The following is a 144,179-nucleotide window of genomic DNA, read 5'->3' on the forward strand; positions in this document are numbered from 1 at the left end:
ATGTCAGTAATGTAAAATAAATGTTCATGTTATTTAAGCATAAATCCATTATTTTAAACAGCGAACGATACGCAAAACACTCATGAAGTAATACGGAGTTGGAAGCAGTTCATCTAATGCATTGGGAATCAGATTCTTATACAGATCTTTAAGGAGATGAATGGCCGCAATTCATAAAACATGATATTTTTAAAAGGTGACAAATGGTCGGTCCGAGGGATGGACTTGAAGGAGTGTGCAATGTTTGTTGAGGTGGGTAGCAGCTTCGTTTGCTCCTCGGATTGTAACACTCACTGTGCCATGCTTCAGGCAGTATGCATTCATATTGTGCAATAAACAATTCTAAGTACATCACTGCAGTGCACCTGTTAACATCACTTCACTGCGACGTTAGGACGCAATCTGCATGCGTAATGTGCAATAAACAATTCTACAGTAAGAACATATCTGCACTTTAACTTCAGGTAGTATTTTTATGTATGTTGTATGAAAATGTTCTACGTACAAGAAGCAAACGTTTTCATGCTGGAACACATTATGAAATGAAATGGCGTATGCCTTTTAGTGCCGGGAGTGTCCGAGGAAAAGTTCGGCTCGCCAGGTCCAGGTCTTTTGATTTGACACCCTTAGGTGATCTGCGCGTCATGATGAGGATGAAAGGATGATGAAGACAATACATACACCCAGCCCTCGTGCCAGCGAAATTGACCAATTAAGGTTAAAATTCCCGACCCTGCCGGGAATCGAACCCGGGACCCCTGCGACCAAAGGCCAGCGCGCTAACCATTTAGCCTGACGGAACACATTATAATGTATGTCAACAAAACCCTTAGCCATTCATTATTAAATACTATCTGACCTAATAACATCAAATTTTCAAGTTAAGATTTTTATTTTTTGAAGTAGGTCATACGTATTCAGGAACCTATCAGTAACCAGCAGAAAAATATGTGTACTTATCTCCCAAAATTCTTGTATATTTTATACTGTGAAAGCTCAGTAAAACTTAAGTTGTGTGTGCGTATACCATCACTTCAATAGAATCTAGACACCTAATCGAAACTGTCCTCTAAATGTATCTCGAGTACCGTCGTTGCGCCTCGAAATAGCGTTATGTGACAATGTTAAGGGGATAAATACCGACCCGCAGCACATACATCACTTCCAGCGAAAATTCTTGACCTTAGATGACAGAACCTTCTTGGTCAGAGTTATAAGCTGAAATATTATCACATCGCTGATTTTCTAGACGCAACGGAGATACGTAGCCTAGCAGCGGAGATTAATACATGGTAGACTTACCCTTAATTACACGTCAAACTTCGTGAAGGAGATAGTCCGGAGTTGGAACGTCTCCGAGGGTATGATGGCCCATTCTACATGCAGCCAGGTGCGTATTCTCCTTGCATACAAGGCATTCATTGCATGCGTTATGATAGGGCGAAGAACTGTCTGAAGTGCGATTTGAGGTGGTTTCAAGTCAAATATTGACTATTTCATCTCACAGCAGTTCAAAATTTCCGCGCAACGGCACTATTCCGTTGCTTGACTACGTGTGGTGCTGGTGTAGTCTCGCCATCTAATCCACTGTCGATAGAAAGAGAAAGCAAATGGAGAAGTTAATCTTTAAATTGCATTCAGTGGCAGACATAGTTCCGAAACCCTCCGAATGATGTCGCTGCAACTGAAATTTGGTCACCATTCATGAGCTATCCTCTGCCATCTGTTAACAACTTGGAGAAAGTCGGTATGTCCAAAGTTACAGCGAGCGGGAACCACTGTTTACCCCTTAGCGAGAACCCAACGTAACGAAAGTAACCACTGTCACTGGGGTGATTTTCTTCCAGTGCTTGAGTATTGGCTAACTAGGGAGTTCATTCATTGTGTTTTGTTGATTAGTGAATTCATTATTTGTGTGTTATTTCTGTGATTTTCCTCGTGTTCGATGTTTTACGTCTTAACGATGGATGAGTCTAAAACGGCCTGCCTCTGTGGTGTAGTGGTGTAGTGGTTAGTGTGATTAGCTGCCACCCCCGGAGGACCGGGTGGTTCGATTCCCGGCTCTGCCACGAAGTTTGAAAAGTGATACGAGGACTAGAACAGGGTCCACTCAGCCTCGGGAGGTCAACTGAGTTTGATTCCCATCTCAGCCACCATTGAAGTAGTTTTCCGTGTTTCTAAATGTCTCATATTCCAGGGCACTGCCCTTGAGGCGGTAGAGGTGGGATCCTTCGCTGAGTCCGAGGGAAAAGCCAACCCTGGGGCGTAAACGGATTGATTAAGAAATAAATAAAGTGTCTCTGAAAAGCCTTTTACAATCCATTCGTTTGATGGAAATGTAACATTTAAATAAAAATTAAAAACCAGAAAACGAGAATTATGTTCGCACTTTCAATCCAAAAACTTACTGTAAAACTGCTTGGCTCTCAGATACGTTCATGTTGTGTAAAGATTGCTTGATTCCTATAATGTGAGTTCTGATAGGACAGCGAATGCATTGGTGAGACTTGCGATTGAGTATCTGGATAACTTTGTCTGCCATGAAAAATTAGTTGCTTTCGATGGAGCGGCGGTGCTTGCAGGTCAGCTGAATGCCGGACAAGCTAAATTAAAAGAAGTGGTTCCTGAGGCTGTATTCACCCACTGCTACGCGCACAAACTTAATTTAATTCTTTCTCAAGCTTTGTCATGCGCGAAAGAACGTCGTACGTTCTTCGCAACGATGAGTGGTTTTGTGACATGTTTTGCAGTTCTTCTAAGAGAACTAACCTGCTGGACAGTGTCCTCAAGAAAAGGTTTCCTAAGCTAGCTCCAACAAGGTGAAACTATTCCAGCCGATTAGTACAGGCCATCGCAGAATATCGTGCTCCTCTCCAAAAGCTTTACGAAAGTATTTTGGAGGAACCTAGGAACTGGAATAACATTACAATCAATGAGGCAAGCGGGTTTCTTGCGAAGTTAACGGAATTGCAGTTCAATTTTCTTCTGAATCTTTTTAACAAAATGTTTTCATTGACTGTTGTCACATATAGGCCTAACATCCTTCAGTTTAAGACCCTAGACATCGCATTTTGCACCAGCGAAGTGAATTCGTTAGAAACTAAAGTGTCAATAATGCGACACAGTGGATTTGCTAATGTCTAGGACAGAACAAAAGAGACATTTGATCCACCAATGAAAAGAAAGGAAGAAACTTCATTTTCGGTTAAAGGTGAGTATAGGAGGGTTTACCTGGAAATACATGATATTATTCTAGCACAGTTAAAATATCGCTTTCTGTTCATTAGGAGATTTGTCCTTCACTGAAATGCTTGAGTGTAAGATTTTTTTTCTTGGCGATTTTCCTAAAGAGCAATTCAGTAAAGTGATTGAAGTCTATGGGAAATATTTTCATATAGTACGACTTAAATCCGAATTGAGGGCAACGTTCACTTCTGAACACTTCTAAGATAAGACAGTGGCTCAAATCCAGAAATTCCTATTGACCAGTGGTCTCCACAGCGGTCTTATCGAGTTTTATAAGTCTCTCTGCATCATTAGGAATGGTGTCTATAAAAAAGGACCTTCTTGTTGAAATGAAATCACGTGAGGACTTCTGTAATTACGTCACCAAGGAATTTTACAAAGAGAATCGCAGGGGGGAGTTCACCTACATGTAATTAGGGTGAGTGGATTGGAATTTACTTACGGGTACTACATTGTGCTACTGCATCGTTACTAGTTGCATGCCTCGGTGGCGGCTCCAGGATACGCCACTGACTGCAGCGCTGTAGAAGTGTAGTAGGTAACGTGAGTCGTTGGCGTACGGAATTAAGTCACCGTTATAGCATTCATCCAAGAAGTGTTTGACAGAATTGAATTCGTGGTTCTGGGCCGGTCAGTCCAATTCCGAAACCATTACGAAGCCTATGGACCTTTTTCTTTTTGCTATAGGCTTTATGTCGCACTGACACAGATATGTTTTATGGCGACGATGAGACAGGAAAGGGCTAGGACTGGGAAGGAAGCAGCCGTTGCCTTAATTAAGGTACAGCCCCAGCGTTTGCCTGGTGTGATAATGGGAAACCACGGAAAACCATCTTCAGGGCTGTCGACAGTGGGGTTCGAACCTACTATCTCCCGAATACTGGATACTGGCCGCACTTAAGCGACTGCGGCTATCGAGCTCGGTAACCTATGGATCAAGCCCGGTTTCACAGTCGGATGCGTTTCCAGACGCCAACCCTATGTGAAGGATGTATTTACTATTTTGTGTTTACACTTTATGGTAAGGAGTATCATCGTACAACTATCCTCTGCTGTTCTACAGCAGACAAAACGGAATTTGTTAACATATTCTTCGTCTTTAACACGCTCTGTAGTATTACGAGAAGACCAAGTCCCTTCCATCAAGAACAACCCCTTCGAACCCGACTGTCGACAGTCCTGGACATGGTATTCCGTCGTTTCCAATTTTCACACCAGACAAAAGCTTGTAGCGCTGTACCTTAAGGAAGGCCACGGTCACTTCATTCTCACTACCAGCCCTTTCCTAACCCACCGTCGCCATTTGGCCTGTCTGTGTCGGAATGACATAAGGGGTGTTTGAAAGGCAAAGATGTGAACTTCACATTTTACATAATATGTCTTACAATATTACTCTGAGTGTTTCCTGAGCAAAACGGTATCTAATTTGTTGCAGTGCGATCCTTAGAAGTATTTATTTTTTTATTTCTTACATTACTTGCATTACTAATAAATTTTGGACATGCATTCACTGTAAATGGATATCTCTGAAACTACTCCGCGTAGAAGGTTGTGATTTTCGCCTACTGATAGAGTGGAGTATTTTATAATATAATAATTATATTTCTGAACCCATAAATTCAGTCTTCAATGACCTAGCTCATTCAGATCCCATAACATGTCTACATGGGCACAATTATAATCATAATGAGTCCTTCAACAATATTATCGGGACTCAAGTTTCCGAGAATGTATTTATGGGGTTAAACGCTTTGAAAATGGGAGTCAATGTTTCTGTGTAAACATTTAGTGATAGAAACATGGGAAGGATAATAGTTTACGTAAATCACCATCAACCCTGGCTGTCATACTATAAAGGGACTGTAACTTGTAGATAAATTAATAATTGCCAGCCGAGTTAAACACCAAAGAAGCAAGGTCAGCCCTAACGAATATGCTATAGAGAAAGAGGAGGAAAGGGAGAGTATCATGACTATAGTGCTGGGTGCGTTTCAGCCTTAGTTTAAATATATGAATTAATTTATATCATTTTAAATAGTAAACCTGATTTTCTCAAAATAACTTTCTTTGCACTTGATGTTCCTATATATGAAAAAGACGTGCGATAGCTACATCAAACATTGTAAGCCGCTTTATTAAATCTTACTACGAATATCAAAGCATTATTATAGCATTGATGTGCATATACATGAAGTTAGGGTTTTGCAAGCACAGATAGTTTTTGTAAAAAATTGCATTGTTATGAAAGTTAAAATATCTTTGGTTCTTTTGTATCTTATTTCTTAATTCTTGTTCAGTCCACGTATAATCTGCAAGAGTCATCTGTAAAATTTTGAGAATGTTATATTCATTAGTTCGAATGATACAGGAACATAAACTTGGCTTATTTAACATTAGTCGGATCGGCCTTTCAAACTCCCCGTAAAGCTAGTTGTAAAAAAAAAAAATAAAGAAACTCGTACCTCCGGCAATTTTCACTGTTAGCTCTGTACAGACTAGCATATATCGTTCGTTTCAAATAAAGCCCCCCCATATGGCTGATACATGCTTGAAAGTCATTCATCACGCGCCTCCAGTATCCCAAGCACCAGTAATGCCCCTCTTCACAGTACAGAAATGGGCGATTACTGTTCATCGGCGAAACATAGGCTGTGAGCCTTGAACCTCGTACCTCTCAGTTTACAGGCATAGTGTTAGCAACAAAATGAGTGCTTCTACAGAATTTGCGGGTGATATTACCACATAACATTGTACGATTCTCCCATACAATCTTCTTCAACGCTTGACGGTCCCATTATTATTATTAACAAACACATCGCAAATGGGAAATATCCCGGTGGAAATGGTCACTTTCAGTAGTGTAATAGTAAAGTTAACATAATTACCCAACAACAACAAAAACAAGCAAACAAACAAAAACAACAAGAGTACAACAAGCAATTCCATGGAAATAAAATATTACAAGAAATGCTACTGGTTGAACTTTCTAAATCCAGCATCATCATATACAAATTCACACACAACTTAAGTATTTCCAGTACTTTACACTATGGCTTATAAAACTATAGGTTGAACTTACTACTAGATTAACACTACAATTGATAATAAAGTAAAGTTAAAAACATACCTACCCAACAACTACAACAACACGAATACAAAAAGCATGAGCATGAAAAAAGTATTACAAGAAATACTACCTTCTAGTTTAACATTCTAAATCCAGCATCATCATATACAGATTCATGCATAACGTAATTATTTCCAGTACTTAACTAGCTTAACAATACAAGTTATAATAAAGTAAGGTTAAAACATAATTACCCGGCAACAACAATAACTAAAACAACAATAGTACAGCAAGCTATTCCGTACAAAGAAAATATGACAAGAAATACCACTAGTTTCACTTTCTAAATCCAGCGTTATCCAGAACATAATTATTTCCAGTATTTAACACTACGGCTTACAATACTATAGACGTATTTAGCCGTGATTTTGTTGTGGTTGTGTTTCATATTCACAATAACTTCCCCGAAAATCGACTTTGGTAATTTAGGAAGAGTCAAAGTTTTTCTGATTGATTCACTGATTCCCTTGCTCCATTCTTCACGCTGGTATCGCGTACCACTGAAAGAAAAGTGACAACTATTGCCACTAAAACGTTTTTTTTCCATCCGTGAAAGGGACACGATGGGCCTCCTAGAAGGTAATGTTGTCTCTCAGGTCAGGGAGATGCGATACGGTGAAGGAGATGTTCGGAAAAGGTGAGGAGGTTGACGGCCGTGGTCTATATACCATGAACTGTTGCGGCATTCGCCTTTGTGCAGGAGAATAGAAAACTACAGAAAACCGTTCTCAGGATAGGAACAGCCCCCTCCCCGTCTCCCAAATGCAGAGGCGTAGAGCCACGGCAGAGACGCGATCGCCCTTCCTCTGCTCGGTGCAGAGCCCACGAATCACGGCCAGCCATGGCCACTTGTAGGCCGAAGCCCACTTTGCAACGACCGACCAGAAAACTGAACCCCCCCAGCCTCCCTCTGTATCAGCAGCAGCGGCGGTGGCGGCGGTCGAATTAACATCTAGACTTTAATTTAGGTGTACAGAAGAGTATACGGATACATTTTATCAGATGGTGGATATTTACATATTTTCTCCTCGACTTTTTTACTGAACACTTTGTGATTTACCGAACGACTTCGCAATTGCAGTTATTCAAGTAGCCTTAAGCCTACATTCGGAAGATGATGTGCTTTAACCCCACTTCCGGCAGTCCTGGTTTCCCATTTTCACACCAGGCAAATGGTGTGGTTGAACCTTAATTTCATTTAGTATTCGGAGCAGGGTTGATGACATTCTTATCATTATTTTATTAGCTCAAAAACGCTAACTCATTGTGTGTTACAAGACATGAATTAAAATGAAAATCTGCAGCCTGGAATGAATGAAACCCCTATCTAGCGGCGAGGATAGGAATTGTGCCGGCTGCCTTAGCCTGTCGCACTCCTCTGGATGATTAATGAAATGATGATGGAATGAAATGATATTGGAGAGTGTTGCTGAAATGAAATATGACAGGGAAAATCGGAGTACCCGGAGAAAAACCTGTCCCGCCTCCTCTTTGTCCAGCACAAATCTCACATGCAGTGACCGGGATTTGAACCGACGGAACCCAGCAGTGAAAGGCTCCCTACAGGACATAAATCTGTGACAGAATTTTTGATTCGGTCCAGAGTTAAACCTAGACATCTAAAGAAGATCGCACGCTGGATAGTTTTGAGTCACTATGCCCATCACAAAATTGTTCTCTTTAAACAACTGAAATAGGGTGAATATAGCCCTCTTATTTTGAAATGGATATGTTCATGGGCTGGGGGTCTACCTGGGATTAGCGGTATCAATTTCCCAATACCACTGTAACCGTGGCAACCAGCGTTCTTCTATGTATACCAGGTCAGTAGCGTCATCTTATAACTGCGTGCTTTCTTCCTGTAACCAAGAGCTTGAGAACATCTCGTATCTAATACTGAGTTCAGAATTAAAATCTTGAACTGGCCAGAAAACGAATCCAGGGCCTTGGAATAAGAGACGCGCACCCTACCTCTGAACTACAATATAGGACTGAATAATAATAATAATAATAATAATAATAATAATAATAATAATAATAATAATAATAATAATAATAATAATAATAATAATAACACTAGTATTGTACTTACTAAATGTTTAGCGTACTGGCCTTTGGCCACAGGGATCCCGGGTTCGATTCCGGCAGGGTCGGGGATTTTAGCCATAATTGGTTAATTCAGCTGGCACGGGAGCTGGATGTAGGTATCGTCTTCACCATCATTTCATCCCCATCACGACGTGCAGGTAGTCTACGGGTGTCAAATCAAAAGATCTGCACCTGGCGAGCCGAACATGTCCTCGGACACTCCCGGCACTAAAAGTCATACGCCATTTCATTTACGAGGTCTACAGTACTATATAATGTCTTTCATTTCCTCATAATCCATTAACCTTAGCATACTTTTGTACATACACTAACTTTCCTTTCGCTTTATCAGAAATCTTTATCTCTCCGGCAGGCGGAGTCAAAGCATGTATTATCTGTAGGCCTACCCTTGCACGTCGTAAGAGGCTACTAAGAGGGGAGCAACTCACTCTCTCGCCCTCCAAGCCAAAACATATCGATGATTCCATGTTTATCCGTGTAGTGGAGAGAATGTATGAGGGCGAAATTTTTCTTGACTGGTTAATGAAAACACTTGAAGAGCTAATGGTTCATATTTTAAACCGCAAGAGTGAAATCTCCTTCGGTTTAGAATAAAACAACATCGTTACGACACAAGAAATGCTAGCGTGATTTTCGAGCAATATGTAAAGGGCACTCTTAAAAATATATTAAATAAGTATATTTGGCCTTCCAAATAAGGATATCACTCGAGCAATATTAAATGCTTTCAAGGTACCCACGGTGCCTGTGAAAAATGTCATGGTAAACGATCAATCATTACCGGCTTTTATTGTTATTATTTCGTTATTTACACGCCAGATAGTAGCGTTTTGCACGGAATAAGAAAAGCACAGTTTAAACTCACGTTAAACTCCGCGAGAACTGCCGAGTACCCATATTTAACGATATTCTTAAAGTTACTGTTCATCGGTGAAATATACTGCTCTTTTGGAGTGATTCTGTGCCTTGAACCTCGTTTAGAACATGTCCTCACTGGAGTTCATTGTCTTCTTTACGTCGTGGTTGGCGGCAAACATGCGAGCATTTCTCTGTGCTTTTGTTGATGATACTGATTATATAATGAAATTTAGCAGTATCATAGGCATTATTTTTAATTTACTTGCTAGTTCATAATTTAAATAGTTTTCCAAAGTAATAGGTGCATATTGTTAATGAAGTGTTAGGTATAGACGGATATCGTTCATCTGGTAAGTCCTAGTTATTTATCGTGTGCGACATGGCGAATAGAGTTCATTTAGCTGACATCGAGTCCTCATCCCGACGTGGTGCAGCTCCTTTTAAGCACACCCCTAATGGAGGTGAGGTGCATGTACCATTTCAACCACATACCAGCAATCCTGCCATTCTTAAATTCCTCGCAGTACCCGGAATCGATCCCGGGCCTCCGAGAACGGCAGTTAATAATAACCGTTACGCTTCGACGGAGGCGGACAGCTGACAATTGTATCACGGAATACCCCTGAAAATTATTCAAGTGATGATGTTTCTTTGCCCGAATCAGAAAGTGTAGACGATGATAATAATCCAAGCCCTACAGTAAGAAATGTGTATTTTATCCAAAATGACTGACGTTTTCAGTGATACATCACTTTACACAATTTAATATATCCTTGGATCTAAAGCACATAGCGTCCCTTAAGAATTAATACCGCATATCTGACAACGCTCTTCCTATCCATTATGTTCCTTAGCAATGGTCACGCCTGCCAGCCACGTGTGGATACGCAGACCATCAGAGCAATATACGTTGTGTTCATTTTCCTATACTGTAGTATAAAGGAAAATGAGCCTTGAATACATTATACTGTAGGAGTGTGCATATACGCCATGCAAACATACGGTACGGTTCGGTACTGTAAGGTTAATTTTCCTTAACACGGCGATATAGGAAAATGAACACTACGTAAATTCTTCTGATGGACTGCATGTCTGCATGTGACTGGGAGGTGTGACCAGTCCTAAGAAACATAATGGATAGGAAGAATATTGCCAGATACGCGGTAGTAATTCTTAAGAGACGATAGAAACTTGATATTTTCCATGCTAGTAAACAATAATATAACATTTATACTAACATCAATCGCAAACTTGTACAGCGAACACCATTTCTCAGAATTATTTCAAAACATTCAAAATCAGAAACTTGTAACTTTGTATCCACATTTGTTATTTTGTTTAAATTAAATCCTTTTAGTTTAGAGAAATGACTCACTTCAAGTGATAATAAGTGATATGTACTCTATAAGTTGACAAACATTTATGTTGATATCTTTATTTCTGTGCCTTCCATGTAAAAGAAGTGTGTGCATATGGCTGACACTTTTCACACATCCATCAGCTGAGCGCTTGAAAGTGAAAACCAGACACCAAAATATAATAATGAAGCCAGAAAGTCTCTAGACAACAAAAAGGACGTCCTCCATGAATATAGGGTAAATGGAAGAAAAAGAGAAATATGCTGGGAAAACGTTTGAGCACCGCTGAATGCAGATAAGAACAAATTAAACATTTTGGGAGAATGCATACCATCACAAGAACAAGGAAATCGAAAAGGATGCCTGGAAGAAAAGTGTTAAGCTCTTTAGTCACACCTTGAGCATGGACAACAGCAGACTCACCAAACGATCTTTCAAGCAGGTTTACATCAATATGAATGGCAACCTGTAGATACAAGAGAAAAAACGATTTGGTAGGGATTGGGAATACAGAATCTTTCAATGTAAGACAGAACAAATTTCAGAAGTTTAATACAAAATTTCAAGTCAATATAGAAGGAATGTTCAGTGTTTAATGCCGTAGGCCAAGACCTTTGGGGAGATCCGACACTTGAAAATGCCGAGTGCAGTGAAACACTGGGAGCAAGAATTCAGTTCGACAATGGCTTACAAAGCAGGAAAAATTTCTTCTATATTCACCGCTACGGTGGCATTGAAAAGAAGGTAAAACACAACACAAATAACGTAGAGTGTTTCCAGATGAACGAAAAGAGGAAGAGAAATAGAATATTGACGGGGGGAAAGGACTGAACAACAAAGCAAAAGGAAAAAAGAACTGTTGGAGGAAGAAGAGGAGTAAGAAGGTGTCGAATGAACTGGGTTATTTTGCTTATCCTGGGTGTTCAAAAATCGAGAGGAGGAGATGAACAATCATACACATTTTTCTTTATTCAGCACAACTTCATACTTTTATGTGGGTTAGCGGAACACCCAGCCTTAAATTTATTCTCGACACTGTCATCACGGACTGACCCTAAACCCGAAGTCACTAGGAATCAAACCCGGGACCTTAGGCTTGGGAGTCTCATGACAAGATCAACTTAATTAAGGCCACGGCAGATACCATCCCACTCATATCACTTTCCCATTCTTGCATCACCATAAATTTTCGAACATTAAACTACTAGCAGAAATGAATAATAATAGTAATAATTTGTGAGGCATTTGATTGTTTTTATTTTCCTGGTGTGTCTGAGAATTTTCTTTATGTCGTACTGTGAATAAAACACTCTGTTTTACAGCAGAACACAGAGATTTATTTAGGTGTAAGCATGTTTTGTCTGATGCGCACCGAGGAATCTTAAGTGGCAATTACGCAAGAAAGAAACAGCAGGCAGCCAGGCTAGCTGGTAGTTACTTAAGAACAGCAGCTAAGCTATCACCCCAGTGACCTGCAGCTGTCCCTTGACCTACGTGTTGCAGATCAGCTGAGAGTCGAGACACGAAGTAAGGCCCAATGAATTGGAGCAATGCGTGCTGGCCAGTCTCATGCACGTAACAGAACCGTACGAGGGAAGAACGTTATAAGAGCTCCGTAAAACAATTCAGTGTTATGCTCTTCAGGGTTTCTCAATCGTGTAACTAATAGCCTTCGAATTCTGTGTAAAACTATAGGTTCTATGGGTATAATCACGTTACCGAAAGTCACATAATAATACAAGTGCTTCTGTTCCCCCATCTCATTAAAGAAAAGAGGTACGAATCGACAGCACGGGAATGAAATATATTTTCTCCGCATATTGATTTTAAGCCAGCTTCTGTGGAGTAGTGGTTAGTGTGATTATCTGCCACCCACGGAGGCCCAGCTTCGATTCCCGGCTCTGCCACGAAATTTGAAAAGTGGTACGAGGGCTGGAACGGGGTCCACTCAGTCTCGGGAGATCAACTTAGTAGAGGGGGTTCGATTTCCACCTCAGCCATCCTCGAAGTGGTTTTCCGTGGTTTGCCACTTCACCTCCCGGCAAATGTCGGGATGGTACCTGACTTAAAGACACGGCCTCTTCCTTCTTTCTTCCTTGTCTATCCCTCCCAATCTTCCCATCCCCCACAAGGCCTTTGTTCAGCTTAGCAGGTGAGGCCACCTGGGCGGGGTACTGTTCCCCTTCCTGAGTTTTATCCCCGACCCAAAGTCTCACTCTCCAGGACACTGTCCTTAATGCTGTAGAAGTGCGATCCCCTCACTGAGTCCGAGAGAAAAACCGACCGTAGGTGGTAAAGAGATTAAGAAAGAAAAAAAAGAAAGAAAGTATTGTTTTAAATCATACCCAGAATCTCTAATGAAATATTAGCAACTACATTGAGATTGATGGTGAAAAAATCAAACTATCTTCAGAATGTTCAATATTACAAGCAGAACTCTGTGCTACACAACAGGCAGTTGAATGGATTAAGAGTCACAATTGCAATGGACATATATTGGGTGATCCTTAGGCTGCTCTGAATGCAATTAAAGAGAAATATAATTTACATCCGATTGCTGTTAATATTAGATCACATGTATTCGACTACAACAAGCATATCTGCATGAAATGGGTACGAGGTCATCATGGCACAGAAGAGTACGAAAGAGCTGATGAACTTGCCAAAGAAGCTGCAATCACCCACGACTCTCTGTTCATACATGACAAGTGCCCTATGTCATTTGTCAAAGAGGAACTGAAAACGTATACGGAATAATCTATGGATAACTATCTCAAGAGGTTAACTTACAAGGAATTTGTCCTTACCGAACATTCATAATAGAATGAAAAGCAGATTAACACATGACTATATTTTAACACAGTTTATGTCAGGGCATGAAAAAATTGGATCTTATTTTGAGAGTTTAGAATCAATATCCAGGATCTCTACATTTGTACTTATGAAATGTCACATACTGTTTATCATCTTTTATTTGAATGCCCATTTTTAAAGAAGTATATATGGATTAATAATTCAATTAAATGTAATATACAATAACTATCGAAAACCTCTTAATGCCTTGTTCCAAAAATGTAGCTGTTATAATGTGTTTGCTAAATGTCTCCAATTTACTTACAAGTCGTCACAGTTTTGATTTTTAGTTGTCATTTTATGTATTCATCTAGTTTTGTTAACTATAGCTATAATATAGCACCTGTAAAATAGTGTTTATATTTGGACGTTAGGTGAAATAGAAAAATTCTTTTAAGGAAGTAGATGCTTTTTAAATACCTAGGAAGTAAGCTAACTGGGATAGGAAACATCAGGGAAGAAATTTTGGAGAGGATAGTAAATTCCTCAAACTATTATTACATGGCTAATTAGAAACTGGAAATTACCTACTAAAGCGAAAATCATGATATTGTACCGTACCCAGGGGTAAATACCCTCTAGGACGATGCCTCCATTCCTGTATGAACATCCGACTAACTCAGGGTTGGGCAGAGAGTGGGTTGGTTGTCGATTGGGTCAGGATAAAGTCGAAGTTCTACACTAAAATAGCAATCAATGACAGGAAATGGAGGTATAACACGAATGAGAAACAAACATAGGGGGTAAGATGGATTTATTAATAAATATCCCCGATCAAATCACACGAAAATAATAAAATCAAGAAAAATAATAATTTGTAAAAAAATGAACTCAAAGTATTTAAATAAGTCGAAATTAGAAATGTTAATTGAATGATAATACCAATTTGACATTAAAAAAAACAAGTTCAACAAAGAACATTTATATAAATCAAGACTGAATTTCTTCTTATAGTCCAATGTTTATGTTGTATGGCAACAAGTGTACGCAAACACTGACATGTGGTATTTCCGTATGGAGTTTCACACTATCGCATCCCAACGATACGGTTTCAAAGTTAAGTTAATCCCGAGAGTCGCCGAAATTACAATTAAATAAAAGTTACGTTATACAGAAAAGTTACGACGAAAAGAAAAATAATTAAGACGCAATGGACGCTATGTAATTTATGCAAAATACTAGGGGCAAATCCTACACTATATTTACAACAATTCAAATAATCAAACTAAACATATATTGTACCATTAAACTGAGCGGTGAGAATGGATATTTAACGCAGTAATAATTTTGCAGTAGGGCGCCGCTTGTGAGGGCGTGATGCTATACAGAGCGCGGGAATCGAGAAGGTGATTTCCCGAGGCAAGGCGTGGGCATGTGTGACGAAGAAAGAATATGTGAGGAAGAGAGAAAGAGAGATGGGATTTGTCTGGGGGAGAGACCTGCCATCTTAACAGAGATTTTCAGCGGGAACAGACAGGCTCACCATGCTATGGAAATTGAGTCGTAATTCCTATGTTTGAAGGTTTTACAGGAAAGTAATAGGATGGAAATCGGTACCAGAATTTTCCGAAGCCATAGATACCTTAAAGTCTATTAATATATAATCGAATAAATAACTACGTGGGAGGCCGACTGCCGTGAGAAAATGTTTCGAGGCCACATACCAATCACAAGTTGTTTCCCGGGACTTCCCAGCGAGTCGCGTGGGTTCCTGGATTCTATAAGAGCAGAGAAAGGTGGAAGGAGGTAGTTCAGTCCATGATAAGACCGCTGTCCGTGCATGTCGCGTTTCTGCTGATACTCGCGCCAGAGACCTTTATATAAGACAAAGATTGTGACTAATAAGTGTTGTGGCGATAATTTGATTCAGTAGCTCCGAGGTTTGTAAAGTTCCCGGTAGCAATTTATGTAAAGGACGATATGTAGACATGTGCGGTGAGACAGACGAGTGTTTTAGGATTTGACGCAAAGAGCGTTACCTGTGTAGACTTTCATTATGAGGCGATGAGAGAGGAGTAGCGACGGGTAAAAATATAAAAATAAAATACCCGTAACAATAAGCTAGGATAGTTGGTGTTATTCCGGTCAGAGGTAGAAGACTAGATTAGTGGAGCAGGAATAGTAAAGTCAGTTTCGAGATTCCAGATATCCAGTACTGATTCCCATGTCAAAGGGAATAAATGGATCGGGAGTTGCTGTGCTGTGAATAAACTAAGTATCTCATTTTAGTGAAGAGCGGTGAGGTGTGCAGGAGACTGGTGTTACGAACTGCCGTCCACGACCCCAAGAAGACGACCAAGGGGCTACCCAGGCAGAAGAAGGCTTCATGAACGTGGTACACGAGAAGACGGGACCTAAGGGATCGATCTGGGACAACGCTGCCGCCATGACTGCTTAAGCATCCGCAGTCAACCCGGACGGTGAGGAAGAGGTCTCCAAGATGATAGATAAGTGAACAATAATTAATATATATGTGTAGGGTTGGGCGGTTGTTATGCAGAAATACGGTGATTAATTTGTAAATATAGTAGAGAATAGGATTACGGCCCATTAGGCCATTTATTAAGGCAATTTCTTTATATAGTTTAGAGTAAGGCATATACAGTTTTATTTTATCTTTTTATAGAAAGCATGGATTAAGGTAGTTTATATGATAGTGTTGCAGTACACATGTCGTAGGGAAGCTTAAGTACGTGCTTAAATCAATGTTTCTTAGTGCCCGGCATCAGACGATATCTGCTTGTAATTATGGGTTATTAATGATAGTGTACCCTTATGTTGGGAAGGGAATCTGTCTGCATAAATGTAGAGCACGCATGCGGCCTGGATTTAATTGTTTACTTCGTGTTTGTATTTGAGTTTGATTTGATTGTGAGTGTAATGAACCTACACCGTAGGCTATGCCACGCATATTTGCGACCCCTGGTACTCTGCCAAGTAAGGGATCGAACCCTAGACTTGAGGGTTAATAGGAACATGTCGCATTGGGTTGACGGCGAGATGGATGTGTATGTGTAATACTCCAGATGGTATAATCGAGACCCAGGGCGATCTGTCACGGACTCTGGACAGTGCAGAAACGTATGTGATTTCCTCACTCATTTATTGTGGCGATCTTCGTCATGTGTTGAGACAAGGTCGAGGTTAGAGCAGAGCTCCGCATGCTTGAAACTAGGCTATGTTTTTATTTTTTTGTTGTTGCGGGGGTGTGTTTCACGGCCCCAAGACTTGGAGGTCGTTCCCCTGCCCGCACAGCAGGGAGCCTCGCGGCCATTTTTAAATAGACTAGAGGGGGGGAGGAATTCCTTCTCGCAGGCGAGACAAGCATGCGATGGTGGCTTCATTCATTCATCCTTTCTTTCTCTCCTACTTTCTTTATTTTGTTTGTAAATGGCGATGCGTTAGGTAGAAACTGGGCACTAAGAAACTAGCTTAATCAGTACATTTTGTAAATATAACGTTTGTTATAACGGACCTTGGTTCATATCCATAAAAACATATATTTCATGCGAGATTAGAAAGGATATGCCTGTAGTTGTAGGTTTAAACTTACTATTTTGTTGTGTGCACTTCCACAAATTGTGTGGGGATCTTTTAGTGGCTTTATTTCTGCAGGACAATTTCTCACCCTAGCATCATATACTTTATTTCTAGGTACAGCGATGCTGTTCCATGTTGTGGACACATCTGTTTATTTGGTTCACTTATCGATTCTCCGCACGACATTAATCAGCTAGTGTATATTTTTGATGTTTACCTTTGGATTTATGATATGAGCCTTTTGGGCATCCATTTTAGCACTATTAGTGCAATCAATTGTAATATAAAAGAAATGTTGGTTTAAGAATACACAACTTTAGCTCAAAATGTCAGTGAATGCGTTTGAGTTCCTCATTTCGTAGGCATATGTATAGTACAATTTTTTTTATCTCCCTACTCTCGTTCACAAGAACCCTGTAAACGACCTTTCCTGCCGACTGCAGTTGTGCTGGCGCATTCATCAAATCACAGGTAAGAAGGTAAGATCGACATTGCAGTGTTGTTTATGCCCTATAGGGTACATTAAAATGGCGCCCAACGTGGGGCGAGAGTATCGTGAGGGAGGATAATAATATTGAAGGTAACGTACTAAATTGCTTTTAATTGTGTGTGACGAGAGTATTAGATGCAGACGCTACGAGTATCCAAGTTAGGATACATAACGTGGCTGAATGAGAGTGGATCATTAATTACGAGTTTCTTTGATAAATGAGGAACCAGGACAGAGAAGCTAGAGTTTGGCATTGAATCTGTCCGAGTCTTAGCGTATATTTAGTAATGGCGAATATAGGTACAGGAGATTGTTGTCAAATATAATGATAGGTTTTATCGATCTTTGTGAGGATGATTTCTTTCAGATAAACCATTTTTAGCAGATTTTACCTTTATTTCGGTTAAACTAAACAACGTGTTATTTGCATTTGTTCAAAATTTGTCATTTTTGTGGTTTATATGTGTAGTGACAGAGCATAAGTTGATGGATAGAAATTTAATGAAACTTGGAGTTATGATGTCGTGCGGAGATAGACCTCAGATTTCTCTCCGGAAGGGTTGGCGTATTCTCATTGTAATAAAATGTCGTTGACATTGGAGGAGGTAAGCGAGCTATTAAGGGCAGGATTAGAGACACAGATGTCCGAAATCAGGGCGCAGATAGCTGCTGTAAAATCACAGGTTAATGATGTAAGTGAAAAACAGATGAGTAAAATTGAGGAGCAGAAAGTCGAGTTAGAGACTCAGATAGCTGCTGTAAAATCACAGGTTATTGACGTAAGTGAAAAACAGATAAATAAAACTGAGGAGCAGTTAATAGGACTAGAAGCCCGTACGAAAGAACAATTAACGGCTTTAGAAGAGCACACGAATGCTAAATTAGACCGGTTAATGGCGGACAATCAGCAGACGCAGACACGGCTCGGGGAATTAGATGAGAAAATAGAAAAGGTGCGCATTTGTTGCCTGGAGAACACAGAGGAATTGAGGAGGCAGGTGTCAAACATGGAGAAGGAAACAGGAGAACAAATTACCACGTTGAAAGAAGTAGTAGGGACGCTAGAGGAAAGGACGCTTAACAATGAAGTTCTGGTAGAGAAGAGGTTGGAAAAGAAGATGGATTCTAAGATAGGAGCAATAAATGAGAAGGCAGCTGACAGGATGGAACGAATTGAAGAAAAGACGAAGGCAAAAATGGTTAGTCTTGAAGCTCAAGTAGAACAAACCGAGACGAAAATGACTGCCCGAATGTCAGGTTTAGAACTTCAAGTAGGACAAATGAAGCAGCAACTAGAACAGAAAAATTCTTATGAGTATCAGGGAGGAAAAAGAGAAGAAGTGCTGATGTCATCAAGCGAAATAAAGGTGCCGGTGGAAATTAAGGTAGAGGGCAATCCCTTAAGTGAGCCAGCGGCGGTTAACGAGTTTTTAAACGTACGGAAGCCAATGATACGGAGCTCAATGCCGGAGAATGGTAATATCATTCCCGTGTATAATATAGTAAGGTCAAATGAGGACAAACCTAAGAAGTTCTTGGCTAATGGCGAATGCACTCCCCGTTCGTTTCTCAGGGAGATTGAAGAGTATATGGAAGATTGTCGGATACCTAAGGAGAAAAGACTTAGAACAGTAGAGAGGTTTTTAGGAGGGACTGTGTCTCAGTGGATGACTGCTTTCAAGAACACTTTCCAGTCTTATGAGGACTTTAAGGAAGCCTTTCTCAGGAGATATTGGAGCCTTTCGGTCCAACAGAATTTAAGACTGGAGCTATATGCTAGACGATACGCTAGCACGCTGCCCACGCGCTTTAATGATTTTTTCACTTCACAGCTAATTAAAATGCGGGAACTAGACCACCCACCTCCAGAGAAAGAAGTTATCACGACCATCATGAAACAGCTACCGGTCGAGGTGCAAAGAATTTTGATCGCCGCCAACGTCAATACGGCTAGTGAGGTTGAAACGATTTTAAGGCAATTGGACCAAACTTCGGTACAGAATCAGCCTCGTATTCGGCATACTGAAGCGATAAATACGCTGGAGGTGATGCCAGAAGATCACCCGCAAGGAAGAAATAACCGGCAAGAAATTCCGGACTCGGGTACCCAGACATCAAGATGGATGAGAGAGAAAGGACAAAACCGGCAACAAAGGGGATCGAATGGAGGACCCTGGTATAGGAATAATCAGCAAAGGTATAGAAATTACAAGGAAAGGAGAGAGGTTTCGCCGGCAGGTCATAACACTGGACCGCCAGGTAGACAATATCGCCCACGGTACGAGGGGAGGAACGTGGCAAGAAAACCTTACTCCAACTGGAACCAGAATCGAAGGCGGGACTACCAACAGCACGGAAATGATTACAGACCTTGTGAGTCGGAACATGAGAGAGAACATAGGCAGTATGTGAACAAGTTAGAGCAAGAACGTAACAATTCAGAGAATTGGAGGAATGCCATCCAGCAGGCGAATCCAATACAGTGTGGTGCACAGAGTCTGGAACTGCAGCAAAACATTAACGAAAACCGAGGGTGTAACTTGAACCCTCACGCGCCTGAATATAGCCGGGGGAGTGCGGGAGCTAAAAAAAACTACAAGGTCCACAAATGGAGATAGCCTAAACCCTGAAGGGGAGGGCAGTGAAGAGGGGTGGATGACGGTGACAGTAGACAGTTGGGTAATAAGGCCTGAGGACTTATTAGACGACCATATTAAAATTGATGTCAAGACGGCTAAAGAATTACCAATAATATATGCACGTATACATGGTTTAAAGACACGTATCCTGGTAGACACAGGCGCGTCAATTAGCGTTATTTCTCAAGCGTTGCTGTCGGAAATAAAGACTAGAGCACGAGTTCCTTCCATTTCTATCGCTAAACTGAAAGTCAGAGGGATCGTACCAGACAAGACGACTGTGTGCAAGGAACAAGTCTTAGTGGACATTGAAATAGGCAGGTCAGTCATATCTCACCCGTGCGTAGTGCTCACAAAAATGGAGTACAACCTGATCTTAGGAGCAGATTTTCTTCGTGAACATCAGGCCAATATTGACATGGGTAACAATGTTATTAGATTACACTTAAGTCCGACACCCGAAGAGGTTAAGCTGAATCAGAATGAGGATTACCACCAGGAGGAAAGAATCTGGCTAACTGCAGCAGAAGACGGGAACATGAGTGAACATGAGGACAGGCCAGCGTTTGAATTCGAGGATTATAAAGGGATTTTTCAGAGATGTGAGATTATGCTAGCCAACTTAGAGGATGAAGCAGAGAGAGAAAATTTCGAGGCGATAAAGCCACAGAAAATCGCGGAAGCTAAAATTGGGGAGGAAGACAAGAAGAGATTACAAGAGATCTTGGAGCGGCATGCGACAGTTTTTGGTTCGAAGCCAGGAAGAATTCCTAACTTTCAATACCGTTTGAACGTAACAATTTGGGAACCGTATAAGCAGAAACCATATCCCATACCGGAAAAATACTTTTCCCAAGTTGAAAGTATAATCGAGGACATGGAGAGAAACGGCATAATATCAAAGGCGGCCACGCCGTTCTTGAACCCCATCTGTACGGTTCCTAAGGCCAACGGTTCGATCCGTTTGTGTTTGGATGCGCGTGTATTAAATGGCCGATTAGTGCCAGAATATGAGTGTGCCCCGGCCATAAAGGACTTATTGACAAAATTCGGTGATATGGAATACTTTAGTACGTTCGATTTGACTTCTTCGTTCTTCCATATCGTCTTAGACCCTGCGACGAGCATGCTGACCAGCTTCATGTTCGATAACCAGACGTATCGCTTCAAACGGCTTCCATTTGGTGTGAAAACCTCAAATTCAGCTCTTATCCGTGCTCTGGAAGCGAACCTAAGCCCGGAAGTAAAGGCGTTTACTCTCAAATATGTGGACGATTTAATAATAGGTTCAAAGACCCTGGATGAACACTTAACGAAGGTAGACATGTTACTGGAAGACCTCAATAAGAGCAACTTTAAGATAAACTTCGAAAAGTCTCATTTCTGTCAGAGAAGCGTTTTATTCTTGGGCCATGTAGTGGATGGAACAGGTGTAAGGCCTAACCCTACGAAGATAGCCGCGATACAGAATTTTCCCACACCTAGTCGTGTGAAGCATATTAGACAGTTCCTGGGTTTATGTCTCTTTTTCGCGAATCATTGTCCAGGTTACACGGAAACGGTCGCTCCACTACAAGACCTATTGAAAGTAAGTAATCGTTGGAAATGGGATAAGATACATGATCAGGCATTTCAGAATACTAAACGACTGTTGGCAAATTCTGTGAAGTTAGGACATCCCGATTACACCCGCAAGTTCATAATACAGACAGATGCATCAGAAGTGGGAATAGGTGCCGTACTATATCAAGAGACCCCAGAGAAAAATAACCCAATAACGTATCTCTCCTTCATGAGCCGAAAATTACGGTCTCATGAAATGAAGTACACCACGACAGAGTTGGTGATGTTATCAATAGTCACTGCTCTGAATTATTGGAGGAAATATGTTTATGGTTTTCCCGTCACAATGCGAACAGACCATAAGGCTCTCACTTTTGTATTAAAGACAAATCTAGCGAGTGGGCGTGTTACTAGATGGGCGCTCTATGTCCAGCAATTTGACTTAACCTTTTAGCACTGCCCGGGGAAAATGAATGTACTGGCAGATGCGTTAAGCCGTAATCCGAATCCGGAAGAAGTTTCAATAAACTTGACAACACTGGGACAAGAAGATCAGGAAGTCTTAGACCAGCTGCGAAACATAGGGCATGAGCAGTTAGAAGACCCTGCCACTAGTCTCATGGTGAAGTATTTTAAAAAGGAATTACAACGAGGAACCCCAAAATACATTGAGGCAGAGAGGAAGGCGGCATCCTACCATTTCCTTAATGGCATGTTACACAAATTTGTGGACGAAGAACACACCCGGTTACGGATAGTGGTACCTTCTAATTTACAGACAGGATTGATTTGGCTTACACATCATGCCACAGGACATGCCGGTATTGATAAGGTTACTGCGACGCTACAAAAAACTTTCGTTTGGCCTAAGTTGAGAACTACAGTTCAGCAGTTACTTAAGACCTGCGATATATGCCAGCGGGTGAAACCAAACCCCTACCTATTAAAGCAAAAACCGAAACTGTTACTCCCTACAGAGCCAAGAAAACTTTTTGCAATAGATTGGTATGGGCCAATTCCCGCGGCGAGTAGAGGCTTGAAATACATATTAGTATGCATGGATGTTTTCAGTAAATATGTAACACTGTGTCCAGTACGGAAGGCGAATACCCGGACGGCGCTAAATCAATTGAAAAACAAGATAATTCCTTCCATGGGGAAACCTGAGAATTTATTATCGGACCACGGTGCGCAGTTTACGTCTGAGGCCTTTAAAAGGGAACTGGAACGCCTGGGAATCAAACACGTGCTATCCAGCACACGGCATCCTGAAGCAAACCCGAGTGAAAGAATAATGCGAGAGATCGCTAAGTACTGTCGTATCTACTGTCCGCGAGAATATTATAAGTGGTTAAGTGTGATACCTATTATTACCGAGTCCATCAATTCAACACGACACGAATCCACGTCACAAATTCCCTTAGTTTTACACCACAACACCTACCCCCGCCGGCCGTGGCAAGATGTTATTCCGTGTCCCACCGACACAAGAATGTCACAAGAAATGTGTGCGAGGAAGGCGGCTGAACAGCTGAGGGCGCAGGCAGAACGTAGAATGCGGAGAACTAGAAAGAGGCGTTTCCACCGCCCATTACGAGTGAATGAATTAGTGCTCATTCGTCGCCCTGCTCCCAGTCAACCGTCAGCTAGATTTTATCACAAGTTTGCCGAACTATATGTGGGACCTTATCGTATAGTTCAGTGTTACGATAACAATGCATACAGGGTACGAAGCTTGGACGGTAGGACTGAGAAGGTATTCAATGCAGCCAATCTTCAAATTTATGTTCCCAGAGGACAAATGCAAATCGAGGACAACATCGAGAATGAAGAGATGGAGGGAGAAGAGGACGATGAAGTAGAAGATGATGAAGAAGAAGAAGAAGACGTGGTAGGCGCAGACGAAGTACCGGAGACGCACGACGATGAAAATGAAACCCTTGACCACAATCCGAATGAAGTATCCCTAAATGTAGGAAATGTAGAAGAAGTTTCGCCGCAGAGCAGCGCAATAATAGGAAGGGCTGCTGTGGAGTGCAATGAATGTTCGGGGAATCATAGAAAATTCTTGGCTTTGTTGGATGCCTACTACGGAGGGAGGAAGGAGCGTGAGGAACTACTGGAGCAAGTTCCGGAAGAACTACAGGATGGCTCGGAATGAAAGAAAAGGCCACGCGAGCGTTAAATATCAGACGCAAAGAAAAATACAAAAAAATAAGATTTTTTCATATTTTTCTTTGGTGTGTAGAGAGGCAAATGTACCATTATACTGAGCGGTGAGAATGGATATTTAACGCAGTAATAATTTTGCGGTAGGGCGCCGCTTGTGAGGGCGTGATGCTATACAGAGCGCGGGAATCGAGAAGGTGATTTCCCGAGGCAAGGCGTGGTCATGTGTGACGAAGAAAGAATATGTGAGGAAGAGAGAAAGAGAGATGGGATTTGTCTGGGGGAGAGACCTGCCATCTTAACAGAGATTTTCAGCGGGAACAGACAGGCTCACCACGCTATGGAAATTGAGTCGTAATTCCTATGTTTGAAGGTTTTACAGGAAAGTAATAGGATGGAAATCGGTACCAGAATTTTCCGAAGCCATAGATACCTTAAAGTCTATTAATATATAATCGAATAAATAACTACGTGGGAGGCCGACTGCCGTGAGAAAATGTTTCGAGGCCACATACCAATCTCTAGTTGTTTCCCGGGACTTCCCAGCGAGTCGCGTGGGTTCCTGGATTCTATAAGAGCAGAGAAAGGTGGAAGGAGGTAGTTCAGTCCATGATAAGACCGCTGTCCGTGCATGTCGCGTTTCTGCTGATACTCGCGCCAGAGACCTTTATATAAGACAAAGATTGTGACTAATAAGTGTTGTGGCGATAATTTGATTCAGTAGCTCCGAGGTTTGTAAAGTTCCCGGTAGCAATTTATGTAAAGGACGATATGTAGACATGTGCGGTGAGACAGACGAGAGTTTTAGGATTTGACGCAAAGAGCGTTACCTGTGTAGACTTTCATTATGAGGCGATGAGAGAGGAGTAGCGACGGGTAAAAATATAAAAATAAAATACCCGTAACAATAAGCTAGGATAGTTGGTGTTATTCCGGTCAGAGGTAGAAGACTAGATTAGTGGAGCAGGAATAGTAAAGTCAGTTTCGAGATTCCAGATATCCAGTATTGATTCCCATGTCAAAAGGAATAAATGGATCGGGAGGTGCTGTGCTGTGAATAAACTAAGTATCTCATTTTAGTGAAGAGCGGTGAGGTGTGCAGGAGACTGATGTTACGAACTGCCGTCCACGACCCCAAGAAGACGACCAACGGGCTACCCAGGCAGAAGAAGACATCATGAACGTGGTACACGAGAAGACGGGACCTAAGGGATCGATCTGGGACAACGCTGCCGCCATGACTGCTTAAGCATCCGCAGTCAACCCGGACGGTGAGGAAGAGGTCTCCAAGATGATAGATAAGTGAGCAATAATTAATATATATGTGTAGGGTTGGGGGGTTGTTATGCAGAAATACGGTGATTAATTTGTAAATATAGTAGGGAAAAGGATTACGGCCCATTATGCCATTTATTAAGGCAATTTCTTTATATAGTTTAGGGTAAGGCATATACAGTTTTATTTTATCTTTTTATAGAAAGCATGGATTAAGGTAGTTTATATGATAGTGTTGCAGTACACATGTCGTAGGGAAGCTTAAGTACGTGCTTAAATCAATGTTTCTTAGTGCCCGGCATCAGACGATATCTGCTTGTAATTATGGGTTATTAATGATAGTGTAACCTTATGTTGGGAAGGGAATCTGTCTGCATAAATGTAGAGCACGCATGCGGTCTGGATTTAATTGTTTACTTCGTGTTTGTATTTGAGTTTGATTTGATTGTGAGTTTAATGAACCTACACCGTAGGCTATGCCACGCATATTTGCGACCCCTGGTACTCTGCCAAGTAAGGGATCGAACCCTAGACTTGAGGGTTAATAGGAACATGTCGCATTGGGTTGACGGCGAGATGGATGTGTATGACAATGTGTAATACTCCAGATGGTATAATCGAGACCCAGGGCGGTCTGTCACGGACTCTGGACAGTGCAGAAACGTATGAGATTTCCTCACTCATTTATTGTGGCGATCTTCGTCATGTGTTGAGACAAGGTCGAGGTTAGAGCAGAGCTCCGCATGCTTGAAACTAGGCTATGTTTTTATTTTGTTGTTGTTGCGGGGGTGTGTTTCACGGCCCCAAGACTTGGAGGTCGTTCCCCTGCCCGCACAGCAGGGAGCCTCGCGGCCATTTTTAAATAGACTAGAGGGGGGGAGGAATTCCTTCTCGCAGGCGAGACAAGCATGCGACGGTGGCTTCATTCATTCATCCTTTCTTTCTCTCCTACTTTCTTTATTTTGTTTGTAAATGGCGATGCGTTAGGTAGAAACTGGGCACTAAGAAACTAGCTTAATCAGTACATTTTGTAAATATAACGTTTGTTATAACGGACCTTGGTTCATATCCATAAAAAAATATATTTCATGCGAGATTAGAAAGGATATGCCTGTAGTTGTAGGATTAAACTTACTATTTTGTTGTGTGCACTTCCACAAATTGTGTGGGGATCTTTTAGTGGCTTTATTTCTGCAGGACTATTTCTCACCCTAGCATCATATACTTTATTTCTAGGTACAGCGATGCTGTTCCATGTTGTAGACACATCTGTTTATTTGGTTCACTTATCGATTCCCCGCACGAAATTAATCAGCTAGTGTATATTTTTGATGTTTACCTTTGGATTTATGATATGAGCCTTTTGGGCATCCATTTTAGCACTATTAGTGCAATCAATTGTAATATAAAAGAAATGTTGGTTTAAGAATACACAACCTTAGCTCAAAATGTCAGTGAATGCCTTTGAGTTCCTCATTTCGTAGGCATATGTATAGTACAATTTTTTTTATCTCCCTACTCTCGTTCACAAGAACCCTGTAAACGACCTTTCCTGCCGACTGCAGTTGGGCTGGCGCATTCATCAAATCACAGGTAAGAAGGTAAGATCGACATTGCAGTGTTGTTTATGCCCTATAGGGTACAATATATACATCGGATATCGAGTAAAGTCTTAAATGCTACACTGATTCTAATGTGAATCCCGGTTCACTGCAAAAGATCTAGACAGAACTAGATAAACCAACAATACTTCAGCACTCGGGCTGTTCCCTTTAAAAACAACGAGACAAGGTATACAATCACAAATAATAATGTAAAGCATCATCCTGTAAGGGAAAAACATATAAATAACCCTTGATATCATGAAGAAAGCAATGGGCAACATTGCCTCCTTCTGCTGCGTTTGTGCGCTCAACAGCGCGGTCATCCGTCATGTACTTCCGGGTAGATTACGGGCTGTAAAGAAATATTGAACTCCACTATGCTAAGGATTGGATTTTGTCTCCCGAGGCCGCCACAAGGAAATACTGTCTCCTTCGCACATACAGATAAACACAGGCCAGGAATCAGCTTGCCATGAGATAACGCCTTTCATCAACTACACGGAAACTCACGTATATTCATTCCTTCCTAGCATGCTTTGGCCATTTAACAACATCAGACTCAATAGCCTGGAATTAACACTGTCCATTCTGATCACAATATACACCCAGAAGACACTAGGCAGGCACACACATCTGCACAATACTCTTTATCTTGTCAGGCATACAATCAGCCTGCACCAATACATTATAATTCAGCATGCAATTATTATCTCATTATTCCTCATGAATCCCACTGGCCTTTCCACATAATGAGACGCAGTTCGAGTCCTTGGCAGACCATCAGGCAAACAGAATCCAACTTAAGTTCAAAGATCTTATTTTAACAACGACGTTCTGCAGCTCCTTCTGGCAGCTTCTGTAAAACCATGCATCATGCAAAATAGCTATACCTGTCTCTCTAAATAACCGAAATAAAATGAATTAATACGTGTTTGACGTAATATAAAAATGAACCTGTCGATCTAGCCCTTCTAGCATATATATAAGGAAAACTCGGAATATCCTACGCTAAGTAATATACACAAATAAACAACACCTGATCCTATCAATCCCTCATTCTCCCAAACATCTACTCATAAAGCAAAATGAAAATAAAATAAACATGCATTATTCTCGTATCCGAATCTATCATAGTAACAAAATTAAACAAACACATGCCGTCAGGCTTACATTACATGAAAATTAAAATTCTATCTACACTGCCCTAGTACCTTAACATAACTTACATATCATGCCATAAATATTACATGCGCTTTACTGTATTTTACGTGACTCTCGGGAAACCAGGATAGCAGCTTACATCCCCACTGATTTAGGGATCTACTCCATGTTAATCACAGCATTAACATGTGTGAATGCACTTCCTTCCTCTGCAGGCGTATCCATCATCTTGCTGGAAAATAATCCACTGGAACACAGAAGACTATAGTTGATAATATCTTCGCTGCTTAATGCTGCGAGCCGAAATACCCTTTCTTTTAATCAGATCAGCTAAACACACTGATTCACATATATATATTACACACTTCACTTAAAGGGTAAAAATACAGTTTAAAAAGCAGCCCACGGTTCGGTACGAAAGTTCCACGCGAAAACGCGCCCGTCGCGAAATAGTGAAACAATAGCACGTTTCCACTACACTTGTTACTCAGCGGTCACTAAACACCGTCTTTATCGATTGAAAGTAAACTCTGCCAAAATTATACTATTTCATTTACTCAAGTACAGTAAAATATTGCGACTGCACAATTTAAAGTATCAATGAGAACCAGTTACTATTACTGGAATAACACCACGTTAATCACGATCACCAGTCACAGAGTTAGTTACTATTACTGGAATAACACCACGTTAATCACGATCACCAGTCACAGAGTTAATGCATCCACACTGTTCAAATCTTTACCACAGAGTCACAGAGTTAGTGCATCCGCACTGTTCAAATCTTTACCACGGAAATACAGAGTTAGTGCATCCGCACTGTTCAAATCTTTGCCACGGAATACAGAGTTAGTGCATCCGCACTGTTCAAATTTTTACCACGGAAATACAGAGTTGGTGCATCGGCACTGTGCAAATTTTTACTACGGAATGACGCTCTCCAGAGCTAAGGTTACTGAGGAGGCTTCGGTGACGCCAATCATGCTGGGGTTCCCGGGTGTCTGAACCACCCACCAATCAGAGAGTTCGTCATATATAATGACACAATACTTATTGTGATATATTTACAAAACACAGCTCAAACACTAGCAAATCTCTTCCACCAATTTCTATAATACATTTCCAAATATAGCTGACTTCAGAAACTGTGGAAAACCGATTACCTACAGAAACTGACATTATCCACAGAGCACGTTGGTCATCCTGGAATTAAGATTTGGCGCGGTGTGGCCTCCAGGTTTGCCAAATCCTTAAGTTCCCATTGGCTGAAATATCTTGCTTGGTCAGCATCTAATACACGTGTCGCTCCTTACCAGCGCTTGGGTACGCTATCCTTTCTCACGGTCATACGGAAATATGAAGCAATATCCAGCGACTTACTGTCTTGCTCAACATCCGGTATCAACTATCTTGGGATATGATGCTTTAACATGTTAGACTGTAACCTTTATGAATAAATTTCACATATTTGGTGAAATAATATTCCAATTATTATTATGGGCCGGCAGGATACGGCTCAATATATAAATCATATTATTTGTCAATATTGACATATGGATCAAAATGTTGAACTTGGACAAAATAAAATGATCTGAGTAGATTACAGGCAACAGAGATGCGCTTTCTGAGAGGGATCTTGGTAAAACGAGGAGGGACAAGATAAGAAATGGAACAATATGAAACACGCTACAGATCAACCAACTAAAATAATCTATGGTGAGAAATAGGCTTAAATGGTTCGGCCAACTCAAAAGAATGGTACAAGAAAGATTACCAAGAAGAGCTCTGACATGGAGGATGACGTAAATCGCAGAGGACTACAGTCGGGGACAGGGTTAAACGATAGACAGGGAAAAACGAGAAGATAGGAAAAGGTTCTGTGAAAGATCTGCTTAAACAGAAACATATCAGGAAAAAGAAGAAGAAGACTTGCATAATAATAATGATAATTATTATAACGTTCAAAAGGTGAAACTGATACTATATGAAGTTGGAACTTTAATCAGAAGATGTCACCACTCAAATATAAAAAGGGGGGGGGGGGGATGTTCATGAAATGGGCCCAAAATATCAAATTTCAATTTATCTTTTATTTAATAGTAGAACTCATTGACAATATATTCCCAAAGTTTCAAGGATGAAATCGCATCCGAACTGCCTGAAAAATAATAATTAAATCTATGGCGCGACCTTACTGCCACGCCCACGTTTGAAGCATTACTTCAATACCAGCTCGGTGAAGAACGACTCCGTGGATTTCTTTCAAGCTAACTTGCACGGGATACATCTAGAAGGCTGTGATACTTACTCTTTGGTTTTATATATCATCTATGGCTTTGTTCCGCATCTTAGAAACAATACCAAACCAGCTGCTTGTTTATGAAGAAGCAATAAATTCTTGTTTTGCCTTCTGCTACTGACGGAGATTTACGCAAGTGTTCGATTCCTTCATCATTCAATAATGCTATGGTCACAAAGAGTGTATAGAAGACCTTATAAACTTATTTTGCAGAAGTTAGTGAAAGCAAGACATGAGAAACAAACCAGGAATGAGGTTAGGCCCGAAGTAAGAACTGTATGGGTTACATATTTTCACATGGTGTAAACAGATGAACAACCCATTCGTAAACTGTGCCACATTAACTGCTGTAAATATCTACAGGCTCAAAGGGATAATAACTCCTACATCCACAAGCAGAAGCTTCCAAAATGTATCCTACATGTTGTCAAGCCCACATACAGTTTTCTGTCCGATCCTGAACTTCTCAACAAGTGTGTCTTTGGCAAAACCCAATTCAAAATGAATCTCTAAATTGACTCGTAAGGAAACGATGCCCTAAAACCACATTTTCATCTGCTACAGTTGTCAGAATTGCAACCTATAATACAGTTCTTGTAGTTAATGGCGGGAACTTAGTGAGGATGTAGGTATTAGAAAGAATGGGCTTTAAGGTAGGAATTTTCACTCAAGACATCTTGAGAAAAATATATCTACAGCTCCTCTCTGCAGCTGAAAAGTAAGTTGAAGACCTGGTAAAGCAAGGAAGGCAGAAAACAAGAAACCAAAAGATAAGTCTTGAAGGAAATGAGGACACTCAGTACAGTTCTGGAGCCTTTTAATAAACAGAACTGCAAGGAAAAAAGGAAAAAGTAAGTTCAACTTTAAAGTGCATTTTCTCAGAATCACCATTTCCGTTATTAAAGTACACCTTTCTCAGAAACTGTAAAAGATAGAGCAATGATTTTTGGCATCCCCATTGCTGTGTCTAAAATAAACATATACACGGGGCCAAATTTTAATATCATTCCTGTATGCCGAGATATGCAAGAAATAATATAGATTTTTTATGGATGTTTTCCTGTTTACAAAATAATTAAACAAAAAATTAATTAAATATCATTGTATTTAAAAACGCTTCTGTGGAGTTGTTTCTATACATATTGAGGTTACACTGTACAATTTTCCTGACAATTTGTTGAAAAGTGTATGAGAAAATGGTACCTGTGTTGATCACGGGGTCATAAACTTTATGAATTGCAAAGCGCTTCAATTTAATATTGCTTAAGTTATGAAAAATAGTGAAGAGGTGCAATTTACTATTCTTAACCTCTGTACAAAATTTCAGTTCTGTACCTTACTAATTGTGGATTTGGTGAATGATTACATTTGCACATGTATTTCATGCACGTCCCCCTTTTAACAGAAACATATCAGGAAAAAGAAGAAGAAGATTAAGTAGAAGAAGACTTGCATAATAATAATGATAATTATTCTAACGATCAAAAGGTGAAACTGATACTATATGAAGTAGGAACTTTAATCAGAAGATGTCACCACTCAAATATGAAGTAATTGCGTTATTGTGAAGTTTCCTAAACTGATGGAATTTCTCCTTGTTTTGTTTTGCTATGCATCAAGAAGTTTGGACATTTTTCCACAGATGACACTACCAAAAATCTATGATTATGCACTCTGGTGCAAAGTAAAGGAAGTTGTTATTGAAAGAAATTTTGTGTTTATAGGTTTTCTCAACTTTAATTTATTTTTTTCGTAACTCTAGGTTTGCAACATTTCTGTCTCATTCCGCCAGTTTTGAATCTGGCAAAAAAAAAAAAAAATTCTGTAATTAATTTTCAACCTATCACAATCTTCTTGTTCGATTCTGAGTGTAACTTTTGAGTTTAAACAATAAACTTGAGAGGGTGTGTACGGATTAGCCCAGAATCCTCTCGAACCTTCCCTGAGGGTATTAAACTGAGGCTTTTCATGTTTCATTGTCAATTGATCGTCGTCTTTCTAAGTGTGTATTTTAAGGTAGGAAGTGGGGCGCCTCTTTCTTCGGCTGGCAGAACATCTACCAGGTAATGGCCACATAAATTCTCTTTTCTGTAGCTACTGTACCTCCGCAGCTTTATCCGAGGGGAAGGTCCGAATACTTAACTATGTAACAATACTTTTCAAAAATGTAAATTTTCTTTCGGCTAATGTACTGTAAAACTTCATAAATTCTTTAACTGTAAATCGAGGATAGAGAGTGAGTTACCCTCTCGAGCTCCCCTTCATCTTGGTTTGAGGTGAATACGTTTTCGCAACTTTTCGTTCCTGTAATGTATTAAAGTGATTTCCATTCGAGCCACCTCGGTAGTTTGGGAATAATCCCTGTTTCATAGGCCGAGAGCCCTGTAAGATTTTATATTTCATTATCTGGAGCGCAGTATTCGCCTCCATTCAGTTTGTGTTCAAGCCGTTTATTTAACCTGTTCTTTTTTCGCAAAGGCCCAGTAGGTTGGGTACTAAATACCCCTGTGTAAAACTATTTCAGTTTTTAAATAGAGCCTTGAGGGGCCCGGGATTGTCAGATTTTCATGTAATGTTGCCTTGAGCAGGCTGGAAGGAACTGAGAGCCTGTAAGCTCCTTGCAAAGTTTTTTAATAGTGAAGGGTGCCTCTGGAAGGCTAGACATTGTAATTTAGGGAGAAAATCCTCTTGAATTAGGAGATTTCTGCCCTTTACTAAATTAGTTCTCATTTTGAATTGTAAACTTGAGCTGGTAGCTCAGAAATTGTAAAACTAGGGGCTTGAAGCCCAAAATTGTTAAAGTTCTGAATCTTAGATTTTTCCAAGTCTTGCTTCAAGATTGCTAATTGTTACCTGTCATGTTGTTATTTGTTAATTTTTGAAATTCTAAAGAAATATAACCTTTCTTAAAGTTTTAATTCAATTCTTGATGTTGTAGTTAGACCCATTCAAGCCCGCACCTTCTTTCACCTCTCTTCGTTCCACAAATATCCAGGAGCAATAATAATAATAATAATAATAATAATAATAATAATAATAATAATAATAATGGGCACAAGAAGGACGGCAGGCCCATGCTGAAAGGATGAGGAAGTTTTGGGAAGATGGGAAGAATAAGATGATGAAGAGTACCCATGGCATTTAATGGTTCTACGTGCCCCTCAGGAGGCTAAACGAATGTGTATAATAATAATAATAATAATAATAATAATAATAATAATAATAATAATAATAATAATAATAATAATAATAATAATCATAATCATCATCATCATCATCATCATCATCGTCATAATTATCCACATCACCTAACTTCGTTTTCAGCAGGTTGGGATAATATACCGACTCCTTAACCTCGATCATCTGCAAACACCGCCCGAAGACAAACTACGCCCATGCTTTTGAAACCAAAAATGTTTCCTATTCCATTCTAATTTCAATAGTTTCCCTGGAGATAGAGTTGTACACTGTCACCATATTTTAGGCAACTACTTCCTGATCACGAACCAGACACAATAACAGCTGACTGCTACTGTTTTCCACACAGATCCAGCGGATACATGACTCAGCCTCGAGACGTTCTCTTACAGCACACGTCCTGTCTAACATACGGAACGTTAGATTATGTGTGTCGACCGGCTGCCTGAGTTAACAAGCCCAAGGATCAAGACCTGACAAAATTTATTATTATTATTATTATTATATTTTTTTATTTGCGTTTAGGCCATCTGTGGACCACGGTGCTTGTGTTCTAGCTGTGTTTTTGTCTTCGTCTGCCCCTTTTAGCATACTGGATTGTGTTCTTAGTGGCCTCTTGAGCCTTCCTGTTGGCCCAGTATTCCTTCATTTTCTCGCTGAATTCTTTCCTGCGCTCCTCTGACCAATTCCCGGCTCCTTTGTGGCTAGCTGATGTAAGGGATGTTAGGAAAGGTTTAGTTTTGACCATTAAACGGTATGCATTTCTGTCAGTAATGGCGGCTTGATTAATATTAAGCTCTGCAAGATCTTTGTCCACTTGTTTGGTCCAGGGGAATCCAGTAGCTTTGCCTTTGTTAGCAACCTTGAAGATCTTATGGGATAATCTATTAGGATCCATTCTGTATAGGTGTCCATAGAAAGTCAGACGTTTTCTCCTGATGGCATCTATGAGGTTTTCTTGATGCTGGTAGAGCTCATTATTGGGTTTGTACCATCGCCTTCCATCTGGTAGGATCCTTGGCCCTATTATTCTTCTCAGGAATTTCCGTTCTTGCACTTCCAGGGCTCTCAGTGGGGTTTTTTTAGTTAGGGATAGGCATTCTGCTGCATAGAAGACTGATGGTCTGACTACTGCATTATAGTGTCTCAGTTTTACATTCTTTGATAAATGCTTTGAGGCATACAGTTTTCTGCAGGCATGGTAGGCCTTGTCTAATTTGATTCTCCTTTGTTCAAGAGCCATCGTTTCACTTAGGTCCTCCGATACCCACTCTCCGAGGTACTTCACAATAACCACTTCATAGCAGCTGGGAAATATCCTGGTTGCAAAATGTCACTTGAAGCCGTGTAATAATAAAGTAAAGTTAAAACATAATTACCCAACAACAAATACAAACAATTCCATGGAAAGGAAATTTTACAAAAAATACTACTAGTTTAACGTTCTAAATCCAGCAATATCATACACAAATTCACACACAACTTAGGTATTTCCTGTGCTTAACACTACGGCTTATAATACTATAGGTTGAGCTTACTACTAGCTTAACATTGCAAGTGATAATAAAGTTAAAAGCTAACTACCAACAACACCAACAACAAGAGTATAACAAGTAATTCCATGGAAAGAAAATATCGCCCTTCAGCCTACAAATATCGCTACGTGGAATATATTAGCTTACAACCTTGGTCTGTAAGTTCCTGTCCAAAGTTCATTAATGTGGGAATACTTTTAAGGAATTCCCGCTCTTCATAGTATACAGTATGTGCTGCGGGTCAGATTTTCCAAACATATTATCACACAGCGGTTTTCACATGCGCAAGGACGACATGTGGGTAGATATTATGTTATTGGTACACGAGGTTTGTTTTAGCTAGAAGCTGTACGTTGCTCCAACACACGAGAGGTTTTCGGCGACGCAAGGATGGGAAAGTGATAGGATTGGGAAGATAGCGGTCGTGGCCATAATTAAGGTACAATCAGAGCATTTGCATGGTATTAAAATAAGAATCCACAGAAACCATCTTCAGGGCTCCAGAGAGTTGGATTTTTTTTTCTTTTTTGCTATTTGCTTTTCGTCGCACCGACTCAAATTGGTCTTATGGCGACGATGGGATAGGAGTGGGAAGGAAGCGGCCGTGGCCTTGATTAAGGTACAGCACCGGCATTTGCTTGGTGTGAAAATGGGAAACCACGGAAAACCATCTTCAGGGCTTCCGACAGTGGGATTTGAACCCACAATCTGCCGGATGCAAGCTCACAGCTGTGCGATTTTAACCGCACGGGCCAACTCGCCCGGTAGGGTGGGATTCGAACCAAATATCTCCCGAATGCAAACTCACAGCTGCATGACCCAATGCACACAAGGTCGTGAGGTCTCATTGACCTCTTACAAGGGGAAGCAAAATTTATGCGGGGGGAGGGGGGTCTTCAAATTTCGTCCAAATTTTGGCAGGTTGATCAACGACTAAAATAAACAGATATGTGCCCGTGGGTTGGTTCCATTGGATCTTTGGCACTTGAAGTTCAGCGGCCTCCATATCTGTTGATATTTTGTGTACCGGGCGGTACACCTCCACGCCGCTAATTCAAAATGTGCGCCAGTTGAAACTCCTCTGCTGGAGGAAGTCTGAACTTTATTGACGGTATTTTTCTACTTTCTCAGAAGATGTCACTACCTGGAAATTTTGGAGTTTTAGAACTGTGTCATTTTTGATGTGTTTTTGTTTTGCTTGAAGTAAGAAGTGTGAACTTTCTCTTCTAGAGGACACTACTGAAGATCGACAATAGTGCACCCTGGTGGGAAGTGAAAGAACTGTTTTTTTTTTTTTGGAGAAAATGTAATTTCAAAAGTTTGTTCTTTGCTAAATTTCTTTCAGTCATTAGTTAAGTTGGCAATATTAACCCTTTCTTTCCCCTTGTTTTAAATCTAGCCAATCCCGAATTTCTTAACTTAATTTTCCACCAATAATGTGTTTCTTCTTCATCTTGTGTAGGGGTTTCTCTTTTTTCTCCAATAAAGTGATTGTGGGCGGGTGTTCTCATTCCCCTAACGCCTAGAACCTTCCGCGAGAGTATATAAACTGCTGATTTTTGGGTCTCTGCGCCACTTCTGTTCCATCTTTCAGTGTGTAAAGTACATAGCAGGGGGCGGGAAGCGCCTCTTTCTTCGGCGACAGTCAACAACCAGGTAATGGCCGATTAATTACTTATTTTCTTGCTTGCTCAGCAGTTTAACTCTCGGGGCGGGTCCGAAGTTTTTCCATTATGTAACCTTCCTTAAAATGTAAAGAAACTTGTATCTATTCCATCTTTTAAACTGCATATCGGGATAGAGAGTGCTTAACCCTCTCGAGCTCCCAATCATATTGTTTTGAGGTGAACTTATTTTCCTTAACCTATTCTTCGTTAATGTAATGTAAATTGGTCTTCTCTAATTCACCTCTGTAGTATGGGATTAGCCCTTGCTTTAACGGCCTAGCGCCAAGTAGGTTTTAAATAAAGTGTATTAGGAGTGCGGAGAGCCTCCTTTCAAGTTGGTATTTTAGAGGCCATGTAATTTTCCCTTTTTTAATTAATAGGCCTCAGTAGATTGGGTATTTTACCCCTGTGTTTATGTCCGTTGAGGACAGCTTGAAGGTGGAGTTTGGTGTGGCCTGGGAGAGGCTTACAGTTGAGAGCAAGTGGCTCTTTTTTTTTTTTGAAAACTGAGTGTTGTATGCCTCGAGGAGGCTTTACTGTGTAATTTGGAGCAAGTGCTGCAGGGTTTGATTGGGGTCTTCTGCCCCGTTGTTGAAATTTGTATATCGTAAAGTTGGGCTAGTTGCTCAAGAATTGTGTTTTCAGGGCTCGAAGCCCAAATCCTGTAAATACTGTAATTGTACCTTGTGGTCTTGCTACTCCGTACCTGCCATTCTTGTTATTTCTGAATTTTGGAAAGAAAATATAACCTTGTTAAATTTTACATTAACTTTGATTCCGTAGTTTGAGACCCGTTCACGCCCGCACCTTCTTTCACCTCTACCTACCACTAAAACTCGGTAACAAGTGGTAGCAGAGCGTGGTTGAATGGGTCTAATTTTAGCCCCTTTTGACGGCTAAACATTGTTTTGTTCCGAACTCTAACAATTTTCTCAGTTGCTGGAATTTTTTTGATTTTTTCAAAATTGTTCTGTCATCATGCCCGGCCCTCGCGATGTTCTCCATCTTAACTATTTGCGCAAGGAGGAGTTAATCTATGAATTAACTATTAGAAATGTGCAATCTGGAGGCACGGTTGCAGTAGACACAAACAAGCTTAGAGAGTCCCTGGATTTACCCATTTCCATCCCCAATTTGGGAGAGAAAGAAATTGACGACTCTCTTTCCACGATCACGGAGAATACTACTGGGCTAGCTTCTGTAGTTAGTTGTTTTGATGAAAATGATCCTTCTCCTAATCAAATTAAGCGTGTGCAAGCTAGGCTGTTTCATTTTTCAAATAGAGTTAACGATCTGCTGTCTCTAAAGTTGAATGACGTTCAGAAGAAGGAAGCTAGTACGCTGCTTGAGAATATTTCTGAATTATCTAGCAAGGTCACTCAATTGTTAACTGGGGAAGTTCCTCCCAAAATTGATGAACCCACCACAGTGAATGTAGGTAGTGAGGAAGAGCCTCCTAAGGGAGAAGCAAATAGGAAAACCATTGCTGCTCAAACAACCTCTGCCCCATTGGACGAGTCTGAACGTCGTAACTCGTTAAATAATGTACGTTCTGAATTAACTTCCTTGCCATTGAAACCTTTATCTACTATGTCACCCGGGTTTAGCAGCTTGCCTCATCCATTGGCAATGTTGCTCAGAGGTATCTCTAAGTTTTCCGTTAATACCACCAGTGACGTAATTTCATTTTTAAGATTTCTAGTTGAATTTCAGGATCATGCCCTTGTGTTTTCTCTTTCTCCATGTCAAATTTTGCAAATTATCTATCCTTATGCAATTGGTATTCTCTCTGACAAAATAGTAAGAGCCATTGCCGAGCAATCATCAATTGAAGACTTCCACGCCCACTTACTAGCTAACTTCATCCCGGCTAGAGCAAGGTCCTCCCTTATTCAGAAGTACTATTATCGTGTACAGCGTTTGGATGAAAACTTGGCTGACTTCATCCAAGATGTTAAATTCTATACTAGGGTGTTTGCTCTTCACTTTCCGGAGGACCAGATTGTACAAGCCATTGTGGAAGGCATTTCACCATCCTATAGGTCATATTTGTGTTTCGCGGCGTGCCCGCAAACCTTCTCTGAACTTGAGGCATTGGCCGTCTCAGCGGAAGGAGTTAGATACGCCGATTCATTGCGTGTCGCGAAAGAACCCCCGCCTTCTTTTAGTAATACTCGGCCTCCACCTCGCCGATCAGTCACACCCCGTAAATGCTATGCTTGCGGGTCGCCCGACCACCTTCGGAACAAGTGCCCATTGCTCAAATCTAGTGTGTCAAGGAATGGAGCTGGTTCATCACAAGGCTGTTTTAAATGTGGGGCTTTCTCACATATTGCCAAGAATTGTCCCAATTCGAATAGCACCCCCTCCTGCTCAACTTCTGGTGCAACTTCCAACAACAATATAAAGTGACTAGTGCCTTCGGCTGAGTCGATTAATCCATCTTCCCGAGACTCAGCCCCTAGTAAACAGGTTGTAAATGCAGAGAACGATCAGCCTTCAAATTCATCTTTTGAATGCCCTAAAGAATGTCTTAGGATTGCGGCGGATACCCCCGCACCTGTTCCTTTTCTTAAGATTGAGTTAAATAACGAGCCTATAACAGCTCTCTTAGATTCAGGCAGTGTTTGTTCGATTATTTCGGCTGAATGGTATTCTAAATTGAAATCTGTTTGTAAACTACCTGACTATGGCTCATCTCCTGTCCAATATGTTTCGGCTAATTCTTCTCCATTAGAAATTCTCGGTTCTGTAAATGTCAAAATTCGTATCTTTAAATTTACATGGAAAATTAAATTGTTTGTGGCTAAGCACCTGTCTTGCCCCATCATATTGGGAGCTGACTTTATTTCTCACACTGGTCTTGTGCTCGATCTTCTGAGTAAGTCGTGCACATTCAAATTTGCGTCTAATTGTAAAATTCCCTTGTTAAAGTGTAATTCTGTATCATGTTCATCTATTTCGCCTACCCAGGATGAGATGTTGTTAGACCTTAGACATCTACCTGAGGAGCAGGCTGATAGTATTCGTAAATTATGTCAGTCATTTCCAGAGGTGTTCTCCGATACTCTTGGTGTTACTGACCTTATTGAATACAAAATCGAGGTCACGGATTCGATTCCTGTCCGTTTTCCACCTTATAGGCTATCTCCACCTAAAATGAAGGCATTGAAAGAAATCATCGATCAGATGTTGAAGGACGGTATTATTAGGCCCTCTAAGTCGGCGTATTCGTCACCTATCTTTCTAGTCCCGAACCCCCAAGGAGGCTTCAGGCCTGTCATTGATTATAGGGCTCTCAATCGGAAGGTGGTGTTGCAATCTGTGCCCCTTCCCGACCTTCATTCTTGTTTTTCATGGTTTCGTAAGGCCAAGTTCTTTACTATCTTGGACTTGAATCAGGCCTATAATCAAATTCCCCTTGCCGAAGAGTCTAAACATCTTACAGCGTTTGCCACGGACTGGAATTTGTATGAATACAACCGCGTGCCTTTCGGGCTCTCCACGGGAGCAGCTGTACTCACTAGGCTACTAGATAGGGTCTTCTCCGACATCAAATTTGAGTACTTATATCACTACTTGGATGATGTCGTCGTATTTTCAGAAACTTTTGAAGAACATCTAGATCATCTGCGAGAAGTTCTCGATCGCCTTCGTAAGGCTGGGTTAACTGTCAAGTTGTCCAAAGTTACCTTTGCTAAGCCCTCTATGTCATTCCTAAGGCATATTGTGTCACCTGATGGTGTAACAGTCGATCATTCTAGAACACAGGCCATCCGTGATTTTAAACCTCCCAAGGACATTAAAGGTATCGCCAGGTTCATTGGTATGGTGAATTTCTTCAGGAAATTTATTCCTAACTTCGCTAATAGAGCGGCGCCCTTAAACCTTCTTCGTAGGAAAGGCATCAAATTCGAGTGGGGACCTTCTCAACAAGCCGCTTTTGAAGATCTTAAATTAGCTCTCTGTGATGCCCCTGTACTTGCTATGCCTGATTTCTCGAAGAAATTCATCGTCCAAACCGACGCGTCGTCGTCAGGAGTAGCTGCAGTCCTTCTTCAAGAGACTGAACTAGGGAGGCGACTCATCGCCTATGCATCTAGGACCTTGTCGTCTCAAGAAGCCAAGTATTCCATCTATGAGCTCGAAGGTTTGGCAGTCTTATTCGCCTTAGAGAAGTTCCGTCTCTATTTGGAACATGTCAAATTCGACCTGGAGACAGATAATCAAGCCCTAAGCTGGGTCTTAGGTAGGCCGCGTCGTACTGGTCGTATAGCCCGTTGGGCCATCCGTATTTCTGCCTTCCAATTCGATGTCAGGCATATCCGAGGTACCGAAAATGTTGTTGCTGATGGACTCAGCCGTATGTTTTCCAACGACGTCGAGACCCACGAACCGGCCAACAGTTCATCACCTCCCGAGTCCATACTATCTGGTGTTAATGCCATATTAACAGATGCTCCCATGCTCTTTAGGGATATCGAGAAATACCAACGTGAAGATCCGACGCTGGCTCCGATAATGGAAACCCTTTTTCTGGGGAACATGTTGTCCCTTATGTTCTGAGGAATGGTGTTCTATGTTGCCCTTCGAGGCATGATAAGATGATGAAAGTTGTCGTTCCAGCTGTTCTTGTGCCTATGATCTTCAAATACTATCATGAGACCCCATTAGGGGGGGCATCTTGGAATCTTTAAAACTCGTGAGAAGATTCGTGAAATGTTCATTTGGAAAGGTATGGACGGTGAAATCCGTGAACTTGTAAAAGCTTGTAAATCTTGTTTGCTTAGTAAACCCACCATGTCCACCAAGGTAGGCCTTCTGTCTTCGCATCAAGCGTCGCGCCCCATGGAACGCCTGTATATCGATTATGTAGGACCCTTCCCCCAGTCGAATGGACATGCCAACAAATTCATCTTTGTATGTGTAGATGGTTTTACAAGATTTTCCTGGTTATTTCCGACTAGGCTGGCTACCGCTCAGTCCACCATTACTTGCTTAAAATTCTATTTTTGCTTCTTTTGGTCCGTGCCAATATATTGTATCTGACAATGCTAAGGCTTTTACATCTAATTTATTTCGTAAATTCTGCTTTGACTTGTCCATCTCTCATGTAACTACTTCTGCTTATTACCCTCAACCATCTCTGGCTGAACGGGTTAATCGTAATCGCAGGTCTGCGCTTATTGCCTATCATCATGAAGATCATTCCAGGTGGGACACGTCCCTGCATTGGTTAGCTTTTGCTTTGAATTCGGCGGTTCATGAATCACATACATTTACTCCAGCCTCTTTGATGTTCAAGTTTGTTCCCAACACGCCGCTCTCTAACCTCTGGTCTCTGAGTGACATTCTACCCGAGACAATAGATCCGGACAACATCAAAGATCTTTGGAAGAAGGCTAAAGCCAATCTTAAAGTCTCTCATGAAAAGGTTAGGGAAAGGTATGATCGTGGACGGAGACCCACCCCTTTGAAGGTAGGTGACCAAGTTATGGTCAAGAACTTTGTTCCCGCGGGCAAGCTTGCCCCCAGATTTCATGGGCCTTGTATCATTCTGGATTTTCTTACGCCGGTTACGTTGTTATTAAGTAATCCAGCTACCGAGAGGATATTTAGGGTTCACCTGTCACAGGTGAAACCAGTGTAAATTTTTGTGTTAACTTGCTTCATATTATTTTGAAAGGAATATGAAGGTTATATTTTTTGAGCTTCACTTTTAAGGCCTTCTGCCCCTTCTATAAAATTTGGTTTCATATTTAAGCATTTTTGTAAACCTCCCCCGATTTATTAATCTGCCATTCTGTCCTTACCACGGCCATTACCACGCTCCCGTCTCCTGCTATACACACTGTGGCTTGCTTCTATTAAATGCCATGGATATCTGCACGCCGCTGGCCCCTCAACCTCTCCACCAAGCCTGTGCCCTCAAAAAAGATGATGGTCCAACAATATTCTGCCGCCTAGCTTTAATGTTTCAGTGCCCCCGCCGCCGCGCGGCGCTGTGCCGCGACTGGGTTTGAGGACGGGCCCCCTCGACCCCAGCGAGGACGACATGTGCACGGCGAGCCGGAGCTCTCCTCCCGGCCAAGGCTGATGTGCGGCGCACGACCTGCTACTTGCCCGCAGCCTGTATATCTTCACCGCGGGCGGGGCGTGTTTCAACACCACTGCTCCCCTCATAGTGCGGGCGAGCGGTATCTCAGGGTACTTGAGGGGTCCGAGCGGCCTCCTTTGGACGCAAGCTGCAACGGCAGGTCTGGCCATCCAACTTAATCAACATCAACTACATGAACAGTTACGATAAGCAATGACTACACTTGGGAATTCAACAGCAATATTTGGTGGACATTGCAAAATTTTTCTTCACTTTCAAGTATTAAAAGTTTATCTTCTGAATTCCACTTCTACAACCATAAAGACGTTACTTCACCTGCAACAACAAAATTTTGGAAACTGAATCAAACCACATTAAGAGAATCTTTTAAATTTTTCGGCAATTAATCTCCACATCTACATCAAAACTTGGACCTAGCTTTCAAACAAATTTCATGTGTCACCCCTGGAGGAACCTTTGGGGGGGGGAGGTCTGTACCGGGCGGTACACCTCCACGCCGCTAATTCAAAATGTGCGCCAGTTGAAACTCCTCTGCTGGAGGAAGTCTGAACTTTATTGACGGTATTTTTCTACTTTCTCAGAAGATGTCACTACCTGGAAATTTTGGAGTTTTAGAACTGTGTCATTTTTGATGTGTTTTTGTTTTGCTTGAAGTAAGAAGTGTGAACTTTCTCTTCTAGAGGACACTACTGAAGATCGACAATAGTGCACCCTGGTGGGAAGTGAAAGAACTGTTTTTTTTTGGAGAAAATGTAATTTCAAAAGTTTGTTCTTTGCTAAATTTCTTTCAGTCATTAGTTAAGTTGGCAATATTAACCCTTTCTTTCCCCTTGTTTTAAATCTAGCCAATCCCGAATTTCTTAACTTAATTTTCCACCAATAATGTGTTTCTTCTTCACCTTGTGTAGGGGTTTCTCTTTTTTCTCCAATAAAGTGATTGTGGACGGGTGTTCTCATTCCCCTAACGCCTAGAACCTTCCGCGAGAGTATATAAACTGCTGATGTTTGGGTCTCTGCGCCACTTCTGTTCCATCTTTCAGTGTGTAAAGTACATAGCAGGGGGCGGGAAGCGCCTCTTTCTTCGGCGACAGTCAACAACCAGGTAATGGCCGATTAATTACTTATTTTCTTGCTTGCTCAGCAGTTTAACTCTCGGGGCGGGTCCGAAGTTTTTCCATTATGTAACCTTCCTTAAAATGTAAAGAAACTTGTATCTATTCCATCTTTTAAACTGCATATCGGGATAGAGAGTGCTTAACCCTCTCGAGCTCCCAATCATATTGTTTTGAGGTGAGCTTATTTTTCTTAACCTATTCTTCGTTAATGTAATGTAAATTGGTCTTCTCTAATTCACCTCTGTAGTATGGGATTAGCCCTTGCTTTAACGGCCTAGCGCCAAGTAGGTTTTAAATAAAGTGTATTAGGAGTGCGGAGAGCCTCCTTTCAAGTTGGTATTTTAGAGGCCATGTAATTTTCCCTTTTTTAATTAATAGGCCTCAGTAGATTGGGTATTTTACCCCTGTGTTTATGTCCGTTGAGGACAGCTTGAAGGTGGAGTTTGGTGTGGCCTGGGAGAGGCCTTACATTTGAGAGCGAGTGGCTCTTTTTTTTTTTTTTTTTTTTTTTTTTTTTGAAAACTGAGTGTTGTTTGCCTCGAGGAGGCTTTACTGTGTAATTTGGAGCAAGTGCTCCAGGGTTTGATTGGGGTCTTCTGCCCCGTTGTTGAAATTTGTATATCGTAAATTTGGGCTAGTTGCTCAAGAATTGTGTTTTCAGGGCTCGAAGCCCAAATCCTGTAAATACTGTAATTGTACCTTGTGGTCTTGCTACTCCGTACCTGCCATTCTTGTTATTTCTGAATTTAGGAAAGAAAATATAACCTTGTTAAATTTTACATTAACTTTGATTCCGTAGTTTGAGACCCGTTCACGCCCGCACCTTCTTTCACCTCTACCTACCACTAAAACTCGGTAACATTTTGACTCTGCGTAAGGCGCACTAGGGCCTTCTCTGTACTTGTTTTTTCATCCACCTTTTATTGTTGGAATTTTGTCTTTGCCCGTACGAGCCCCGAAATCACAGATGAGATATAAACTGTATCTTAAACTCGTTTACTGTTGTCCTGTCACTGAACAGATTAACTGAGTGAGTTACGGCATCGTCAATTATAGTTGCTAGTTCTATACTTCGGAGACAGTTGGGTTCGATTCCCTATCGGTCATCATCGACAAGGTTTTCGGTGGTTTCTGTTTTCATCTTCAGGCGAATGCCAGGGTCGTACCTATCTCAAGACCACGGTCGCATTCTTCTCATTCTTAGACTGTACAATTACACTTCCACAGTCAAAACCCTCACATAACGGCACATGTATCGGGATAATAAGCTAATGAACCAGGAGCGTAGCATGTCTTCGGACACTCCTGTCACTAAAAGCCATACGCTACTTGTGGCTTGACAAATCTCCGCCTTTTTATAATCACTCTTACCAAATATGGTAATCGATGGAGAGAGAGGGAGAGAGAGAGAGAGAGAGGGAGGGGCAGTTACACTATTTTCGTTTTACAACGATGGCGGTGTAACTGCAAGAGGAATTATAACTGGGCAACCATCCTGCATTAACACTAATCAGGGAGGAAAACGGACGAGGTCCAATTCTTCGAAAAATGAAGGTATCGGCAAAACAAATGGAAGGGCCGTGAAGGGCGTGCAAATGAAAGATTTCCCAGCCCTGGTAAACCTAATACGGTCAAGGTCGGAAGAGAACAAGAGTTAACCAACGGAGGTACGCAAGGAATAATGAAAGTGAGGAGCATGGCTCAAGTAAGTGGAATAAATGCCAGACTCAGTTAGGAGACCCGTAGTCGCCAAACGTTTTACAACAAAAATTCAACCTGGGACGGTAGGAAACGCGTTTATTATTTGTAGTTAATCTTCGAATTTCCTAAAAAAAATTCAAGTCTGACAAAGAGAAATGGTATATGAGGTAAAAGGAAATAAGGAATGGTGGGAAAATAAAAGCGAGGTGTTAGCGCACCTCGAACCCAAGACAACCACATGGAAGTCAAGGATGCTAACTACTAGACTAGTGGTGGTACAAGTACCTACACACAAATTGCCAACTCAAGCAGTTAAATTTAAATGACCAAGTGTCATGTTAAGTAAGGGCCACTGGTAGAAACTGTCAAATACTTAGGCCTATATATTTATTTCTTGACGTATATCATCCCCGCAAAGTCTGAATATAATTGATGACACCATAGCTGCGCTTTTCCCCACCCTGGTACCGTTGTTAGTGTTATCGTTATTCTGCAGGAAACACTTTTTTTTTAACTTTTCTTTAACCTGCAAAAATTAACACAAATTTATTCATTTGCCTATTAATGAAGATATCATACTTTTAAACTCCAATCACTGTGAATAGGCGTGCTCCAATATTGCAAGATTTCAAAGAAATAGTTAGCTCTACTCCCTCAGTGTAACTTGAATATTCAATTACCCAAAAAGGAAATAATAATCGTCCCGTCTTTCCAGTAGTGGCTTGACAAATGCTGGCAAAATCACAAAACTCTTGCAATAGTGTCTATAGAATAATATTACTGAAAGTTCTCGATCGACGTATAAGTTCGGTCACTCTCCACTGCGCTCTGATTGTAGCATGGACGTGCGGCCAATCTCCACTGTGCTCTGTTTCTAGCTACGAATCATGGCCGTACGGTCACTCTACACTGTGCTCTGAATCTAGCTTAAAATCATGGATATGCGGCCACTCTCCACTGTGTTCTGTTTTCAGCTACAAACCATGGACAAGCGGTCACTCTTCATTGAATTCTATTTCCAGCTACAAACCATGGATGTTCAGTCACTCTTCACTGAGTTCATTGTCCAGCTACAAATCATGGACGTGTGGTCACTGGGATCACTATATAACGCAACTGTTTATTTTTATGGTCACATTGATACTAACGGCAGTAAAAAACCATGTGTGAGTAACTTGATTAAGGCAGGGAGTCTTACATACTAGCAAACCCTGTGAGGATTAAATAGGAGAAAGTACAAGTACCCATTGTTAAGTTTTAACACAAAAATACTTTTAAATGGTATTTACCTATTAATTACTCTAGGGCATATTCAGACGACCAAGGCATATATATTAAATGGAGAGAAGAATACTAGACATCAGTCTCATAGACGAAGTGAAGAACAAGGAATTGAGGAGGAATTGCGGTATGGAGGATGCAGCCATCAACGTACTGTGACTCAGTGTGGCCAGGAGGTATCACGACAAGTGGGCCTACGTCAGAGAGTTATGGGAATCGAGAATAGGAAAAAACCGTTGAGGGTGCCAACTGCAAAAATGGTTCGAAGAATACTTTCCAGCCCTTACGTACAGCGTATTTATTAATGTCTTTAAATTCATATTTAATAACTTTTATTTCAGAGTATTTAACAACATATGAACCACAGATTAAGAGACTTGAAAAATCATTAAAGATTATGATATTTTTTCCTTGTGTCGGAAAGGAGAAAATTGATTGAGGCTGTGAATGAGAGAGGAATATGGTGAATTAGGACCAATCAAGAACTTACCGATCTCGTTCAAGATAAGGACATCGTAAATTATATTAAATCAACGCGTCTGAAATGAGTTAGGCAATCACTAGGAGACACACTAAGAGATGAAAATCTACAGAAGGAAGATAGAGTGAAACGGGAAACCTGTAAGACCTAGAATAGATGGATAGATGAAGTGAGAGCTAACTCTAAAGCTATGAATGTGTACAATTGGATGACGACAGCAAAATACCGTCACAAATGGAAGAACATTTAAACGAGGCTGAAGTTCTCCATGGCCTGTAGTGTTGGCGAATAAGTAATAGTACGTAACAGCATTTCACGTTTTAGCATCATATTTAGTTATGTACTTTACAACATTCAATAAGAGCCTCCGTGGCTTAGGCGGCAGTGGGCAGGTCTCTCACCACTGCCTTCCGAGGTTCAAATTCCGATCACTTCATATGAGATTTGTGCTGGACAAAGCGCAGGCAGGACAGGTTCTTCCGGGTACAACGCTTTTCCCTGTCAAAGTTCATCCCAGGAACACTCCAATATAATTTCATTTTATCTGTCAGTCATTAATCAACGCCCCAGAGGAGTGCGACAGGCTTCGGCAGCCGGCACTATTGCTATCCTCGCCGTTAGATGCGGGCGTTATTCATTCCGTTTCAGACCCGGTTGAATGACTGGAAACGGGCTGTAGATTTTCATTTTTATAATATTCAATATACATCTTTTATTTCAGAGTATTTAATAATGTAAGTCATAGCGTTTAATAAATTTTATTTTAGAGTATTTGATGACTAGTATACTTAACAACATTTCTTATTTCAGAGAACTTAATGTATGCATGTAGGCGTATGTCCAACTCTTGTCCGTTTCTCTACGGAGTCGGATATGAAGTGAGATGAACCTTCACAGCAAATTTGTATGACCGGATGCGTCAACCTCATCAGAGTAGTTAATGAGATGAAGTGAATGATATGATATATCATCGCACCTATGACAAAATGGCGAATGTGACACAATGCTCTTCCTATCCATTATTTCCCTGAATAATGATCACGCCTCCAGCCAAATAGTGATATACAGTGCGTCAGAACAATTTTCGTTGAGTTTATTTCCTATGTGCATATGTAAAGAAAAAATGAACCTTAAATACGAGGGTAATCCCAAAAATAAGGTCTCTTATTTTTTTATATATACAGAACTCTATTCGTGTGGCTGTTGGTCACAATACAGTGGAAACTCGGATTGCGAGTAACTTGGTCTACGAGTGTTTTGCAAGACGAGCAAATATTTTAAGTAAATTTTGACTTGATAAGCGAGTGAAGTTTCGCAATACGAGCGTCACGTGTACGTACGTTTCCACCTCCCCTATGTCTTTGTTTTCCCCTCCCCCTGCCACTCTCTTTCCTGGGAAAGTGTGTGTAATCATTTCCCGCGCTGGACTTCAGTTGGCGTGCCTCGCTCGCATAGTCAACACCGTACGAGTGTACATGTTTTGTTTCTGTCATCTGTAATATAACTGTTCTGCAATGATGGGCCCTGTGAACGAAAATAAGGCTGAAAAGGAATTCGGTCGGAAGAAGGAAATGATTACAGTGGATGAATGTGTTCAATGACAATGCAATGTCACATTTTCGTGAAATCCTCAAAAAGAGGCAAAAGCAACAGTCATTGGACAGATTCCTCGTTAAAGTTGCACGAAAAGAAAACACTTCCAATGAGCCAACCGATAGCAGTGATTCCGTTAGTGAAATTCGTGCTACACAGTAACTCTTCTCATGTCATCTTTCGTCTCCCTCACACCAACAATGATTCTATTGTAAGGTAAAGTGCAGTTTAATTGTTTTACGTTATCTTTTGTTTTAGAAATGTTATGCGAATAAATGTTTTTGTGTTGTGGACGAATCATCCGAGTTTCAATAGTTTCCTATCGGAAAATTTGCTTTGATATACGAAGGATTTGGATTACGAGCATGTTGCCGGAACGAATTAGGCTCACAATCCAAGGTTCCACTGTATTGTGAAGAGTGTTTCCCGCGCTCGCATATAAACATGCGCACGCCGCGCTGAGGCACTCAGTCTTGGCTTGGCAGCCGATGAGAATGGAGCTACCGTTGGATGTTACCGCCAAGTGCATGGGTGTCAAAAATGTTCGTAAGCGGTGTAGAGAGTTTGCAGCCGGCCGGACAAAAATTAACGACAAACAAAGGAGCGGGAGACCGTCGAGACAGTCGTGAATGTTGAGCAAATCATGCGTGAAGATTGGCGGTTCACCCTCTATCACTTTGGTTCCTGAGACTTCCAGATGCGCTGCTCACAGAATTTTAACGGAAAAGTTGAAATACCGGAAGGTGTGCGCAAGATGAGTGCCAGCACCGACGGCGAGGTGAAAGATGAGGTTCACAACTTCCTGAACAGCATGGCGGTGAGCTGGTATGAAGTGGGCATACAAAAACTGTCACAGCGTCTACAAAAATGCATCGAGCGCAATGGTGATTATGTAGAAAAATAGCAAATGTTCAAGCTGTAAAATGATGTAAAAGATTGTAGAAATAAAAAAATGGAAACATTTTTTTAAAAAATTAATAAATAAATAAAATAGGAGACATTATTTTTGGGTTTACCTTCGTACATCATACTCTAGGAGCGTGTAAATCTTCTTCTTCTCTCGGTGTCTATCCGTTTCGGATGTTGACGATCATGATGGCTATTTTCGTCTTGTTTGTGGCAGCGCGGAACAGTTCAACTGATGACATATTGCACCAGCCTCTAAGATTGTCAAGCCAAGATATTCGTCTTCTTCCAGGACCTCTTTTGCCGTTGATTTCCCCTGGAGTATTTTTTGGAGTAGGTTGTATCTATCTGTGTTGCGCATTATATGTCCCAGATACTACAGCTTTCGGCATTTCACTATCTTGATCAATTGAGGTGTTGTGTTCATCCTTCTCATTACTTCCACGTTTGTCATTCTCTGGGTCCAAGATATTCTCAGGATCCGCCTATAAAGTCATGTTTCAAAGGCCTCCAGCTTCTTCTCTGTGTTTTTATTTAAGGTACATGTCTCTACACCATATAAAAGAACAGAAAATACATAACAGTGCAGAAGTCGGATTTTAGTCCCTAAAGTTATATTGCGGCTTTTAAACACATTACTCATTTTCTGGAACACACGTTTTGCTTTTCCAATGCGTACCTTGACTTCTCGTGAGCAAACCCAGTCTTCATTTATTATGGTTCCAAGGTATGAATATTGTTTTACCCTGTCTATACTCTTTTGATTTATAACCAAGTTTAAATATGTAATGCAAACATTCGTTCCTACAGTACGGTACAGTAGGGTTAATTTTTCTTTACATATGAGCATAGGAAAATGAACTCAACGAAAATTTTCTGATGAACTGTATATCAATATGTGGCTGGGAGGCGTGACCAGTTTTAAGGGAAATAATGGATAGGAAGAGCAATGTCACATTCGTGGTTTTGGCATAGGAGCGACAATATGATAGGAGGAAGGGAGAGAGTGAAACCCGTTGCTTGGCACATAGCTTACTCCTGTCAAATATCACCAAGGGGTCTGCCCAAAGCTTTACGTCTTCATCCGAGCGACGAATCACCATCAACACCGTCAAATGCCCTCGCTGCATATGAGCACTGCAGAGAGATTTGGAATTGAATCCAGGCTTTTCATAAGCAATTGTATACCACCACATCTCCTAGCCTGCCGGCCAATATTCTGATGGTGAAAATGTTTCCGACCAACGGGACTCGAACCGACAAACCACGATATCGGACCATTTAGACTTGACATCTTAACGATCATAGTCACCAGGTGGGCATTTAGAGAACTTAATACTATCCTTTATCTCAGCACTTGAAGTGTATTTCACGTGGAATGTCTTTTACATTCTCACAATTTGCCTGTAACTCGTGTAAACACACACATTTATTTCCGGCACATCTTCAGAAGTTTAATTCGAAGGAAAGCAATAAGGCAACAGGTGGAGAGTACCTAATTGATCCATTAGTATAGGTGTAATTGGAAGCCAACTTCGGCCAATCTCTGCTGTAGACAATGGTGATGGACAGAAGGGTGGATATTGATAATGACGTTTGTACACTGTCTTATGTTAATAACTAAAATCGGAACCAAATGTTATTGCCACTTAGTACTTGTAATATTGACTAACGAAGTCGAGCGGTAATGTCGCACTCAAGATGAAACCGTGAAGCGTTACAATTCAGCGGTCTCAGTTTCGATTCTCGATACGGATAGTGACTCTCCTTTACCCGACAGTCTTTAACTCAGAGTCACTTCTAGATTCAAATTAGGAAGATGTACATTAATTCAAAAAAAAAATCTGCAGATGTTTAGATAACGGCTAAAACTCAAAAGTATAAGGGACTGATAGCAATACATATAGGCCTATCATGAACCGGTAAGAAGTATATTCGATATATATAAAAGCAAAATACCTCTCACCTCTTATTATTCTATCTCCGAAATTTTTTACTTTAGGACTTTCAAATATCACATGATATTTGCGCATGTATCTTAGGTATCATAGGTTCTCACTATGGAAAGAGTAGAAAAAATTCCGCACTTTCTTTCTTTCTTAATGTGTTTACCCTACAGGGTTGGGTTTTTCCTCGGACTCAGCGAGAGATCCTACCTCTACCGCCTCAAGGGCAGTGTTCTGGAGGTTCAGACTCTGGGTCGGGGTATACAACTGGGGAGGATGACCAGTACCTCGCCCAGCTGGCCTCACCTGCTATGCTGAAGAGGGGCCTTGTGGGGGATGGGAAGATTGGAAGGGATAGACAAGGAAGAGGGAAGGAAGCGGCCGCGACCTTAAGTTAGGTACCATCCCGCCATTTGCCTGGAGAAGAAGTGGGAAACCACGGAAAACCACTTCCAGAATGGCTGAGGTGGGAATCGAACCCACCTCTACTCAGTTGACCTCCCGAGGCTGAGTGGAACCCGTTCCAGCCCTCGTACCAATTTTCAAATTTCGTGGCAGAGCCGGGAATCGAACTCGGGCCTCCGGGGGGGGGGGCAGCTAATTACACTAACTACTACATCACAGAGGCGGACAAATTCCGCATTACGGGACTTATTTATGTGTTAAGCTTCGAAAACAAAAATATTCATTCCTCCAAAACCGTTTGATGTGCGAAGTAGAAATTTCACATCATTGTTGCTGATTATGTCTTACATACAAAAAGGTTTAAAACATTATACACCAGGCTAGTTGGCCGTGTGGTTAGGGCCGCACAGCTGTGAGCTTGAATCCGGGATATAGTGAGTTCGAACCCCACTGTCGGCATCCCTGAAAATGATTTTCCGTGGTTTTCCATTTTTTCACCAAACAAATGATAGGGCGGTACCTTACTTAAGGCCACGGCCACTTCCTTCCCATTCTTAAGGCTTTCCTATTCCATCGTCACCATAAGACCTATCTGTCATGGTACGATGTAAAGCAATATATCCATATATATAAAATAAGAGTTTTTTCTGTACATTGCTCAGAATTTGAAAAGAATGGTACTTCTGCATCGGTCATGTCCACAGTAACCAGGAAATGCACGTTTTACTTCTCCGTAATATCTGTCTGTCTGTCTGTCTGTCTGTCTGTCTGTCTGTCTGTCTGTCTGTCTGTCTGTCTGTCTGTCTGTCTGTCTGTCTGTCTGTCTGTCTGTCTGTCTGTCTGTCTGTCTGTCTGTCTGTCTGTCTGTCTGTCTGTCTGTCTGTCTGTCTGTACACGCATCACTAGAAAACGGCCAAAGAGAATTTAATGAAAATCGGTATGCAAAGTCGGGGAATAAGTCGCTACAATCTAGGCCATAAATAATTTTATTCACGCTCATGGAAATGGTAGTTTAGGGGAAGGCCTAAATTTTAATTTTCAAATATTTATGTTATTAGTGGTCCTATCTTAATAAAAATTGGTGTGCAATGTCGGGAAATAAGTCGCTACAATCTAGGATAGAAATACTTTTATTCACGCTGAGTGAAATGGTAGTTTAAGGGAAGGCCTAAAATTTAATTCTCAAATATTTGTTATTAGTGGTCGTATGTTAATGCAAAACGGTAGCCAAAGTCAGGGAATAAGTCGCCACAATCGAGGCTATAAATAATTCTATTCACGCTAAATATAATGGTACTTTAGGGGAGGCTTAAAATGTAATTCTCAAATATTTATGTTATTAGTGGCCCTTTCTTAATGAAAATCGGTATGAGAAGTCACAAAATAAGTCGCTATAATCTAGGCCATAAATAATTTTATTCACGCTGAGTGAAATGGTAGTTTAGGGGAAGGACTAAAATTTAATTCTCAAATATGTATTAGTGGTCATATCAATGAAATTTATACAGTATTAAATTTCCGATCTTATGTCTTATAAATTTTTACTGTACCGACTATGATCACAAAGATATTCATGAATTTGGATGTTTGTTACTAAGTCCATATCACGGCCGAGTCACGAGAAAATGAGTAAACAGATTTCAATGAAAATCGGTATGTAAAGTCAGAGAATAAGGAACTACAGTCTACGCTATAAATAATTTTATAAGACGCATAGAAGAGTCGAAAGGAAACTAAATATGAAGGCCTACAATATAGAAAACTCATAAAATTGATCAACAATAACATTACATTGACCATTGTTTGTTGCGATATGCTTTATGTCTTCTGTTGCCACTCATCTCTGATAAATAGGACTACTGCTGCGTACCGAATATTTTTTAAAAATTTGCTTTACGTCGCACCGACACAAATAGGTCTTATGGCTACGATGGGATAGGAAAGGCTCAGGAGTGTGAAGGAACAGCCCCAAAATTTTCCTGGTGTGAAAATGGGAAACCATGGAATACCATCTTCAGGGCTGCCGGCAGTGGGGTTCGAATCCTCTATCTACCTGATGCAAGCTCACAGCTGTGTGCCCGTAACCACACGGCCAACTCGCCTGGTCGTACCGAGTATAACAGCCTGCCTGAATATTGGCGGAAGTAGCTGGGGAGTTAGATAACTTTCTTCTTTAGCATGCCATTCCTTAGGTTCAGAAATTTTCTGATATTACTGGTGCGAAACACATTGGTTCATCATAGTATTCAAGCTATTCATTTTCTACTCTGAGGTACTGATTGGAATGAGCAGTGTACATATTTAACGCAATAAGGGCAGAGGAGCGTTCACGGCTGTCTGCGGCCTGGTCATTCCGGCTCTGGAACTTTGGACTGTTAGATCGGCATCGTAGTACTGTTCGTTAAAAGTGAGAAAATGTGCGGATTTTCATTTGATCGAGTATTTTATATGATAACATTGCTTTTATTGCTACATTCCTACTGACGTTTTTGTAATGACCTATGTTGACTTCAGTTAGGAAAACCAGAAAGTCAGCCTTTATGATGATGATGCTTGCTGTTTAAAGGGGCCTAACATCGAGGTCATCGGCCCCAGCCTTTATGAGAATCCCGTAGCGAAGCACGGGTACATCAGCTAGTAAGAAAATAAAACACCCTTAAGGAGGACAAATCGTGTTGATTCCCATTAAACTATTTTAGGTACTAAGTTCAAATTTCATAGTTGCCCGATTATGTCTTTGATGTTATAAGAAACAGTTTTAAAATGTTCCATTCCGAAGGAGGTTAATAGGTGCGTTTGGACCTGAAAACCAACAGGAAATGTTAAAATTTTTCTCCTCCTGTTGGTCACAACACGTGAATTTGAAATTCAATTCCTATTAACGGGATTAAAAAGACGTTTCAGCCTCAAAATCAAGTAAAATTACTGATTCCTTTTAAACCATTCAAAAAATCGAGGGGGCACTTCACATCATGGATTTTGTGAGGATTAAAACTGGGTTACTCACAGAAAGTCACGCTCCACCGTCAGTGGTGTCTCAAATTTGTAAACCTTTTCATAGTTAGTCTTTAGTTTAAAACCATAGCGAAGCATGCGTATCGTGCTAGTATATTATAAGCTAAGAGTTCGTCATCAATCTCAACTGAGATTAAAGTATTTTAATGAGCAAATGAGAGCCCATTACACGACTAACGATCCTCATGAAGACTCTTGCAATAGGACCACCCAAACTCGAAACCCGGAGAACTGCTCCAAGAAATCTATTACTGTGTGCTGTTTGCTTTCTTTTCTGTGGGCGTGTTATTGTCCGTTCAGTTGCTCCGAGCAAGAACTAGCACATTATGGAAATAAGAAAGACAAAGTAGATCAAAGGCCCCAGAACGCTGCCGTTGTGAAAGCTGATAAGAACGTTAAAAATGAAAGTGAGACGTATTACTCCATCAGATAACGCGTCATGCATGAAAATGCCGTAGGAGCACATTTTGCGGCTGCCTCTTACAAAATGTCAGATACACAGTTCCCTACGAATCGTTCCTTCGAATCTAGCTTCGGTCATACCACGATAATAATTTGTAAATCCTGACCAAGGATCAGTAATGATTATCATTAAATTTTACAGACTAAACCTCTCATTGCCTCAATATACTTCGATTAGACTATTCAATCGTTAAATATCGATCTTCATTAGTCATTTAAAGTCCTTTACTGCGTCGGATAATATTAGATTAACCACGAACTCGAATGTATTTTAGTTTCATTCTAGATTGCCGTTACTCTTAAAATTGTCTACCCCTTAGGCGTACTCTGGCAAATTCTGGAGCGAGGGGGTTTGTTTAGCCATGCGCATTTACCACTGGTTTCTCAGCTAAGAGGTCGCGGATCGAATACTGGTCAAAGTGCACACGATTTTAAAGATATATATACTGCATGCGCCTTTCAAAATATACACTGACTGACAGAGCAAATGCAACACCAAGAAGGAGTGGTCAGAACTTTATGCCAATTGCAGGGTAGACTGACGTGACTGAGATGTGCTCATGATGTGAAATGCGCCGCTGTGCTGGGCACGTAGCGAACGATAAATGGGACACGGCGTTGGCGAATGGCCCACTTCGTACCGTGATTTCTCAGCCGACAGTCATTGTAGAACGTGTTGTCGTGTGCCACAGGACACGTGTATAGCTAAGAATGCCAGGCCGCCGTCAACGGAGGCATTTCCAGCAGACAGACGACTTTACGAGGGGTATGGTGATCGGGCTGAGAAGGGCAGGTTGGTCGCTTCGTCAAATCGCAGCCGATACCCATAGGGATGTGTCCACGGTGCAGCGCATGTGGCGAAGATGGTTGGCGCAGGGACATGTGGAACGTGCGAGGGGTCCAGGCGCAGCCCGAGTGACGTCAGCACGCGAGGATCGGCTCATCCGCCGCCAAGCGGTGGCAGCCCCGCACGCCACGTCAACCGCCATTCTTCAGCATGTGCAAGACACCCTGGCTGTTCCAATATCGACCAGAACAATTTCCCGTCGATTGGTTGAAGGAGGCCTGCACTCCCGGCGTCCGCTCAGAAGACTACCATTGACTCCACAGCATAGACGTGCACGCCTGGCATGGTGCCGGGCTAGAGCGACTTGGATGAGGGAATGGCGGAACGTCGTGTTCTCCGATGAGTCACGCTTCTGTTCTGTCAGTGATAGTCATCGCAGACGAGTGTGGCGTCGGCGTGGAGAAATGTCAAATCCGGCAGTAACTGTGGAGCGCCCTACCGCTGGACAACGCGGCATCATGGTTTGGGGCGCTATTGCGTATGATTCCACGTCACCTCTAGTGCGTATTCAAGGCACGTTAAATGCCCACCGCTACGTGCAGCATGTGCTGCGGCCGGTGGCACTCCCGTACCTTCAGGGGCTGCCCAATGCTCTGTTTCAGCAGGATAATGCCCGCCCACACACTGCTCGCATCTCCCAACAGGCTCTACGAGGTGTACAGATGCTTCCGTGGCCAGCGTACTCTCCGGATCTCTCACCAATCGAACACGTGTGGGATCTCATTGGACGCCGTTTGCAAACTCTGCCCCAGCCTCGTACGAACGACCAACTGTGGCAAATGGTTGACAGAGAATGGAGAACCATCCCTCAGGACACCATCCGCACTCTTATTGACTCTGTACCTCGACGTGTTTCTGCGTGCATCGCCGCTCGCGGTGGTCCTACATCCTACTGAGTCGATGCCGTGCGCATTGTGTAACCTGCATATCGGTTTGAAATAAACATCAATTATTCTTCCGTGCCGACTCTGTTTTTTCCCAACTTTCATCCCTTTCGAACCACTCCTCCTTGGTGTTGCATTTGCTCTGTCAGTCAGTGTAATTGAAAAATTTGCGACTGTGAAATCTCAATACAGGTTTTTATAATAATAATAATAATAATAATAATAATAATAATAATAATAATAATAATAATAATAATAATAATAATTGTACCGGGCGGTACACCTCCGCTCCGCTAATTCAAACATTGCGCCAGTTGAAACTCCTCTACTGGAGGAAGCCTGAATTTTAACTACCGTGTTAATTCTCAAGTTTCTCAGAAGATGTCGCTATCTGTAAATTTTGAAGAGTTCTGAACTGTGTCTTTTTCGATTTATTTTTGTTTTCTCTGTAGTGAGAAGTGTGAACATTCTCTTCTAGATGGCACTACTGAAGAAATACAACGGTGCACCCTAGTGCGAAATGAAAGAACTTTTTTTTGAAGAATTTTAGTATGCATAAGTTTGTTCTGAAATTTCTTTTAGTCATTGTTTAGGTTGGCTGTATAACCCTTCTCTTTCCGCCAGTTTTGAATTCGACCAATGAGTAATTTTTGTAATTAATTTTCTACCAATCCTAGATGTCTTCTTCAGTTTTGACTTGTAATGTTTTGGCCGTCCAATAAAATGCTTGTGGGCGGGTGTTATCATTCATGAAAGGTCTCGAATGTTCCGCGAGGGTATATAAACTGCTGATTTTCGGGTCTCTGCGCCACTTCAGTAACATCTGTCTTAGTGCAATTATGTAGCAGGGGGCGGGAAGCGCCTCTTTCTTCGGGCAGCAGTTCATCAATAAGGTAATGGCCTTTTAATAACTTCTTTTCTTGCTAGCTCAGCAGTTTAACTCTCGGGGCAGGTTCGACACCTTTTACCATGTAACTTTCCTCTAAAATGTAATAGACTCTTGGCATAAATTCTGTCTCTTTAAACTACAAATTGGGATAGAGAGTGCCTAACCCTCTCGGGGTGACTACGTTTTCATAACTGTTTCCCTTCTACTCGTAATATCATAAAGTTTTCTATCGTGTCACCTCCGTAGAATGGGATTAGCCCTTGCATAAGCGGCCTAGGGCCAAATTAGGTTTTAATAAAGTGTATTAGGAGTGCAAGTACGCCTCCTCTCAAGTTGGTATTTTGGAGGCCACGTAATTGTCCTGTTTCTTTATAGAATAGGCCTCAGTAGGTTGGGTATTTTTACCCCTGTGTTATTGTACTTGGAGGACAGCTTGAATGCGGAGTTTGGTGTGGCCTTTGATGGGCTTGAACTTTGGGAGCGGGTTGCTCTTTCTTAATTTTGGTTTCTGTGTGCCTCGAGGAGGCTTTTCTGAGTAATAGGGAGCAAGTGCTCCTGGGCATGATTGGGGTTTTCTGCCCCTTTGTCAAACCTGGTATGTGGCTAAAGTTGGGCTAATTGCTAAAGAATTGTGTGTCTGGCTCTCGGAGCCCAAATCCTGTAACACTGTAATTGTACATTCTCGATTTGTTGCTAGGCTACTGAGTACCTGTTATATTTGTTATTTCTTGATCTTAAAAAGAAAATATAACCTTATTAAATTTTATATTAACTTTAATTTCGTATATTGAGACCTATTCTTCCCTGCACCTTCTTTCACCTCTAGCTACCACGGAAAACTCCGTAACAATAACAATAATAATAATAATAATTGTTTTACGATCCACTAAGTACTTTTACGGTTTTCGGACAAGCAGAAATGCCGGAATTTTGTCCCGCAGAAGTTTTGTTTACGCGCCAAATGCAAACACCTTTAATTACCCTTAAGTACTGAGCCGGAATCGATTTCATCGATTTGAGGTCAGAGGGCCAGCGCACTACCGCCTGAACTAATGGCAGGTTCCTCTTAGATTCGCTTATAGGAAACGGGCGTGGGGCTTGATAGCTGAGTGGCATTGTCATTGGCTTCTAACCAAAGTTCAATCCGCGGTCAAAGCATGCAGAGGTCTGTAAATGAAAAATGACGTCCTGTGGTTCGGATAGTGATAATGATCAGAATATAAACAATAAAAAATCTACGAACTTGCTTGCTTTTTCTTGGAGAAAGAGTTTTAGTGCTGATTAGACAAGGAATGTGTGAGGTGGAGATATGACTAGCTTAAACGTTACCTAAGCTGTAGAATATTTGAGAAGTATCTTTGAAAATCGTATTTTGTCCACTGAGAGAAATTTCACAAGCGAAACAAACAACTGATAATAACCAAATCACGTAATCATGAATCGAATAAAATTGCAGATTTTCAGCGTTATGCATGCACCTAGAAACCACCGGAAATGATTTGATCAGAACTGCATTTTATGAAAATTGGAAAAACATTTCAAACATAATACCATTTGATCTGCACAGTTTGGTAATACAAGGGCCATCCAGAAATCAAGTTCCCTTATTTAAAAAACAGAAAACATAGTTACATATTATTATCATTAATCATATACAGTCGTATCAGCACACTAATGCAGACAAAAACATGTGAGAAGAGAGGAAATCTCTGAACGTAGTCAATTTGTAACATTTACGCATTTTGGAAATCACGTTTTTAAACTCGCTAATATAGTTAAGAAATTGAAACTTAAAACAGCATTTAGAACCGGAAATAAAATATCAGAACATATATAATGCACATAGTATCAACAAAAATGTTGTCTACACCAATTCGCGAGTATACAGGCTCACTTTGACGACTGCAACATTTCAAGGCAATAAAGTACAACAAATATTCAGCTTTTGCGGAACTCATATATAACAATAATCACAACATTTTAGGGATCGAAAAGGACATGAAATTAATAATTGTTAAATGTAATAATGGATTTGATCTAAATACCCGCGAAAACATTGAGATATTCCTGGTGCAGACAACGAAATCTAGCAACATAGCGATCACAGCCTAGATCAACAGCCTAATCCATCCCTTCCTGTGGTATTTTAACAACATCATTATTAAGTTTTATATGTACGGCGTATTGTATGATTGTGTGATTACTTTAACACTTGTTTTTATTCTTTTCTTATTTTACAGTTAATCTCAACATGGCTCCATTTTAACTGTTTTAAAACTAAATGTGACAACACACTCATGTAAAATCAAATGTTTTAAGAATAACTTCAACACTGATGATGGACCTTAGAGTCCGAAAACCGGTAAAAATAATTGAGTGTGCTGATTCGACTGTATATGATTAATTATAATAATAAGAACTAGCATCAGCATTGGTAATAAGATAGCTTTGATATTGAACCCGACAGGGGCATGATCCAAAGACCTTTGGTTGACATTGATCTTCGTAATTACGCACGCAATGCTATTTAAGGGAAACAATGCTGAAACTGATTAATATTCATATCATTGATAGAGGTAATACCGAAACTAATTAATATTCATACCATTGAGACAGATAAATGGTGTCTTTTAAAAATTATTCTACGAGATTTCTTTGTATGCGACTTATTGCGCAGTATTATCATTTGTGTAGTGAGGACCCGCAGAGGAAGCCAAGCCAACTTAGACCCGGGAGGGGTTATGAATGGGGATTCCCCGTGACATCACTCGAGAGAAGACATCCCTCCTCAAGACTCACTGAATGAGGGGAAACCAACTTTTTCGAAACGAAATATAGGAGCCATCTTGGACTCGGACTAGCCAACTTAATTATCTACGATCTAGAAAATTAATGAAACTCAAATCATGGAGTCATCTCCCGATTTAAAAGGGATAAATGTCACTGGGACATTTATTTAGAGTGTTTAATGTCCTTTTCCTTGATAACTTTCAGAAGAAGAAAGAATACTGTGTTGTTTCTGCGTAGAAAAGTACTGGGCCATCTGGTTATTCTCATGACACGTCCTCGAAGAAGGGAGTTCACCACGCAAGGTGAGGGAAGCCGGACAGATTTTAATTAATTGAAGGAGATCCATCGAAGGATAACTGAATGGTTATGTCTCAATCGCGTCAACTAAATATTGGTCACCGATTAGCCGTACTATTATACCTCGAGTATGCCGTGAATAGGCAATACACAAATTAGTGGAAGGGGTATCGCTCCCTTGTAGAAACCACTGCAGTAAGGGACGAGCGTCATTCTGGACTCGCGGCTCATCGACGGCGAAGCTATGCTCGGTTAAGCCCTCGTTAGTTCTTTGTTCAAGTGAAGTTAACTCCCATTTTAAGTGAAATAATAGAATTCTTATAAACAGTGTATAGTTTTGGTCTCTGTGACGCCAGTGCTAACTTTTTATAAAACCGCGATGTGTAAAGTAATATTATTATCATTACTATAGCCCGATAGTATTACGTAGCGGCGGACTGAATAGTGGCCGAGAGATAGACGGGATTCGGTACTGAACCGCGGACTACGTAGTCGCATACGAGATCGTGACCGGACGTTCACATTGAACGCTGTTAACCGGAGTGTGGAATTAAACAGTGGCGTTGTGTGTGTACAGGATTAACTGCCAGCGGCTCCACCAGCACGGAACCATGGACTCTCAACTTCAAGGTGGTATGGAAATGCAAGTAATCACCGCGGTGCCCATGGACCAGGAGTAAGTCCAGGATGGACTTCCCGAGCTGACGTAGGTGTCATCATGTGATAGAGATGAGTACAAATTTTCAATATCTGGCATGCCTAATGGGGATGGGAATATCTACTGTAAGCTGACGCTATAAAGGATTAAAGATGTAGTCCAGTTGGAATAGAGTGCCGAAATGGGCGCGTAGTTATTAATTCTTAGTTTAGGAAGCCGACGACAGGTCTGAGTAATTGATTGTAAATAATTTAGGGAATATAATACTTTAGTTTGCATGTGGTAGAGAGTTATTCAATTATTTCTTTCTTGGGGGATTTTGTTTGATTATTTGCGTCAGAAGACCAGGAGTAGTGAGTTTAGGGGAGTGCAGTGAGATAAGTTATTAATTAGAGTAATTATTATTTTGATAAGTGCATGACCAGTAAAACGGTAAGTACTATAGTGTGTAAGGCACGTAACTACGAGGCTCAGCGGCCGAACTGACAGCCAAAAATCCCTCCTTTTGAAATACTTAGATAGGGAGCGTTGTGATTTTAATTGATTATGAGATTAAGCTTACCAGGATGTGATCATAATGCGAGTGTCAAATATCAATCCGTGTGAATATTAATTAATTAATTAATTAATGTATTGCCGTGTGACGATAAAGTAACCAAGTGCTGACCATTGTTTAATTAGCAGTCAGTAATCAGATGATAATTGCCGTGCGAGTACGTAATTGTGTTGTAATTGCTGAATAGAATCCGCACGATGACCATGTATGATTAATGCAGCGGGTAAGTCACGTAGAATGGCAACGGTAATAATAATAATAATAATAATAATAATAATAATAATAATAATAATAATAATAATAATACCGGGCGAGTTGGCCGTGCTCGTAGAGGCGCGCGGCAGTGAGCTTGCATCCGGGAGATAGTAGGTTCGAATCCCACTATCGGCAGCCCTGAAAATGGTTTTCCGTGGTTTCCCATTTTCACACCAGGCAAATGCTGGGGCTGTACCTTAATTAAGGCCACGGCCGCTTCCTTCCAACTCCTAGGCCTTTCCTATCCCATCGTCGCCATAAGACCTATCTGTGTCGGTGCGACGTAAAGCCCCTAAATAATAATAATAATAATAATAATAATAATAATAATAATAATAATAATAATAATAATAATCGGGCAAATATTAGCATTGTAATACCGGAGCCGTGCTGTGAAAGTGATGTGATACTGTTGGGAAAATATGTGTTGAATTCGAGGTGATTTCCGCGAGTGTTTGAGACCTCGGTTTACTGTAGACTTGCTTCTTTGTGGAGTGGTCTTATGTCCTTATGAAAGGGAATGTTACGCCTGTTAAAGGTGGGTTGTCGACCGCATGTGGGATGGGGAGCATTTCGTTTGCCCTTGCCACCAGTGGTGTTTTTTTTTTTTTTTTGTATGTCCCAGTTGTGTGGAAAGCAGGGGCTTTTTGAAGTAAAGAGAAAGAGGTCTGTTTGACGGCAAAATATGCGATTCATTCAACACGCCAGAGTAGTGTATTTATTAACAAATGGCCCGGAAGATAATGCTAATGTTTACTCGTGAATGATTGTTAATTGTTCGTGTGTAATATAGATAGGGATTACAGGACCCTGTCTTCATTGCAAGAGGTTGTCAGTTCGATGCTAAACGTAGACATTGGAGGTTTGCGGTGTCTGAAGGAAGATCAAAGTGCCTTACATATCTGTTGCATATCATGTATGATTTTTTGTGTTCTTTGTGTCATGTGTGTTGTAAATAAGGTCAGTGGTGGTTCTGTCCATCAGCCTGGCGATGTCTATACTAGCGAGGGTCGGTTCGGACCCACGTTTGTTTCATATGTGTGCATTTTTTTCATTGGGAAATCTAGGTCTTCATTAGGGTAGGGATTGCTCAGACACGTTGTCGGTGCATGTTAGTTGTATGTATTAGTGATAATATAGCCTCAGTGTTATGATAATATTTAAAATTCGCTACATGTCACGATACATCGCTTCGCGATAAACGTACTCGTTTCTATCAAGCATAATGGACAGATGTCCATATAATAATTCACAACAAGTATGTGTAGTAATGTATTTCATTAGTGTGCCTTAATGCGCCATTTCCCATCATCATTAAGGTTGAATAAACCGGTTTGTGAGTTATAACCCTTTATGGGGTATATGCATATATATATGTATATATTTATAATACTGCCGAGGGAAATCCAAAGTATCGGTGACACCGAGTACTTTCAAACGGTAGGTAGTAATATTACGCAGCGAGTAAAACGCCAAATTGGGAATGGAGGCCGTGGTAAAAAAAGATCTCCAATAAGCATTCCAGAATAACCACAGATAGCGCAGTGGAAAGCATGCTGGATAATATTAGAAAATTAAAAGATAATGGGAGCAGAAATAAGGTACATGACGGGTGAAAATAAATGAGAAACCAAGATAAAATTTGAAATAGATGTATTAGAAGAATTAAATCAAGCTCTTACAATATTACATGAATAGAAGTCTGTACAAATACGGAATTTTCCCAACCATATATAATACAAATTTGTTACACCAAGAATAAAATATCCAACAGAATGAAAGCAAATAAGAGAATAGGCCAGGAGAGGAAAGGGATAGACAAGAAAAGGATGAATTACGGTACAAAGAGAAATGTTGAACCACGAGAATAAGAAAAGGATGTACACAGTTACAAGATTGGAGTATACCAGCATGAAGTCTTCTAAGCAAAAGTCCAAATGTAATATGAAAGTCGCCACCTCTTCAATTATCACCCGAATAGGCACAAATTAACGTTGTCATGCAGGCGTAAGTCACTGTATACTACAATGAAACAGTTTCGAAGTATGCAAAAACATAAATGGCGAAACACTGATTAAGCACAAGTGTGTATAGGAGTCGCAGAGTTGCCGATATACCACACGCACATTAGGAAAGAAAATTGTCACTAGTTAGTCAATAGAGGCTTAGATATTGAAAATACAAGTGAAATCTCGGCCTGGAAATGCACTGCTCCCAGTTAGAATATGCAAAGAAAATAGCTCCAAATGCAACATAGAAGTATTTACAATAAGTACATTATCAGTTTGTCATACCTCATCTTGAACCAAGTAGTTCTGCCCGAAAATGGAGAGTCCAGGGCACATGTCGCTAAGGACGGAGATGACGTTAAAGGTTCCTCCCTCCACACAGGCCAAAGTCCATCTCAACACATTCAGAGGAAGGCCGGGTATTTATAGTGTGGAATAATGAGAAATATGTCTGGAAGTTTCCAGAGGTTAGTGGAGCATGCGTGACAAAGCAGGCGATGTCACATGACGTCAGGCGGCGAAAAGGAAGTTAGTTTATCTTAAATCGTAAAGGTGGATAGAGCAGAGTTCGTGCAAGGTATGATGTGTGCAAATTCACATAAGTATGTAAGTTCCAGTTGAAGAAAAAATGCGGTTTATATCATGATGAGGGTAAGTCCATATTAATAGTAGAAAAAGGTTATGTGCGTGGCGAGGTTCATAACAGTAGTTGCCGGTGAAGTGAGGAGTGCGTTATATTATCCGCCGGGCACCAGAAAAAAATCCGAAGGATTTGTTGTTGTTGTTGTTGTTGTTGTTGTTGTTGTTGAAGCAGTTGGAGTTAAATGAAGACTGCTGGTGGGAGACGAAAAACGGAAGATACAGTTGAGTGGCGACGGCGAGGCGGCCCTAGGAACAGCAATGGAGGGCCCTTCCATGAGCTGGAGCGGGGGTCGATAGCAGCCGCAACGGTATATCAAAGAGCAAAAATACTGCAAAACAAAACAAAAGGCGGCAGAAAAATGTCCAAACACAATAAACATGCCTAAATAGAGAAATGGAGAAATAGAAAATACAATGAATAATAAACTAAGATGAAATACAAATTCCCTATTTCGGAAAGAGGGATAAGGTAGAGGAGGAAGGGAAACAATGAAAGGGCTAACGCGTTAGCAAAGGGAAAGGGTAAGGAGAGAAGGTTAGTTATAAATTAACATAGAAATATATATAAATATATATCACAAACGACAATAAAAGTTAAGAACAATTACAAAAGAGAAAAAGAAAATGGTTGGGAAGATGTATGTACACTCCCATTACAACCTGTGTCAATTGGGCTGGGAGGGAGACTGGAGAAACCTGTGTGGAGGGAGAAAAAAAAGAAATTCCATAAAGGGAGAGAAAAGAATGGGGGGATGAGGTAGACAAACAACAAAGAAAAAGAAAAGAACAAAAAAGTAAATAACACTGGGAGCAATAGACATTTCCAGACCAGATGGAGAATAGATAGAAAAAATCAGAAAGAAGTGGAGGTAATAACAAAAAAAGGAAAACACAGGGCAAAAGAAAAAAGATCAAGATGTGAAAGTTTTTAAGGATGAAATCGCTTGAGCTGATTCAGATGAAGTTTTTTAGTGTCAAACAAATCAGTAGTAGATTGCAAATATACAGTGACAGGAGTAGGGAAAGACAAAATACGGTATGGTCCAAGCCATCGAGGAGCAAGTTTGGCAGAGGTGGCATTAATTGCCGAGCTGTGTGGATGATTAGCAACGAGGACTAAATCACCAATTTTAAAATTGGATGGCTTATGACGAGCATTATATGCTTTTTTGTGGACCTGTTGAGCTTTTAGCAATTGATCAAAGGCGTCTTTCCAGAGTGATGAAGAGGATGGCTGATCAGAAGATTCAAGGAGGTTGTGCAGATCCCAGGTTAGGGAAAGAGGAGTTTGAAGATCACGACCAAGAAAGAGCTTAGCCGGAGTTTGAGCAGTAGAACTATTGATACTGGAATTAAAGGCTAACGAATGTTCATAATTCTCGGCTAAATAAGTTAACCTTACAAGAAAAGGAATAGGGAAACTTAATTTCTGGATGGCTTATGTATTTCTATTTTTCTATTTTGATTTGTTTACAATTGCACTCATCCTTCATAAAATATTACATTCTTCTCAACCCCAACCTACCTGAGAATTTCCTTCAATTGCTTCTCCTCACAACATGACAGAAACACACCAGTGTGTAACGCGATTCTTCTTGCTCCACCTATAAACAAAACTACCAGGTTCACCTTCATAGTTTTCGTGTCTCGTCAATGGAATAACATTTCAGAAAATGCGAGGGCTATAAAATGGAGAAACTCTTTCAAAGCAATTGTTTCGGTGTTCTAGTGTAACTAAATTACTAATTACTAATCGTACTAATTCAAGTATTTCTCTTTTACATCCACCCAATGTAACTCGCTGACTCTTGGCAAATTCATATCATAATTCAAGTAGGTTTGTTTATTTTTGCTATACGTTTAACACAGTTGGGTTTATAAATCCTCGCCGTTCGGGTAAAAGGTTGTATCCCCCAATGCTCTTCCCACTCATTATTTTCCTTAAGACTGGTAGCGCCTCCCGGCCACATACGGAAATTCAGTCCATCAGAACAATTTTCGTTGTGTTCATTTTCCTATGCTGATGTTTAAAGGAAAATGAGCCTTACTGTACCACACTCTAGGACTGCATGACTTATTTACGCACCCCCACAGTATAAAGTACGTAAGGTTAATTTTCCTTTACGCACTCGCATAGCAAAATGAGCATAACATAAATTGTACTGATGAACTGCATATCCATATGTGGCTGAGAGGCGTGACCAGTCTTAAGGAAGATAATGGATAGGAAGAGCATTGGAAGATAGCCCATAACCTTTTGCCCGAAATAACTTAGTAGTTAATAATTTGGTCAATTACTATAATTGTTATTTTGCATTGTACACATTATTTTAAACGTGTAATAATAATGTTCTTGGTTTCAGGTCACGTTATCTAATTTTATTGTTTACGAAGACGCCTAGGTGCCGGAATTTAGTCCTCCAGTAGTGGCGGTAAATCTACCGACACGAGCTTGACGTATTTGAGCATCTTCAATTACCACCGGACTGAAGGCGTGACCAGCCTTAGGGATATAATGGACAGGAAGAGCATTCACGGTTTTTGTTCAGCAGCGACGATATGCGTTAATCTATTCCTTTTTTTTTTTTGTATATAAGATAGTTCAATTTTGTCTGCTTGGTTTAAAAATTGAAGAAAAAACAGCATCCTTACCGCAGTGTGCATTTTCTCCACGGAAACACTTTTAATTTCCCATAAATAACTAAGGAAATTATTTCTGCGCAAGTATATTTGTATTACCTTTTATGGCCGTGAAGTGTCATTGTTGCCTCAACACCGTAGTAAAGTGTTTATTAATCTAGATTTCCCCTCAACAAGTGAACCAGACCTGATTAACTACAATTTTAATCTACGACAGGAAATTACACACGGAACGTTAGATTGATGGCAACAGTTTTAAAAACTCATTGGAACACGTTTGAAGTGTAATATTGATTATTATCGTCACGTCTTCAAAAGAATACAAATGAAACTAGCAATCATCGAGCAAAGACTTTGAGAGAGAGAGATGGCGCGGCGAACACTTCCTTAGTGCGGAGCCATTCATCTTGTCTCAGAGACTGAAGACTAGTTCATTCATCTCATTGTTGTCTTCTTGTCGTGGCGAAGAGGTGACATCTGTCGTGCCATTTAGCAGTACTATACTGGTTTTAAACGAAGAAAATTGTATCTCATGCTGCTAGCTGGTCTGTTCCCACGGCGTCTATAGAACTGCAGCTTCTTACAGCCTCAATGCTTGTTATGACTCGAAACGGACTGGAAGCGTGTCTGTGATGGAACTACAAACAAAATGCAAATTACGTAATGAAGATTTCAAGAAGCATGGAGTGATTAATAGGAATACAGTGAGAAAGAAAGACATTGTGCATTTTTTTGCAATCTTTATTCTTCTGCACAAACTGGCAGCTGTTCCTGTTACGCACAATTTGTAGTTTGACAAATCAGTTAACCTCTTCTTAGTGTGGCGTTTTAACGTCTTCTCATCACAAAAATGGTTGAGATGGTTATTGTTTTATGAGGAAGTACTGCTAAGCAACCATCACTAATCACAGAGAAAAAATGAAACGGATCCGACACTTCGAAAAATGAACATATCGGCCAAAGCAAGACAAGGGCCACGAAGGGTGTGAAAATGAAAGACTCCCTAGGCTTCGCCACCTAATAAAGTCAGTGGTGGTGGTGATTATTGTTTAAAGAGGAAGTACAATTAGGCAACCCTCCTCTATATAACACTTATCAGAGAGAAAATATGGAAGGGGTCCGACAGTTCGAAAATGAAGGTATCGGCCAAAGGAAGACAAGGTCCACGAAGGGCATGAAGATTAAAGACTCCCTAGGCCTCCATACGTAAAACCGTCGGGGTCGGAAATGAACAAGAGTTGACCAAGGCAGGTCGGATAGGTTAGATGAAATGAGGAACCTGGCTCAAGTAAGTGGAAGGAATGTGACGACTCAGCTCAGGGCCCCATGTTCGCCGACCCACGCTCTCAAGTTGAGAGTCTCTGGGACCCCTTTTAGTCATCTCTTACGACATGCAAGGGATACCGTGGGTGTTATTCTTCCGCCCCCACTCACAGCGGGTTCTCCACACAAAATACTAATTACAATTTTAGGTAACTGTTGAACGTGTGGTAATAGTCATGCTATCATAATTAAAGTTACGTGGCAATACAGAATATTTGCTATACAGGAACAGTACCGCGGGCTCCGAAGCAGGAAAATATTTACGATAATACTTATCCAGTGCACTTACAAATTACGTAACCTAAATGATCCCGCCTTTCTCCATTTCTTGATGGGTGCAGTACTTTGGCAAACGTCCCCTGGCACAGAGCAGAGCAAAATTGAGCTTCCACCGCGGTCCCAGTCTCATCCAAGGCTGTGAAATTTGGAAGCTGCTAGGGTATGAGTAGTCTTGAGTAATGACATTCGGAGTCGTGCTACAATATAAGTTTGTGAGGGAAACAATGGCAAACAAATTCACTCCTCACCTTGCCAGGTACGCCTCACTTTGCCGCCGCCGTCGGTTTTAACATGGACGTGATTTTCGGCTAGGGTTCTATCTGGAATTCGAGTCATCAATTGAGCATGTGGTAACCGGGCAACCAGTGTTCGTCACCTATCTACACTAGGCCTTTGTCATCTTTTTTGTCACGTTGTTACCGCATGCCAGAATTTTGTAGCTACAAACGGCGCCGAGTTTGAAACGAGTTTCCACTGGCGTTTCGTTTGGACACATCCAAGACCGACTCCAATCCTCAGGCCGTACTATTAAAAACACATAGCGGCCGAAGTAGCCGGATTGCTGGTATTGGCTAACACGAAAATATCACGTACATATTATATAAACGGCGGTAAATTAACATGATAAATGTAACATCATATGGAAAATCACTTTTACACGTATGAACACGCTTCGCCAACAAGAATCACATATATTCTAATAGAAAAGAGATCAACAAGCTGATTATTTATAAATTTCAGTTCGTCAAATAACGCGTCTTCTTAGCTTTCACTTCGCTGGATAGATGGAAATACATGATAAAACTGTTAAAATGATACTTCTAACATCATTTTGAATGTTTCAAAATAAATTAAGGTACGAAATTTCTCGATTTATTCGCACTCGTGAGAACTGTGAAACACAATTTGTTGCCTTAGTTTGGAAGTGGTGGACAATTTCTTAAATTTGGCACCCAACGAAAAGGAAGTACACCCGAAATAATAATGTTATTGGCTTTACGTCCCACTAAGTACATTTGTTACGGTTTTCGGAGACGTCGAAGTGCCGTAACTTAGTCCTGCAGTAGTTCTCTTAGATGCCAGTAAATCTACCGACACGAGGCTGATGTATTTGAGCACTTTCAAATACCACCGGACTGAGCTAGGATCGAATCTGCCAACTTGGGGGTCAGGAGGCCAGCGCCTTAACCGTCTGAGTCACTCAGCCCAAGTAGACCAGAAATGATTATGTTAACCCATTGAACGGCCTTGGTAATGCTAACATAATGTTGACATATGGCATAACAGAACTTCACACAACGATAGTAACCTTAGAAATGAAACGCTCACACACTCACGATATAATAGATTTTTACCCATTAAAGAACATGAGTGCAAGAACTCTATTGACTAAACATTGATATTTAACCACATGTACGAGCTTCAGTTCGGCGCAGTCTGCTTGATAACAGATAACCACAGCATGAATTGGGAAGGTGTTGGCAGTATAAAACCTACGTCACAAACCCAGCTAATCCCTGAAAGTCACTATTTCTTCTGTGTAACAGTATACAGATTGCTCCAACTGTCACACTTACAAGTTTTGTTATACTCCAAGATCCAGCCAAATATTTCCGCAGGCAAAGCACAGATTATTGTAAAATAAACTTGCATCTAAATCACTCGACACTTTGAAGCACATAGATACTGACGGAATAACACAATATCAATTATATTTTATCTAAATTAATATTTTTCGAGGAACACGAATAGTTTGGATGTAGAGAAATGGCTTCCCTTACCTCAGACTTATTCTCAAAAGATGTATGCACGCTAGAGTTTTGTCATGGACTTCAAAATAATCTCACGATGTATATTCCTAATTCATTTCAGTCTTAATGTTCTATTCCGTAGGAAACTTAAGAATAGTTGTATGAGAGGCATTGCCATAGTTAGACCAAAACCTGGTTCACCTAGTGCACTCATGTTCTTTAATGGGTAAAAACACGATCAAAACAAGCATATTCTCACATTACTGCGTATAATTACAGATCGTATGTGTACACTGACTCATGTAAATACACTCGCACGCTTATATTCTACAAAGAAACTAACATCTATCGTCAACTTTCATAAAATTACACAGACTACATACGATAACAACAAACCAAAACAAACCCAGCTTTCCAACAATTCCGGCTACTCGATACGCCATGTTTGAACGATCGAGAGTAACATTAGTCGGTCTTGACACATCAAAGCCCCTTACACACGGTAACGTCACCGAAAGTGGTGGCGGTGGTGATTATTGTTTTAAGAGAAAGTACAACTGGGCAACCATCCTCTATATAACACTAATCAGAGAGAAAAATGGAAGGGGTCTGACACTTCGAAAAATTAAGGCATCGGCCAAAGGAAGACAAGGGCCTTGAAGGGCGTGAAAACGAGACTCCCTAGGCCTCCATACGTAATACCGTCGGGTTCGGAAAAGAATAAGATTTGGTCAAGGGAGGTCGGATAGGATGGATGAAAGGGAGGAACCTGGCACAAGTAAGTGGAAGCAATGTCAGGACTCAGTTGAAGGCCCCGTGATCGCCAACCCACGCTCCAAAGTTCAGAGCCTCTGAGGCCCTTTTTAGTCGCCTCTTACGGCAAGCAGGAGGTACCGTGATTGTTATTCTACAGCCCCCACTCATTATTTTGCATAATACGTAACTTCCGAATATTTATAGCCACAAAATTGTGCGCTAAATAAGCGACCATTTTGTTGGACGTACACCTAGACCTCGTCATACGCGATAGTTACGTTCCGCGGAATTACCACACGTAGGGTAATTCCGGGAGAGTTGCCGCACTTTTTATGTCTTTTGTTATATCTCGGTATATTTACTTTAAAAATTGTTGCAAATTCATCGAGCATAATTTGAAAACATGTACATTTGATCAGGGATGAACAAAATATTGGCAATTGAAAGTAAATGGGAGAAAGGAGTGAACAAAGGAATTGTTGCATCTGCGGCGTCTCTCCCTGGATCCCGGTATAGATGCCGACTTTGCTCGGGAGAGATGCCGCGAGTAAAATAATTAATGACAAAATCAAATTTAAGCCAATTTCTTCATTTTAATATAACCGAATACTAGAACGTACTACAAGACAATTATATCCACATAATATAATCATTCAATGAAAAAAATCTATCTGATAATTTACAACATTAAAATCATATTTTAATTTCGATTTACTATAAATGTGCATATGCAATGCATTCTTCACTGTGTTATATAAAACCCCACGGCACTTAACACCCTTGAAATGGTTCTGGCCTGCACAGCGACCGCTGCTCAGCCCGAAGGCCAACTATCAGGGAGAGACGCCGCACCCTCCTGTTTTCATACCTCAAGGCTATCATGGCCCAAAATTAGCTTACTCTCAACTACAGTTATGTTTCTGACGTCTACTGTACTAAAAACGTCTGATTTAAGCATTTGAAGCCAACTTAATATACAATAAATTAACACACGCAAAAACTTTGTCAGGAGGAAACATGTACTCGCCTCATTATATCGGGTATAATTGGCCCAATATACGAGCAAATTTCGTCACACTCGCAGACAGTAGTTCTTCCTTAGAAACTGAAAAACCACACATATTGCCATCTAGCTGTAACGATGGGAACCTTTAGCTACAGTGTATGCGGCATCTCTACCGGGGCGGCATCTGTCCCGGATTTACCTTACCGAAGTCGCGTAAATCGAGATTCATTTTATATGTAAAATATAGGGTTAGGTTTCCGTTTACTCACATATTAAGTTTAAAATAGAAGAGATTCTTTGTATTTTTACAAAATATTACCATTATTATGTTTCTAACACTGACATACACAATAATAAACCAAACTCTGCATACAAGCTCTTGGCTTTAGCTTGAGTAGCAGCTCCAGAGAGGGGCATGTGTTGTTCGCGTTGCTCAATCCAATTCATTTTTCCATCGCTTCCGAGCGAGATTTGGTCGCTCTGGTCACACTTAAGTTAGTAGAAGTTTGAGCAGTTTTTCGAATTGATTCCGCATTGTCAGGGATAGTTCTCACAGTGGATTCACTAAATCCCAAAGCATGCTGAATGTCATCAATACGCTCACCTATCTCATACCGGTAGCGATCCAAACCTTCTAAAATTGTTTCTAACGAATACGACCTTGGTACACGCTTGTTTCCTTCGACAGGTTTAATTTCTTTCCTTTTTCCCGACATTTTAAACAAGAAACCTGTCAGGTGTAACTTCACAGCTCTACTGACCGGAAATGACGATTCACATCTCGACAAATACGGCAGAACACGCGAGTAGAGATGCGCATGCCCCGTTTAACCTTCCCGCGCGACGTAGTTACGTTACGGATTTCGGCACGCATGTCTGTACCCGCCTCAAGACATTACAGCTTCCACGTAGTCAACAGATGGCAGCACTAGACTTGGAGTTAACCAATGAAGGTTAAAATCATCAACCCGGCCGGAAATCGAACCCGGGACCCTGTAGACCAAGGACCAATGCGTTAACCGTATATGCGAAATCGCGGATAACGAATCCGCGTATAACGGGGTTTAGCTGTACAACATGATAAGTGGTTACGTGTAAAGGAAAATGAAACTTACAAACACAGTACAGTAGGGATGTATGTTTGCATGACGTATGTGTGCACTCCTACTGTATATAAGATTCATTTTCCTTTATATAATAATGGCGTGTGGCCAGTGGAGAGGCGTGGTGCAGGGCTTTCGTGTTGACGCCGTACAGGCAACCTGCGCTTCTGTGAGGATGGAACCCTATCCGTGATGAATTATAATGGTGAAGACGGCACTTACACCCGAGTCATTGGAGTTAACCAATGAAGGGTAAAATCATCAACCCGGCCGGAAATCGAACCCGGGACCCTGTGGACCAAGGACCAGTACGTTAACCATTTAGCCACGGAGCCGGACATTTTCCTTTATACAGGGTCATACCAAAATGAACACAACGAAACTGTTCTGACGGACTGAATATCCATATGTGGCTGGGAGGAGTGACCAGTCTTAAAAAAAATACTGGAAAGGAAGAGCATTTCCAGATACGCGGTATTAGATCTGGCCCATGGATATATGTGTTTGCGGTTTCCGTACAATGGCATAGGACTAAACTTTGATGGTGTCATTTGAGGATCCAACCAGCCTCTGAGGTCATGACCTGAATGATACCTATACTGATGATGATGATGATGATGATGATAACATTGTTCCGAAATTACGACCCATCGAGCAGTATCACCTGTGCGATCACCTGGATTTCGCTCGCAGATCATGCAACATTTTACTAAAAAATACATGATTGCACTTGTCCGCACTTTCCTCAGATATTCACTATTTTTATGTCCTATTTCCTCACACATGTAGAACGCGCTGAGAAGAATCAAACGGCACCTTACAAAACGTTCCACCGCCTTGAATTCCAGAGCACAGCACATTTTGTACCTCAAGATGTCAGAATTGTTTCATCACTAGATAACATATAAAAATCAAACTCTAACTGCTAGATTCACTGATCCTTCACCCTTAAATTGAGATATTGTACACTGTCGTCGCATGTGTCGTCTAGAATATACATCGATTTTAAAACGTTCATGCTTTTGTATAGCTCATTCACCCGAGCACGGTTCCGAAACTGCAGATGTATTCTACGTCAAAAGCAAATCATACCTGTGGTACAGCAGCCTATTAGGGGCTTGGCCTGCCAAGACGACTGCTTCCCACTTAGATATCCAACAGATATCGGAGTGACACGAGATATGCTTACCTTGGCTGCTACTCGTACCAGACAGCCCTTTAGCTGACCTTACGAGGCTGAAATGAAATGTCGTATGGCTTTTAGTGCCGGGATATCCCAGGACGGGTTCGGCTCGCCAGGTGCAGGTCTTTCTATTTGACATCCGTAGGTGACCTGCGCGCCGTGATGAGGATGAAATGATGATGAAGACAGTACATACACACAGCCCCCGTGCCATTGGAATTAACCAATTAAGGTTAAAATCCCCGACCCGGCCGGGAATCGAACCCGGGACCCTCTGAATCGAAGGCCAGTACGCTGACCGTTCAGCCAACGAGTCGGACTACGAGGCTGAGTTAACCGGTTTCAGGCCCCAGTCCAGCGTCACATTCCCTGGACTAGCCAGGAATCGAACCCACTTCCTCCATGTAAGAGGCAGGCACGTTACCCCTCCATACGGAATAGCTTACACATCTGTATACTTGAAAAAACGTGGGCTGACTACTCTGAAAACCTACCGATGTCATCATTGATCTGCATTTAAGATAGTCGCTCAGGTGGCAGATTACCCGCTCTTTTCTTAAAATAATTTCAAAAACTTCAAAATTTATGGAACATCTCTCTTGGTAAATTATTCCAATCCCTAACTCCCCGTCGGATAAACGAATATTTGTCCTAATTTGCCCTCTTGCCTCCCAATCTCATTACTGACCTCCTGAAACTAAAATAACTGGTACCGGGCGAGTTGGCCGTGCGCGTAGAGGCGTGCGGCTGTGAGCTTGCATCCGGGAGATAGTAGGTTCGAATCCGACTATCGGCAGCCCTGAAGATGGTTTTCCGTGGTTTCCCATTTTCACACCAGGCAAATGCTGGGGCTGTACCTTAATTAAGGCCACGGCCACTTCCTTTCAACTCCTAGGCCTTTCCTATCCCATCGTCGCCGTAAGACCTATCTGTGTCGGCGCGACGTAAAACAACTACCAAAAAAAAAATAATAATAATAATAATAACTGGCATTCTTGCTGGAATCCTACAAGTTGAATCTCACTGGAGTTACTTTTCCTAAACCCAAGCCGCCTTCTATCAAACCAGTCATTAATTTCGCAAACATGTCTAATATGATCAGAAAGAATGCTTTCATGTAAGACATGTCAAGCTGACTGGCCGGTAATTATCGACTTTAGCCTATGTTTATCACCAATTCCTTTGCCCAGTGTTAAGACAGCTTTAACGATAATGTTTGGTTTCACGACCGGTTATCACGTTAAACAGCTCTTCGTCATGAGGCATAATGAAACAGCAACGCATTGAAAGCGTATCAAATTCACCAAGGCCCATTTTTATAAAGTAATCAAAGCGCACCAAAAAAACCGAGTGGAGTGGGCGCACATGTTAATGCGCTACTGGGAACCAAACTCTGTATTCGGGAGACAAGTAGGTTCGAACCCCACCTTCGGCTGTTCTGAGAATAGTTTTCTGTCGGTTTCCCATTTTCGCTTCCAGGCAAACATCTACACAGTTCATATTCTTGCGTCACAGTCTATTCCTTCCGCCTCCTTATCCATTTTCAATCACCATTCTTTACATATTCATTAGCTCCCACCGGGCGAGTTGGCCGTGCGCGTAGAGGCGCGCGGCTGTGAGCTTGCATCCGGGAGATAGTAGGTTCGAATCCCACTATCGGCAGCCCTGAAGATGGTTTTCCGTGGTTTCCCCTTTTCACACCAGGCAAATGCTGGGGCTGTACCTTAATTAAGGCCACGGCCGCTTCCTTCCAACTCCTAGGCCTTTCCTATCCCATCGTCGCCATAAGACCTATCTGTGTCGGTGCGACGTAAAGCCCCCTAGCATTAGCTCCCAAGCTGACATTTTCGCCAGGAAGGGAATGAAAAAATCTTCACCCTCTTTCCAGTCATTCGAACTGATCAGGAATGGAACGAATGAAAAAACCAATCTAGCGGTGACGATAGGAACTGTGCCGGCTGCCGAAGCCTATCGAACTCCTCTGGGGCAATGATTAATGACTGACAGATGAAATGAAATTATGCTGGAGAGTATTGATGGAGTTAAAATGAGAGAGAAAACCAGAATACCCGAAGAAAAACTTGTCTCGCCTCCGCCTTGTCCCGCATAAACCTGACATGGAGTTACAAAGATTTGAACCACGGAACTCAGCGGTGAAAGGCCGGCGCGCTGCCATCTAAGCTACGGAGGCTCTTCAGGAAAGGAATCCGGTCGTAGAACATGCCATATAATGCCACCTCACTTCATCTCCGACTTCGTATTAGGAAACAGAACTGAGGAGTACACAAACCCACAATGATTTTTTGCTAGTTGCTTTACGTCGCACCGACACAGATAGGTCTTATGGCGACGATGGGAGAGGAGAGGGCCAGGAGTGGGAAGGAAGCGGCCGTGGCCTTAATTAAGGTACAGCCCCAGCATTTGCCTAGTGTGAAAATGGGAAACCACGGAAAACCATTTTCAGGGCTGCCGACAGTGGGGTTCGAACCTACTATCTCCCGAATACTGAATACTGGCCGCAATTAAGCGACTGCAGCTATCGAGCTCGGTAAACCCACAATGAAAGCGCACCAAAATCTTCCAATGAGCAGCGCTCAAGATTTCAGGTAGTCGATCACTGGCTTACAAAATATACATTTCAGATCAGTTGATCAGAAATGATTTTGTCAGTGAGAATGGTGACCAATCAAGGCAACAAGTGCCCTGTGCACTTTAGTTATAAATAAAGAAAAGTGTCCTTACACCTAGAATAACCGCTATGTGATAATATTTCAACTCAACTCACCAGAAAGTTTTTGTCATCTATAAGTTCACTATCGCATGAACTATGTCAACGAATTTTCGCTATAAGTGATACATGTGTTGCGGGTCAGTATTTTTCCAATCAGCATTGTCACATAACGGTATTTCGAGGTGCAACTACGAAATTCTGTGTTTTAGCTGGTGGTGACAATTGGTGGAGGTGTACAGGACTTCCTGAAAGTGGAGAAAGATTTATTCTTTATGTATTGATTAATTTGCTTCGGACAGTATAATTTTAAACTTTGAGATAGCTGCAGATGTTGTAACAAAAATGGTATTTCCTTTCGTCACGCTTCAGTGCTGCCAATTTCTACACCCAGTGCTGTACTCTAGTTAACAAACTTGGAGAATTTATAACCACAATTTTTCATTTTTTCATCTCTGGTTAGCGATGGACTGCCATAAGTCCGTGAAAGTGGGCAGGACAATTTAGTGCGATTTTCTTGCTTTCCGTGGAGCGTTTACGAAGTATTTCAAACGTTATTTTGACTGAAACATTGAAGTATGTGTGTGCAATGGAGTGCAGCGCGTTCCAACCATCGGATAATTTTTATCTGCAGACAAACCGGTAGTCACACTCAGGTCGTTCGAGTACGAGACAGATGCAGGAACTTCACTGCGAGGTGAATGTGATGGTAACTGAAATTGAAGTAAGATATGTTGTCTGTTTTGTCGAGTGAAAGAGAAAAATCCAGAGCCAAGGTGACCGTCGCATCTAGTTGTCGAAAAGCCAACTGAAGGCGTGTGTCTAATCGTGATCAGGTATGCAGGTTTAATTTAGAGTAAAATAAATCGAGATTTTGTAAGAAGTGATCTTATGCTTTTAAAGCACCGCCTCCACTGGACTGGGAAGTCGAGATCGATTAGATCGCGCGACACGTAGACTAATATTAAGCATACTTCAAGACACACTTACAAAGTACAATACATTCATACCTGAGAACCTTATTTCAAAAAGGTTCTAAACTCAAACGTAAAATTTTACAGCAGAGAAGAAAAACGTTCAGGGTCAAATCCACATGTGAGACACAGTTCGCAAGTGTGGGAGAAGCTGTCGAACAAGGAGTAACTATGATTGTAGTAATTCGTTTAAAAATATCTTCTTATTTATGAGAAGCTGTTAGATTCCCGTCTGTCCAATGGCGGTAGTGGTGATTATTAATTTAATTCTTAATTTAAGTAACTTTAATGGAGCCTCCGTGGCTCAGGCGGCAGCGCGCCGGCCTCTCACCGCTGGATACCGTGGTTCAAATCCCGGCCACTCCATGTGGGATTTGTGTTGGACAAAGCGGAGGCGGGACAGGTTTTTCTCCGGGTACTCCGGTTTTCCCTGTCATATTTCATTCCCGCAACACTCTCCACTATCATTTCATTTCATTAGTCATTCATTAATCATTGCCCCAGAGGAGTGCGACAGGCTTCGGCAGCCGGCACATTTCCTATCCTCGCCGCTAGATGGGGGCTACATTCATTTCATTCCTGACCCGGTCGAATGACTGGAAACAGGCTGTGGATTTTCAATTTAAGTAACTTTAATCAGTGCAAAAATGAAGAGTTCCGATCCTTCGAAGAATGAAGGTATCGATGAAAAGAAAAGGGAAGAGATACGAATTAAGAGACTCTGCATTGCTAATACTATTTATTATTATTATTATTATTATTATTATTATTATTATTATTATTATTTTACAATTTGCTTTACTTTGCACCAACACAGACAGGTCTTATGGCGACGATGGGATAGAGACGCCTAAGAGTGGAAAGGAAGTCGCCGTTGCAGTAATTAAGGTACAGCCCCAGCATTTGCCTGGGAAACCACTGAAAACTATCTTAAAGGCTGCCGACAGTAGGGTTCGAACACTGCCGGTTTCAGAAGTGAACGTGAAACGTCTAATATGCCTGTGATAGAATAATGAAAGGACCTGGCACAAATAAATGGGAATATATTCAGGTTCAGTTAAGGGCACCTTCGCAGCTAACCCACTCTCCGAAATTGACGACTCCCTGAGGAACGCCATCGTATTCGTCTCTTACGACAGGCATGGATACCATGGATATATTTTATAAACCCACCCCCACGTCGCACGAGGATTGGATATGATAGAATAAATCAACATATGTACAGGTTGAATATTATTTCGGGTTATTCGAGTTTGTTATTCAGATCGTATCAAATCAAGTTTTATTCTAGGATTGAAAAATACAAGAAGCAATTTAAATAAATAAAGTTGAGCTGTTAGGGGTACTAACATAACACTTCAGAATGTAAATTTAATGGTAATTAATAGGGCCCGGATTTTTAGGTTATAAACTATTTTATTCCTTGCTAGCTAACTGCAATATTTTAACTTACTTATCCATTTCATTACCATAGGAGTAAATTACGCGAATCTTATAAAACCTAAAAATAACTAAATAAGACGTTAAAACCTAAAAAAACTAAATGGGCTATTCAAGACCGTATTACGTTATTTTGAAATAGAAGTACCAAATATTAATGAAATTGAATGATTTTTTTTAAAATAAACATTATCCACGAGTTTTTGAAATTACTTCATGGTTTGGAACTGGACGTGGTTTGTAAGTATAACTAGTGCGAGCGAAACAACGTGATACGATACTATTCCACTAGGGTACAGCACAAATCAAGAGACAACCCCCTGGCGTTCACTGACCTGTATCTAGCAGGTACAAGCCCGCCTAACTTGCCAGTTTCAGTGCATCTCTCATTGTGTAGGTCGACTACCGCCAGCTATGGCGCTGTTCACTGTTTAGCTCTATACACATTATTATGCGACAGACTAAAATTAATTTTCCCTATAAATAAATTTATTATTGAAGGCAGTTTAAGAAGCTTACGCATCTCAGAAGTAGCGATGCCTAAAGGCAAGTCATCTCGAAGTTGGTTGATTCGCCAGTGGATTGGTAATGATCCGGACTTTACTACAGATGGCAAAATTATATTTTGTCAAGTCTGTTTTTTTTTTTTTTTTTTTTTTTTTTTTTGCTATTTGCTTTACGTCGCACCGACACAGATATGTCTTACGGAGACGATGGGATAGGAAAGGCCTAGGAATTGGAAGGAAGCGGCCGTCCCTTAATTAAGGTACAGCCCCGGCATTTGCCTGGTCTGAAAATGGGAAACCACGGAAAAACTATCTTCAGGGCTGCCGACAGTGGGGTTTGAACCCACTATCCCCCGATTACTGGATACGTGACTGCAGCTATCGAGCTCGGTAATATCCGTTTATGTGAAGCGCTGGTTTCCGCAAACGTGTCGTGGAATACGCTGACCATAGCTTGCACCGTCCGAGATGCTCTTCGCATTCTGTGGCCAAGAGAAAAACAGGGTGGCAAGTTTTTACTTCTTTTGAGTGATAGTGCGGCATATATGATCAAAGCTGGTGAAGTATTGAAGAGTTTCTACCCTAACATGCTGCATGTAACTTTCATAGCCCGTGGCTTACACAGATTGGCTGAAGCGGTTAGAAATAATTTTCCATGAGCAAACATTATTGTTTCTTCTGTGAGAAAGTTGTTTCTTAAAGCTTCTAGCTGCATTCTCACATTCAAGGAAATGTTGCCTCAAACTCCTTTTCCTCCCAAACCCATCATCACTCGTTGGGGGACATGGCTCAATGCAGCCCTATACTATGCCAATCACTTTGAAGACATTAAAAATGTTATAAATTCTTTTGATGTCGATGATACACTCTGCATAGTGAAGGCTAAAATAGCTTTCACGAACAAGAACGCTGGTTCACTTGCCTTCATTAGGGCACACTTTGCTGATATTCCTGCAGCTATTGAGCGTGTTGAGTAGGTATCGTTGCCATTAAAATATTCAAGAGAAGTTGTGGACTCCATTTCGAAGAATGAAATACCAGGACCGGTGGGTGAAGCCTATTTACTCAAGCTCACCAAAATTCTACAGTGGAACCCTGGATTTTCAACAATGAACAGTGTGTCTGCAATATAGTACTTCAGGGAGAAGAAATTACTGACGAGGTACCATGGGGACCGAGAGCTATTGCTTCAGTGACGCTTGCTCCAATGACTTCTTGTTGTGTGGAGCGTACATTTTCCTGCTATAAGAGTATTTTGAGAGATAACAGAAAAATTTTTACTCTGAAATATCTGGAAATGCATATAGTTGTACAATGTAACAGCAAGTAAAAACTCTATTCTATGCTTCTGAAAATGGTTCTTGAATGTATAATATAACTATTTAAAATAGTTTATTTAATCCGCCTTGATCAATGCACTCATTAAATGAAAGAAAAACTATTTATTAAACCAAACATGTTTCGGGAAATATCAACCATTTCCTTCCTCAGTGGTAAAAATTCTAAATCTATTAAACAATTTATTTGCCGGCTGGCATTTAGACTAGTCAATACGGACCAAACACAATATTAACCTATCATGGTTAAGTTTATTAACAATGTTTCTTGATGCATTGGAAGTGACAAAAGTTTAACCTACATGAACCATTTATTGTATTTGCGCATAAATATTCTTTGTTATTTTTAATTTCAGTTGTTATGATGTGTTTGAAGTGCTTTCATTAAGCCATTCCGTCCCATATTTTGAAATGAGTGGTATAGTTTTGTACTAGAGAGACGTGAAGGTTACAATAAAGTACAAAAAAATTGAATGAATAGTATAACTTTAGTAATGACTGAAATGATCATTAAAAACTATTTCAGGAGGATAAAAACAAAAAAAACTATTTTCAGCTATTAAAAAAACTAAAACGTGGTTTTTAAGAACCTAAAAATCCGGGCCCTAGTAATTAATAATGCCAATATTTTATATTTTCTCTTATGTTTTAAAATACGTTGTCATTCAGTATCTAATTATCCTCTTAATCCTCTCTTTTGGGAAGATATACCCCGAGTATTGCAGGCACCGAGCTCGGTCGCTGCAGTCGCTTAAGTGCGGGCAGTATCCAGTATTCGGGGGATAGTTGGTTCGAACCCCACTGTCGGCAGCCGTGAAGATGGTTTTCCGTGGTCTCTCATTTTCACACCAGGCAAATGCTGGGGCTGTACCTTAATTAAGGCCGCGGCCGCTTCCTTTCCAGTCCTAGCCCTTTCCTGTCCCATCGACGCCATAAGACATATCTGTGTAGGTGCGGCGTAAAGCCAATAGCAAGAAAAAAGTATTGCAGTTAGCTGTAACTCTCATGTAATGCTACCGTAATAGTGAAATATCTTGTTTTGAATCTGTCACTAGGAGCTACATTAAGGTAGGGTATTACTGTATAAAGAAGAGATACTTCAACTCTTTAGCAACACTGGATACGGTGGCGTTATATTTGTCGCTACCAACTGTATGTTGTTATGATGGATTGCTAAGTGCTGCTTCTTCCGTGATTTACAGCAAGCATTCACAGCAATATGATACCTCAGAAATGACTGGAATGTTGACCATGTCTGCTCTACGTGGTTAAAGCTCTGAACCTGAAGCCTCTCCCGCGGATATTATGAAGCGCTCACGTAGGATCAAGTTTCAGCATACTACCATCCGGAATTGGGAGACAAAAAAGCAAGCACAGCACACGAAGAGCTGTAATATGAGAACAGACTAAGAGACTCTCTGATGTGTGAAGTTCGGTTTCGTTTTCAGCAGCATCACTGACGAAGGATGTTTTGCAACAGGCAGGTTCACGTTCCTTCAGAGTAAGAATGTGCAACTTGCGATGGGAAGGGATGTAAAGTGGATTGTTAGCAGTGCAGATACGGAAGGGAATTGAAATACTGTCTAGAAAGACGTATCGTCGCTCCTATGCCAGAACCGCGATTGTAAAAATACTCTTGTTATCCATTATTTCCCTTAAGACTGGTTAAGTGTGAGAGAGGGCCTTGAGCCCTAACTTCGCCACGAATAAAGACGAATAACTTACTTACAACTTCCAGCCACGTATAGATATGCAGCCCATCTGAACAAATTTCGTTGAGTACATTTGCCTATGCGCGTGTTTAAAGGCAAATGTACCGTACCACACTGTAGGAATGTCTGTTTGCTTAACATATTTATCCACTCCTAGAGTACGATGTGTTTAAGGTTCATTTTTCTTTACACGCGCGCATAGGAAAATGAACTCCACGAAAATTGTTCTGATGCACTGCATATCTACATGTGGCTTGGAGGCGTGACCAGTCTTACGGCAAGTAATGGATAGGAAGAACATTGTCACATTCGCGGTTTTAGCACAGAAGAGACGATATGTAGTTATCAGTTTTCACGCTAGTATATTTTATCTAACTAAGACACAAGTTTTAAATGCTTCCCTGTGTTTAATATGGAGTTCATGATAAGTGCTAGCGAATATCCGCTTATATAGTGGTAGGCCCTATGTTCCACTAATTTCTGATACTTTCGAAAAAAACAAGTATTCTGGTGGTTTCTTATGGCCCGTTGCAGTTATGGAGCAAATCATTCCTCGACATCATGTTAACCCGTGAAGGGTCGCGTTAGGGCGTTTCAAACATTTCTGTTTATTTTGATCAATCCATCCGCGAACACTGTCTATTATACTTCCTACGCCTCAGTACCTTTCAATGTACTCGTCCACACTTCAGTCACACCACTGTTATTCCTCTCCACTCCTTCAGTCAGTAACAAGCTGGCTATCCGGTCGTTTCAATCGCATGCGACTCCTCACGTTACCTGTCTCGGTTCTATTCAACCAGACGCGACTCATGGCGTAGACTTATTTATAATGCGGAAAGTGCAATTGTATCATTCATTTATGAGTAGAGGGAGAAGGAGCATTGTCTAGATGTGTGTTAAATGAAATTAAACTTCATTTTAAAAGTATTTTCTATAAACAGAAATTGAAATTTTATTTTCAATTTCATCAGCAAAAGGCAATCTCATTGTATAGGCCTACTTATGTTAAAAAGTGTTTGCCTGTGTTTAAATATTATTATCATATATTATTGTAACAATAAATAGCATATTAAGTAAGCGTTGTCGTTTTATTGATTGCCGGTCGAAACGACCGTACGCTACTCCTAACCTTACACTCGGCACGCGACTACATGCGGGTTAAAATGTCTTTCTGTGAACTTATTTACTCCAGTAAGATTATAACTAGCCACCCCCGCGGTGTAGGGTTAGCGTGTCTACCTCTTATCCTGAGGGCGCAGGTTCGATTCCCGACCAGATCAAGGATTTGTAACTGGTTCGAGGTGTACTCAGCCTACGTGATTACAATTGAGGAGCTATCTGACGGCGAGATAGCGGCTCCGGTCTAGAAAGCCAAGAGTAACGTCCGAGAGGATTCGTAGTGCTGACCGCACGACACCCCATTAACCTGCAGGCCTTCGGGCTTAGCAGCGGTAACTTGGTAGGCCAATGACCTTTGAGGCTGTTGAGCCGTGGGGACTGGTTTGGTTTTTAAAATTAAGACTGAATAGTTTAATGCAAACTCGACTTTATACGTTGGTAGATTTACCGGCACGGTAAAGAACACCTGCGGGATAAACTTCCGGCACCTCGGCGTCTCCGAAAACCGTAAAAGTTGTTAGTGGGACGTGATACCAATGACATTATTTATGTTAATATGTTAAGAAATATCTACGCCAAATGGCTTTCCGTGGTTTCCCATTTTCACACCAGGCAAATGCTGGGGCTGTACCTTAATTAAGGCCATGGCCGCTTCCTTCCCACTCCTAGCCCTTCCCTGTCCCATCGTCGCCATAAGACCTATCTGTGTCGGTGCGACGTAAAGCAACTAGCAAAAAAAAAAAAAAAAAAAAATCTACGCCAAGAAATTGGTCTCAAGTTCAGAGTCATTATGTAAAAATCGCATCACTTACCAACTTAGGTTTAAAATTATTCTATTCACGGCATTTCGGTCTATATTTACAATATTTTCGCAGTACAGTGATATAGGTCTTGCAATATTTGTCCAACAAAGGCTTTAGTAACTTCTACACGGCACTGTGCTTGTATGATCAGTCCGACTCCTTCGCCGATTGGTCAGCGTTGAGGCTTTCGGTTCAGAGGGTCCCGGGTTTGATTCTCGGCCGGGTCGGCGATTTTAATCGCTTGTGATTAATTCTTCTGGCTCCTGGACTGGGAGTTTGCTTTTGTGCCAACACTCTCGTCTTCATATTCAGAAAACACACCACACTACCAACCATCACAGAAACTCGCAATAGTCAGCACATCCCTGCACACAGGTTGGGGTCAGGAAGGGCACCCAGCAGTAGAACAGGGAAAATACGCATGAGCGACACGATTAGCACCCATCACCCCAAAGTTGTTGGAAAAGTGGTAATAATAGAAGAAAAAGAATAGCGTAAGGCTTTTATGGCCGGTAGTGTCCGAGGACAAGTTTGGCTCACCAGATGCAGGTCTTTTGATTTGACGCTCGTAGGAGACCTGCGCGTCGTGATGAGGATGAAATAATTATGAAGACGACACATAGTACACCCATCCCCCTTAACAGCGAAATGAACCAATTATGGTTAAAATTCCCGACCCTGCAGGGAAATGAACCCGGGACACCTGTGACAAAAGGCCAGCACGCCAACCATTTTTCCATGGAGCCGAACAGTAGAAGAAGAAGAAGAAGAAGAAGAAGAAGAAGAAGAAGATTTTTTTATTGAATGTTCAGCGTACTGGTCTTCGATTCAGAGGGCCTTGGAGTGAATTTCCAGGTAGTTCCACTACCTAGGGGCTGTGTTTTTGTTTCCTTCATAATACACATCTTCAAATACACACGTCAAAGTAACACTGAAACATGCGAAAATGAATGCATCATTCCGTTTATAGGAATGGCGTAAAACTAGGCTAAATCCACTCGAAGAACAGATCGCACGTAGTTGTGAAACAGCCGGGAAGAAGAAATGTTTTAGTAAATTCTGCAGGAACAATATCTTTCCTTGCTAGTGGTTTTACGTCGCATCGACACAGATAGGTCTTATCGCGACGGTGGGATAGGAAAGGCCTACGAGTTGGAAGGCCGTGGCCTTAATTAAGGTACAGCCCCAGCATTTGCCTGGTGTGAAAATGGGAAACCACGGAAATCCATCTTCAGGGCTGCCGGCAGTGGGATTCGAACCCACTATCTCCCGGATGGAAACTGAAAGCCACGCGCTCCTAACCGCACGGCCAACTTGCATGGTGCAGATCTTGCACGTATAGTACTTAGTTTTTATTTATTCTTCAAGAGAGATAACAATCAATCAATCAATCAATCAATCAATCAATCAATCAATCAATCAATCAATCAATCAATCAATCAATCACTACTGATCTGCATTTAGGGCAGTCGGCCAGGTGGCAGATTCCATATCTGTTGTTTTCCTAGCCTTTCCTTAAATTATTGCAAAGAAATTGGAAACTTTTTGAACATCTCCTTTGGTAAGTTATTCCAATCCCTAACTCCCCTTCCTATAAATGAATATTTGCCCCAATTTGTCCTCTTGAACTCCAACTTTATCTTCATATTGTGATCTTTCCTACTTTTAAAGACACCTTCCAAACTTATTCGTCTACTGATGTCCTCCCACGCCATCTCTCCACTGACAGCTCGGAACATACCACTTAGTCGAGCAGCTCGTCTCCTTTCCCCCAAGTCTTCCAAGCCAAAACTTTGCAACATTTTTGTAACGCTACTCTATTGTCGGAAATCGCCCAGAATAAATCGAGCTGCTTTTCTTTGGATTGTTTCCAGTTCCTGAATCAAGTAATCCTCGTAAGTGTCCCATACACTGGAACCATACTCTAGTTGGGGTCTCACCAGAGACTAATATGCTCTCTCCTTTACATCCTTACCACAACCCCTAAATACTCTCATAACCATGCGCAGAGATCTGTACCCTTTATTTACAATCATATTTATGTGATTACCCCAATGAAGATAGTTCCTTATATTAATGCCTAGGTATTTACAGTGATCCCCAATGGGAACTTTCACCCCATCAACGCAGTAATTAAAACTGAGAGGACTTTTTCTATTTGTGAAACACACAACCTGACTTTTATCCCCGTTTATGATCATACCATTGCCTACTGTCCATCTCACAACATTATCGAGGTCATTTTGCAGTTGCTCACAATCTTGTAACTTATTTATTACTCTGTACAGAATAACATCATCTGCGAAAAGCCTTATCTCTGATTCCACTTCTTTACACATATCATTGATATATATAAGAAAACATAAAGGTCCAATAATACTGCCTTGAGGAATTCCCCTCTTGATTTTTACAGGGACAGATAAAGCTTCACCTACTCTAATTCTCTGAGTGCTGTTTTCTAGAAACAGAGCCACCCATTCAGTTACTGGTTTGTCAAGTCCAATTGTACTCATTTTTGCCAGTAGTCTCCCATGATCTACCCTATCAAATCAGCTTACAAGTAGTGACAACGGGATCCCTGAAACAAGAACACAATTACTTGCATTGTTCAGTATCATTATATATAGTTTAGTGATGGGATTGACACCCTATCAAGTGAAATACAAATCTGATGGAGAATTTTAAGTGAATCCTTCGTAATGTTTAAGGCGATGTCATTTAGACAAGTTAAGGGCAATCCGAGGCTTTTTACTTGTTTCCAAGTCAACAGCGGCACAGCACACCTACTGCCAAACAGCAGTCCTATAACTAGGGATCGGAAGTTCATGCATTTGCATATATTTTCCCCACCTTTGTATGAACATGCTGGTAAATTATTTATGCAAATCACTAACATTGAAGAGAATATAACCACTTTCATTGGGCAAAGAAATGCATTGCAATAGATGCATCATATTTTGGGTTATATGTCCTAAAATGGCATATTCATATGATATTGTCATATTTTTTATGCTTATATATATGCATGCTCTGGCATTTTGTGACTGATGACAGTGATGACTCGTATACGAGAGGGATCATTCAGAGAAGAAATTAACGTTTAGCTGCACAGTGTGAAGGAGTGGGAAATATCCTTCATCAAGGAACAGCAGGATAGCGAGCAGGGTAGCATTAAGCTGGATATCATATGTCTATTACGCAATCCCGGTGCTTCCCCACACTCGGTTGGGAATCAGTTTTGCCAATTTTGCTATTTTACACTAAACCAAGCTGTTTTTGGTTATTGTTTAACTAGAATAAATAAAAAAATTCAGTACCGCTTCTAATAGGGACTTGGCTACATTTTAGAGATCTTAAGCTAAAAAAAATATTTTTCTGTATTTTTGAATGCCCCTGCCATTTTCTGCGATGTTGAACGGAGCTTTTTGAGTTACAAACAACGGACAAATTTTGACCAACAAAATCATTCTTCATTGCCTAGTTGTTAACTGAAATAGTGTCCGACTCCATGGCTAAATGGTTAGCGTGCTGGCCTTTGGTCACAGGAGTTCCGGGTTCGATTCCCGGCAGGGTCGGGAATGTTAACCGTCATTGGTTAATTTGGCTGGCACGAAGGCTGGGTGTATGTGTCGTCTTCGTCATCATTTCATCCTCATCACGACGCGCAGGTCGCCCTACGAGAGTCAAATCAAAAGACCTGCACCTGGTGAGCCGAACATGTCCTCGGACACTCCTGGCATTAAAAGCCATGCGCCATTTCATTTTCAACTGAAATAGTGAAAAATTCACCGATGATGAGGCTGCCACTTCAAGTTATATAAGGAAATGTGCTCAAATTGATGATGCATATTTTTAGCATGTTTAGGTAGTTTTTGGGCATATGTACATATATATTTATACATTTTTCAGGGCATGAACTTCCAGCGTCTACCTATAACACACCAGTTTTTCAATGAAACATAATAGCGATCAGAGGAGTATGGTAGGCAGGATTCATAGATAGGCCTCTTCTCATGGTCGACTTCAGATGCCTGATTGCACGTACGCAGGGCTCATTTTACCTCCGCCTTTCTTTTTACCCCACTGGAATACCTTGGAATCTTGACATTTTACAGATTTTGCTGTGCAAGGCACTAGTTGTAATATTTCCCACCAATGTCAAACAGACAACATCCAAACACTTCCCCTCTCCTTCTCTCTTACGCCGCACGCCTCGACCTCCATTGTTGCTGAGTTGTTATTGATCGTAGGAACGTGTTATATTAACCGTGTAACATAATCGACTCTCTGATACACATCTCCTGTTTTAATTACTCAGCCTTTTACGTGAGTCGCTACTAACCGTGTCTACTGCAAGCAGTAGGACTGTCTGAGCTACACAGTGGTGGCTAGAGCTTCAGTATTAGAACATGTTACCATCTCTACTTTATTATCAACGGCATTACATAAACTAATATGACCATATTCCTGAGAATAAAGGGCTAACTGATGCAAGACTCTTCTCCAGCCCATTGTCATTGTGTTCTATATTATTGAAGCTCCGTCTCTGTTTACTACGGAGTTATGTACTTTCTGTCGTAATTTAAGGTGCAGAAACGTGGACCCTAACAGAGAACACCACCAAAACACTTAGATCCTTTGAAATGTGGTACTACCGACGCCTGCTGAGAATATCATGGCTTGACAGAATACGTAACACTGAAGTACTCCAACGCCTGAACAAAGAGCTGCAGGTCATTCACAATATCAAAAAGAAGAAATTTTAGTACTGTGGCCATGTCATTCGAAATGATATAGACTCCTTCAGTTTATCTTACAAGGTAAAACTGAAGGAAGGTGAAGTGGGGGGAAGAAGAATATCTTGGCTACGGAATCAATGAGAATGGTATGAGCTCAGTACCCCCACTCTTTTCCGCGTTGCTGAGAACAAGAACCAGATCGTCCTGTTGACAGCCGACATAAAATGAGGATATGGTATAAGAAGCAGCAGAAGAAGAAGAAGACAGACAGAATGAATTATGAAACTACCGAGCGAGTTGGCCGTGCGGTTAGAGGTGCGCAGCTGTGAGCTTGCATCCGGGAGATAGTGGGTTCGAATCCCACTGTCGGCATTAGACGGCGTGAAGTCAGGCAAGGACATATTGAGGCGCAAGCAGTTTCCTGGGAGTGAGTTCAGCCACAGAATAGATACCAATCATGTAAGCACCTCGTACACATGTGATGGGTTTGCAAAGTATGTATGACAGACGAACACATGACAGGACAGAAAGGGTTGATGTGTTTAAAAGGAATAAAATAAGTACGTTGCCTTGAAAGGAACATAACGAAAGCTATAATTGTCACTGGTTTTTGTGTACAGTCATACTACTCTATAAGTTGAGAAATAAACATAGCACAAAACACCGGAAGACCTCCTTCTAGAAAAGCAAATGGTCAGAGCTGATCGTGGTGAGATGGCAGCAACACTATTATTTATGTTTTATTTTACACGCATTAATCTCCGCAGAGCTCCAGCGCGACTGTAGTAGCGTGCATTCGGGAGAGCGTAGGTTCGAGTCCTGCCTCGCCCAACCTGAAAGTGATTTTCATGGTGTCCCATATTCAACACCAGGCAAATACCGGATAGGTACCTTTGTGATAGGCCATGGCCGACTTCCTTTCCAAATCCTTCCCATTCCCATCCGTGAGAAAAAAACGCTAAACTGATACATGTCAAAACAAAACAATACAACTTTAATCTCCCTTCCCCGTTGTGTGTTCGCCAGTCATACAATAACGTTGCACACCCAGGATATGTTACGATACATCACATTATGTTTACAGTACCTGCCTGGTATCCGTTCTACGACTGGAATCAAGGCCAGGAAGCACCTTGCGCCTCAATATGTCCTTGCCCGACTTCACGCCGTCTGATGCGGCAGCAAAACCGCGCATGCTGTTCTTATTTATATCTCAAAAATTAATTGTCCGATTTTGAAAATACTTACAGATTTGAACTTGTACGCAGTTGATCTTTTAGGCCAGCTGTATGAATTTGTGCCGTTCTATTTAAAAATATGGAGTTAGTATCAATATCCCGGTTATTAATCACCCCATGAGACTAAGTAGCACGTTAATTTACAAGGCCCTGGGTACCATTTACGAATAAGAAAACAGAATGCCGATATCTTTAACGGTTTAGAACTTATTTCTGTGTATCGTGTTAGGTGAATAACCCGGTATATTTTCTCATAACACAGAGCCGAAAGTTTTTAATCAACAATCAACATTAACATTTCGATTCCAAGACATCAGTTGTGTTGTTAACACCGGACTGTTATCCTTTTTATCCAGAATCGCAGCATCCACGCGCCTCAAACTATTTCATCTTGCCCTATGGCTGCGATAAAGCAGTGCAGAGCGTGGTGACGTCAAACAGCTGAACAACACGTTACTTCGAGCATGAACAGCAGAATGAGCTGACGTCACAGTGGCGCTTCCTATCCTCCACCGATGTAAAATAATAACAACAACAACAACACGTCGAACCCTCAAAAATAACTTAGAGGTATTTAACATAATGTGGAAACTTCAAATCAAAGACTAGCAGATTTTCATTTTTTTCATTTCACTTTATATGATAGTTTCCCGACTGATGTGATATCTAGATTTGCAAATTTAAACACGTTGAATTATCTCATTTTATTGGTACTTCTGAAACCTGTTCTAAAATTTGTTTTGATGAAGACAGTTCATTCCTGACCACAGTATTTGATCAGATGACGATTTATTAGGAGTACTCAATCACTGCCAGTGTACCCGAACGTTCAGTACCGATTTAACACTTGTTGAGACAACGATTCGTGCATCAAGATGTTATCTAAAGTTCAAACTCGAATTTCTTGTTGAAGAATGAAGCCATTCAAAATCGTGGTTTCCGCGTTCTGATAAATTTGTTTTGTTACGGCGGTCACAAAGTGAGACTATTGAAGTCACTGAATGCCAAAAACTACCGTGAAATCAAATTAACTCTCCGTACCGGTCACTTATTTCTTGTCTAGTACAAGAAGTAAGGCTGAGTTTGCGAGCAATACCACGTGCTGTTGTGACGAAGCCGCACCCGCATCTCAGCTTGATTTACCTACTTAACTTTATGGCTTTAATAAAAGATCTTTTCGTGCGGAAAATGCGCGAACATAACGACTTGAGTTCGTCACGCCTTTTGCCAGTAGCGGCCGCAACACGAACATCAGGTGACCTGAACTGTTACTTACTTCATTTCATCAGGACCGTAACGCTATTTCTGTCGACGATTTACGAGTCCATTCTTGTAAATGTAGGACAAGGTAATATATCTGGAAAACGTGTAACGAGTGAAGAATCTCGATTACTAAACAGTGGCATTACAAGGAAGAAGGACAGAATTAGTAGCCTGGCTATCAATAAGTAAAAAGTGATTATCATCGTAATCTCCCACCCGCTTGGCTAGCTGGATCAATGGTAGTGTGATTGGTTGATAATAATAATAATCCGAAGTTTGTTGGTTCAATTTTTACAAATTTTGATAAGCATGCAGAAATCTTCGCTCTCAACGGTATTGTTGTTAAAATGTTCGAAAAAGTTAACTACTTAGCCTATGACGGTGAACAGAGGAATTCGTAGTAGTTCAATAGGAACGTCTAAATTGGTTGACAGGGAACCGAAATGGCCTTATTTCAGAAGGTCCACAACCTAGTCATACATTTATTATTGCCGGTCTGCGTGGCTCAGACGGTTGAGGCGCTGGCCTTCTGAACCCAACTTGACAGGTTCGATCCTGGCTGAGTTCGGTGGTATTTGAAGGTGCTCAAATACGTTAGCCTCGTGTCAGTAGATTTACTGGCACGTAAGAGAACTCCTGCGAGACTAAATTCCGGCACCACGGCGTCTCCGAAAACTGTTAAAGTGCTTAGTGGAACGTAGAGCAAATAACATTATTATTATTATTATTATTATTATTATTATTATTATTATTATTATTATTATTATTATTATTATTATTGTCCGCCTCTGTGGTGTAGTGGTTAGCGTGATTAGCTGCCGCCCCCGGAGGCCCGGGTTCGATTCCCGGGTCTGCCACGAAATTTGAAAAGTGGTACGAGGGCTGGAACGGGGTCCACTCAGCCTCGGGAGGTCAACTGAGTAGAGGCGGGTTCGATTCCCACCTCAGCCATCCTGGAAATGGTTTTCCGTGGTTTCCCACTTCTCCTCCAGGCGAATGCCGGGATGGTACCTAACTTAAGGCCACGGCCACTTCCTTCCCTCTTCCTTGCCTATCCCTTCCAATCTTCCCATCTCTCCACAAGGCCCCTGTTCAGCATAGCCGGTGAGGCCGCCTGGGCGAGGTACTGGTCATTCTCCCCAGTTGTATCCCCCGACCAAGAGTCTGAAGCTCCAGGACACTGCCCTTGAGGCGGTAGAGGTGGGATCCCTCGCTAAGTCCGAGAGAAAAACCGAACCTGGAGGGTAAACAGATGATGATGATGATTATTATTATTATATCCTTCGGTCCAAAGAGTCCCGGGTTCGATTCCCGGCCGGGTCGGGGATTTTAACCTTCATTGGTTAATTCCAGTGGCCCGGGGGCTGGGTGTTTATGCTGTCCCCAACATCCCTGCAACTCACACACCACACATAACACTATCCTCCACCACAATAACACGCAGTTACATGGCAGATGCCGCCCACGTTCATCGGAGGGTCTGCCTTATAAGGGCTGCACTCGGCTAGAAATAACCACACGAAATTATTTATTATTATTTTACCGTGTTTTTTAGAGCAGAGAGGTGAAAGAAGGTGCGGGCATGAATGGGTGGATATAGAAAAGTCAGAAGATAAATTCAAAACTTTAAAATTTGGGCTATGCTTCTTTTTTATATCTTTTTTAATTTTCGATTTTGTACTTTACACTTTGCTAAGCAAATAGTAAATCAAGTACGAAATCTAGCTCGTGAGCTAGGGGAACAATCAGAACAATCAACTAATAATTAATTAACGACCTTGAGCTTGAAGCTTCGTAAATATACAAATTTTACATGACCGCTGCGGTTCCTTTCAACCAACAGTCAAGGTGACGAATCTCCCAATTTTTACATCAGTGGAAGAGCTTCCTTGCTCTACAAATTTACACTTTCCAGGCCTATCAAAAGCACAACTTACATTTAACAAAATTAAACAGTATCCACTGTCTTAACTGCTCAATAGTCTGATTTGCCTTAAAATGAAACGAATAAGGTTAACTGTAACAGGCATAACAAGTACCTATTCTACATGGCCTTTGGTAAAAACAAAGTTACTGATCGAAAGGAAAAATGTTAGGAGGCGAACACTTGCACTCCTTGAAATTCAGATGAAATACTAAAAAAACCTTACATGGGCTTATGGCCTGACGTTACAGAGGCTAAGCCTATACTATAGAGGTGAGCAAATGGAGAAAAATATTTAAGTTGCAGCAATTACTAGATAGATTTTAAAGGTTACAAGATCATATTCACCTAAATATTAAGTTGAGAGGGAATACAAGAGGGTTCCTCACTCTTTATTCCCTAGGTTCGAGTAAGCTCTTTAGACTTGTTTGAAATTTACATTGAGAAATAAAAGTTACATTGTGAAAGAAAGTTGAAACATTCCCCTCGAGCTAGCTTTCAAAGAATATTACGATGTTAAGCAGGATCTGCCATTACCTTGAGCTGCTGGACCTCCCAAAGATGGACGAGGGTGCCTGTCAGCCTGCCTCAGACTGGAGCGATCACAAAGACAACATGGTCCAAAATGTGCCAGAATTTACAGCTGAGAAGAAGGTTCCAGATTTTTCTGAGTCAAAACCCTGACATACCCACAATTCCTATTGGTTAATTTGATAAATATAAAAATGTTATCATTTGTGAATAAATAAATGTACAGAATTCCGTATTGGTAGAAAAATAAGGCTGGCGGGAAGAGATAGAAGCGCTGATAACTTTCGAACATTAAAAACAATCAGTAAACAATTCAATTTACGAAACCTTCACATACAACATTACTTTGAAAATTAATAGTACATCTTCACCACAGAGGGCGCAACATAAGTTCATATTAGCGACATCTGTCGAGATATGTTCAAACTATTTCCAAAATGAGTTTCAGATTTCCTCATCTAGATGGCCGTCTACAAGGCGCTAGTTTTAAATGCAAGGGGCGGGTGTGCCACCGGTACAATTTCTTTCTTCGTAATGCCCATTCAAATAGTGCGTTTGGGCTTGTTCGTTGCTTTGATGGTTTTCGCCTTATCCTCCTCCCTAAACCTCTTCATGAATGCATTGTGTTGCATGTTGCGTTCTGCGGAACACTTCATAACAGTTTATTATTATTATTATTATTATTATTATTATTATTATTATTATTATTATTATTATTATTATTATTATTATTATTATTATTCGCTAATCAGCCAACCACGGACCTAGATATGTTTCATTGTTGTACATTCTGGCGTTTATTCAATTTTCGTTTGATAAGGTAGGTTTCAATTACATCATTTGGTCGAGCACGGAGTTCATCCGACCACTTTGCACCAGCTGTCCGTTTCTCACCTCGGAAAACTCCAAAAGTCACTATGCTTGTTCTGAACAGGTCTCGTTTGTGTGCGTCTTCTAGCTGTAGGCTCGTTTCTTTGAGGTCTTTATTGACGTTAACGTACCAGGAAGTTTTTTTTTTGTTTTGAGTAAAAAAAAGTTAAAAATGCATTTTTCCATCAAGAGTCGTCCAGTCGTCGTAGGTGACCGTAGAAACGAGCTCTGCGTTTGTGCATTGTGTTCGTGATGCTCTCTATCTTAACGATTTCTTGTTTGTACTTTTCTATGTAAATGCCGTTTCTTGTAGTTTGTGCTCTAACTTAGCGAACGCACATTTCTGAGAAAAGCATTCTGACACATAGAGAGACCGGCTTCAGAACAGTGTTGTACTGATGAAACTTTTTGTATTTATACAAAAGCACACTTTTTATGTATGTCCCGTGTGGTTTGAAAAGGTACCTCCACCGAGCTCGATAGCTGCAGTCGCTTAAGTGCTGCCAATATACAGTAATCGGGAGATAGTGAGTTCGAGCCACACTGTCGGCAGCACTGAAAATAGTTTTCCGTGGTTTTCCATTTTCAAACCAGGCAAATGCCAGGGCTGTACCTTAATTAAGGCCACGGCCGCTTCCTTTCACTTCCTAGGCTTTTCCTATCCCATCGTCGCCAAAAGACCTATCTGTGTCAGTGCGACGTAAAGCTACCTCCATTTTTTTTTTTTTTTTTTTTTGGTCTGACTTCTAAGGCCTGTATGTCTAGTCCGTTGGATTGGATCACTCACTGAGGTTTTTCAAATTATGCACACGGCTTATTGTTCCATATTTGGTGTTATTGTCTTCGTTCTACTGCCCAGTCCACGATTAAAACCCTTGAAATGGCCGGAAAACGAACACAGGGCCTTGAAATGAGTGACAGGCACGCTACGTTTAGACCACAGGGCTGGCTAATAATTATTTATCTTATGGTACAAGTTAATCCGCGCACAAAGCAAAAAGTAATTTACAGAACGGAATAAATGGAGAAAAATGCAAAGCAAAGAGAAGTCACCTCCGTACAGGTCATGGAGGCCCTTGGAGGAGTGGAAGGTAAAGGCTTCCACTATACGTAACCTCGGCACTTGATGGGGTACTATGGTTAGCTCTACGCCCGGCCGCCTTTTCCCCCAGGAATTGACCTAGTACTCATTTTTGGTGTAGGCTGAGTGACCCTCAGGACCATAAAACCCTCCGGAAGTGGAAATCCCGTTTCCTAAATTTTTTTGACTTCCTGACGGGGATTCGAACGTACGTCCTTCCGGGCCAACCGAGCACACCCTTACCGCCTCGGTCAGACAGCCCCCAAATATAAGAAAAGGTCAAGGTAAAACAAAGTAGAAATCGAGAGAAATATGTACAATACACTCAAATAAAAACAAAAACACAAAAACGCAAAAACACAGAAATGATATAAAATATAAGTAACTGGTTAATAATAGTAATTAAAAAAATGTCGTATGGCTTTTTTTAGTGCCGGGATATCCCAGGACGGGTTCGGCTCGCCAGGTGCAGGTCTTTCTATTTGACTCCTGTAGGCGACCTGCGCGTCGTGATGAGGATGAAATGATGATGAAGACAACACATACACCCAGCCCCCTGGCCATTAAAATTAACCAATTAAGGTTAAAATCCCCGACCCGGCCGGGAATCGAACCCGGGACTCTCTGAACCGAAGGCCAGAACGCTGACCGTTCAGCCAATGAGTCGGACATAATAGTAATAATAATAATAATAATAATAATAATAATAATAATAACGATAATAATAATTGTACCGTGAGGTACACCTCAACTCCGCTCATTCAAAAGATGCGCCAGTAAAGCTCTCTCTATCGAACAATGCGTGAAATTGTTACTACATGAAGTTGGGACATTAATCAGAAGATATCGCTACTGAAGTATTGAGTAATTGTGTTATTCTGAAGTTGCCTAAACTGACTGGATTTATTTGCTTTGTGTCTGCTTACTTCAAGAAGTTTGAACATTTCTCCTTAGATGTCATTACAAAAACTGAGGTCATGCACTCTTGTACAAGGTAAAATAATTTGTTATTGAAGGAAATTTTGTGTTTATGGGTTTTCTGAAGTAAATTAAGTTTCATTTTTTTATATTTCAAAGTTTGGAACACTTCTTTCTCAATCCGCCAGTTTTGAATCTGGCCAATAAAAATTTTCTGTAATTATTTTTCAGCCTATCACAGACTTCTTGTTTGTTCTTTGGGTGTAATTTTTTATTCTGCCAATAAAATTGAGAGGGTCTGTCCGGATTAATCCAGAACCCTCTAGAACCAGGGTATATGAACCGCGGCTTTCCTGGCTACCTTGTCTATTGATGACCGAATTTCTGAGAGTGTGTGTTAAGATAGGAGGCGGGGCGCCTCATTCTTCGTCAGGCAGTTCAGCAGAAAATGTAATGTCCACCAGGCTTATTTTTCTGCACTTACCACCGCAGACATACAAGAGGGGAAGGTTCAGATTTCTAATTATGTAACCTGTTTTCTATAATGTAAATTTCCTTTCGGTTAATGTAAAATTTCATAAAGTCTTCAACTGCAATTCGGGGATAGAGTATGCCTTACCCTATCGAGTTCCCCTTCAACTTGGTTTGAGGTGACTACGACTTTGTAAATGTTTTCTTTCTTTTCCTGTAATGCATTAAATTAACGTTCATTGAGTCGTCTCAGTAGCTTGGGATTAGCCTCTGCATCATTGCGGCGGAGAGCCCACCTAGGATTTTATATGGAATGTTCTAGGAGTGCAAGTGCACGCCTCCATTCATTTTGCGTTGGGGCCAGTAATTTAACCTGTTCTTTTTCCACGAAGGCCAAGTATTTTGTGTAACAAATACTCCTGTGTAAAAGTAATTTCAATTGTAAATTTTGCCTAGAGAGTCCAGAGAATGTACGATTTTTGATGTTAAAGTGGGAGAGCATGTTTCTGTGTTTTCTAAATTCAACCGCAATATTGAAATGTGCCTCTTGAAGGCTGTAAAGTTGTTGGACCAAAATGCTCTTATATTGGAATATGCTGGTTCTTGTGTAAATATTGAGATTTTGCAAAAAATTTTGTAAGCTGGATCAGGTACCTCAGAATTTGTAAACTAAGGGCTTGAAGCCCCAAATCTGTAAAATTCCCGATTCTTGGGTTTTCCAATTCTTGTTTCAAGATCGCTATTTGTACCTGTCACTTCATTATTTCACCAAGTAAAAAGTTTGTTAAGTTTGAGGTTCTAAAAGAAATATAACCTATGTTATGAAGTTTTAAAGTAATTCTTTGATATCGTATTTAGACCCATTCCACTCAGCACCTTTTTTCGCCTCTTTCTGCTCCACGGAAACTCCGTAACAATAATAATCATACTAATAATAATGTCCGCATCTATGGTGTAGTGGTTACTGTGATTAGCTGTCACCCCCGGAGGCTCGGGTTCGATTCCCGCCTCTGTCACGAAATTTGAAAAGTGGTACGAGGGCTGGAGCGGGGTCCACTCAGCCTCTGGAGGTCAACTGACTACAAGTGTTTTCGATTCCCACCTCAGCCGTCCTGGTAGTCGTTTTCCGTGGTTTCCCAATTCTCCTCCAGGCAAATGCTATTTGTTTTACGTCGCACCGACACAGATAGGTCTTATGGCGACGATGGGACAGGAAAGGGCTAGGAGTGGGAAGGAAGCGGCCGTGGCCTTAATTAAGGTACAGCCCCGGCATTTGCCTGGTGTGAAAATGGGAAACCGCGGAAAACCATCTTCAGGGCTGCCGACAGTGGGGCTCGAACCCACTATCTCCCGATTACTGGATACTGCCCGCACTTAAGCGACTGCAGCTATCGAGCTCGGTTCAGGCAAATGCCTTGGTGGTACCTAACATAAGGACACGGCCGCTTTCTTCCCTCTTCCTTATTTATCCATTCCAATCTTCCAATCTTCCCATCCCCCAGATGGCCCCTCTTCATAACAGCAGGTGAGGTCGCCTGGGCGAGGTACTGGTCATCCTCTCCAGTTGTATCCCCCAACCCAGAGTTTGCAGCTCCAGGACACTGCCGTTGAGGCGGTAGAGGTGGGATTCCTCGCTGAGACCGAGGGAAAAACTGACCCTTGAGTGTAATCATACAAACAAGAAGAAGATGAGGGTGCTAATGGACGGTAGTTCCCAGGCGAAGGCACAGGGCTATATCACTCATTAGGCGTGTCCTGCATAGTGGAGCAGCCGTATGGGATCCATACCAAACAAGACTCATTAATGAACTTGAGATGGTACAGTGAAAGGCTGCAAAATTCGTTATGATTGATTTCAATGCAGTGTGACAAGTATGAGAGAAAAACTTGGGTGGGAGACGCTGGAGATTGGAAGGAAACGAACACGGTTATGTGCAATGTACAGGAATAACGAAACGTCCTGTTAACACTTGAAGAGGCAATACTTCAAGGAATATTGGAGGTAGATAGGTAACAATAGACAAACATGATTGGCATGACGTGGGGCTGTATTGACAACCAAAATAAAGTACATAAAATGACCAATACCACACACAAGCAATAATTAGCATAAATCGAGGTTTAACACAGAAGATTTTTCTTTGTAACACATGCTCAACATGTCGGCCGTTATTCATCAACAATACCTGGAGTCGAGGAGCAATGTTGTGAACAGCACTGTGCCGCATATCCGTAGGTATGGTGATAAATTGCCGTCGGACGCTGTCTTTTAGCATCTCTAATGAGGTAGGATGATCGCGACAGACTTACGACTTCAGGTAACCCCACAACCAATAGTCACACGGACTGAGGTCCGGAGATCGAGGAGGCCAAGGATGACATGCCGCGATTGCAGGCCCATCTGACACCCCTTTCTGACGATAGCTCCTTTTATACCGTACACGGTTCTAATAAGGCATCACCGACGTGTTGCTGTCCAGCGCCAAGTGTTGTTCATTTTTTGTCCTTTATTTTGGTGTCATTAAAACCTCATGTCATGCCGATCATGGGTGTCAATTTTTACCTCCTTACCTTCAATATTCCGGGAAACATTGCTTCGTCAAATGTTAAGGGAATTTTGGGTCATCCTGTACAATGCCTATACAAATAAGCCAGCTTGAGGACAGATGAACAGTCGACTATGAAAGCCCTGTTACAAAAATAGGACAGATCATCCGCATAAAGTAAAAGGTAGGTCGTAGAAAACTGTGGTAAATATTCGTTTGTAAATCGGGGAATTTTGATTCGAAATGCCTTTTCTTATAAGTGTAAGATGCTTCAAGAATAGACTCCAGAATTCTGTAAATTGCATGTAAAATATGTGTAAATTTCTACGTGATGGTGTCATATTTTAATGTTACGCTCAATACACTGTAAATCGTAGTACAACCTGTGACAATAAAGTTCGGTGAATGAAGTCAGAACGGTCGATCCGGCAAAACTGGCGACACGTAACGCTGCACCTGCGTAGCAGCCGGTTTTGATCACCTGCTCCCAACGTTGATCAGTTGAGCATCGTGTGTGTGCCGTGCAAGACCTGTTTGATACAGTGCTTGTTTAGTACGTTGGTTCTGAACTGCGAACAGGAATATAGAACGACCAAAAGATAAATGTACAGTTTTATTTTAAGCTTGGCAAGATACCGAAAGAAACGCATGCGATGCTGGTACGTGTTTATGAAGATCAAGCCCTGTCCTTGAAGTGCGTGTACGAGTTGTTCGCCCATTTTCGAGGAGGCCGGGAAAGTGTTTCTGACAACCCCCGTAGTGGAAGATCGGCGACCGCCGTCAGTGACGAAAACATCGATAATGTGAGGACATTAATCATGAACGATCGGCGATTAACTGTGCGCATGATAGCGGATGAACTGCGGATTAACCGTGAATCCATGCAACAAATCGTTACCCAGAATTTATTGAAGAGGAAAACGTGTTATCGTCGTGTGCCACATCACTTGACTGACGATCAGTAGCAGGCACGTTTAGAGGCTGCGGATGCGATACCAAATTTCCTGAACTGTATCGTCACTGAGGATGAAACCTGGTGTCTCAGGTACGACCCTGAAACGGAACGGCAAAGCATGGAATGGCGTTCTCCGCGATTCCCTCGTCGTAAAATGGTCATAGCCGAAAAGTCACTCATCAAAAATATGCTCATCACCTCTTTCGACAGTCAAGGCATTATCCACGAGAAATTTCTACCTGAGGGAACGAAGTTGAATGCTGCACGGTACATTGAAATTTTGATCCGTTTCATGAAACGTCTACGCACGGTACGACCCCAGTATGCACAACAAGGTTCTTTGTCCATGACAACGCTCGCCCACACACAGCCAACATCGTCAAACAGTTAATGCCAAAAAAGGGGGTGGTGCAAATTGAACATCCCCCATACTCGCCAGATATCAATCCTGCAGTCTTCTTCCTATTCCCACGACTCAAACTCGCTTTGAAAGGAAAGAGATTTGACGATATTCCTAACATCCAACGAAACGTGACGAAGCTTTTGGACACCATCCCAAATGAAGCCTTCGACAGTTTCCAGGGCGTGTATCGCCGATCTCACCAGTGCATAATTATGGGAGGGGACTATTTTGATGGACAATAAGGTCACTGTCGTGCATTGTTCATCTATGTTGATAGAACAGGATTGTTCACCGAACTTCATTGTCACAGGCTGTATTACGGCATCTGGATTATCTAAGGTATGTGTGCATTTCTATATGAACATGAAATGAAATGTCGTATGGCTTTTAGTGCCGGGATATCCCAGGAAGGGTTCGGCTCACCAGGTGCAGGTCTTTCTATTTGACGCCCGTAGGCGACCTGCGCGTCGTGGTGGTGGTGGTGGTGGTGGTGGTGGTGGTGGTGATGATGATGATGAAATGATGATGAAGACAACACATACACCCAGCCCCCGTGCCATTGGAATTAACCAATTAAGTTTAAAATCCCCGACACGGCCGGGAATCGAACCCGGGCCCTCTGAACCGAACGCCGGTACGCTGACCGTTCAGCCAACGAGTCGGACGTATATGAACATGTTTTATTTACAATGGTAAGATAATAGTTAGTGTAAACATTTTGAAATACTTCAGGTGCATGTGAATTTTTATATGACGGAGTTGTAATGTTAACTTAGTTTTAAGTTTATATCAATATCATACTACTAGATGCTATCATTGCCACTGGGGTATTTCTCAATTGCAATCTGTATCTGTTAATAATTATTATTTATTTCAAATTACTTATCAGTATGACCAACCCCCTAACGCTCATCTACTCAGTTCACGTTGTTTTCGACCACCCTGTACTTCCAGGCCACCTTAAGTTAATCACTGCAATCTTTATTCATAATTCCGTACTAAAAACGGGTACTTTAGCTACTTGGTACAAATTTGATTCCCTGGATTCACTCTCCTAGCTAGTGAGCAGTAACGGCTGAGTGGGTCAGGTCGTACATTAGTTAGGTAAAATCAGGAACCTTAAGAAAGAAAAAAGAAAGAAAGAACTACTGCCATTTACGGGTATCGACCAGATTAGCAGCACGCAAGTGTACTTTCTCGTTGGGAATAAGTGAATTTATCCTCACGATTGTACCACGATGACAAGCTTTCAGGTTATCCAGTTTCTAGTCGAAATATGCTTGTAGCACTACCATAAACAAACCAAAAGTTCATACAAAAGAATACTGGCCGTGTCAAGATCTTAACTCACGAAGAAATAAAGTTGTTGCTCACTGAATTACACGGCTTAGGGGGACCGGATTCAGCAGCGGTATTGCTCATTGTTTCAGAGAAGATATTGCTTTCAAGTGAAGTATGTCATCAAAAGTTTCTTCTTCCTACTTACACCACCACAAATATAATTTGTGAAATATGATTGATAGGGTAGCTTCCACATTCATATAGGAATTGTTATCATATATACAATAATATTTTCGTAACTAGAGATAAGTAATAATAAAGTTATTGGTTTTACGTCCCACTCATTAGGCTACTCTTACGGTTTTCGATGACGCCAAAATGCCGAAATTTTGTCTGCGGCTGTTCTTTTACGTGACGGTAAATTTATCGTCTACCGACATGGAGCTGACATATCTGAGCACATTCAATTATTACCATACTGAACCAGGACCGACCCTGCCATCTTGGGCTCCGTGTGAGACTCTCAGCCTGTCGTAACTACAGAAAATAAACTAACATTTCTTTAAAAATAACGGAAATTCTTCTCCCTCTTATTATTCCTGGCCTTTCACAATTTATTCTAGTAAGCATATGAAGTGGGTTAGGCCCAATTATACTACCGGATACGCTTCCGCACGGCAACCCTGTTTAGATGGATATTTTCACTTTTACGTGTTTCTGTGGTTGATAGTAGTGTGATGTTTCGTGTGCAGGTGAAGAGCTGTGTATTAAGACACGCACCTAGTCCTCCTGGCAGATGAATTAACAATATGCAAATAAAATGTACTGCAGTGTCTGGAATCGAACACAGGGCCCTTTGAACGGGATAATATGCTGAATATTCACCCAAGTTGATGGACAAAAATCGATTTCAATAATTTAAAATTTTCAGGGAAAGTGGAGGAGAAATGGTCCAGCCTTCGTAATCATTGTAGATGATGACTAAAGCATAAGTCTGAAAATGAATGCAGGAAAATAAATAATTCCCAAGAATGTTATTTTACAATGCTCTTAAATTATGTACCACTACATTCCCTCCGAACAGCCCCGCGGTGTAGTGGTAGCGTGCGTGCCTCTTACCCGGAGGCCCAGGATTCGATTCCTGGCCAGGTCAGGGACTTTTACCTGCATCCGAGGGCTGGTTCGAGGTCCGCTCAGCCTACGTGATTAGAATTGAGGAGCTATCTGACAGTGAGATGGTGGTCCCGCGCTTGGAAGCCAAGAATAACGGCCGAGAGGATTCGTCCTGCTGACCACACGACACCTCGTAATCTGCAGGCCTTCGGACTGAGCAGCGGTCGCTTGGTAGGCCATGGCCTTTCGCGGCTGTTGCGCCATGGCGTTTGGTTTGGTTTGGTAAATTCCCTCAGCAGACACTGAGGAAGAGCTTCGAATGAAGTCTAAAAATGCTATGAGTTTACCGTCATTTCATCTTCCATCTTCAAAGGAGCTCTGCAGTGCCAGAATTTTTCTTTGAAATGCGAGTTAGTAAACTTCTTACCACAGGTGCTTCGCAAAGGACATACTAATCATGAGCACAGAAAGCGAAGGTTACTCCTCATTATCTTTATTTTATGTGGTGCAGCTACCGAGCTTGATAGCTGCAGTCGCTTAAGTGCAGCCCGTATCCAGCATTCGGGAGATAGTGGGTTTGAACCCCACTGTCGGCAACCCTGAATATGGTTTTCCGTGGTTTTCCATTTTCACACCAGGCAAATGCTGAGGCTGTACATTAATTAAGGCCACGGTCGCTTCCTTCCCACTCCTAGGCCATTCCTGCCTCATCGTCGCCATAAGACTTATCTGAGTCGGTGCGACGTAAAGCAACTTGTAAAAAAATATGTGGCTATTATTATTATTATTATTATTATTATTATTATTATTATTATTATTATTATTATTATTATTATTATTATTATTATTATTATTCGTCGCGGCACTGGCAAAACCTCATATCCCACAATGTCCTTACTATTCGTTATTCTCGTTAAGACTGGTCACGCCTCCCAGCCACATATGGATATGCAGTCCATCAGAACTATATTCGTTGTATTCATTTTGGTATGCGAAGTTCTAAAGGAAATTAAACCTTACTGTACCGCGATGATGTTTCGAAGAGCTAGAGAAAGCATATGACAGGACACCGACGGAAAAGATGTTCGCCATACTGGGGGACTATGAAATTAAAGGTAGATTATTAAAATCAATCAAAGGCATTTATGTTCACAATTGGGCTTCAGTGAGAATCGATGATAGAATGAGTTCTTGGTTCAGGGTACTTACAGGGGTTAGACAAGGCTGTAATCTTTCACCTTTGCTGTTCGTAGTTTACATGGATCATCTACTAAAAGGTATAAAATGGCAGGGAGGGATTCAGTTAGGTGGAAATGTAGTAAGCAGCCTGCCCAATGCTCACGACTTGGTCTTAATGGCAGATTGTGCCGAAAGCCTGCAGTCTAATATCTTGGAACTTGAAAATAGGTGCAATGAGTATGGAATGAAAATTAGCCTCTCGAAGACTAAATTGATGTCAGGAGGTAAGAAATTCAACAGAATTGAATGTCAGATTGGTGATACAAAGCTAGAACAGGTCGATAATTTCAAGTATTTAGGTTGTGTGTTCTCCCAGGATGGTAATATAATAAGTGAGATTGAATCACGGTGCAGTAAAGCTAATGCAGTGAGCTCGCAGTTGCGATCGACAGTATTCTGTAAGAAGCAAGTCAGCTCCCGGACGAAACTATCCTTACATCGGTCTGTCTTCAGACCAACTTTGTTTTACGGGGGCGAAAGCTGGGTGGACTCAGAAGTTACAGCCATGAAAGTAGGGAGAATGATTGCTGGTACAAGCAGGTGGGAACAATGGCAGGAGGGTACTCGGAATGAGGAGATAAAGGCTAAGTTAGGAATGAACTCGATGGATGAAGCTGTACGCATAAACCGGCTTCGGTGGTGGGGCCATGTGAGACGAATGGAGAAGGGTAGGTTACCTAGGAGAATAATGGACTCTGCTATGGAGGGTAAGAGAAGTAGAGGTAGACCAAGACGACGATGGTTAGACTCGGTTTCTAACGATTTAAAGATAAGAGGTATAGAATTAAATGAGGTCACAACACTAGTTGCAAATCGAGGATTGTGGCGACGTTTAGTAAATTCACACCGAGCTCGATAGCTGCAGTCGCTTAAGTGCGGCCAGTATCCAGTAATCGGGAGATAGTGGGTTCGAGCCTCACTGTCGGCAGCCCTGAAGATGGTTTTCCGTGGTTTCCCATTTTCACACCAGGAAAATGCCGGGGCTGTACCTTAATTAAGGCCACGGCCGCTTCCTTCCACTTCCTAGGCCGTTCCTATTCCATCGTCGCCGTAAGACCTATCTGTGTCGGTGCGACGTAAAGCAAGTACCAAAAAAAAAAAAAAAATCACAGAGGCTTGCAGACTGAACGCTGAAAGGCATAACAGTCTATAATGATAATGTATGCATGTATGTATGTATGTATGTATGTACCGCGCTGTAGGAATGTATGTTTACGTGATCTATTTATGCACTTCTACATTATAATGCATTTAAGGTTCATTTTCGTTTACCCACCAGGATAGGTAAACGATCACAACGACGTGGCTGGGAGGCGTGACCAGTATTAAGGAGAATAATGGATTGGAAGAGCATTGTGGGATACGAGGTTTTGATGGTTCATCGACGATATATTTTAACATATTGTTTCAGTCACTTAGGACAACGATCAACACTTGTTAGAATTTCTGGATTTCTAGTATTCCTTTATATTTTAGAGAATGTTGTATATCTGCAGTGAACAAGTGTCGACAAGTGTGCGTTTCAGTGCATCGAAGTCCGACTCGTTGGCTGAACGGTCGGCGTACTGGCCTTCGGTTCAGAGGGTCCCGGGTTCGATTTCCAGACGGGTCGGGGATTTTAACCTTAATTGGTTAATTCCAATGGCAGAGGGGCTGGGTGTATGTGTTGTCTTCATCATCATTTCATCCTCATCACGACGCGCAGGTCGCCTACGGGAGTCAAATAGAGAGACCTGCACCTGGCGAGCCGAACCCGTCCTGGGATATCCCGGCACTAAAAGCCATACGACATTTCAGTGCATCGAAAGGAAGGAACTATTTCCGGGTCTATGAAACTACCATAAATGAAATAATCTTCTCTAGATTATGATGAGATGAGGCTTCTTTGGTTAAAAAAGCCTTGTCTATGTGTCTCAGTTATGGCCATCCATCAATACTTCAGATCACATCCTTCAGGATCACAGCACAATATGTGTATTTGCAATGAAAATGTCCATAACATGTTTATTTCTTCTATATGCACTTAGAATAGTATCATAAGAGTGATTGTGAATTTTAATGTTTTGGTGTGAGTGGTATGAGGTGGTATATATAGCATAACACCATGCCAGTTGGTCTCTGAAAATTTCAATCTATACATATCTATATACCGTATGCTAAAAATTACAAATATACCACATTTTACTATTATTTCTCCTGTTCCAAACCATGGTGAAAATTAATACAATGATGAATTTGATAAAATTATTTTCATTTATTACAAAAAAAGGAAAAAGCAAAACACACAAATAAAGTACCGGTATCAAAACAAATAAAACAAAACTTCCTTACAGAAAAATTACATTGCTTCTCTAATTACCAGCAACACTGTCCTAAAGTTTGTGAAAATCCTGGAAACATGTTTTGTTTTTACTGAGGCACAACGGATCTTGTTGTCCACTACAGACTGTTCATCGGATGGAACCTCACAAAAAATTGTCTCTATTTCACTGATTTTTAGCTTCGACATTCATCATTCAAGCGAAATTATCTGAAATTCCGATAGAAATTGACTTTAGAGAACGGAGCCTAACAAACTCATGAGCGAGTGGAAATAAAACTAATTGAAATAACATCCATCACAACGAAATAGGGATAAGTTTGGTTATAGCATTCATGGCCCATGTTTGCGTGGTACAGGCATGGTGGTAAATAAAACATACCACCCACTATTCCCAAGCGAGGAACATGAACATTCAAAAGTGCAGTAAAGTGATTGTCATATACCTTAGCTCTAATATGTAGTGAAATGCTCAGCAGAAATACTGTATGTGTGTGTATTTTGAATGCTTTGCCCTAAGACTGGTTGAATCCTCAACAGCTCCGCCATCACCTGTCATAGATGGCCTAGGCATCACTGAAGAGGCGTACTAGGGAAATGACGAGTGAGGTAGTTTACCGTTGCTTTCCTCACCGAGCCAGAAGTTGCTATTACACATCAGTCTGCCAAGCCCACTGAAATTCATGCATCAACCAACCCTATGAGCAAAATTTTCACACCATTCAAAGCAAGGACTGGCTGCATAAGGAATGGCATTACTAGCATCGCTCATACCTCAGCCACTTTCATATTGTCAAAGCCAAGGATAAGACTGAGACAGGTCAATGAAAGTAACAAAATTGCTCTAGCCTATACCAGAAGACATAGTGTACTGTAAACACTAGGTCCCGCCAGCAAAGGCATCCATCAGTGGAAATAAACCGAACGAATGTAGGTTTCTACAGCCACAATCCGGTAAATAACAACAGGTGACGCTCCTATGCTCATTTCTCTGAAGTAAGAACACCCTTATGAAGCCGAAAGAAAAACGGAAAAGCAAAGCAGAGAACAGCACTATGTGGTGGTAGTAGAAATTTACCATCAGGCCACGTCCGCAGAATGAATTGAAAACGTGGTGTAAATTTCATACTACCATGCTTCAAAGGGTTATCATTTAATCGTTAGAAACTGAGTCTAACTATCGGCGTCTTGGTCTCCCGCTACTTCTCTTACCCTCCATGACCAAGTCCATTATTTCCTAGATAACCTCATATGACCCCCACCACCGTGGTCGCTTTATTTGTACAGCTTCATCAAACGCAAAATAATTGATACGAAACTTTAGGAACGGAACAAAATATTCCTTTTAATGTGGCGTAATACAAATTTTATGTGGATTTCAGAGTGATCGTATTTTCAAAATATTCCATTACATGTAGTGCAGTATAATAATTACAAGACGACCATGTACAAGTTCACAGACAACTTAAATATTCCAACGCCAGTGTTAAATTTAAATAAAAATTTCATATTTATTGCTTCTGTTCAAGCGTCTTACATATTTATTTCTCAAGTTTAGTACGTTCATTTAACGTTATTTAACATTATTTAAATAACATTATGTTATTAGTGTTTATGTTTGTCATAAAACTGGTCTATTAAAACTGTTTTCTTATATAATTTAAAACGCACTAGCATTTAATTTGCTAGTCACCGACATTTATTTTTCCTAGGGCCTTGCATGTGGTTTATTCTGACTTAGTGAGCTCAGAACTCCACTATATTTCCCAAAGGAGAGTGGTAAATTATCTATAGCAATGTCCCTGGGAACAGCCACCGGAATGCACAATTTATCCATACATAGTTACATCGTATTCGAAGTTCTTTCAAGCGTACGGGTATGAAGTAGTTAAGATCAGATGAACGTATTAAACTTGAGAAATAAATCTGTAAGACCCTTGAACAGAAGCAATAAATATGAAAAATTTAGTATGCAAAGAATGTCTTATTCCTTTCTTTTTATTTTCGGGGAAGATTCTTAGATGTTTCGTATAATACACGAGTATTAAATCATTCGTGACATATCTCTTAAGCTGAGTGACTTGATCGTTCACTTAGCATATTATGATGGCCTGAGGCAGTGCCTCCTACATATTACAAAGTGTTCAGCGAAGCTATATTTTGCAGTGGAAACAAGAAAGCTGGGATAACTACACTCAGCATTTATCACTTGTTAAAGTAGATGAAGACTTCAGAGTTAGAATTCAGTGGTCGTAGGTCTTCTTGCCGATAAAACCTGCACTTAATCTGGATTACAATACTGGATCATTTGTTGCCGATCAATGCAAAGTACAATGAAGGCAGTTTATCGGTAATGCTACGAAAGGAAATAATAGAATGCAGAACAGTGGAACGTAAGTTCACTTAATGTAGCCATGAATTGCTTTGATATTCTCTTGTGTTAGCACACTACCCGCAAATTATGGTAATACATTATAGGCTACAGGCAGTTCAGAAGAAACAGAAAATTCTGGAAGAAGGGAGAAAAATTTGGAACTTTATATCTTTCTCAAAATTATGCACACTATTCACGAATTTTACTAACTCCCCTCTGATGCGATTATGTTCCACGGCATTACGAATATTGAAGACGAAATGTACGACAGGCATTCTGAGCTCACTGAAATTTTGCAATAGGTTTCTCTGAAATATTACTCCAGATTAAAGCACCTAATTCTAAACCAGGCGAATAGAATATGTCAATAAAAACCGTTGTATCACTAATGACCTATAGTTTTCGTGGGTTTAAATGTTCGCTGAAAGCTTAAATTAATTTTTCACATCGAATCCCGAGAATGGTGGTGGTAGTGATTATTGTTCTAAGAGGAAGTACAACTGGACAATCATCCTCTACGAATCACTAGAATGTTTTGAGTGAAATATTCGAGATATTGAGAAAATAACGATTCATAATTCATCATGAAGAAGTGCACCTGTTGGTTGACAGTAGGCAATAACGGCTGATACAAATACGGTTTAAAGTAAAACCTCATTAATGTGGATTAATTAGGGTTCGTTGCTTTCCGAGTCTGTAAATATCAGGATTAATGAAAAACCTACATAAATGGTACAAGGTATATTGAAACGGTGTGCTTAGGAAGAAGACTCGAGTTTTGATACCCGGAGTAATACGTGTTAAATGCATCGGGAGCAATAAATAAATAAATGAATAAATAAAAATAAAAAAATAAATAAATAAATAAATTGATAGTTTCACCAGCTCCATATAATCCAGCCTTGTGAAACCCGCATTTAATAGTCAACAGAAAAATATTGGTACTGTTCCTATGCATCAATAGTACAACGATGTGTTTCGGTTTAATCTCGACAAGACAGACGTAACCATTAGTGCCAATTGTTAAACGAAATATAGAAACTGTAATAAATCTATGAAACAATCACAGCTGTGAATGAAACTTACATTAGGACAGGAAGGGTAAATTGAACCTATGAACAGATACCGTAGAGACAGCGGACTGGCTGTCGAGTACCAGACCGCACTGTAGATAAGCCAGTAGAAGCGTACAGCGTTCAAATTACGAGCCCAGGCCATACAGGAACAGGTTCAAATTCCAGGCTGTACCTTTACTTGTTACCGTGGATATGATACGCACACATTCCTACATTTCCAAAGGGTCTACCTTTGGTTACCATGAATGAAGAATATCACAGTAATTTGGTATTTGTTTGTCTCTTAAACAGAGGATCATAATTAGTTTAACGTAAACCAAGAGTCAAATTAGGTGACTCTTAATAAATATTGTTACTAATTGAGGACCTCCCTGGAGTAAGGATATAACCAACAAATTGTTGAAAAGTGAGATTTCAGTGAAAATAGGGAGTATCATCACACCTCTCTGGTGTGGTATCAGCTTATATCTTAACGTGTGAACTTCAAACTGGTTTACAGCCAGCAGAACTTTGTGCTCCGTGGTGTAAGGATGGTACATCAGTCAAGATGATGGAGAGTGCTTGCGTTCGTTCATCACCAGGTGTAATAGATCATTTAAATCAATCAATCAATCAATCAATCAATCAATCAATCAATCAATCAATCAATCAATCAATCAATCAATCAATCAATCAATCAATCAATCAATCAATCAATCAATCAATCAATCAATCAATCAATCGATCAATCAATCAATCAATCAATCAATCACTACTGATCTGTATTTATGGCAGTCACCTAGGCGGCAGATACCTTATCTGTTGTTTTCCTAGCCTTTCCTTAAATGATTGCAAAGAAGCTGGACATTTATTGAACATCTCCCTTGGTAAGTTATTCCAATCCCCAACTCCCCTTCCTATAAACGAATATTTGCCCCAATTTGTCCTCTTGATTTCCAGCTTTAACTTCATATTGTGATATCTCCTACTTTTAAAGACACCACTCAAACTTACTCGTCTACTGATGTCATTCCACGCTATCTCTCCACTGACAGCTCGGAACATACCACTTAGTCGAGCAGCTTGCCACCTTTCTCTCAAGTCTTCCCAACCCAAACTTTGCAACAGTTTTGTAACGCTATTCTTTTGTTGGAAATCACCCAGAACAAATCGAGCTGCTTTTCTTTGGATTTTTTCCAGTTTTTGAATCATCAAGTAATCCTGGTGAGGGTCTCATACGCTGGAACCATACTCTAGTTTGGGTCTTACAAGAGACTTATATGCCCTCTCCTTTAAATCCTTTTGAATTCCTAAACACCCTCATAACCACGTGCAGAGATATGTACCGCTTATTTAAAATCCCATTTTTATGATTACCCCAATGTAGATCTTTCCTTTTAATAACACCTGGATACTTACAATGATCCCCAAAAAGGTACTTTTACCCCATCAACGCAGTAATTAAAACTGAGAGGCCTCACAACCTGACTTTTAACCCCGTTTATCATCATACCATTGCCTACTGTCCATCTCACAACCACATGTATTTATTTAGATATTTTTCGACAATTTTATTGTTATTTTTGTATTGCACTAGCATCATCTGGTATCATTTTTGATCAGAATCCATGCAGAGGATTTCTCTTCTGTTATATACAAACATAAGATATACTTGCAGATTATTTTCCATTGCATCACGTCCAATTCACACATTATGTTTAAGAACTTAAGTTATAACAATAAAATATTGTTTTAGTACATGAACTCTTTTTACACTTACGTATGCAATTGGTTAAAATAGTGTACAGCATGAAATACATTCCACAAATATTTTCCTCTCTCCTGAAAATTAATGATTTGGTGGTTACACCCTTATTCCGGGGTGGTTTTTAATTACGAATATAAACATATCTTCGCTGCTTTGTTATAACCGCGAATGTGACAATGCCCTTCCTATTTCCCTTTCCAGAAGAAAATCTGGACTGTTCACGAGGAAAACTCTTCTTCAATGACAAGAATGCTTAACCGTTAGTCACAGTAAGTGGTACGCTCATTCGTCACCAGATGGCTCGATGTATGCTGGCACAGCGCTAACATTTCAAGCGGGAGCTGACGACACCATTTACGCTCTAACACGACCGACTGGATCCCTCGCTGCGCTAGCTAGCTAGAACGACGTATCAAGTCGGGCGTGGCTCTAAATATAATTAAGATCTTCCCAATGCCTGCTCGATACGCACCCGATTGGATGCAGATCTGGCAGGCAGTGGGTGTTCCTATTACAGTGTGTGTGTGTGTGTGTGTGTGTGTGTGTGTGTGTGTGTGTGTGTGTGTGTGTGTGTGTGTGTGTGTGTGTGTGTGTGTGTGAAGTAACACAAAGCTCATCAGACGAATCCGGGACGAATGTGAAAGAAGGAATAAGTAGAAAATGTACAAATAAAGTAAAGTGCAATGAAATTCATCCTGGATAGACCAGAACAGAGCTGAAAAATGGAAGGAAATTGTGTGCAGAAAGGAAAGAATTATGATAATGTGAGACTGTCTGGGAGGTGTGGAGGACGGGGGAGGGGGTGAGGCTGCATAACCGCTGTTCACACGTTATTTTGAAAGTATTGCACTTAACACATAGCTTGGAATGAACCATCTGGTGATGAGAAATGTTCGACTTTGGAAAACACCGAAACGAAATAACAGTAGTGGAAGGACAGGGAAGAGAATTACCTACGTAAGTCCTTAATGGCTAGCAACCTCGTATTACTTAATTGATAGCCGATGTCCCTCTTGAAATTCATCTTGTTCATGATCTTCCGCGACCTCTCTAACACTGCAGTTTCAAAATCTGTTTTGTCATACTTTCTGAGAAGAAGAAATCATGCAGTTCGAAACTGTAGGAGAAAAAGAAATGTGCTAAAGTTTGCAAGCCAGGATACTTCTGTCTGCCACTGAACTACGGTACAGTCAAAAGTGTCCTAGTTTTCTTTGTCATAGTTGAGAACTGTTTCGTAAATCCTGTCCATGGCTACAGCCAATCACTTCCGCAAGACATTAATTGGAAAGCTGATCGCACGCCAGCTTGTTCGCTAGCTAGAAGATGACAATTTATTTTATACGTCCTTGCCACAGTTCTCAGTCGTGAATGTCATTAAAACCTGCTCTAACAAGAAAGATTACTCAAGGTGTCGATTGGGTCTTAATTCAAGGATTTGTCATGCTTTCATTTGACCTGTACGCTTCCTTTCAATTCAAGTTGATAACATTTCCAATTAATATGTTCTTATATTTTTCTATTCAACTAAATTTGCAATCTTGCACGTATGCTACATGTCAGTTGACAAGATTTAACTCACGTAAAAATAAATCAATACCTTGAGATTATTTTCATTCAAGTGAACGGGAATTACTTGATAGAAGATCGCTGGCATTTTAAATCGCTTCGTTATGCTATTAAACTGAAGGTTGATTGTCATAGTGAAACTTGATTCTTCGATTGAAAAGTCGATTGGTGCATTTTAAGAACGTGCTACTATAGCAAAGAGTTTCTAATGAGTGGTTCATGCATGGCAAGATACAACAGTGGCAACATTGATTCACAGTTCGGTCGTTGTTACCCTTTGTTACTTTATAGCAAACAGTACAGGCTTTTGTGGGGTCACTTTCTCTCAGCCGTCTTGCTTGTGGCAGAACTAAGTATGATGAGATCATAGGTAATAATTGAGCCCGGAAGTTAGGAAAAATACCTTTTTTATCTCGCTCGATGGATATATCGAAGTCTCAAATAGAGATAAAAATGTTTTCGTATATTTGCGAACCGTAAGACCTGATATTATTTTGCCTTTTTTGGCCTATGTTAGCTTCCGTTGCCTATTTGAAAGTTGAATGCCTTTTTTTGCATTTTCTGAGTTGCTATGAACCTTGCTGCTGTAATGTATATTCCAAAATTAATATCAGTGGAAATAAAATATAATTCTAAACTATTGTATTAATACAATTCTCTTTCTACCGCTTTTTTCACACCTGTAGGGTCACGGGTGTTAAATGTGTCGCACATATGGATCTGGCCCTGTTTTACTTCGAGATGCCCTTTCTGACGCCAATCCTATGTGGAAGGATGTAATCACTACTGCGTGTCTCTGTGGTGGTTGTCTGAATATGAAGAGGAGAGTGTTGGGAAAAACACAAACACCCAGTCCCCGAGCCAGAAGAATTATTCAGACGCAATTAAAATATCCTACTCGGTCGGGAACCGAACCTGCGACCCTCTGAACCGAAGGCCTCAACGTCGACCATTCAGCCAAGGAGTCGGACAATGTACTGTATTAATAATAAATATACAATTTTCATTTAAATTTAATAGATAAAAAATAACATTTGCACAAGCGATAGGCTATTTTCGTATCACATAAACCTCTACTGAAAATCTGACTCCTCAAGCCAACTGGCCGAGAGTGTTGGCGGGTCCCGAACCTGCTACGTAGGTTCTAAAATGTGACGCAGAAATGTATGTAGCTTACATTAGACCATTTTTGTTACTTTAATGCCCATTTTCGTAATTTTAAGTGCCTGTTTTCATTATTTCACTGCCTGATTCCTAAATTTTAAGCGCTTATTTACATGCCTATTTTAGTGAAAATAAATGCCTGAACTTCCGGGCTCTCGTAATAATAATAGTGTGTGGCCTCCGAAGAGGCCTTGTGCAGTTCCTTCCAGTTGACGCCGTAAAGGCGACATGCGCATCTGTGAGAATGAGGTCCTAACTCTGATGATGAAGACAGCACACACACTCAGCCCCCGTGCCGTTGGAATGAAGGCTAAACTAGCCGACGCGGCCGGGAATCCAACCCGAAATTCCCTGGACCAAAGGACATCATAGGAGAAACAATTGTCTTTAAACTAATATTCTTCTCATAATATTTATTTTTTGAAGACTCTTTAAATACCGAAGTGCCGGCCCAGCGGTGTACGGGCAGCGTGCCTGCCTCTTACCCGGAGGTCCCGGCTTCGATTCCCGGCCAGGTCATATTAGTACTCTTTATTGTTCACTTCATTCCATGGGAGGGTGGTGGGGGGGGCGGGTAACAGAGTTCCTCTCCACTCTTCTCGGTCGCTCCATCACCCCTCATTTAATACTGCACTCCAGTCCATGTTGCAGTTTCTAAGGCTGTTCTTCGCTAAATCCATTCATCTTGTTCTTGATCCCCCTCAACCTGTTTACTAGGACTTGCAAAATCACTTTTGTCATCCTTTCATAGTCCAGCATTTCGGGGAGGATAGATAGGAAAGATGAAAACCGAGCGAATTGGCCGTGCAGTTAGGGGCGCGCAGCTGTGAGCTTACCTTCGGGAGATAGTGGGTTCGAACCCCACTGTCCTCAAGATGGCTTTCCATTGTACCCTATTTTAATAACAAGCAAATGCTGGGGGCTGTAGGCCTGCCTTTAAGGCCACGGCCGCATCCTTCCCATTCCTAGCCCTTTCGTATCCCATCGTCCCTGTAAGACCTATCGGTGCGACGTAAAACAACTTGTAAAAAGAAAGAGATGAAGGTGGGGAGCCTGGGTCAAGGAAGTGCAGGTAATGTCAGGCTAAGCTAGCGTAAACGTTATAGCCAACAAACGCCCCCAAGTTTAGAGCTCCTGTCTCGCTGGACGGCAAGAGAAATGAAATGTGCCATGGTTAAGGTGGAATGTGGAAATAATAATAATAATAATAATAATAATAATAATAATAATAATAATAATAATAATAATAATAATAATAATAATAATAATAATAATAATAATTGCTTAACGTCGCACTAACAACTTTTATGGTTTTCAGAAACGCCGAGGAGCTTTTTCACGTTCCAGTAAATCTACCGACACGAGGCTGACGTATTTGAGCTCTTTCAAATACCACCGGACTGAGCCAGGATGGAACCTGCCAAGTTGGGGTCAGAAGGCCAGCGCCTCAACCGTCTGAGCTTGGGCGGAAGGTGAAAAAAAAAAAAAAACGAAATAAAGAATGCAGGAACTGGGGGATGGGCAAGGGGGTGATTACTGTTTTAAGAGGAAGTACAACTGGACAACCTTACTCTGTTAACACTCATGAGAGATAAAGAGATGAAATGGCGTATGGCTCTTAGTGTCGGCAGTGTCCGAAGTTATGTTCGGCTTGCCAGATGTAGGTCTTTTGATTTGACTCCCGTAAACAACCTGCGCGTCGTGATGAGGATGAAATGATAATGAAGTGGGCACACACACCCAGGCCCCTTGCCAGCGAAATTAACAAATGACGGTTAAGGTCCAAGACCCTGCCTGGAATCGAATCCGGGACCCCTGTGACCAAAGGCCAGCACGTTAACCATTTAGCCATGGAGCCGGATGCCTCCGGAGGGGCTTGGTGCAGGTCTTTTCCTAGTAGAGGGCTTACAGGCGACCTGCATGTCTGTAAGGATGGAGCCCTACCTTAGATTATTTATAATGCTGAAGACAGCTGAAGACCCACCCAGGAAGCGAACACGGATTCCTCTGAATCGAAGGCATCAACGCTGACCATTCAGCCTAGGAGTCAGACTAATCAGAGATGAAAATGGACGAGGTCCAACCAACCGAGAATTAAGGTAACGGCAAAAGAGAGGGAAGGGCCGCGAAGGATGTGCAAACAGTACGTACAACCCTCCACGTAGGACTGGCGTCAGCAAAGGCATCTAATCGTAAAACGGAGCCAAATCCACGCACAATGCTGAACCCATGAAATTACGAAATGGCCAACAAGGAGAAGAAATGAATTAAAAACCTTTTACTTACGTATTTTGATATTCTGATAAAACCTCAAAACTTCTGTTTTCCTTTTTTCTTTTTTCTTTTTTTACAATTGGCTTGACGTCGCACCAACACAGATTGGTCTTATGACGACGATGGGGTAGGAGAGGGCTATTAGTCGAATACAAGCGGCCATTGACTTAATTAAGGTTCATCCCCAGCATGTGCCTGGTGTGAAAACTGGAACACACGGAAAACCATCTTCAGGGTTGCTGACAATGGGATTCGAACCAACTGTCTCACGAATGTAAGCTCACAGCTGTGCGTCCCTAACCGCAAGGTCAACTCACTCGGTCAAACAATGTTTAAACACCAACCTAAGTCTCCCTGTGCTAACAGTCGCTTAGCATCAATATTGTGAAAGTAACAATAGAGGTCGATGGCAGTAACTTTGCTCCGTCATCACTTAACCCGTATCGAATCGATAGAGGCTGCGAATTACATCAAATATTTATACCGTCCCCTGGAAACGGATGCTATCCTCTGGTAGTATAGCTTAATGGGAGGTCTTGTAGACAAGAACATCTGTAGGTAATGGACACGATTTCATTAATCACACATTGGATGCTACACAATACGCTGGTCGGTCCATATTAGGCACAACAATGCTAGCCCTTTTGAACCAGGATAGTCAGCTAAGTTATCTGATACTGGGAGCAATGGTAATTATTCTACAGCGCTCTGCTGCTTCACATAAAGGTTACCTCCCAGGTCTCCGATCAGAAAATAGCGGATCGAAATGTATAGTACAATTATTGAACGTTTAGAAAATCGAAAAGGGTGATTTACTAGACATGTAGGAGAAATTCCACCAACCTTTGATCCTTAGATACTTATTATCTCCCATCAACAGAATGAGATATGCTTCTGTGTGATCAAAATTTAAGTTGGATCATGTTTGATGCATAAGAATATTATCTATGGTGGAATTACATAAGCATGTGTGGATGCAATTAGGTACCTGTGACGGAAAGAATTAAGCCTACTAGGTACGAGTTGTAGAAGGGCCATTGCTCGTTGCATATAATCTTACTTAATGTGGGTGATCCGTGAATTTAATCGCATTATTAAAGGTGCCCATATTGTGGGAGGCTCGAGCATTATCTTCTTAATAAACGACAATAAGGTCCCTAGTAATCTAATAGCCGTAACATAGAATGAGGAGTGAGCCTTACAATTTAAGAGAATTAATGATCTCAATAGGGAAGTACTCCAATATTATGCCACAGTATTAATCATAACAGTTAAAATTCATGAGGAGAACATGGTTGTGGTAGTGGCGGTGATTATTGTTTTAGGGGGAAGGAAACCATCTCTATTTAACACTAATCAAAAGATTTGGGAGTAAAGAAACGAGCTGCTCGACTAAGCGGTATGTTCCTAGCTGTCAGCGGAATTACTTGGAATTGCATTAGTAGATGAATACCCTTGAGTGGAGTTTTTTAAAGTAGGAAATATCGCAATCTATATACAGGGTGGTCAGAAAAAGTGAACGGGCTATATGAGCTTTAGAGGGTAGGTCATATTGATAAATAATTCAAAAAATTATTATATATCTCGCACCGATGTCATTTTGTCAGCTGCTGAAGTTAGCCAATCAGATCGCTTCGCAGGCGACGTAAGATGGGCTTTGGGAGGCGGTGTTGTTAAATCTGTACGTGGCTTACGACCGGCCTGAGAACGACTATAGAAGAAATAAACTGCTCCAGGGGAGGGCCTTGAACAAGGACCTCCCAGCTGATAGGCACGGCCCATAGCAAGCACGCTACGGTGGCATTGGCTGAAACCCAGGGTGTGTTAGTGTTTGATGCTCATTTCTCAGTATAGCTCTAAAGCCCGACCGAGCCACCATCAGATTTAGCAACACCGCCTCCTAAAGCCCATTTGAATTCCACCATGAAACGATCTGACTCGCTAACTTCAGCAGCCGATAAAATGACAACAATGCGTTAAATCGACGTAGTTCTTTCAAATTACTTACCAGTATGACCAAACCTCTAACGCTCATATACACAGTTCACGTTGTTTCCGACAACCCTGTAAATAAAATAAGAGTCTTGTCTGTGCTTTGCTCAGAATTTAAAGAGGTTTGGTAATCGGTCATGTCCGCAGTAAAAAGGAAATGCAATTTTTAATTTTCCTTCATCTCTTTATGTATGTATGTATGTATGTATGTATGTATGTATGTATGTATGTATGTATGTATTGAACCCTTGGGCCATATGTATGTATGTGTGTTTGCTCATCACGAGAGAATGGATGAACAGAATTTAATGAAAATCGGTATGCAACGTCGGGGGATAAGGTACTGCAATTTAGGCTACAAATAACATTATTCAGGGTTGGTGAAATGGTAGTTTAGGGGAAGGCGCAACATTTAATTCTCAGATATCTATGTTATTATTGGTCCTATTGTACCGTACCCAGGGGTAAATACCCTCTATGACGATGCCTCCATTCCTGTATGAACATCCGACTAACTCAGGGTTGGGCAAAGAGTGAGTTGGTCGTCATTGGGTCAGGCTAAAAGTCGAAGTTCCTCACTTAAATATAAGTAAATGACAGAAAAATTGAGGTATAACTCGAATGAGAAACAATAATATGGGGTAAGATGAGTTTATTCATAGATTTCCCCGAATCATACTAATAAAATCAAATAAATCAAATTATAAAATGTCATTAAGAAAATCTCAACATTAAAGAAATAAATGGACATAAAAACGTTAATTGATCAAAGAATCCAATGTGAACTGAAGTATCAAGCACAACGATGAATACTTGAATACTTTTAGAAATAATCTTCTTCTTATAGTCCATTGTTCATGTAATATGATAACAGATGTACGCGTACACTGATACGTATTTATTTCGGATGGAGTCCAACTTGAGAATTATCACATTGATACGGGTTACGAATTTAATTAAAATTTAGAGTCGTCGCAAGATTAAACTTTAAAGGAAAATTACAATATAAGAAAGTTACGATGAAAAGAAAAATTAAGACGCAATGGGACATGATATGAACTATGAAAAATACTATGGGCATTTCTTACGCTATATTTACAATCACCAAGCTCGATAGCTGCAGTCGCTTAAGTGCGCCCAGTATCCAGTATTCGGGAGATAGTAGGTTCGAACCCCACTGTCGGCAGCCCTGAAGATGGTTTTCCGTGGTTTCCCATTTTCACACCAGGGAAATGCTGGGTCTGTACCTTAATTAAGGCCACGGCCGCTTCCTTCCCACTCCTAGCCCTTCCCTATCCCACCGTCGCCATAAGACCTATCTGTGTCAGTGCGACGTAAAGCAACTAGCAAAAAAAATTTTACAATGAACAAAAATAAGCAAAATATCACATCTATTTACATCGGATAAAGAGAAAAAGTCTTAAATACTACACAGATTCTACGTGAATCGCGGTTCACCACAAAGGATCTAGTGAGAACTAGATTGACAATCAATATTACTCAGCACTAGGGCTGTTCCCATTAAACAACAAGACAACATATTCAAACAACATGAAACATCATAAAACGCCATCCTGTAAGAGAAAACATATAATTATCCAAACAATATTCACGTGGAAAGCAATGGGCAACATTGCCTTCTTCTGCTGCATTTGCGCACTCCACAGCGCGATCATCCGTCATGTATTTCCTGGTGTGCTGTGAGCTGAAAGGAAATGCTGGAACTCAACACTGTACTAAGGTTTGGTTTCTGTCTGCCACGATTGTAACACGGAAATAGCATCTCATTCTCGCCGTCTAAATAAACACGGCCAATATATCAACTTGTAATGCGATATCATCTTTCGTCGGCTATACGGAAACTCACGTACAATCATATTCCTTCCTAGCATGCTTCGACAATTTAACACACACCAGACTGATTGATCTGGAAGCAATTTCGTCAATTCTGATAATTAATATACTCTCAGAAGACAATAGCAGGTACATATCCACTGCACATAATTCTTTCACTTATCAGGCATGCAATCGGCCTGCATAATCACTTTATAACTCCGCATGCATTATAACCTCTTATATCTCTTACATATCACGTCAGCCTTTTTACATTATGAGACCAGGTTCGTTTCCTGTGCAAATCATTCGGCAAAAAATCAGATTCCAACCTAAATTCGAAGATCCTAATCTTTCAACGTTGTTATGCAGCTCCTTACGTACAGCTTCTGAAATACCATGCGTCATGCAATTAACTGTTACTAACTCTCTGAATAATCAAAGTAACATAACGTAGCAAGTGTTTAACTTTGAAATTGGATGAACTTGTCAATCTAATCCTCCTAGCACTAATATACACGGAAAAATCGGAATAATACTAAACTAAATTACCATGCATGAATTCACAACAACTAATCCTAACAATTCCCTCATTATCCCATCTAGCTAGTCATAACTCAAAATAAAAAATATCGAGAACATGCATTTCTCTCTTATCCGTATATACAACAATATAAAAGTGAAATAAACACATGCCGTCAGGCTTACTTTATATTAAACTAGCAAATGTACCCGTGCTTCGCTACGGTATTCTACATTGTATACGGATATCGACGTAAATACTGTGCGTGCAGCAAATGAGATTGTTTTAAAATTGCATGTCTCTTAGCCTTATCCGAGAAATAGCATGGGGAGGTCCACATACGTTGTTTCCAATGTAAAGTGAGGGTTGCGGAGTTGTGATGATAACGCCAGGCTCACTTGCCTACTGCCATTCACAATCGAGTTGGCAAGTTTACATTATAATTGCAGGCCCCAATGCCTACTGCGCGGTCACAATCGATTTGGGGAGTTTTAGTTACAATGGCAGACCCATTTCCTACTTTCAGACAGGTTACAGTTGAGGAGTTTTTATTATAATACCAGGCAACTTCCCTACCACCAGTCAAAATTGAGTTGTGCAGTTATCATTATAATGACAGTCCCTTTTTACTGCTGCTAGCCAGCTTACTGCCAGTCACACAGAATTAGTGAGTTTCCATGAAAATAGCAGGCCACAATGCCTAATGCTAGTCAAATTTTAGATTGGAACATTTGTTTATAATGGCGGGCACCCTGGCCTAGAGCCAAAAACAATAGAGTAGGGGACTTTCGAACAAAACTGCATGATCCCTTGCCTTCTGCAAGACAAATCGAAAAGTGAATTATTCATTAAAATGGTAGGCCCTCCTTACTAATGCCAGTTACACAGGAGTTGGAGAAGGACCCCATTCCTACTGCCAGCAGTCAAAGTCGGTGTAGGGAGTACTGATTACAATAGCAGACACATCCTTTCTCGATCTCTACAAATCGACATCAATGAATATATATACAGATGGACATACGAAAGTATATGAATGTTTACAATATTGCAGACCTTCATTTACAGATTAACTGCTGCTAAACGGTACGTCATATCGACAAAGGATTGTACCGTAAGGCGCAGTATTTAGCGATCTAAATGGCTGGTCCTATGATATTTTCTCGCATCTAATCTATTCATGGGTCAGATTGAATCAAAAACGTTGAATAGGTTGAAATTTGTGTAAGAATATCTTACATTTCCATTACTTTTCGGATAATTATGTGGCATAGCATTTGGCTCACATATGGGTACTGAGTGGGCCAATGTTCGTGTAGAGTTTGATCATACTATCTTTCCTGTAAGTGATTGAAATTATGCACATGAGAAGAAAAGGTTTAGAAATTAATTTCCATTAAGGCAGGTAGATTTCCATAAAGTTTGGTTGTGTGTATTTAGAGGGAGTGCAAAATCACGGTTTCGGTTTCGTATAAACCCCCAATTAGTTCAGGGATTTAGAAACAATATTTGCCCTAAAACCTCCCCAAAGGACAGGTGGATTCTAAATATGAAGTTTGGTGGAAATATATCCAGTAGTTTTCAAGTTAGAGAAAGACAAACAGACCAACAAACAAAGAAACAAACAAACAAACTAACTAACTAACTGACAGACACCAAGGAAACCTACCCCTGGACAGATGGATGCTATATATAAAATTTGGTTCAAATATCTTGTTAGTTTTCAAGTTGTAAGAAGTACGCTTTACACGCACCCGCTGGGATTTGTACCGAAAAACGGTCCGTTAATGATATGTTGTTTGTTGTTTGAGTCATCAGTCCATAGACTGGTTTGATGCAGCTCTCCATGCCACCCTATCCTGTGCTAACCTTTTCATTTCTACGTAGCTATTGCAACCTACATCTGCTCTAATCTGTTTGTCATATTCATACCTTGGTCTACCCCTACCGTTCTTGCCACCTACACTTCCTTCAAAAACCAACTGAACAAGTCCTGGGTGTCTTAAGATGTGTCCTATCATTCTATCTCTTCTTCTCGTCAAATTTAGCCAAATCGATCTCCTCTCACCAATTCGATTCAGTATCTCTTCATTCGTGATTCGATCTATCCATCTCACCTTCAGCATTCTTCTGTAACACCACATTTCAAAAGCTTCTATTCTCTTTCTTTCTGAGCTAGTTATCGTCCATGTTTCACTTCCATACAATGCCACGCTCCACACAAAAGTCTTCAAAAACATCTTTCTAATTCCGATATCAATGTTTGAAGTGAGCAAATTTCTTTTCTTAAGAAAGCTCTTCCTTGCTTGTGCTAGTCTGCATTTTATGTCCTCCTTACTTCTGCCATCGTTGGTTATTTTACTACCCAAATAACAATATTCATCTACTTCCTTTAAGACTTCGTTTCCTAATCTAATATTCCCTACATCACCTGCCTTCGTTCGACTGCACTCCATTACTTTTGTTTTGGACTTATTTATTTTCATCTTGTACTCCTTACCTAAGACTTCATCCATACCATTCAGCAACTTCTCAAGATCTTCTGCAGTCTCAGATAAAATAACAATATCATCGGCAAATCTCAAGGTTTTGATTTCCTCTCCTTGGACTGTGATTCCCTTTCCAAATTTCTCTTTGATTTCCTTTACTGCCTGTTCTATGTAAACATTGAAAAGGAGAGGGGACAAACTGCAGCCTTGCCTCACTCCTTTCTGAATTGCTGCTTCTTTTTCAAAGCCCTCGATTCTTATCACTGCAGACTGATTTTTATACAGGTTGTAGATAATTCTTCGTTCTCGGTATCTGATCCCTATCATCTTCAGAATCATAAATAGCCTGGTCCAATCAACATTATCGAATGCCTTTTCTAGATCTACGAATGCCATGTACGTGGGCTTGTCCTTCTTGATTCGATCCTCTAAGATCAGACGTAAAGTCAGGATTGCTTCACGTGTTCCTACATTTCTTCTGAAGCCAAATTGATCTTCCCCCAACTCAGCTTCAACTTGTTTTTCCATTCTTCTGTAAATAATACGTGTTAAAATTTTGCAGGCATGAGATACTAAACTAATAGTGCGGTAGTTTTCACACCTGTCAGCACCGGCTTTCTTGGGAATAGGTATAACAACATTCTGCTGAAAATCGGATGGGACTTCTCCTGTCTCGTACATCTTGCACACTAAACGAAATAACTTTACCATGCTGGTTTCTCCTAAGGCAGTCAGTAATTCAGCGGGAATATCATCAATTCCAGGTGCCTTGTTCCTATTTAGGTCACTCACAGCTCTGTCAAACTCTGACCTCAAAATTGGGTCTCCCATTTCATCAGCATCAACAGCCTCTTCATGTTCCAAAACGAAATTATCTACATCGTTACCTTGATACAACTGTTGGATATGCTCCTGCCATCTTTCTGCTTTGTCTTCTTTCCCTAGAAGTGGCTTTCCATCTGAGCTCTTAATATTCATGCACCTAGATTTTCTTTCTCCAAAGGTTTCCTTGATTTTCCTGTATGCAGCATCTACCTTTCCCAGGACCATACAGCCTTCGACATCCTTGCACTTTTCCTTCAGCCATTCTTCCTTAGCTACCTTGCACTTTCTATCCACTTCATTCCTTAATCGCCTGTATTCTTTTCTGCCCTCTTCATTTCTAGCATTCTTGTATTTTCGTCGTTCATCAATCAGGTCTAGTATCTCCTGAGTTATCCACTGATTCTTAGTTGATCTTTTCTTCCTTCCTAACATTTCTTCAGCAGCCCTACTGACTTCATTTTTCATGACTCTCCACTCTTCCTCTACTGTGTTTCCTTCGGCCTTTTCATTTAGTCCTTGTGCAACATGTTCCTTGAAACAATCCATCACACTCTTTTCTTTCAACTTGTCTAGATCCCATCTTTTTGCATTCTTTCCTTTTTTCAATTTCTTCAATTTCAGATGGCATTTCATGACCAACAAGTTGTGGTCAGAGTCCACGTCTGCTCCTGGGAAAGTTTTGCAATCCAACACCTGGTTTCTGAATCTCTGCCTAATCATAATGAAGTCTATTTGATACCTTCCAGTGTCTCCAGGTCTCGTCCACGTATACAGCCGTCGTTTGTGGTGTTTGAACCAAGTATTGGCGAGGACTAAATTATGGTCAGTGCAGAATTCAACCAGCCGACTTCCTCTTTCGTTTCTTTGTCCCAATCCAAATTCTCCTACTGTGCTACCTTCTCTTCCTTGGCCTACCACTGCGTTCCAGTCTCCCATCACAATTAGATTCTCGTCACCTTTGACATATTGTATTAAATCTTCTATCTCCTCATATATTCTTTCAATTTCTTCATCATCCGCTGAACTAGTAGGCATATAGACCTGCACTATTGTGGTGGGCATTGGTTTGGTGTCTATCTTGGCGACAATAATTCTTTCACTATGCTGGTCGTAGTAGCTTATCCGCTGCCCTATTTTCTTATTCATTATCAAACCAACTCCTGCATTACCCCTGTTTGATTTCGTGTTGATAATTCGGTAGTCGCCTGACCAAAAATCCTGTTCTTCCTGCCAACGTACTTCACTTATACCAACTACATCTAACTTTAGCCTATCCATCTCCCTTTTCAGATTCTCTAACCTACCACAACGATTCAAACTTCTAACATTCCACGCTCCGACTCGCAGAATGTCAGTATCCCTCTTCCTGATGATCGCCCCCTCTCGTGTAGTCCCCACCCGGAGATCCGAATGGGGGACTAGTTTACCTCCGGAATATTTTACCCGGGAGGAAGCCATCATCAGTACATCATTCATACAGAGAGAGCTGCATGTCCTCGGGAGGTGGTTACGGCTGTACTAAATCCTGTTATCGAAATGATGCACATGAGAAAAAAAGGTTTAGAAATTCATTTTCATTAAGGTAGGTTGATTTCCATTAAGTTCGGTTGTGTATACTTTGAGGGAGTGCAAAATCACGGTTTCGGTTTCGTAAAAATCCCCACTCAGTTCAGGGATTTAGAAACGATATTTGAGCTAAAACCTACCCAAGGAGAGGTGGATTCTAAATATGAAGTTTGGTGGAAACATATCCAGTAGTTTTCAAGTTATAGAAGGACAGACAAACAGACAAACAGACAAACAGACACCAAAGATAAAAATGATGCAGATGGTCATTATTACACCTGAAACGGATAACTGTACGGAAATTTCGCCAAAATCAATGTGCAGACACACGGTCGTTACGCTTTTATTTTTTGCGCTAAAACCTACCCAAGGACAGGTGGATTCTAAATATGAAGTTTGGTGGAAATATATCCAGTAGTTTTCAAGTTATAGAAGGACAGACAAACAGACAAACAGACAAACAAACAGACAAACGGACACCAAAGCTAAAAATGATGCAGATGGTCATAATTACAGGTGAAACGGATAACTGTACGGAAATTTCGCCAAAATAATCAATGTACAGACACACGGTCGTTACGATTTAATTTATATAGATGACGGATAAGCATGAGCACGTTGAAAAGTGCAGACTTCCACTTCGAGATTCATATCTCCTAAACGGTTTATGATATTAAGAAACGGTTTGCGCCATCAGACGCCTCATTTATCGCTCTACATGTTTGTTTCTAAACCATTTCCTCGTATCTCCAATATCAAGGGGGTAAATTGAGATCAAATTTTGAATAGGGTGAAATTTGGGTGCATTTTTAACATTTTACATTACTTTTTGCCTACTTATGTATAAGCTAGAATCATGAAATTTCGTACACATATGTCCCTTAATCGTGCCAATGTGCGCACACAACGTGATGATCCTATCATTCTTATAAGTGTGTCAAACAATGAAATATACTTGTAAAAATCACCAAATTTACGAACAATCCAGAAATACGGCCAAATTTAACGTATTAGGGAGAGAGATACGACAAAATGTCACAGGACCAAAGTTGTAGATCACTCCGAATTGAAGGGACATTGTGCCATCCGTTTTGTGATACGACTTACCGTTTAGCTAAAAAAAGAGCTCAAAGGGAATGTCTGCACAGTCATTAAAATTGCCTCCATATTTCGATATCTTAGGGGGGTAAAAAGTGAAAAATTTGAACATCTTGGAATTTTCCCATCGGTTAGGGACCAAAAGCTATATTTTCACCAAATTTCAATTGTCTACTTCGTCTCGCAGGTTCTGCCGCCATTTTGATTTGGGGGGATAGGGGATAAAAAAGAGGAAATTCTCGAAAATTTTTAAGCCCACGAAACCTATAGGTTATCGTTTTGGATATACTATACGACTGTGTTCTTATGCTGAGCCCAAAATTTGAGCCCCCCCAGCGTGCCCCCTTCAGGGAATTTTGAGAATTTCCGATTTTTCTAGGGATCCTGGGGTCATCAGTTTCCTCCGTACAAAGTTTCAAATTTCTGAGATTTCTGGAAGTGCCTCATTAATTCACGTCTTTTTTCATTTTTAAATATTTATATATACATCGCTCCAGCCCGACTTGCTTTTATATATATAGATAGATGACGGATAAGCATGAGCACGTTGAAAAGTGCAGACTTCCACTTCGAGATTCATATCTCCTAAACGGTTTATGATATTAAGAAACGGTTTACGCCATCAGACGCCTCATTTATCGCTCTACATATTTGTTTCTAAACCACTTCCCCGTATCTCCCATATTAAGGGGGTAAATTGAGATCAAATTTTGAATAGGGTGAAATTTGGGTGCATTTTTAACATTTTACATTACGTTTTGCCTACTTATGTATAAGCTAGAATCATGAAATTTGGTACACACATGTCCCTTAATCGTGCCAATGTGCGCACACAACGTGATGATCCTATCATTCTTATAAGTGTGTCAAACAATGAAATATACTTGTAAAAATCACCAAATTTACGAACAATCCAGAAATACGGCCAAATTTAACGTATAAGGGAGAGAGATACGACAAAATGTCACAGGACCAAAGTTGTAGATCACTCCGATTTGAAGGGACATTGTGCCATCCGTTTTGTGATACGACTTACCGTTTAGCCAAAAAATAGCTCAAAAGGAATGTCTGCACAGTCATTAAAATTGCCTCCATATTTCGATATCTTTGGGGGGTAAAAAGTGAAAAATTTGAACATCTTGGAATTTTCCCGTCGGTTAGGGACCAAAAGCTATAATTTCACCAAATTTCAATTGTCTACTTCGTCTGGCAGGTTGTGCCGCCATTTTGATTTGGGGGGATAGGGGAAAAATGAGGAAATTCTCGAAAATTTTTAAGCCCACGAAACCTATAGGTTATCGTTTTGGATATACTATACGACTGTGTTCTTATGCTGAGGCCAAAATTTGAGCCCCCCCCCCCGCGTGCCCCCTTCAGGGAATTTTGAGAATTTCCGATTTTTCTAGGGATCCTGGGGTCATCAGTTTCCTCCGTACAAAGTTTCAAATTTCTGAGATTTCTGGAAGTGCCTCATTAATTCACGTCCTTTTTCATTTTTAAATATTTATATATACATCGCTCCAGCCCGACTTGCTTTTATATATATAGATGACGGATAAGCATGAGCACGTTGAAAAGTGCAGACTTCCACTTCGAGATTCATATCTCCTAAACGGTTTATGATATTAAGAAACGGTTTACGCCATCAGACGCCTCATTTATCGCTCTACATATTTGTTTCTAAACCACTTCCCCGTATCTCCCATATTAAGGGGGTAAATTGAGATCAAATTTTGAATAGGGTGAAATTTGGGTGCATTTTTAACATTTTACATTACGTTTTGCCTACTTATGTATAAGCTAGAATCATGAAATTTGGTACACACATGTCCCTTAATCGTGCCAATGTGCGCACACAACGTGATGATCCTATCATTCTTATAAGTGTGTCAAACAATGAAATATACTTGTAAAAATCACCAAATTTACGAACAATCCAGAAATACGGCCAAATTTAACGTATAAGGGAGAGAGATACGACAAAATGTCACAGGACCAAAGTTGTAGATCACTCCGAATTGAAGGGACATTGTGCCATCCGTTTTGTGATACGACTTACCGTTTAGCCAAAAAATAGCTCAAAAGGAATGTCTGCACAATCATTAAAATTGCCTCCATATTTCGATATCTTTGGGGGGTAAAAAGTGAAAAATTTGAACATCTTGGAATTTTCCCGTCGGTTAGGGACCAAAAGCTATAATTTCACCAAATTTCAATTGTCTACTTCGTCTGGCAGGTTGTGCCGCCATTTTGATTTGGGGGGATAGGGGATAAAAATGAGGAAATTCTCGAAAATTTTTAAGCCCACGAAACCTATAGGTTATCGTTTTGGATATACTATACGACTGTGTTCTTATGCTGAGCCCAAAATTTGAGCCCCCCCCCCGCGTGCCCCCTTCAGGGAATTTTGAGAATTTCCGATTTTTCTAGGGATCCTGGGGTCATCAGTTTCCTCCGTACAAAGTTTCAAATTTCTGAGATTTCTGGAAGTGCCTCATTAATTCACGTCTTTTTTCATTTTTAAATATTTATATATACATCGCTCCAGCCCGACTTGCTTTTATATATATAGATAAAATCCCTATTCTAAACTACACTAGTATTTTAACATAACCCTTATAACATTCAATAATTAACACATGCGCCTTATCAGGGACGACTCTCTGGATACATGGCAACGGCTCACATCCCCGCCTCGTTGGGTGTCTACTCCATGCTGATCACTGCTTCAACACATAGAAATACACTTCCTTCTTCCATAAGCGAAGCCATCTTCTTGCTGAAAGTTACTGAACACTGCAACACAGAAGGTTTTGGATGGATATCTCTTCACCGGTCAATTATGCACGTGCCGAACAACCCTTTCTTGGCTATAGACACAGCCAACACACTGACATATAAATGCACTGTAAATATACACTGTAAATTTAACACATGAGGGTTTATATACACAGTTATTGAGAGCGGTACGTGGTACGGATCTAGAGTTCCTCGCGAAACGCGACCGACACGAAAGTATGAGACAACAGAACGTCTCTCCTGCACTTTCTACACTGCGGCTAATTATCACCGTCTATTTACTGGTAGTGAACTATGTGCTATAATGATCTGCACTTAACTCTGCATCAGTCATTTTATTCAACTGCACGACTAAAACACTGTTTATTGGTCTTAAAGACCAGATACTGGTACTGATATATTCACGTGGCAACTTTTAAGTACAATTCTCGGAGGACGCCGAACAACGTCCACCTCACGTCAGTATCCGCGATCAGAGATGCACTTCTTCACTATCCGAACTGCGCGACCAGAGTGACGCTCTTCAGGGCTTGGGGTGCTAAGCAAGTGTGGGTAACGCCGTTGTAGCCATGGGATTCCCGCATGTCTAGACAAACCACCAATCAGAATGCTTTCCATTTATAATGACGCAATGGTAATTATAACATATCAATAAAACACAGTTCAAATAATATCAAATCTCTTCCTATAATTTTTAAATCGTACTCCTGATTATATTTCACTTATAGACCTGTGGAAATCCGGCAAATAACAGAATTTAACTCAAGCAGCTGCACATGTTGGTCAACCTGGGATTATGACTTCGCGCGATGTAGACTCCATATTTGCCACATCCTCCCGTTCTTATTGGCTGAATATTTCGCTTGGTCAGTGTCTTGTACACGTGTCGAGATGTGCCAACTCCTAGTGACGCTAAGCCATTCTCACGGTCCCGAGGAAGTATTGTGCAATATCCGGCGACTTGATGTCTCTATCGACTTCCGGTCTCACCTATCTTGGGATTCATTACTTTACCATATATGACTGAAATTCATATCAATACAATTTATATATTATGTCAAATAATAATCCAAGTATCTCTTATGGGCCGGCAGGATACGGCTCACTATCGATGAACACCACATAACAAAAGTTATAGATAATACAATTTACGATCAATTAGTTCTTATACAGTTTTACCGTACCGTCTATTTTAATAGAGATATTCATGAATTTACATTTCTGATGCTTAGTCCTATCAGCGCCGAGGCACAAGAAAATGGCTGAACTGAATTTAATGAAAGACGGGGAATAAGGTAATATGGTCTAGGCTATAAATAATTTTATTCACGCTGGGTGATGTGGTAGTTTAGGGAAGACCTAAAATTTAATTTTCAAAAATCGTTGTTATTAGTGGTCCTAACGATAAATAAATATCTGCAAGGAAAATTATAAACATTACTATCGAAATGATAAAACGACTTTAAGGAACGTAATGAAAGGGCGAAGAAGGGCTCCCTTTATATTGGATGCCCTTATATCACAGTCAGAGGAAAACGAGATGTGAAGACTTAAAATATCGGGGCCTGATATTTGGCTTTCTTTTGTACTGGAAGGAAAAGCTCAAATCAAGGTCAGCAATAATACAAAACAATACAAAGGACCACAAAGAGCAGGGAAGGGAGTACGTCACGACAAGGCGCTGAAAGGGAGAGGTATGTCCGCTTATGCACCTCAGAATCTGGGGAACACAATGAGGGGTGGACAAAAAAAATAATCACGTACTGTACATGCTAAGCAATAATCCTATCAAAGACGGGTACTTCAGCTAGTATGAAGATAAAGTTGAAATTTCAAGATAATAAATTGAGGCAAATATTGTTCACAGAAAGATGAACTGCGGACTGGAATAATTTAACAAGTGAAATGTTTGATAAACTTACAAGTTCTCCGAAAATACTAAGAAAACAATCGATATGGAATCTGTCTCCTGGGCGATAACCGTAAATGCAAGTGATTGATTGATTGATTGATTGATTGATTGATTGATTGATTGATCGATTGATCGATTGATTGATTGATTGATTGATTGATTGATTGATTGATTGATTGATTGATTGATTGATTGATTGATTGATTGATTGATTGATTGATTGATTGATTGATTGATTGATTGATTGATTGATTGATTGATTGATTGATTGATTGAGGTGAGAAGAAAGAGGTCTGCACCTTCGTAGAAAAAGGTATCGATATAACACCGGGAGAAACCAATAAAAGCATGAAATTAGTCTCTCAAATCTTCTGGTGGGGAGTTTGGAGACGAACAGGTGTTGGCCAAGGGAGGTCGGATAGGAGTGGCGAAAGGGAGGAGCCTGGCACAAGTAAGTGAAAGCAGTACTAGAATAAGTCAGGGCCGCGTGGTCGACAACCCAGGTTCCCTAGTTGAGGGTCCCTGCTGAATCACGCCTTGATCTTCCTACGACAATCAAGTGATACCTTGGATATCATATTAATAATAATAATAATAATAATAATAATAATAATAATAATAATAATAATAATAATAATAATAGAAAAGAAAGGAAAGAATATCATTCACAAATTTCTTGGTCCCAGGCGAGTCCAAGGACAATAAAGGCTGTAAACGGTAGCCTATATACTGTATAGAGACAAGTAGAGAACATCGCAGATACCACGAGGAAAAGAAGGGCAATGTTCTACGAACACCTGAAGAGGAGAGATTCCAACAAATGAATCACATCTTTGGCATCTTTGATCAGATATTTTCTTTTTTTTTTAATGATTTGCTTTACGTCGCACCGACTCATGGTGACGATTAGATAGGAAAGGGCTAGGAGTGGGAAGGAAGTGGCCGTGGCCTTATTTAAGGTACAGCCCCAGTATTTGCCTGGTGAGAAATTGGGAAACCAGGGAAAACCACCTTCAGGCCTGTTGACAGTAGGGTTTGAACCCACTATCTCCCGGGTGCAAGCTCACAGCTCCGCGCCCCTAGCCGCACGGTCAACTCACCCGGTGATCAGAGACCTAAAACAATATTTTGAAATATTTCCAAGAGACTAATAATAATATTAATGGCGTATGGGCTGCGAAGAGGCCTGGTGCAGGTCTTTCGAGTAGACGCCGTATATTCGACCTGCGCGTCTATGAGGATGGGGCCCTACCTATGATGAATTCTACTGTTGAAGACGACACACACACCCAGCCCTCGAGTCATCGGAATTAACAAATGATGATTAAAATCCCGGACCTGCCCGGGAATCGAAGCCGGGACCCTCTGAACCAAAGGCCATAAACACTTAGCCGTGGAGCCGGACTCCAAGGGACTGAGAAAAATATACAACTAGTGAACAAAAATAGATGCTCAGTAAGAGAAAGGAATTTATTTAGGGAATCAATAATCAGCTTCTAAGGTTTCCAGGAAAAAGTTAGCGACAAGAAGGTCTGCTCCGATGAAAGGAAGAAGGGTGCAAGACAGAAAATGCTCGAATATCGGGATAAATTTCAGATCATTTCCTTACTTTGCGTAATTGCTTTAAACAATTAAATAATATTGTTTGTTTTGTTACAAATTGACTTACGTCACTCACACACAGAAAGTTCTTATGGCGACGATGGGCAGGAAAGTGCTAGGAGTGGGAAGGAAGCGGCCGTAGCCCCGGCATTTGACTAGTGTGAAATTGGGAAACCAGAAATAATATTAATAATCTTCTTATAAATAAAGTTGTTCGTGTCTGTTTGTTTGTTTGTTCCACCATCACGTCGAAACGGCTGGATAGATCTCAACCAAACTTCATATTTAGAGTATACTCACCCCGAGGAAGATTTCTATATGCATATCATTTTAAAATCTTTGAAAAGACAGGGGTTTTATAGAAAAACCACAACGGTTTTATTTTCGCTTATACTATTATAGGCAAAATATCGAATTTGTCGTAGAAGGACGAGACAAAGCTCAACTTAATCCTCTTGACGCAAAGAACAAAACTCGGTAGGCCCTACGGGCCCGAAAACCATGTTTTAAGGCCCTAAAACCAACCGTTACGGAGATATTGGCACCACACTACCCCTGCTCTAGGAATAGGATAAAGAAATGAACTGCCGTAACCATGGCGACGTCAGCTCCAGGATTCTACAGCAGTGAGATTATGTATATATGTTTGGGCATAGCCGCCAACCAAAATTGGTACAAATAAGACTTAATATCTGGAAAAATATACTGTTGTGTAAGGCACTCATAGGACTCCTTTGGGCGGGGATGGAAAGGGGGTGAAGTAGGGGTATAAAAATCTTATAGAAATGGAAGTGTGTGTGTAAATGACACATCTCCTCCTAAACCACTGGAGCAATTTCAACCAAACTTGGTACACGTATTACTTACTCTCGGGAGACGAGCACTGGGGGGGCGGGATAAGCCATCCCTAGCGCCCTTAAGGGAGAGGGTCAGGGGGGGGGTAGTTACAATAATAATCGAGAATAGTGTCGAATTCATAGTTTTCGGGGTCGCTGAGTTGAAAAGTAATACTCTAGAATTTTTTAAAGTCCAGCCCCCTTTTAGGTGGGGAGCAAAGGGGGGGTGAGATATAGAAATAATTATAAACAGTTTCGAATCCATAGATTTCAGGGTCTCTGAGATGAATAGTATTACTCCGGAATTTTTGCAAGTCCAAGTGGGGAGCGAAGGGGGTGAGATATAAAATTAATCGAAAAAGTACATATAAAAATATTATCTTCTTCTTCTTACTATATATAAAAATTGATGTATGTGTGTGCGTGGGTGTGTGGGTGTGGGTCTGTAAATGACACATCTCCTCCTAAACCACTGGAGCAATTTCACCAAACTTGGTACACTTATCAATTAGTATCAGGAGACAAACCGCGTGAGGGTAAGACACCCCTAGCACCCTTATGGGCAGGGGGCGAGGGGGGTGGTATAAAAATAATCTAGAATATTATCGAATCCATAGTTTTCGTGGTTGCTGAAATAATTAGTGACACTCCGAATATTTTTTAAATTCATGTTCAGCCCCCTTTGGAGTGTGGGTCAAGGGGAGTGAGATATAAAAATAATAGAAAACAGAGCCGAATCTACAGTTTTCTGGGTCACTGAGATGAATGGTGACAATCCAGATTTTATATCTCTTAGTGGTGGAGGGCGGGAGGGAGGCAGTCTCATTGACAGTTGAAATCCTGTACATCGTATCTATAGTGTGACGGCTAAATACATATAGTTATCACTTATTAATTTTTGACAGGATCAAGTACTTCCCAGTCGATTCGAGCTTCCATAAGGACGAAGTTTTACTCGAAAACTAAATCATCTAAAACTTGAAATCAAACACATCTAAATAATTTTAAAACTACATAATAGATCATAACATATCAATCTGCAAGTCATAAAGGAATTCTATAAAAATTCATATCACACATAACTAACTGGTAATGCAAATCTTAAAGGTAAATATTCAGAAACTATCCGGGCAACGCCGGGTACTACAGCTAGTAAAGAAATAATGTGATTTGTTTTACGTCTTACTAACTACTTTTAGTCGTGCTACAATTTTGTTCCGCAAGAGTTCTTTTTCGTGTTGGTAAGTCTATTGACACTATTGAGCACCATCAAATATCAGCAGATTCCCTGGGATCGAACCCGTCAACTTGTGGTGAGAAGGCCAGCGCCTCAACGGCGTGCATCTGTCAGCCCAGCTAATGTGGACGTATTTTACGTTCCCACCCGGAGGGGCTACTTGAGATGATTGGCTCTTTACAACTGAGCCTGGTCAGTGTATGGCGATCATATTTCTAGTAATTCCTTAACAATAACTCGGGAGTGTTCACTGAGTGTCGTCGGTTGTAGAATGGGTCTCGGCCCACAAGTGGTCACGGCTCTACCCGTAACTCTAAACCTCTGTATTCGGGAGACGGAGAGAGGCTGGTTCCCACCGTCGGCTGTCCTGGGGTTGGATTGCCGTGGTTTTCCGTTCTTCTGCCAACGGCCGTAGCCGTGTTGAAACACCGGATCCGGTGAGATCTTCGAAGTTAAGCAACATTGGGTGTTGTCAAGATTTGGATGGGTTGCCACGCGTTGTTGTTGGTTGGGGAGGGGGTAAGGGAATGGAGAAGCGGAAAGGAACTGGCCACTCTACCGTACGTAAACTCCGGCTCACTACCACTTTGAAGCTTCAGAACAGCAGCTCATATCGCAAGAGTCACCGCGCACGGAACAGATATTTATTGTCAGGCCTTGAGACTTGAGAGAGGCGCATGCGCGGTAGCCATGTTTAACCCATCGCTCCCCTTACCCCGCTTCCACGTGACTTCAGACGACCGTAGTGATTTTGCGAGGGGTGGAGCGGGTAAGAGGGGGAGGGGTGGGGCGGGCAGGGCGGGGGAGGGGAGGGGAGGGGTTTTGAAGACGCCCTCTGAGCTGAAATGATCACGCCATAGCAAGTAAAACTGTTAAAACCCACCGTACGTATGTATTTGAAGCTGATTTCTCGGCATGGCTCTCAAGTCACGTGCAGCAACACCGCCTCGCTAAGTCCTTTTTAATTCGCCAGCGAAGCGATCTGATTGGCTATCTTCAGCAGCTGATAAAATGACAAAGGCAAGAGATATCGATTTTTTCAAATAATTTATCTGCATGACCAACCCTCCAACAGCCATATACGCGATTCACGTTGTTTCCTGCCTCTCTGTATAACAAAGTAATTTGTGCTTCAATAGATTAATTATACTATGGCTTCTCTTTATTATTTTTCAGACTAAATGTGTATATTGTCAATTAAAACCTCGAACGTTCTTGAATCTGGAGAAAGAAAGATCTCTCTGAGGCCTAGGACTCAACGATAGGCGGGGAAAATGAATCTGATGCCTGAAGAAAATCATAATCTTTACTTGGTTGACCGTGAGCTAAAGAAATTAAGGTCAGTGCTACCCGTGATGGAAGGTTCCGAGACCGATCAAAGATAAGTAGATGAAGAGTAGCAATTATAAAACGATATGGACAAAACATTGTGCAGTATTACAAGGGTATTACGAAAGTGAATGGATGGTTACAGGTTCAATGATTATTAGAGTCTGGTTCATGTTTCAGTACTAATTACAGCACTCACAATCAGCACCGTAAGGAAGAGACTAAGGTCGCCTTGTATCATTGTAAACACTTCGTCTATGAATCACGTATCGGAGAGCTATCATAACAATTTGAGTACGAATAAGGCAAACAGCTGGACATGTGCCCAGGCAAGAATTTAGGGGAGGGGATGCATTCTTTGTTGTATTTCGTCCATGGCCATTTAGGAGCCTTTTCGTCGACACGACGTCCGACTACTTCTGGCTAGCCTTGTCAGTCTCCCCACCCCATAAGTCCTCATGCTGTTTGTTAAATTCTTGCTCAAAGGAAAAAACATTTATAAGATTGTTTAGTGATGCACAGAATATTTTCATGTTGAAAACATACCACGAAGAACGTAAAATTAAGTGATTTCCTCAATTGTGCCGAAATTGACGGGACAAATGGTTCCGGAAAGATTTCAACTTGTGAGTCTCTATCAAACTTAAAAAAAAAAAAAACGAAATTCACTTCCAACCTAAATGCACTTCCGCATAAACAGCCCAAAATCGCTTGTTTCTTTACTCGTTTTCTTTTCGATTCAAATCCTAGCCAAACTAACTTATTTAGGTAATTATTTCTGTAATGTTCAATATCCTGAGGCGTCTTTTTAAATTGTCCACACCTAATTTAGTTATAAAGGCTTAAAGTGAAACTCTGCATTGATTCACATTAGCGCTCGTATTGGTGCTTAAGTGAAGCAATGCATTGACTCGCATTAGCGCTCGTAGTGGTAGAAAAAGGCAAACTGCTCATCTAATCACGGCCGACTTGATGCGCCGCTCTAGCGAGGTATCCAGTCGGCCGTGATCTAATCGACCGGATAACGATGATTAAGAAAAGGATTGTCATTTTTAGGAATAAATAAAGAATATATTATATTCTCATATTAATGATATTTTATTTACCTAAAATTCGTAGCTCATATCCCTAGGATGTTTTCAAGATTGAGTTCTTTGCCTGAAGGGCTAGAACGGTGGATATTTGAACTGCCTTGACTTTACAGAAAAAAAAAACATCGAGTATAAAATGGATACCCACCAAACCCACCTATCCTTGATCATGTGACAGTGTTAACCGAACAAATGACAGTAACCTGAACCTGGACCTAATTATGACCAGCTATGTTAAGACCTATAATCTACGATTTGATGCTGGGATTTTAGGCAAATGTTATTTAGTCCCTTTAACGTTCGGTCAGGCATAATGCTTAATGCCACTCTCCAAAAATACGATTATTGTAGCAATAAAAACCCTTTTAATTTAAGTAATCTTGGAATTAATCGTTCATTAATTCCATCCCCTTGTCTATGGAGATGGAATAGCCGAAGTAAGGGTCTGCCTGTAGGGGTGAAGTACAGTAGGGAGTTCGAGGGCCCTGGGACCGGTGTGGTAACTGTGAAGGGCCTTCAGGAACTCTCAAAAGTGGTGGAAAAAGGGGCTCTGGTTAAGACGCAGCAGGTCGTTATGTATGTTAGGTACCAAAATGGGTTTAAATAAAATGTAATGTATAGCAGTTATGTAATATTATTTGAAGCGATTCTATGCTACTGTATGCTAGTTGATTATGCGTGTACAAGTACAGAAGATATTATGAGTAGAATTTTGCAAATAATATACATTTACTAAGGCTGAGCTGTGTATTTAACAGAAAAATTTCTAGTGTAATATTTGATTTTTTTAATTTTTTTATTTTTTGCTAGTTGCTTTACGTCGCACCGACACAGATTGGTCTTATGGCGACGATGGGACAGGAAAGGGCTAGGACTGGGAAGGAAGCGGCCGTGGCCTTAATTAAGGTACAGCCCCAGCATTTGCCTTGTGTGAAAATGGGAAACCATTTTCAGGGCTGCCGACAGTGGGGTTCGAAGCCACTATCTCACGAATACTGGATACTGGCCGCACTTAAGCGACTGCAGGCTATCGAGCTCGGTAGTGTAAATTGTATATTACTGTATTTTAAGAAACGTTTTTTGTTTTTTTGTTTTTTTTAATTTTAAGTGTAGTGCTTGATAATAATGTACTTTTGTGTGTCAATTTCCACCGAGGTAGAAACCTCATTTGCAAATAAAGTGATTTTGATTTTTGATTTCTTGAGTTGATTTTTTAAAATAAAAGCCAATATCCGTTTTTTTAATTATTTCATTTTAATTATATAAAAATTGTGTTACTAAGGAAATTAAATATTTAAAGAAAATTAAAAATGACCGATACATATGTAAATAACACCAGTCACAGTTTTGAATAGCCTAGCTGAGGCGGTAAAGGCATGCTCGTTTCCCCCTCAGGAAGCCGAAAGTTTAAGAAGCGTGATTACCACTTCCCGAGGTGCATTTTTCCCTGAGGTTCACTCAGCCTACACCAAAGAAGAGTACCCCACCATGTGCCAAAGTTATGAATAATGGAAGCCTGTATCTTCCACCCCTTGGCCTGTACGGAGATGACCTTGCTTTACTTTGCTTTACTCGCGGCGGTTTGGACTGGGGGAAGGGAACAAGAACAAGACAACTGTACCTAATGGATCAGTTACGCCAGATCGAAGTTTACGTGGTATGGGCTGCCTGGTACTTTTGCATCCATCTCTTGGCACAGGCCAGAATAAAGTGTAGCTTCCACCGAAGTCCCAGTCAACATCCATGGCTGTGCCAATATGGAAGTTGCTGGGGTATGGGTAGTGCTGAGTAATGACATTCAGAGCATGACTAGTGCATCTGAGTGTTATGAACGGTGCTGCTCATAGGGTCAGTCGTGCTGCAATAGTACTTTCTGACCTAGTAAGGAAAGCAATGGCAAACTACCTCACTCCTCATCTTGCCTAGTACGCCTCATTTTGGTGCTGCCATTGGTGTTTGGGGTTTCCTTATAACCGCATAACCTTTGGTGGTGCTATTTGAGGATCCAACCAGTCTCTGGGCTGATGACGTAACAGACAGACATATTATGTTCACGACACGTTTTAAATATGGGCTACTGGAAGCTCAGTGAGCTCAATGAAGCATCGGAGAAGATAAATCTATGATCATCAGCAAAGGTCATTTAATGTTTATTTCTCATCAGACGTGTTAATGAGATGAAATGTATAACGTGATATATGATAGAGAAGCTACCATGGATGCTTTTTATTTCACATCCTCAAGAGGCTTCCATTGTCGTCGCTCCTATGTCAAAACCACGAATGTGACAATACTCTTCAATCCATCATTTCTCTTAAGGCTGGTCACGCCTCCTAGCCACATATATATATGCAGTCCATCAGAAACAATTTTCATTGAGTTCTTTTTCCTAGGAGTGGGTACATATGTTATACAAACATATATTCCTACAGTACGGTACAGGGAGCATTTTCCTTACAACACGCGCATAGGAAAATGAACTCAACGAATGACTGTATATCGTAGGATTATTTGGATCGAAATAAGCATTTTGTTCACTGCGCACTCAGGATGTGCACGTCAGGAATCATCGCGAAATAGGAGTGTGTGGATTGCGCTCTGAATTCAAGCATCAGTTACATTAAATACTCTATACTAATACATCTATCACCATGTTCGACCAATACTAGCTTCAGTAAGCTGAGATAGGAGACAGTTGTTGGTGATTTATCTTGATATAATATTTGATATGTAATATTTAAGACAGTGTGTCTACTCTGTTGAGAATAACTTAGTGCCTTGTTTGTAGGCGTAGGAAGGGGTCTTAGCATGCCACTCACCATGACAACTAGCACATTCTATTGGCAACATTAAGAACTCATAACATTTTAGCCACCGCCGTCTCAATCTCTATATACTGCCTGCTCTGTGCCACGAGAATTGCGTTTACAGCGACATTCCAGATGGCAGCACTTACCGCACCCAGAGAACATGTTGGTTAAATGAGAGTTGGTCCGTAATACCAATATAAAATGAAAAATAATCTCTAACATGTTACTAATTGGGAAGATAATGGACATACAGAAACTAACATTTGACATTTGAGCTTCGTTTAAGATACATAAACGTAAAATAATAAAATCTCACCAGTTACAGTAGATATTATATTAGGATCATCCCATGCTGCATGATACATACCAATTTCAGAATTTTCTCGACACGAGTAACGGAGCACCTTTTCCGTACTTTTCTTACTGTTATTTACCAGCAGTGGGCGCAAAAAAAAATCACTATTTCGCTGACCCTTTGTTTATGACCAGTTTTCAGGATACGTTTTATAGTACATAATGCAGTGCGTGGGTTCGTCATGTCATTAAATCCACCACCCAATCTCACTGAACTAAATAGATCTATTGCGTCTCCAGAAAATCATCTAGTGAGAACATAAAATAACCGATTTTGTAACAGACAAGACACACATTCCACTATAGATTTCACAGTTAGCCAGACAGACATCATCTGCCGTTTCATTAGCAAGACATTTCAGTTTTTTACGTTATGATTCCAAACGAATTATTTTAACGTACTTGATGAAATCATCATTCAACCATTGTATGTATTTTATCTGCTGGTGAATGGAAATGCAAAAAATCTGGATTGTTTTGCCGAAAGGCATTACGGTAATCATTTCTTAACTACAAGGGATAGATCGGAAACTTCTAAGCCTTTAACGAGGAAGTAGGCAGCAGGACTAGGTAACTTCTTTGAAAGTCG

Source organism: Anabrus simplex, chromosome 1 (genome assembly GCF_040414725.1).
Source record: "Anabrus simplex isolate iqAnaSimp1 chromosome 1, ASM4041472v1, whole genome shotgun sequence".
Classification (NCBI taxonomy): Eukaryota; Metazoa; Arthropoda; class Insecta; order Orthoptera; family Tettigoniidae; genus Anabrus; species Anabrus simplex.